Here is a 131,952-nt window from a genome sequence, read left to right as displayed (position 1 = left end):
TTCTACACACCATCAAATATGGCTGCTCTTCCCCACACCATCCAATATGGCGTCTCTTCCACACACCATCCAATATGGCGGCTCTTCTACACACCATCCAATATGGCGTCTCTTCCACACACCAATATGGCTGCTCTTCCACACACCATCCAATATGGCTGTTCTTCCACACACCATCCAATATGGCTGTTCTTCCACACACCATCCAATATGGCTGCTCTTCCACACACCATCCAATATGACTGCTCTTCCACACACCATCCAGTATGGCTACTCTTCCACACACCATCCAATATGGCTGCTCTTCCACACACCATCCAATGTGACTGCTCTTCCACACACCATCCAATATGGCTGCTCTTCCACACACCATCCAATATGACTGCTCTTCCACACACCATCCAATATGGCGGCTCTTCCACACACCATCCAATATGGCTGCTCTTCCACACACCATCCAATGTGACTGCTCTTCCACACACCATCCAATATGGCTGCTCTTCCACACACCATCCAATATGGCTGTTCTTCCACACACCATCCAATATGGCTGCTCTTCCACACACCATCCAATGTGACTGCTCTTCCACACACCATCCAATATGGCTGCTCTTCCACACACCATCCAATATGACTGCTCTTCCACACACCATCCAATATGGCGGCTCTTCCACACACCATCCAATATGGCTGCTCTTCCACACACCATCCAATGTGACTGCTCTTCCACACACCATCCAATATGGCTGCTCTTCCACACACCATCCAATATGGCTGTTCTTCCACACACCATCCAATATGGCTGCTCTTCCACACACCATCCAATATGACTGCTCTTCCACACACCATCCAGTATGGCTACTCTTCCACACACCATCCAATATGACTGCTCTTCCACACACCATCCAATATGACTGCTCTTCCACACACCATCCAATATGGCTGCTTTTCCACACACCATCCAATATGACTGCTCTTCCACACACCATCCAATATGGCGGCTCTTCCACACACCATCCAATATGGCGGCTCTTCCACACACCATCCAATATGGCTGCTCTTCCACACACCATCCAATGTGACTGCTCTTCCACACACCATCCAATATGGCTACTCTTCCACACACCATCCAATATGGCTGCTCTTCCACACACCATCCAATATGACTGCTCTTCCACACACCATCCAATATGGCGGCTCTTCCACACACCATCCAATATGGCTGTTCTTCCACACACCATCCAATATGGCTGCTCTTCCACACACCATCCAATATGGCTACTCTTCCACACACCATCCAATATGGCTGCTCTTCCACACTCCATCCAATATGGCTGCTCTTCCACACAGCATCCAAGATGGCTGCTCTTCCACACACCAAACAATATGGCTACTCTTCCACACACCATCCAATATGGCTGCTCTTCCACACACCATCCAATATGGCTGTTCTTTCACACACCATCCAATATGGCTGTTCTTCCACACACCATCCAATATGGCTACTCTTCCACACACCATCCAATATGGCTGTCTTCCACACACCATCCAATATGGCTGCTCTTCCACACACCATCCAGTATGGCTACTCTTCCACACACCATCCAATATGGCTGCTCTTCCACACACCATCCAATATGGCTGCTCTTCCACACACCATCCAATATGGCTGTTCTTCCACACACCATCCAATATGGCTGCTCTCCCACACACCATCCAATATGGCTACTCTTCCACACACCATCCAATATGGCTGCTCTTCCACACACCATCCAATATGGCTGCTCTTCCACACACCAAATCACTGAATAAAGGCCTAAATGGGAGGAAATGCTCAAAAACCCCAAACACTGTGGCGTATTTATAACCGGGGGAGCAAATCCTCCTCATGTGATCTGTTGCTAACAGCAATCCCCAGCAAAAATGCATACAACGGAGGAGGCCAGCAACGGAGGATTTGCTTCCCTGGTTATAAATACGCTACAGTAGTTTCTCCAATCTGCACACAGGATCTTTGGAGCTCAGCCAGAGGGACCATTGGGTTCTTGGTCACCTCTTACCAAGGCCCTCTTGGAACATCTTTAGACCCTAAAATCTAGTTTTCCTACATCAATCTGCACTCAGAACCCCATAATGAGAAAGTAAAAACAGAATATTAGAAATGTTTGCAAATTTATTGAAATGGAAAAACTAAAATGTCTCATTAACATAAGTATTCCAACCCTTTCCTCAGTACTTAGTTGAAGCCTTAGTTGAAGCTAAAACTGCAAACCTAATTGACATTTGAAAATCTGTAGTGTACATTTTACCGGTACTGTACTATGCTGCGTTTTTTCTGCGTGGAAAAAAGCGCACGTATTCTGCAATGTGTACAGGTGGCCTTATATTCACCTGGAAAACATAAGGAATCACTGAAGTGAATAGATAATAATCAATGCTGAGCTTGAGATTTATGATGCCCTGTAAAACAATAACTTCATAAATTAATAACTTGGCTTAAGAAGAACACAGTGAATTAATGATGTCTGAGAAGGCAGCGACAGCGGTTGTTATAACTACCCATTACCGGGTGCACCCAGCTGGAGCATTCCATCTATACACTCACCTATGACTGAAAGCCACAAAAAGGAGCTCTTATGGGGCTTGTCTGTGATCATTACAAATCTCACACAACTCCTGCAATGTCTAAATAAAAAAAAGGTATCAGATGCTCATACCTTACTCCAGCTCCCATTTTCCACCTCACCAGTTGGTACAGGGGTTGGGGTCCCCTTGACCTTCATTCTCTGGATACGTCATAAATGTATAAGCTTGGAATGCCCCTTATACCACTGCAGCCACCAGAAAGGATTTCTCTACTGATAACTACAACACAAGAGGATCCAAGAACTCCCCCCCCCCCCCCAAAGGATGTTGAATTCATTTGTATTACCAATGTAATTGACATATCCGAGATTGGACTATGCCACCAGAGCACCAATGGATCATTTTGGTGGCCAAGGTCCATGAAACTGCAATCGCAACAAGGCCCAGCAGAAAATAATTCCATTTGATGCTAACTTATCATAATTGTGACCGATGAGCGAGACTAACATTCTACAGATGCAGCAAACTTTAATTTCATACGTGACACAACAAAAGTCAAGTTAATGGGAAACTGTCACAGAAACAGTTCCTGGTAGCAGTGCCTGAGTGGCCCACCAGAGGATCCTGGCTCTTATACCTCAGTGGGTCCCCAAAGGTCCAGGACAAAAAAAACAACAACATTTGGAGCAGCCTTTGGAGCCAAGAACTTGCCATTGGGGTCTATTTCTTTGAATCAAAAGCTATTAGGCTTCTCTGAGGATATCGGGGCTGGGACCAAAGAATATCCTCTGATGGGCTCAAGGCATCCCAGTCAGACAGTCTGCCTTAGCAGATTACATCATTTCCTGTTATATCCCAACCTGTGGCGGCTTTCTGAAGATACGGTGCTTTTTCTGAAAGGCAGATTATCAGGGACAGACATTCGTACAAATGCTTGTTCCTCATAATCTTCACGTGTAAAGGTGTCACAGATCATGGGATGAAAGACCAAAAATCTGGCAGTATCTCCATACAATGGAGGGGATCAGTGCTTCACCTCCACTGACGAGCAGGCAGCTGTCGGGAAGAAACACTTCCTTCCCCAACAATCATCTCCTGCATCAAGTCTTATAAATTCACCTTTAGATGCATATGAGGTCTAAAGTGCATCAACGACTGAACCAAGTCACTTGGTGCACCCTAAGGGGACGTTCACGTGATAGCTTTTACAGCGTAATTGTGGCGCGGGCAGCTGCGCCAAAAAACATCTGCGTCCTTTCTGCCTCCCACAGATCTTAATGGGAGGCAGCAATGAGGATTGTGGAGCAGAGGCTTTTAGAGGATTTTAGCCTCCACTCCTGCCTCCCATTAAGATGTATAGGAGGAAGAAAGGAGTGGGCCGCCAGTGAGTTTTCGGAGGAATTTCGCCACGACTGTCTGCGCCAAAATTCCGCTGTAAAAATCGTCATGTGAAAGTCACCTACTCCTCTACTCTGCTTCGCTAGCCACTCCCCCTCCAGTTGATTGACAGGGCCAGGCATCCCCGATCATCATCACCTTAAAGTGCCTCTGTCAGCATGATCAACCATTTTAAACCAGGCATACAGCCATGCTGATAAGAAAGATACCTGAAAAAATACTTGATCATAGCAAGTGTTTAAAAAAGTGCATCAAAACATGCAGCGATGGGGGTAGCAGCCAATAGCAGGCCGTGACAGGGACAAGCTTCCCTAGCGTCACCCACGATTCTAGGGAGGCTCATCCCTGTCGCAGCCTGCTATTGGCTGCTCCCCCCTCGCTGGATGTTTTGACGACGCGGGCCTTGGGGAGCGGGGTAAGCATAATTTATATGAGGGGCCTGGGCATTGGGGGGCATGTGTTAGACTTTGAATAACCCCTTTAAGCCTCAATCACAGGTCAGTGTTCCACATACATGTGCTGTTCATGTTCTCCATTGACAACACACGTACCCATTCATTTGAATGTGTGTATTCACACATCTGTGTTTTACCACGGTCCGTGGGTCCATGGTTTTAGCATAGATGCATGCTCTATTTTGTCTATGTTCACAGATCCATCATGCCCATTATAGTTTATGGGTCCGTGAAAAACACGCAACACGGATGCCATCTGTGTTTCACGGATCATTAAGAACAGATGCTTTGAAAATTATTTTCAGCTGCACAGTGTTCATGAAACATGGATGACATACGGACAGCAAAAAGCTGACACAAGGACCACACACTGATCCTTCAAGGACATCACGTCGGCATCACTGAGAACTTTATCACGTATTTGAGCACGGACACTGACATGTGAATGAGGCTTTATAGTCCGCAGTCAGGGTAGTCCAGCAGTGCCAGACCCCCCTGACTACTATGAGATGGGGAAACAGCTCTTATTGTCTGAATATTGTGTTTGTTTAAATGAAGTTAAATGATCTGGACTGACATTCTGCTGTTTGGCCACAAGATGCCGCTGTTTCCTAAGCACAGCTACAGACTGCACATATATCTCCATTTTCATAAGAGAGAGGTGGGGGTTACACAAAGTGCCTGGAGAGGAAGGCAGCCATCTTAGTGTGAGGCTGTGAGAGACACTGAGGAACTTTGTGAGCAGTGAATCCGACGGCATCCATGTGTGAGACCGAATGCCAGCTTCAAGTGACCGGTTCAGCTGGCATTCATGGAGTTTGTTCTGAGCCTAAGATCTCGCTCCCGGATACGTTCTCCGGGGGTAGTGAGAATTTTGTGCGTTTTAGAGAGGCTTGCAAACTCCATTTTCGCCTTCTTCTCCATTCCTCTGGTGATGAGGAACGGAGGGTGGGGATCATTTTATCGCTGCTCAGGGGTAACGCTCAGTCCTGGGCCTTTTCGCTGCCGGAGGGGGCACGGCCTCTCCGTTCAGTGGATGAATTCTTTTTAGCCCTGGGTCAGATATATGATGATCCGGATCGTGTTACTCTGGCTGAGTCTAGACTACGTCTATTATGCCAGGGTAAACAATCCGCAGAGATATATTGCTCAGAATTTCGGAGATGGGCAGCTGATACTGGTTGGAATGATGCTGCACTCCGAAGTCAATTTTGCCATGGTCTTTCAGAGGGATTGAAAGATGCATTTTCCTTTCATGAAAGGCCTGTTTCCTTAGACTCAGCTATGTCTCAGGCCGTTCGTATTGACAGGCGTCTTAGAGAGAGAGGAGAGATCTCTCCTTCCTGTCATACTCAGTCCCAGGACACTGCAGCGGTCCCATTCTGTGCGCAGGGGTCTCAGTCGCTGTCAGCCCCTTCTGAGCAGGAGCCCATGCAGCTGGGGTTGATTGCTTCTGACAATAGAAGATTCAGCCCGCATGGGAGGGTTTGTTTTTGTTGTGGAGGTATAAATCATTTGGCAAATGTCTGCCCCTCTAGGAGATTCAGGCAGTTCTCTGGGAGTAATAAAGAAACAAAGAGGAAAAAATCTTTTAAAAATGTTCCGCCTGTTACTATTGGCAGGGTTGAGGCGGAAATTGAAGGTTTTCCGTTTGCTTGTAGTTCCCGTTTTGTCCTGCCGGCTAGGGTGGCGCTAGAGAGCAAGAGCATTTTTTGTGAGATTTTTGTGGATAGTGGAGCAGCGGTCAATCTCATTGATAATCAATTTGCAATAACTCATGGTTTCCAGGTGTGCACTTTGGGAAAGGATATTCCTGTTTTTGCTATTGATTCCGCTCCACTTTCTCAGAAATCATTAAAGGGCATAGTTCACAATATCCGTTTAATTGTGAGTGATGCTCATGTTGAGGATGTGTCATGTTTCGTCCTTAGCGGTTTGCCTACTCCTCTAGTGTTGGGGCTACCCTGGCTCACTAAACATAATCCCACCATTGATTGGCAAGCGAGGCAAATAAATGGTTGGAGTGACTTTTGCAGAGAGAATTGCCTCACGACATCTGTTTCTGAGGTTGCTACTAAGACTGTACCATCTTTTCTCTCTGAATTTTCGGATGTCTTCTCTGAGAGTGGAGTTCAGGATTTGCCCCCGCACCGGGAGTACGATTGCCCTATTAATCTCATCCCAGGCGCCAAGCTGCCTAAATCTCGTTTATACAATCTTTCCCAACCTGAAAGGATCGCTATGCGTGCTTATATCTCTGAGAGTCTGAGAAAAGGACACATACGACCCTCGAAGTCACCTGTTGCCGCTGGTTTTTTCTTTGTTAAGAAAAAAGATGGTTCTTTAAGACCTTGTCTGGATTTCAGGGAGCTGAACAGTATCACTATTCGTGACCCTTATCCGCTTCCTCTGATCCCGGACCTGTTTAACCAGGTTGTTGGGGCTAAAGTCTTTTCCAAATTAGATCTAAGAGGGGCATACAACCTGGTCAGGGTCAGAGAAGGAGACGAATGGAAGACGGCCTTCAATACCCCTGAGGGCCATTTTGAAAATTTGGTTATGCCTTTTGGTTTGATGAATGCCCCAGCCGTTTTTCAGCATTTCGTAAAAAACAGCATTTTTTATCATTTGATGGGGAAATTTGTATTAGTGTATTTGGATGACATTTTGATTTTTTCTCCTGATTTCAAAACTCATAAGGAACATTTACGTCAGGTCTTGCTCATTCTGCGGGAGAATAAATTATATGCGAAACTGGAAAAATGTGTGTTTGCGGTTCCAGAAATTCAATTTCTGGGGTTTCTTCTCTCCGCTTCTGGTTTTCGCATGGACCCCGAGAAGGTACGCGCTGTGCTTAAGTGGGAGCTTCCTGAGAATCAGAAGGCGCTGATGCGTTTTTTGGGCTTTGCCAATTATTACAGGAAGTTTATTTTGAATTATTCCTCTATTGTTAAACCACTCACTGATATGACCAGAAAGGGGGTAGATTTTTCTTCTTGGTCGGTAGAGGCGCGTAAGGCTTTTTCTAATATCAAGGAGAGTTTTGCTTCCGCTCCCATCTTGGTGCAACCTGATATTTCTTTACCTTTCATAGTTGAGGTTGATGCTTCTGAGGTGGGTGTGGGTGCGGTCTTGTCTCAGGGTTCCTCTCCTGCCAAATGGCGACCGTGTGCCTTTTTCTCGAAAAAACTCTCCTCCGCAGAGAGAAATTACGATGTGGGAGATAGGGAATTGTTAGCCATCAAGTTGGCTTTTGAGGAATGGCGCCATTGGCTAGAGGGAGCCAGACACCCTATTACCGTATTTACTGACCATAAAAATCTGGCCTACTTGGAGTCAGCCAAGCGTCTAAACCCGAGACAGGCCAGATGGTCTTTGTTCTTTTCAAGATTTAATTTTGTTGTCACGTTCCGCCCTGGGGTGAAGAATGTGAAGGCAGATGCCCTGTCACGTTGTTTTCCGGGAGGCGGGAATTTTGAAGACCCGGGTCCCATTTTGGCTGAAGGTGTGGTGGTCTCTGCTCTTTTTTCTGAATTGGAGGCAGAGGTGCAGGCAGCCCAGTCAGAGGCTCCTGATCTGTCACAACCAGACAGCTGAGAAGCTCTGACAGAGGCCTTTCAGAACCTCCTCCTTGACTTTCTTTGTTGTGGTATTCAGTTCCTCATCTCGTTAGCCTCTCTCAGCTGTCATGTGTTGGACTAATTGCTTCCCTTTAAATTCCTCCCCAGAATGCTTTTCTGGGCGGCTTATACTTCTTCCTGGAGTGTGTGTGCATGCTGATCTTGTTCTCCTGTCTGCTACAAAAGCTAAGTGTTGAACATTTATCTGTTATTTTCTGTTTGCTGGATCCCAGGTGACCCTGACTCCCTCCGTATCTTGTGTAGGGAGCCGGTGGTCGTGTCCCCTCACTATTGTAGGGTGCTCAGGGGTTATATAGTCAAGGTACGTGGATATGCAAACTTCCACCATTCGGATCTTTGCATAGGCTGAGCAGCCAGGGAAAGTGCCAGGTCTTCTGCAGGGGTCTCCCCTTGGTTCCTTAGCTTTGGATCCACTCAGTCATTTATGCATGTTGCTTTGCCTTGTTTCCTGTACACCGTCCGTGACATTATAAGCCGCCAAAACCGTCTCAAGCATGGATCCGGTTTCACTTTTGGCTGAACGCTTCCAGGGTCTTTCATTGGAGGTAGCTGATCTCCGTAAGACTTTTTCTCAGCTTCAAGTGACCGGTTCAGCTTGCGTTCATGGAGTTTGTTCTGAGCCTAAGATCTCGCTCCCGGATACGTTCTCCGGGGGTAGTGAGAATTTTGTGCGTTTTAGAGAGGCTTGCAAACTCCATTTTTGCCTTCTTCCCCATTCCTCTGGTGATGAGGAACGGAGGGTGGGGATCATTATATCGCTGCTCAGAGGTAACGCTCAGTCCTGGGCCTTTTCGCTGCCGGAGGGGGCACGGCCTCTCCGTTCAGTGGATGAATTCTTTTTAGCCCTGGGTCAGATATATGATGATCCGGATCGTATTGCTCTGGCTGAGTCTAGACTACGTCTATTATGCCAGGGTAAACAATCCGCAGAAATATACTGCTCAAAATTTCGGAGATGGGCAGTTGATACTAGTTGGAATGATGATGCACTCCGAAGTCAATTTTGCCATGGTCTTTCAGAGGGATTGAAAGATGCATTTGCCTTTCATGAGAGGCCTATTTCTTTGGACTCTGCTATGTCTCAGGCCGTTCGTATTGACAGGCGTCTTAGAGAGAGAGGAGAGATGTCCCCTTCCTGTCATATGCAGTCCCAGGACAGTGCAGCGGTCCCATTCTGTGCGCAGGGGTCTCAGTCGCCGTCAGCCCCTTCTGAGCAGGAGCCCATGCAGCTGGGGTTGATTGCTTCTGACAATAGAAGATTCAGCTCGCATGGGAGGGTTTGTTTTTGTTGTGGAGGTATAAATCATTTGGCAAATATTTGTCCCTCTAGGAGATTCAGGCAGTTTTCTGGGAGAAATAAAGAAACAAACAGGAAAAAATCTTTTAAAAATGTTCCGTCTGTTACTATTGGCAGGGTTGAGGCGGAAATTGAAGGTTTTCCATTTGCTTGTAGTTCCCGTTTTGTCCTGCCGGCTAGGGTGGCGCTAGAGAGCAAGAACATTTTTTGTGAGATTTTTGTGGATAGTGGAGCAGCGGTCAATCTCATTGATAATCAATTTGCGATAACTCATGGTTTCCAGGTGCGCACTTTGGGAAAGGATATTCCTGTTTTTGCTATCGATTCCGCTCCACTTTCTCAGAAACCATTAAAGGGCATAGTTCACGATATCCGTTTAATTGTGAGTCATGCTCATGTTGAGGATGTGTCATGTTTCGTCCTTAGCAGTTTTACCTACCCCTCTGGTGTTGGGGCTGCCCTGGCTCACTAAGCATAACCCCACCATTGATTGGCAAGCGAGGCAAATAAATGGTTGGAGTGACTTTTGCAGAGAGAATTGCCTCACGACATCTGTTTCTGAGGTTGCTACTAAGACTGTACCATCTTTTCTCTCTGAATTTTCGGATGTCTTCTCTGAGAGTGGAGTTCAGGATTTGCCCCCGCACAGGGAGTACGATTGCCCTATTAATCTCATCCCAGACGCCAAGCTGCCTAAATCTCGTTTATACAATCTTTCCCAACCTGAAAGGATCGCTATGCGTGCTTATATCTCTGAGAGTCTGAGAAAAGGACACATACGACCCTCGAAGTCACCTGTTGCCGCTGGTTTTTTCTTTGTTAAGAAAAAAGATGGTTCTTTAAGACCTTGTCTGGATTTCAGGGAGCTGAACAGTATCACAATTCGTGACCCTTATCCGCTTCCTCTGATCCCGGACCTGTTTAACCAGGTTGTTGGGGCTAAAGTCTTTTCCAAATTAGATCTAAGAGGGGCATACAACCTGGTCAGGGTCAGAGAAGGGGACGAATGGAAGACGGCCTTCAATACCCCTGAGGGCCATTTTGAAAATTTGGTTATGCCTTTTGGTTTGATGAATGCCCCAGCCGTTTTTCAGCATTTCGTGAACAGCATTTTTTATCATTTGATGGGAAAATTTGTATTGGTGTATTTGGATGACATTTTGATTTTTTCTCCTGATTTCAAAACTCATAAGGAACATTTACGTCAGGTCTTGCTCATCCTGCGGGAGAATAAATTATATGCGAAACTGGAAAAATGTGTCTTTGCGGTTCCAGAAATTCAATTTCTGGGGTTTCTTCTCTCCGCTTCTGGTTTTCGCATGGACCCCGATAAGGTCCGCGCTGTGCTTGAGTGGGAGCTTCCTGAGAATCAGAAGGCGCTGATGCGTTTTTTTGGGCTTTGCGAATTATTACAGGAAGTTCATTTTGAATTATTCTTCTATTGTTAAACCACTCACTGATATGACCAGAAAGGGGGTAGATTTTTCTTCTTGGTCAGTAGAGGCGCGTAAGGCTTTTTCTGATATCAAGGAGAGTTTTGCTTCCGCTCCCATCTTGGTGCAACCTGATGTTTCTTTACCCTTCATAGTTGAGGTTGATGCTTCTGAGGTGGGTGTGGGGGCGGTCTTGTCTCAGGGTTCCTCTCCTGCCAATTGGCGACCGTGTGCCTTTTTCTCAAGAAAACTCTCCTCTGCAGAGAGAAGTTACGATGTGGGAGATAGGGAATTGTTGGCCATGAAGTTGGCTTTTGAGGAATGGCGCCATTGGCTAGAGGGAGCCAGACACCCTATTACCGTATTTACTGACCATAAAAATCTGGCCTACTTGGAGTCAGCCAAGCGTCTGAACCCGAGACAGGCCAGATGGTCTTTGTTCTTTTCTAGGTTTAATTTTGTTGTCACGCTCCGCCCTGGAGTTAAGAATGTGAAGGCAGATGCCCTGTCACGTTGTTTTCCGGGAGGCGGGAATTTTGAAGACCCGGGTCCCATTTTGGCTGAAGGTGTGGTGGTCTCTGCTCTTTTTCCTGAATTGGAGGCAGAGGTGCAGGCAGCCCAGTCAGAGGCTCCTGATCTTTGTCCTCCTGGGAGGTTGTTTGTGCCTCTCGCTTTAAGACACAAGATTTTTAAAGAACACCACGATACGGTCCTTGCTGGGCACCCGGGGGTAAGAGCCACACTGGATCTCATCGCTCGGAGAGTCTGGTGGCCTGCGCTTCGTAAGTCGGTTGAGGGTTTTGTGGCAGCCTGCGAGACTTGCGCTCGTGCCAAAGTCCCTCATTCACGGCCATCAGGTCCTCTCCTTCCCTTACCCATTCCTTCCCGTCCTTGGACACATCTGTCCATGGACTTCATAACGGACCTGCCTCGTTCCTCGGGGAAGACTGTGATTCTGGTGGTGGTGGACCGTTTTAGCAAAATGGTGCATTTCATCCCTTTTCCTGGTTTGCCCAATGCTAAGACGCTGGCGCAGGCATTTATTGATCACATTGTCAAATTGCACGGTATTCCTTCAGACATAGTCTCTGATAGGGGCACGCAGTTTGTTTCCAGATTCTGGAAGGCTTTCTGTTCTCGCTTGGGGGTTCGGTTGTCATTCTCTTCTGCTTTCCACCCGCAGTCGAATGGCCAGACAGAGCGCGTCAATCAGAATCTGGAGACATATCTGCGCTGTTTTGTGGCGGAGAATCAAGAGGATTGGTGTTCTTTTTTGTCCCTTGCTGAGTTTGCTTTAAATAACCGTCGTCAGGAGTCCTCTGATAAGTCACCATTTTTTGGTGCATATGGGTTTCATCCGCAGTTTGGGACTTTCTCGGGAGAGGGGTCTTCTGGTTTACCTGATGAGGACAGATTCTCCTCGTCTTTGTCATCTATTTGGCAAAAGATTCAGGATAATCTAAAAAGCATAAGTGAGAGATATAAGCGTGTGGCAGATAAGAGACGTGTGCTTGGTCCGGACCTGAATGTTGGTGATCTGGTGTGGTTGTCTACCAAGAATATCAAATTGAAGGTTCCCTCCTGGAAGTTGGGTCCTAGGTTTATTGGGCCTTACAAAATCCTGTCTGTCATCAATCCTGTTGCATACCGTCTTGATCTTCCTCAGACTTGGAAGATCCATAATGTTTTTCATAAGTCCTTATTGAAACCTTATGTTCAACCCATTGTACCCTCGCCTTTGCCTCCTCCTCCGATTATGGTTGATGGGAATCTTGAATTTCAGGTCTCTAGGATTGTGGATTCTCGTCTTGTCCGCGGTTCTCTTCAGTACCTTGTTCATTGGGAGGGGTATGGTCCTGAGGAGAGGATGTGGGTCCCAGTGACGGACATTAAGGCCTCTCGTCTCATCAGGGCTTTCCATAGGTTCCATCCTGAGAAGGTGGGTTCTGATTGTCCGGAGTCCACTCGTAGAGGGAGGGGTACTGTCACAACCAGACAGCTGAGAAGCTCTGACAGAGGCCTTTCAGAACCTCCTCCTTGACTTTCTTTGTTGTGGTATTCAGTTCCTCATCTCGTTAGCCTCTCTCAGCTGTCATGTGTTGGACTAATTGCTTCCCTTTAAATTCCTCCCCAGAATGCTTTTCTGGGCGGCTTATACTTCTTCCTGGAGTGTGTGTGCATGCTGATCTTGTTCTCCTGTCTGCTACAAAAGCTAAGTGTTGAACATTTATCTGTTATTTTCTGTTTGCTGGATCCCAGGTGACCCTGACTCCCTCCGTATCTTGTGTAGGGAGCCGGTGGTCGTGTCCCCTCACTATTGTAGGGTGCTCAGGGGTTATATAGTCAAGGTACGTGGATATGCAAACTTCCACCATTCGATTCTTTGCATAGGCTGACCAGCCAGGGAAAGTGCCAGGTCTTCTGCAGGGGTCTCCCCTTGGTTCCTTAGCTTTGGATCCACTCAGTCATTTATGCATGTTGCTTTGCCTTGTTTCCTGTACACCGTCCGTGACATGATCTTTGTCCTCCTGGGAGGTTGTTTGTGCCTCTCGCTTTAAGACACAAGATTTTTAAGGAACACCACGATACGGTCCTTGCTGGGCACCCGGGGGCAAGAGCCACACTGGATCTCATCGCTCTGAGATTCTGGTGGCCTGCGCTTCGTAAGTCGGTTGAGGGTTTTGTGGCAGCCTGCGAGACTTGCGCTCAAGCCAAAGTCCCTCATTCACGGCCGTCAGGTCCTCTCCTTCCCTTACCCATTCCTTCCCGTCCTTGGACACATCTGTCCATGGACTTCATAACGGACCTGCCTCGTTCCTCGGGGAAGACTGTGATTCTGGTGGTGGTGGACCGTTTTAGCAAAATGGTGCATTTCATCCCTTTTCCTGGTTTGCCCAATGCTAAGACGCTGGCGCAGGCATTTATTGATCACATTGTCAAATTGCACGGTATTCCTTCAGACATAGTCTCTGATAGGGGCACGCAGTTTGTTTCCAGATTCTGGAAGGCCTTCTGTTCTCGCTTGGGGGTTCGGTTGTCATTCTCTTCTGCTTTCCACCCGCAGTCGAATGGCCAGACGGAGCGCGTCAATCAGAATCTGGAGACATATCTGCGCTGTTTTGTGGTGGAGAATCAGGAGGATTGGTGTTCTTTTTTGTCCCTTGCTGAGTTTGCTTTAAATAACCGTCGTCAGGAGTCCTCTGATAAGTCACCATTTTTTGGTGCATATGGGTTTCATCCGCAGTTTGGGACTTTCTCGGGAGAGGGGTCTTCTGGTTTACCTGATGAGGACAGATTCTCCTCGTCTTTGTCATCTATTTGGCAAAAGATTCAGGATAATCTAAAGAGCATGAGTGAGAGATATAAGCGTGTGGCAGATAAGAGACGTGTGCTTGGTCCGGACCTGAATGTTGGTGATCTGGTGTGGTTGTCTACCAAGAATATCAAATTGAAGGTTCCCTCCTGGAAGTTGGGTCCTAGGTTTATTGGGCCTTACAAAATCCTGTCTGTCATCAATCCTGTTGCCTACCGTCTTGATCTTCCTCAGACTTGGAAGATCCATAATGTTTTTCATAAGTCCTTATTGAAACCTTATGTTCAACCCATTGTACCCTCGCCTTTGCCTCCTCCTCCGATTATGGTTGATGGGAATCTTGAATTTCAGGTCTCTAGGATTGTGGATTCTCGGTTTGTCCGCGGTTCTCTCCAGTACCTTGTTCATTGGGAGGGTTATGGTCCTGAGGAGAGGATGTGGGTCCCAGTGACGGACATTAAGGCCTCTCGTCTCATCAGGGCTTTCCATAGGTCCCATCCTGAGAAGGTGGGCTCTGAGTGTCCGGAGTCCACTCGTAGAGGGAGGGGTACTGTCACAACCAGACAGCTGAGAAGCTCTGACAGAAGCCTTTCAGAACCTCCTCCTTGAGTTTTCTTTATTGTGAGGTTCAGTTCCTCATCTCGTTAGCCTCTCTCAGCTGTCATGTAGTTGGACTGATTGCATCCCTTTAAATTCCACCCCATAATGCATTACTGGGCGGCTTATACTACTTCCTGGAGTGTGTGTGCATGCTGGTCCTGTTTTGCAGTCTGCTACAAAGTTAAGTGCTGAACTTTTATCTGTTATTTTCTGTTTGCTGGATCCCAGGTGACCCTGACTCCCTCCGTGTCTGGTGTAGGGAGCCGGTGGTCGTGTCCCCTCACTATTGTAGGGTGTTCAGGGGTTATACAGTCGAGGTACGTGGATATGCAACCATCCACCTCTGGGATCTTTGCATAGGCTGAGCAGCCAGGGAAAGTCTCAGGTCTTGTGCAGGGGTCTCCCTTTTGGTTCCTTAGCTTTGGATCCAGTGAGTCATATATGCATGTTGCTTTGTCTTGTTTTCTGTACACCGTCCGTGACAGCACGTTGCTGGATCAGTGAGAGAGCCGTGCATCTGCAATTGCACGCTTCTTTCTCTCCCTGCCCAATATCAATCTGTCTGATCAGTGCAGGCAGGAGAGGAGGGTGATCGATGATAGAGAGGGCTGTGAGAAACACAGCCCTCTCTATCCTAAAGGTCTCTAAGCTGTAGTGAAAGGATATAAAAGTGTCGATTAACTGCAGCTAAAGGACCTTTGATGATGTCACCAGTGGGAAGGGTATGGCTGTGTTTCTCAGGTGTGTATGCAGCAGTGCTATGTGTATATGTCAGTTGCGTGCCAAAGCTGTTTTTGTCAGGTGTGTATGCATCAGAGTTGTGTGTGTATATACAGTATGTTATTTATAGTTATAATAAAATGGCTGCTGTGGCCAATAAAATCCACTTATGTTGTTGTATCTTACTGGGGAATGGGATATGGTTAAGGGAAGCGAATCGACAATACCCTGGTCATGCTACATACACACTTGACAAACACAGCGGACATATATACACACACAACTCTGATGCATACACACCTGACAAACACAACTTTGCCACACAACTGACATATACACATAGCACTGCTGCATACACACCTGAGAAACACAGCCATACCCTTCCCACTGGTGACATCATCAAAGGTCCTTTAGCTGCAGTTAATCGACACTTTTATATCCTTTCACTACAGCTTAGAGACCTAGTCATGAAAATAAAGAAAACTCTTTGAATGAGAAGGTGTGTCCAAAGGTGTGTCCCATCTGAGGGCCCGCCCCCATAACCTTACACTGAAATCACGGGAAGGGTCCTTGGAGCCCCATAAACCAGCTGGGTAACTGCCCTCGCCCCTCCAGATTACCTCTAGCCGTTAAACACCAGCCCAGAGGCAGAACTGGTAACCATGGGCAACATGAGGGCAGATACCCGCCATACGCCACTCCATCATCCAATACCTGGGGAGTCCAGAGCCTCCTTTGGCTCCCTCCCCACCATGCCAGAGCCACCATAACCACCAACTCAAAGGACCCCCACACTGCCCTGCCTCGGCCGCTATGACAAAAGGCCCGGCCTGCCTGGCCAACTCAACTCCACCCCTTCATAACCCCCTAGCACTCCTCCTTCATTCCAGTAAACGTAGCCTCCTAAAGGGTGGGTGTGTGGGGGCTGCTGCACTACGTCTGTCCCCTTGAACTGACCCTTTTCCCGCTCCTGCTCCCCCTTTATGAAACCTACCCCCCTCCCCTGCATCGCCGCCCCCTCCTCCCATACGTTAACCCTTCCCTAACCTTCCTTCCCCTACCACTCCCTCCAAACCTAGTCATGCCAGGCCTTCCCCCAGGCAGGCTTTTAGCCCCAGGTCCGGCCTGTACTGGACTGTGTGAGTGTGTATATATTTCAGCTGTGTAGCAGAGCTATATATATATATATATATATATATATATATATATACACATATATCAACTGTGTAGCAAAGCTGTTTGTCAGGTGTGTATACAGCAGAGCTGCATGTGTACATATATGTCAGCTGTGCATGCAACAGAGCTGTGTGTGTATATATACTGTGTTTGTGTGTATGTATAATGTATGTGCTGCAGAGCTGTGTGTGTATAATGTGTGTACTGCACTGCTGTGTGTGTATAATATACGTACTGCAGAGCTTTGTATAATGTCATGATCATGGAGAAAAAATGTATCGCAGAACAGACACAAGCACCGCAGAGCAATGACAGAAGACACATTTACTTGTGTGCTGTCCCAGCTAATGGTCTCTCAAGTAGATTTCATTTAGGCCTCATGCACACGACCGTTTTTTTTCAAGGTCCGCAAAAACGGGGTCCGTAGGTCCGTGATCCGTGACCGTTTTTTCATCCGTGGGTCTTCCTTGATTTTTGGAGGATCCACGGACATGAAAAATGAAAAAAAAATCTAAGTCAAGTTTGCCATTGAAATGATAGGAAAAAACGGACACGGATCACGGACACGGATGACAATCTTGTGTGCATCCGTGATTTTCACGGACCCATTGACTTGAATGGGTCCGTGAACCGTTGGCCGTGAAAAAAATAGGACAGGTCATATTTTTTTCACGGCCAGGAAAAACGGATCACGGATGCGGCTGCCAAACGGTGCAGTTTCCGATTTTTCCACGGACCCATTGAAAGTCAATGGGTCCGCAAAAAAAAACGGAAAACGGCACAACGGCCACGGATGCACACAACGGTCGTGTGCATGAGGCCTTAGGCTACTTTCACACTCGCGTTTGGTGCGGATCCGTCATGGATCTGTACAGATGGATCCGTTCAGATAATACAACCGTCTGCATCCGTTTGTATTATCTTTAACATAGCCAAGACGGATCCGTCTTGAACACCATTGAAAGTCAATGGAGGACGGATCCGTTTTCTATTGTGCCAGATTGTGTAATAGAAAACAGACTTACTTTGTGTGTCAGCACGGATCCGTTTGGCTCAGTTTTGGCTCCGTTTCATCCGCCTCCAAAGCGGAATTGAAACTGAACAGAGGCAAACTGAGGCATTCTGAGCGGATCCTTTTCCATTCAGAATGCATTAGGGCAAAACTGATCCATTTTGGACAGCTTGTGAGAGCCCTGAAAGGATCTCACAAACGTAAAGCCAACACGCCAGTGTGAAAGTGACCTTAATTGTATTCTGTCGTATACTTTTCTGTCATCTAGTGGCCATTGTTATATTTGGTTATCTAAGTTATCTATGATTGTATTTCATTATATCATTAATCTTGTAACTCTTCCTCTTCTGTGAGCCCACATTCTGTGTCCTGCAGTCCTTTTTGCTTGTCAGACATGCATAAGAGAACTATAGGGAGGATTTTTCATTGACCTTTAGGCTGAGTTCACACGGGCGAGATTTCCGCGCAGGTGCAATGCAGTAGGTGAACGCATTGCACCTGCACTGAATCCTGACCCATTCATTTCAATGGGGCTGTGCACATGAGCATTTTTTTTCATGCATCACTTCTGCAATGCTTTAAAATCGCAGCATGTTCTATATTCTGCGTTTTTAACGCAGCCCTGGCTCCATAGAAGTGAATGGGGCTGCGTTAATAACGCATTGCATCTGCAAGCAAGTGCGGATGCAATGCGTTTTTCACTGATGGTTGCTAGGAGATGTTGTTTGTAAACATTCAGTTTTTTATCACGCGCGTGAAAAATGCATCAAAACGCATTGTACCCGCGCGGAAAAAACTGAACAACTAAACGCAATTGCAGCCAAAACTGACTGAACTTGCTTGCAAAATGGTGCGAGTTTAACTGAACGCACCCTGAACGCATCCGGACCAAATCTGTCACGCTCGTGTGAACTCAGCCTTAGGAGAAGTCTAGGCAGAGAAGTGAGTAGAGCAGATGCTAAGTGTCAGAGCTGAGAATATAGCCAGTCCTAGATTAACTACAGCAAGGCAAGAGAAAAACTGTAGAAAGCTCCAAAAACATTCCAGTGTTCAAATGAGGTGTGAGTAGAAGCCTTGTGGAGATAACCAGAAGCTTATACACTCTACAGAAAGCCTTGTTCTGCAATAGAAAGGCTTCTGGCCCTTTAGGCAGAATCCAGATATGCCCACTATAATACATCACGCAGAGAAAACCTTGCTGACAGGTATTGTGAGTACATACAAAAGGTTAAGAGCTTAGTCTTACATTGGGGTCCGCCCTGTGGTTGCATCATGCAAAGAGAAGTGTTGCACCCCTATTCTGGATGCTTATGCTTGAGAGAGAAGTGCAATGTGAGGCAAATTGCTTTAAAGAAACATATTGGCCTATTAACTATTACTGTAGCCATGTCATCTGTGAGAATTTTGATCTTGCATCTTGTGTAAGAACTGCCAGTCCATGCATGCTGAGAACTTTAACTGATGCGCGTGAAATTAATTCTTCAGTAAAGAAGAACTGTGCTACTTCAAAACTGCATCATCATTGCCTCCACCGCTGCAGGGAACCCTGCCTTGCACCTCACAATTCATCACCATCAAGGGCCCTCTGAACGAACACCAGGCAGGAGAACCTTACAACCAGAGTATGCTCTGAAGGTTATAAAGGTGCTCCCTTCCCATCACTACATGGTCCAGGAGAGCATCAGAAGGAGCAACAACTACAACACCACTATCACTCGTAGTGTCTGCTCTCCTCTACCCTGTGGGTCGCTGCACATCCTGGAAGAAAGGCTGTATATGACCTGTGTGAAGTTGGCACGCCATGTTCTTAAATTTCAAAAAGAAATACAACATTCGTTTGTGCTGCGTTTGTGCTGGTTTGTGCCGCAAAAATGAACGTTTGTGCCGGTTCGGTTTCTGAGATATTGCGCGTTAGATTTTTATGAAGCCCCGCCCATTTTCCACCCTATGTTCTTAAATTTCAAAAAGAAATACACCGTTCGTTTGTGCTGCGTTTGTGCTGGTTTGTGCTGCAAAAATGAACGTTCGCGCTGCTTTGGTTTCCGAGATATTGCGCGCTTGATTTTCTGAAACCCCGCCCATTTTCCACCCTATGTTCTTAAATTTCAAAAATAAATACACCATTCGTTTGTGCTGCGTTTGTGCTGGTTTGTGCTGCAAAAATTAACGTTTGCGCCGCTTTGGTTTCCGAGATATTGCGCGCTTGATTTGCTGAAACCCCGCCCACTTTCCACCCCATGTTTTTAAATTTCAAAAAGAAATACACCATTCGTTTGTGCTGCGTTTGTGCTGGTTTGTGCCGCAAAAATGTACGTTTGTGCCGCTTTGGTTTCCGAGATATTGCGCGTTAGATTTTTATGAAGCCCCGCCCATTTTCCACCCCATGTTCTTAAATTTCAAAAAGAAATACACCATTCGTTTGTGCTGCGTTTGTGCTGGTTTGTGCTGCAAAAATGAACGTTTGCGCCGCTTTGGTGTCCGAGATATTGCGCTCGATTTGCTGAAACCCCGCCCACTTTCCACCCCATGTTCTTAAATTTCAAAAAGAAATACACCATTCGTTTGTGCTGCGTTTGTGCTGGTTTGTGCTGCAAAAATGAACGTTTGTGCCGCTTTGGTTTCCGAGATATTGCGCGTTAGATTTTTATGAAGCCCCGCCCATTTTCCACCCCATGTTCTTAAATTTCAAAAAGAAATACACCATTCGTTTGTGCTGCGTTTGTGCTGGTTTGTGCTGCAAAAATTAACGTTTGCGCCGCTTTGGTGTCCGAGATATTGCGCTCGATTTGCTGAAACCCTGCCCACTTTCCACCCCATGTTCTTAAATTTCAAAAAGAAATACACCATTCGTTTGTGCTGCGTTTGTGCTGGTTTGTGCTGCAAAAATTAACGTTTGCGCCGCTTTGGTGTCCGAGATATTGCGCTCGATTTGCTGAAACCCTGCCCACTTTCCACCCCATGTTCTTAAATTTCAAAAAGAAATACACCATTCGTTTGTGCTGGTTTGTGCTGCAAAAATGAACGTTTGCGCCGCTTTGGTTTCTGAGATATTGCGTGCTTGATTTGCTAAAACAGCGCCCACTTTCCACCCCATGTTTTTAAATTTCAAAAATAAATACACCATTCGTTTGTGCTGCGTTTGTGCTGGTTTGTGCAGCAAAAATTAACGTTTGCGCCGCTTTGGTTTCCGAGATATTGCGCGTTAGATTTGCTGAAACCCCGCCCACTTTCCACCCCATGTTTTTAAATCTCAAAAAGAAATGCACCATTCGTTTGTGCTGCGCTTGTGCTGGTTTGTGCTGCAAAAATGAACGTTTGCGCCGCTTTGGTTTCCGAAATATTGCGCGCTTGATTTGCTGAAACCCCGCCCACTTTCCACCCCATGTTTTTAAATTTCAAAAAGAAATACACCATTCGTTTGTGCTGGTTTGTGCCGCAAAAATGAACGTTTGCGCCGCTTTGGTTTCCGAGATATTGCGTGCTTGATTTGATGAAACCCCGCCCACTTTCCACCCCATGTTTTTAACCCTGACTCTAGACCTCCCAGGTGTGCTGCAGCTTGCCCCCCTCCCGCCCCCTTTCACAACTTTTTTTGGGGCACAAGCATATTATATATTTTTTTCTGCGTACGCTGACTGTGGCCGGGACTCTTAGCGTCACTGTTAGCGCATCGCACGCCCCACCGCTGATCAACTTCGGATGGTTGATCAGCAAGTTTGAATTTTTTAAAAAATCACATTTTTGGGCCTTTTTTTTTTGTCTGTAAGGTTTAGGGTAAGTTCCCGAACACCCGTCCCCACACACACCAAATAAAGTTTATCACACACACTCCCCTATGGCCTGCCGGATGTTCTAGGCGGCATATGCCCAGCTTGCCTCCGAGTCCGAGAGCCCCAGTGAGGACGAGGATAACCCCACTTTCCTTTTGTCATCCGTGTCCTCCTCATCATCTAGCAATGATGATGAGACCCCAAGGCGGCGGAGACGCCGCCAGGTGGAGCAAGGAGACCGCCATGCTAGGGACCCTGTGGCCCACACTAGTACGAGAAGCTCTGGGGCTCGTACTAGTTTTCCGGCCCACCAGTTAAGACCACCGGAGCACCCTACCGGTGAACTTGTCTGGTATACCCCAGAGCGTTTTGAGCCCGTGATTCCTGATTTTGTAGGCCAACCAGGAATCCAGATTTCCACAGTGGGCTTCACTGAATGCGACTACTTTAGTCATTTTTTCAGTGACCCACTTTGTGAATCTGATGTTGGAGCAGACGAACCTGTACGCCCCACAGTTCATTGCTCAACATCCGGGCTCCTTTTTGGCTAGGCCGGTGGCTGGACTCCGGTCTGTGTAGCCAAGATGAGGACGTTTTGGGGCCTCGTGCTGCATATGGGCCTAGTCAAGAAACCTAGTGTCAGGCATTACTGGAGTGGGGACATCCTCTACCAGACCCCACTTTACAATTATGCAGATAATGCAGCATGTCCCCCCCAAGGTGATTCTGCCTATGACCGCCTGTACAAAATCAGGTCTGTCATCGATCACTTTGGGGCCAAATTTGTGCAGGTCTATGTACCTGGAAGGGAAGTCGCGGTTGATGAGTCTCTCATTGCTTTCAAGGGGAGACTCATTATCCGCCAGTATGTTCCCTCTAAGCGGGCGAGGTATGGCATGAAGCTGTACAAACTTTGTGAGAGTACCTCAGGGTGCACTTACAAGTTTCGTGTGTACGAGGGGCGAGATTCCCGTATTTAACCCCCAGAAGGTTCCCCCACTCTGGGTGTTAGCGGGAAACTTGTTTTGGACCTTATGCACCCACTGCTAGATAAGGGCTACCACCTGCACATGGATAACTTTTATACTAGTATCCCCATAGTTTTATATCCGATTGTCAGTGGCTAAAATGGGGAAGGGGAACATAAATTTAGTACTCCATGGAAGTGTGGTACTCCTTGAAGCAACCAATAATGCAGAGGCCCGGATGATCGGGTCACGTGTCACATTGAGTAGTGGTGTCCTTCCGTATTCCCCTCTTGTGACACACTCTGCACCTTTTTTGGGTCCGCCCTTCTTTCCAGTATTGGGGACCACACCTGGAAAGTGTTGGCCAGGGACGATCTGGGCGCCTCCAGTTCCCGAGGTACTCTGGCCTGCTCTTTCCCGGTCAGAAAAGATCAGGTCCTTGAGGACTGCCTCATAGAACTGAAGGAATGTCCCTATGTTGCCAGCGCTCCGGGACAGCACAAAAGAGTTGTACAAGGCAACCTGCACCAAGCAGACCGCAACTTTTTTATACCATGCCCGGGTTTTGCGCGTGGCGTTATATGGCTTGAGGACTTGATCAGGGAGATCAACTCCTCCCATATATCGATTGTAGTCGACGATGCAATCAGGCTTGAGGACCGTTGCTGCGGTACCTCGCACAGCGACAGGGGTGATGCCGTTACCGTGAATTGTGGACAGCATAAGGACATCCCTCTTGTCCTTATGCCTGACCAGCAACAGGTTTCCACTGGTAAGTGCACGGGTCGCACCCCTAGGGATAGGTACCTGGAGGGGGTGGGCAGGGAGGCCGTGTTGATTTTTCCGCACAGTCCCACAAGCGAACGTGGATCTGGCGGCGAGAGACAGGAACAAGGGGATACTAGTATAAAAGTTATCCACACAAAGGTGGTAACCCTTATCTAGCAGTGGGTGCATAAGGTCCCACACAAGTTTCCCGCTAACACCCAGAGTGGGGGAACCTTCTGGGGGTTAAATACGGGAATCTCGCCCATCGTACACACAAAACTTGTAAGTGCACCCTGAGGTACTCTCACAAAGTTTGTACAGCTTCACGCCATACCTCGCCCGCTTAGAGGGAACATACTGGCGGATAATGAGTCTCCCCTTGAAAGCAATGAGAGACTCATCAACCGCGACTTCCCTTCCAGGTACATAAACCTGCACAAATGTGGCCCCAAAGTGATCGATGACCGACCTGATTTGGTACAGGCGGTCATAGGCAGGATCACCTTGGGGGGGACATGCTGCATTATCTGCATAATTGTAAAGTGGGGTCTGGTAGAGGATGTCCCCACTCCAGTAATGCCTGACACTAGGTTTCTTGACTAGGCCCATATGCAGCACGAGGCCCCAAAACGTCCTCATCTTGGCTACACAGACCGGAGTCCAGCCACCGGGCCTAGCCAAAAAGGAGCCCGGATGTTGAGCAATGAACTGTGGGGCGTACAGGTTCGTCTGCTCCAACATCAGATTCACAAAGGGGTCACTGAAAAAAAGACTAAAGTAGTCGCATTCAGTGAAGCCCACTGTGGAAATCTGGATTCCTGGTTGGCCTACAAAATCAGGAATCACAGGCTCAAAACGCTCTGGGGTATACCAGACAAGTTCACCGGTAGGGGGCTCCGGTGGTCTTAACTGGTGGGCCGGAAAACTAGTACGAGCCCCAGAGCTTCTCGTACTAGTGTGGGCCACAGGGTCCCTAGCATGGCGGTCTCCTTGCTCCACCTGGCGGCGTCTCCGCCGCCTTGGGGTCTCATCATCATTGCTAGATGATGAGGAGGACGCGGATGACAAAAGGAAAGTGGGGTTATCCTCGTCCTCACTGGGGCTCTCGGACTCGGAGGCAAGCTGGGCATATGCCGCCTAGAACATCCGGCGGGCCATAGGGGAGTGTGTGTGTGTGATAAACTTTATTTGGTGTGTGTGTGGGGACGGGTGTTCGGGAACTTACCCTAAACCTTACAGACAAAAAAATAAAAAAGGCCCAAAAATTAGATTTTTTTTTTTAATTCAAACTCGCTGATCAACCATCCGAAATTGATCAGCGGTGGGGCGTGCGATGCGCTAACAGTGACGCTAAGAGTCCCGGCCACAGTCAGCGTACGCAGAAAAAAAAATACAATATGCTTGTGCCCCAAAAAAAGTTGTGAAAGGGGGCGGGAGGGGGGCAAGCTGCAGCACACCTGGGAGGTCTAGAGTCAGGGTTAAAAACATGGGGTGGAAAGTGGGCGGGGTTTCATCAAATCAAGCACGCAATATCTCGGAAACCAAAGCGGCGCAAACGTTAATTTTTGCAGCACAAACCAGCACAAACGCAGCACAAACGAATGGTGTATTTATTTTTGAAATTTTAAAACATGGGGTGGAAAGTGGGCGGGGTTTCAGCAAATCAAGCGCGCAATATCTCGGAAACGAAAGCGGCGCAAACGTTCATTTTTGCAGCACAAACCAGCACAAATGCAGCACAAACGAACGGTGTATTTATTTTTGAAATTTAAAAACATGGGGTGGAAAGTGGGCGGGGTTTCAGCAAATCGAGCGCAATATCTCGGAAACCAAAGCGGCGCAAACGTTAATTTTTGCTGCACAAACCAGCACAAACGCAGCACAAACGAATGGTGTATTTATTTTTGAAATTTAAAAACATGGGGTGGAAAGTGGGCGGGGTTTCAGCAAATCTAACGCGCAATATCTCGGAAACCAAAGCGGCGCAAACGTTAATTTTTGCGGCACAAACCAGCACAAACGCAGCACAAACGAATGGTGTATTGCTTTTTGAAATTTAAAAACATGGGGTGGAAAGTGGGCGGGGTTTCAGCAAATCGAGCGCGCAATATCTCGGACACCAAAGCGGCGCAAACGTTAATTTTTGCAGCACAAACCAGCACAAACGCAGCACAAACGAATGGTGTATTTCTTTTTGAAATTTTAAAACATGGGGTGGAAAGTGGGCGGGGTTTCAGCAAATCAAGCGCGCAATATCTCGGAAACCAAAGCGGCGCAAATGTTAATTTTTGCAGCACAAACCAGCACAAACGCAGCACAAAAGAATGGTGTATTTCTTTTTGAAATTTAAGAACATGGGGTGGAAAGTGGGCGGGGTTTCAGCAAATCGAGCGCAATATCTCGGAAACCAAAGCGGCGCAAACGTTAATTTTTGCTGCACAAACCAGCACAAACGCAGCACAAACGAATGGTGTATTGCTTTTTGAAATTTAAAAACATGGGGTGGAAAGTGGGCGGGGTTTCAGCAAATCGAGCGCGCAATATCTCGGACACCAAAGCGGCGCAAACGTTAATTTTTGCAGCACAAACCAGCACAAACGCAGCACAAACGAATGGTGTATTTCTTTTTGAAATTTTAAAACATGGGGTGGAAAGTGGGCGGGGTTTCAGCAAATCAAGCGCGCAATATCTCGGAAACCAAAGCGGCGCAAATGTTAATTTTTGCAGCACAAACCAGCACAAACGCAGCACAAAAGAATGGTGTATTTCTTTTTGAAATTTAAGAACATGGGGTGGAAAGTGGGCGGGGTTTCAGCAAATCGAGCGCAATATCTCGGAAACCAAAGCGGCGCAAACGTTAATTTTTGCTGCACAAACCAGCACAAACGCAGCACAAACGAATGGTGTATTTCTTTTTGAAATTTAAGAACATGGGGTGGAAAGTGGGCGGGGTTTCAGCAAATCAAGCGCAATATCTCGGAAACCAAAGCGGCGCAAACGTTAATTTTTGCAGCACAAACCAGCACAAACGCAGCACAAACGAATGGTGTATTTCTTTTTGAAATTTAAGAACATGGGGTGGAAAATGGGCGGGGCTTCATAAAAATCTAACGCGCAATATCTCAGAAACCGAACCGGCACAAACGTTCATTTTTGCGGCACAAACGCAGCACAAACGAATGGTGTATTTCTTTTTGAAATTTAAGAACATGGGGTGCCAACTTCACACAGGTCTGTATATGGGAGGAAATAGTTAAGCTGGCAGCCTTGGTAACAGTTGCCAGGTGATGGGCTAGCCCTATCTTGCCTTGGCTAAAGTAGAAGAGAGTTCCTAGCAAGTCAGGATAGAGTGTGCTGCTCCCAAGTAGGCTTAGAAAAAAACTCTTCTCCGGGGAGACACCATCCCTGATAGGAAAACCTGCCAGAAAAGCAACTCTGCTGAGGATCAGCCTCTGTGGAAAGAAGCATTGCATTTCTATAGATGGTTGAGGACTTAAAGGGGTTGTCTCACTTCAGCAAACTTTAATTTATCATGTAGAGGAAGTTAAAGGGGTTCTGCAGCTTTTCCTTTCTGATGATCTATCCTCTGGATAGATCATCTGGTTTGAGAAGGTAGCGGCGCTCCAGTAGCGCTGTGGCATTCTCTCTGCAGGCCCAGTGACGGCACAACTAGTATCCCTGGCCTCGGCGCGGCTAAGCTTTATTCAAGTGAACAGGGCTACTGGAGCACCACTACCTTCTAAAACAGCTGATCCGTGGGGGTTTAGGTGTCAGACCCCCGCCAATCAGATGCTAATGATCTATCCAGAGGATAGATCATCAGAAAGAAAAAAACTGCAGAACTCCTTTAATACAAGCCACTTATTAATGTATTGTGATTGTCCTGTGAACTGTGTAAAGTAATTAACACTGAAGAGGACAGTATACTGCTACAGAGCGATCTGGATAGACTGGAGGCTTGGGCAGATAAGTGGCAGATGAGGTTTAACACTGACAAATGTAAAGTTATGCACATGGGAAGGAATAATGCAAATCACCCGTACATACTAAATAGCAAAACACTGGGTAACACTGACATGGAAAAGGATCTAGGAATTTTAATAAACAGCAAACTTAGGCTACTTTCACACTTGTGTTCAGAGCGGATCCGTCTCAGACGGATCCGCTCATATAATGCAGACGGAGGCTCCGTTCAGAACGGATCCGTCTGCATTATATTGGTAAAAAATTTCGAAGTGTGAAAGTAGCCTGAACGGATCCGTCCAGACTTTTACATTGAAAGTCAATGGGAGACGGATCCGTTTGAAGATTGAGCCATAGTGTGTCATCTTCAAACGGATCTGTCCCCATTGACTTACATTGTAAGTCTGGACGGATCCGCACGCCTCCGCTCGGCCAGGCGGACACCTGAACGCTGCAAGCAGCGTTCAGGTGTCCGCCTGCGGAGCGGAGGCTGAACGCTGGCAGACTGATGCATTCTGAGCGGATCCGCGTCCACTCAGAATGCATTAGTGCTGGACGGAAGCGTTCGGGGCCGCTTGTGAGCCCCTTCAAACGGAACTCACAAGCGGACACCCGAACGCTAGTGTGAAAGTAGCCTAAGCTGCAAAAACCAGTGTCAGGCAGCTGCTGCCAAGGCCAATAAGATAATGGGTTGCATCAGAAGGGGCATAGATGCCCGTGATGAGAACATAGTCCTACCACTTTACAAATCGCTAGTCAGACCACACATGGAGTACTGTGTACAGTTCTGGGCTCCAGTGAACAAAGCAGATATAGCAGAGCTGGAGAGGGTCCAGAGGAGGGCAACTAAAGTAATAACTGGAATGGGGCAACTACAGTACCCTGAAAGATTATCAAAATTAGGGTTATTCACTTTAGAAAAAAGACAACTGAGAGGAGATCTAATTAATATGTATAAATATATCAGGGGTCAGTACAGAGATCTATCCCATCAGCTATTTATCCCCAGGACTGTGACTGTGACGAGGGGACATCCTCTGCGTCTGGAGGAAAGAAGGTTTGTACACAAACATAGAAGAGGATTCTTTACGGTAAGAGCAGTGAGACTATGGAACTCTCTGCCGGAGGAGGTGGTGATGGTGAGTACAATAAAGGAATTCAAGAGGGGCCTGAATGTATTTCTGGAGCGTAATGATATTACAGGCTATAGCTACTAGAGAGGGGTCTGTGATCCAGGGAGTTATTCTGATTGCCTGATTGGAGTCGGGAAGGAATTTTTATTTCCCTAAAGTGGGAAAATTGGCTTCTACCTCATAGGGGTTTTTTGCCTTCCTCTGGATCAACCTGCAGGATGACAGGCCGAACTGGATGGACAAATGTCTTTTTTCAGCCTTATGTACTATGTTACTATGTTACTATGTCCATATTGCTTTCTTTGCTGGCTGGATTCATTTTTCCATCACATTATACACTGCTCATTTCCATGGTTACAGCCACCCTGTAATCAGGCAGCGTTGGTCGTGCTTGCACACTATAGGAAAAAGCACTAGTCTCTGTGCGGTCCCACGGTCCCAGCCACCAGAGAGGTTGGCACTTTTTCCTATTGTGTGCAAGCTGGGCCACGACTGATGGATTGCAGGGTGGTCGTAGCCATGGAAACAAGCAGTGTATTTTGTGATGGAAAAATGAATCCAGCCAGCGAAGGAAGGAATATGGATAATAATAATACATTAGTAAGTGGCTTGTATTAACTTCCTCTACATAAATGCTATTTGCTGAAATGAGACGACCCCTTTAAAGGGACAGTAAAGACAATGCCCGCATACGGCTTTCGGGAAGGGTTAATTGCTTTTGGCACTTGCCATACTTTTGAGACGGACTGGCCATCTGTTTTAGACCTGAGCCCACTGCAGATATGTAGAGAAAGGATTTGCACGCCTTTAGTTATTTGGGAAAATTGCATGAGCTATATAGAGAGAGGCTTTCATACTGCCTATCCTCTAGTCTATACCAATCCTTCTGGAGAACAACTGCCTTGTAGTGCCTACTACTTCTAATTGCACTTTGATATCCATCATCCTGAGTAAATGGACTGTTATCTGCTTTAACCAAGCAGGTCTGGTCATTGCTTCCACAATTCACTAGCCCATCTGCCTGCTGTCCTTCCTTGCACCCTGCTACCCATCCACCTAACGGAACCCCAGCCACCATCAGGCAGGAGCCCCCAAAAGTTTACAATGTGCCCCAAGGGCAAGAAGGGTTGCGCCTCTCCACTGCATGTGCGGCCTGGTGGAGTTTTGGAGCAAGATTATCTAGCGTGAGGACTATGACCACCCTCATTGCCACCGCCACCACACCTGTCCTGTCCACCATCCCCACGCCAGCTGGCTAGCTGCACTATGATTGGGTCATCTAGACTTGATCCGAAGGAGAGACAGATTTACAGACTTCACGTTATATCTCTAAGCTGCTTTACTCACTTACATACTAATATTGTGGCTGGAGTTGGAAAGCCCCTATTTCCCCTAGATCAGCATTTTGACTTGAACCTCAAATTAGAGGTAGTATATCTCCTCTACCTCCTCTCTTTTCTCAACTCTTCACATTCTGATACGACTCACTAAATCTTATATAGGCACAGGATGTCCTTGGATTTAAAGGGGTTCTCGAGGCTAAATTAATTCAGTAGTCTTACTGTGTTTATAGCTGTTCATTTGTAATATACTTTATGTACTTGTCTAGCTCCGTTTGCTATATCCAAGTGCTGGTCACATGATCCCATCCACTGCAGCAGAAGCTTCTTCCGCTCCTGTCAAGTCCATAGCTATGCAGTCTTCCAGCCTGGAGAATCTTGAGGTGTGTCATCAGCAATTTAAAGGGAACCTGTCACCTCCAAAGACCATCCCAAGCCGCCAGCAGTACCTGACAGTAGCCAGCAGCATGTTTCCGACGATAATTTACTTCCTGAAGGCCGATGCGGCTGAAGTTCAGAAAACGCTCTTTTATCCCCTGCCGACACACTTCTCTAGTCATGCTTGAAGTCAAGGGGGCAGCGGCCGCCTTGCTTCAAGTCAAGATAATCATGCCCCCTTCCCTGCCTCTTCTCTGTGACTGACAGCGCTTTTGCAGAGTTCGGCAAAGCCAGCTGAACTGCCGGCTGTCAGTCACAGCAAAGGGGCAGGGAAGGGGGCGCGGTTATCTTGAAGCAAGGAGGCCGCTACAACCTTGACTTTAGGCATGACTAGAGAAGCACGCCGGAATTGCTAGCAGTCTGCAGTAAGGGTATAGAGGGGTGTTAACCAGTTGTGGGTGTGTATCTGCACAGTCTGACAATGGCAGCACTGATTGGATAGAGTCAAACTGTGCAGGGACACCCCCCAACTTTTAGCAGGAATAATAAAAGAATGGCACAACACACATAAATAAAAATAGATGATACAGAATTGTATTTACATAGGAAATGCATGTTGCTAGTAAAACAGGTATGTCAGGAAAGGTGAAAGGTGACCTGAGTCCACCTTGGCGCTTGGTAGGCGGGCTCAGATGTGTTTTGATCAAAATATATTAGCTAAGTGTCTCAGATATTATCATATCAGAGTGAGGACTTTGTCCATATATAATGCTTGCATCTACTTTACTAAGTGCATTATTATCTTATTTCTGTGATTTTCTTCAATAATATGGCCAGGGACATCCGCACATTTGTATATCATACCGTGCAGGATGTTTTTATCTTAGTTTTTTCTGTGATTTTAATATAATCATTGATGTCTAATGTTAATCTGTTTTCCCTTATTCCCTTAATCTGTTTTCCCTTATTCCAGAATTCAATTTTAGCCTCTTGTTTCTTTATACTCATCCTTGTACTGTCAACTTAAAATATGGATCTCAAACCCATGATAAACACTTGCTAAATTGCTCTTGTGCTTTGAACCTGTTTTATTGCTGACATGGTGGAAACTTTATATCTCACTTCTCTGCACTTCAGGGTCGGGTAAAGAGACCCAGTGAGGTGTGTATACTAAGTTTTAGGCATTGCACCTTGGAAAAAAAAAATACAAATTAACTCTCATCAGTCAAGACAACGATAAAATGCTTAAAACATGTTGGCACACTGGAATTATCACACCGATCTAAGTGAAATCTGCATCTCATTGGATGCAACAGGGAGCCATGTTGTCTTTCATACGGATGCAGAAAATGCAGCTGGTTACCACATGCAGATTAGCCGTATTAGCCGAATGGGTTAATCCATGTGTGATCAAACTGCAAATTTGCAGCAGAAATCTGATGGTCAGTCATGAATTTCTGATGCAAATTTCAGCATGGCCTTACGATCCTTTATATTGTTGCTTTTAATGATGATACACTTGAATTGCATGAATTGTACAGTGAACAAGCTATAGTACTACTTGTTCTTATGGAATCCCAGTCAGTGCCGCCACTCTATAGAGACATTTTATATGCCTGTCTTTTATTAAACCATAGGGGGTACATTTTTATAATACAATATATGAGTCAATGTGATATAAAACAATCGTCCTTATTTTAAACTGTAATTCTCCCCCACTGGGTAATACTTTCCAACTGATGGAAATAGGTTATCAGATTATTCTGAATATTTGGGTGGTGAGACCTCTTCTCCTCTCAAAAACTGCTTATATTACATCATTTTTTTATATAGTCAAGAGATTTCCCATAGACTGCACATGCTGCATTCTCAAATGATAAAATACAGTGATACCACTGTAAACTGAAATAATCCCACATTAATTGTGTAAATGTCATTGAATCAGTTGCTATCTGACAGAGTGATAGCTCCATTAGAGCACATTCATACATATGGTTCTAGACAAGTTAATGCAGTCTCATATCCAGACCAGTAAAGCTATAATGATCATGTCATGTGTTATCCTGTCATTACACAAAATTACAAGAGTTGCCCAGCATTTTAATCCTCAGTATAGGCCATCAATATCAGATTGGCGGGGAGTTGGACAATAGCTCTGGTGCCAGAAGCTACACAGGAGCTTCACAACTCCATGTATCCTGTAGTGGACGGAGCTGGTAACCACAGTGCTGCTCCCATTCATATCAGTGGGACCAGTGCTGCATTAACCAATTTTGTCCACTACACAATGGACAGAGTTGTCCACTACAGGATACATGGAGTGGTGAAGTTCCAGTGTGACTTTTGGCCCTAGAGCTACTCCGAAACAACTGAGTGGCGGGAGTGTGGGGTGTTGAACCCCTGCTAATCTGATATTGATATAGGCCATCAATATTAAAATCCTACCCCTGCAATCGGTTTGCAGTGCTTAGTGGGTGACCTTTGTACAGCAATATACAGTACTGTAGTGTCATAACCGCAGTTTGTAACACTGTGTCCATGATAAGGCTCCAAACTGATCCTGGCTGAGTGTCTTCAGTCACTCATGTCCCATGACTGGCACAAATCTTGTCACGTTGTTGCCTCATGTCCTTATTTTAAAATGTTCTGTTACTGTTCCACTGGAGGAAAATTTGCTTCTAAAACTTCTGTAGAGTCTTGCATTGAATTTCCCCCAAACTGCAAATAATAGCAATAGAATAGATTATGAAATAAGCTTGTAATTAATTGTATAAACGGAATGTTAAAGACTAAGGTCTCTTCACACGTGAGTGAGTCACAGAGGTGTGATGATCTCCATGGACCACTCACACATCCATTGCCTTGATTATGTGTATTCACACATCAGTGGTTTTCCAAGGACCATGGGTCTGTGGTGACACCGCGGAAGCATGCCTTGTGCATGTTATTTCGGATCTCTACGCACATTATAGTCTATGGGTCCTTGAAAACCACACATACAACGCGCATGCCATCTGTGTTTGGTCCATAGTTTCGTGCCCTATGTGTAAATAGGGCTATGGTGTGCCAAGGTGGTGCTTACAGGACTTATCTCTGGAGGTGGAATCTTGCTCATTGCTGTAACGCTGTTTAGCGAGTACAGACAGCATCAGAGCGGCATCTTCCTGGTCAGAGTCAGTATGTAGAGACCATTGTCTCCTTGAGATAAGGCACTCTCTTCACTGCCATTCAGACCAGCAGGAGTCATGTCTACTGGTGATGTGCAGATGCAACCTTTATCTAATGCTGCAAGTAAATAGGGTAGACTGCAGTTCACAGGATAGACTAGATGGCGGAGTACACCACTGTGCAGGGAAAACTTAGAAGTAGCGTAACGCTAAGCCAGCACTGCGTTCTGTCTGAATCAGTGGTTATTCCAGAGGTCAGACCTCCACCAATAATAAAGTTAAGGCATGTCACTGTACAACATAGGAAAACCCCTTTAATACATTCAGCACAACTAAGGCTACTTTCACACTCGCGTTTGGTGCGGATCCGTCATGGATCTGCACAGGCGGATCCATTCAGATAGTACAACCATCTGCATCCGTTCAGGATGGATCCGTTTGTAATTATCTGTAACGTAGCCAAGACTGATCCGTCTTGAACACCATTGAAAGTCAATGGAGGACGGATCCATTTTCCATTTTGCCAGATTGTGTCAGAGAAATCGGATCCGTTCATATTGACTTACATTGTGTGTCAGAACGGATCCGTTTGGCTCAGTTTCAATCAGACGGACACCAAAGAGGAATAGAGATGGAACGGAGGCAAACTGATGCATTCTGAGCGGATCCTTTTCCATTCAGAATACATTAGGGCCAAACTGATCCGTTTTGGACCGCTTGTGAGAGCCCTGAACGGATCTCACAAACGGAAAGCCAAAACGCCAGTGTGAAAGTACCGTATATACTCGAGTATAAGCCGACCCGAATATAAGCCGAGGCCCCTAATTTTTCCCCCCAAAAATGGGAAAAATTATTGACTCGAGTATAAGACTAGGGTGGGAAATGCAGCAAATGTGGGGGATCTGTGGAGGACGCTGTTATGTGGGGATCTGTGGAGGACAGTGTTATGGGGGATCTGTGGAGGACACTTATGGGGACCTGTGGATGGCACTGTTATGGGGTGGATCTGTGGAGGACGCTGTTATAGGGTGGATCTGTGGAGGACGCTGTTATAGGGGATATGTGCTATGACACATAGGGCCATGAGGGGGGGCAGCATAAGACATATAGCATCTTATGCTGGTCACCCTCATGGCCCTATGTGTCCCCTCGTGTCCTAAACTGCGCACATAACTGCCTTTGCGTGTAAAGTATGTTACTCCTGTGTAAAACAATCTCTCTCCTATTGATAACAGGTCCGGCCTCTGTACTCACTGTTACGATGAATGCACTACAGCGAGCGGGAGCTGGCTGGCCGCCGCGTGACTGACATCACTTAGTAACGCTCCTCCCACTTCAGGAAGCAGGAGCGTTACTAAGTGCTCGCTGCAGTAGCATTTTCGGGTCGACCAAATCGAGACTCGAGTATAAGACGAGGGGGCTTTTTGAGCACAAAAATATGTGCCAAAAAACTCGTCTTATACTCGAGTATATACGGTAACCTAAAATATACAATTTTTCACTTTCAAATACACCATAAAATCATAAAATGGTACAGGAACATTCGTTTCTCACTATTTCTTTAGAATTTCTTAGCTTTTTTAAATAGTGCCATTTCAGTTATCTGACCTGTGGCAAGCTTGTGCTTGTGTTATGTAGATCAATCATAGCTAGAGAAGGGATACGAGACTCTGGTATCATCTTGTTTTCTTTCCTCACAAGCTTGGAGCTACGGACTAGAAAAATAAGAAGTAAATTAACATCACAAATATTTTAGTGATAACATTTATATGCTGTAGGTAGGCAATGCCGATGTTCTGGATATCAAGCTTGCTTGTTTTCTCTCTGGAAATGATTACCTCATCATATCTGCATGTGGAATAATGTCTCACATTGCCTACACTAAGAGGGAATACGTGCTAATTAATGGCCTCTAATAGGTACCTGCATGACTTATTCCCCACATAACACATTCAATCCCTAAGAGAGCCACAATGCACAAACAAAGGAGACACGCTGTGGTTAAGTTATATCCGTTTCCTTAACTGGAGAACTATTGACAACGTGTTGTTCTAACCATGGAGAACAACAGTTTAGTCCTTGTCCACACTTATGGACTTATGGATTAAGTCTTTCTTATCAGGCTTGCTCTTTACAGTGATGTTTTGACCTTATTTGACCTCACTACAGCCTCTAATGACTGGTCACCACAGCTGCCAATGACTGGTCACCACAGCTGCCACTTCTTTGCTGTAGTATGGTATCATTAGTTGTTATTGTATCCAGACATCAGCCACATCCTTCTATTACAGATCCTTTTGGCATCACAGACCTCTCCTGTATTTATCAGCAGCACTTTATTGTATCCTACTCAATAATCACCACCTACTTTCATCCTTAACCACTTCAACCCCGCTAGCTGAAACCCCCTTCATGACCAGAGCACTTTTTACACTTCGGCACTACACTCCTTTCACCGTTTATCGCTCGGTCATGCAACTTACCACCCAAATGAATTTTACCTCCTTTTCTTCTCACTAATGGAGCTTTCATTTGGTGGTATTTTATTGCTGCTGACATTTTTACTTTTTTTGTTATTAATCAAAATGTAACGATTTTTTTGCAAAAAAATGACATTTTTCACTTTCAGCTGTAAAATTTTGCAAAAAAAACGACATCCATATATAAATTTTTCGCCAAATTTATTGTTCTACATGTCTTTGAAAAAAAAAAATGTTTGGGCAAAAAAAAAAATGGTTTGGGTAAAAGTTATAGCATTTACAAACTATGGTACAAAAATGTGAATTTCCGCTTTTTGAAACAGCTCTGACTTTCTGAGCACCTGTCATGATTCCTGAGGTTCTACAATGCCCAGACAGTAGAAAAACCCCACAAATGACCCCATTTCGGAAAGTAGACACCCTAAGGTATTCGCTGATGGGCATAGTGAGTTCATAGAACTTTTTATTTTTTGTCACAAGTTAGCGGAAAATGATGATGATTTTTTCTTTTTTATTTTTTCTTACAAAGTCTCATATTCCACTAACTTGCGACAAAAAATAAAACATTCTAGGAACTCACCATGCCCCTCACAGAATACCTTGGGGTGTTTTCTTTCCAAAATGGGGTCACTTGTGGGGTAGTTATACTGCCCTGGCAATTTAGGGGCCCAAATGTGTGAGAAGAACTTTGCAATCAAAATGTGTAAAAAATGACCGGTGAAATCCGAAAGGTGCACTTTGGAATATGTGCCCCTTTGCCCAGCTTGGCAGCAAAAAAGTGTCACACATCTGGTATCACCGTACTCAGGAGAAGTTGGGGAATGTGTTTTGGGGTGTCATTTTACATATACCCATGCTGGGTGAGAGAAATATCTTGGCAAAAGACAACTTTTCCCATTTTTTTATACAAAGTTGGCATTTGACCAAGATATTTTTCTCACCCAGCATGGGTATATGTAAAATGACACCCCAAAACACATTCCCCAACTTCTCCTGAGTACGGCGATACCAGATGTGTCACACTTTTTTGCTGCCAAGGTGGGCAAAGGGGCACATATTCCAAAGTGCACCTTTCGGATTTTGCAGGCCATTTTTTACACATTTTGATTGCAAGGTACTTCTCACACATTTGGTCCCCTAAATTGCCAGGGCAGTATAACTACGCCACAAGTGACCCCATTTTGGAAAGAAGACACCCCAAGGTATTTCGTGAGGGGCATGGCGAGTTCCTAGAATTTATTTATTTTTGTCACAAGTTAGCGGAAAATGATGATTTTTTTTTCTCTTTTTTCCTTACAAAGTCTCATATTCCACTAACTTGCGACAAAAAATTAAAAATTCTAGGAACTCGCCATGCCTCTCACGGAATACCTTGGGGTGTCTTCTTTCCAAAATGGGGTCACTTGTGGGGTAGTTATACTGCCCTGGCAATTTAGGGGCCCATATGTGTGAGAAGTACTTTGCAATCAAAATCTGTAAAAAATGACCGGTGAAATCCGAAAGGTGCACTTTGGAATATGTGCCCCTTTGCCCACCTTGGCATCAAAAAAGTGTCACACATCTGGTATCGCCGTACTCAGGAGAAGTTTGGGAATGTGTTTTGGGGTGTCATTTTACATATACCCATGCTGGGTGAGAGAAATATCTTGGCAAAAGACAACTTTTCCCATTTTTTTTATACAAAGTTGGCATTTGACCAAGATATTTTTCTCACCCAGCATGGGTATATGTAAAATGACACCCCAAAACACATTCCCCAACTTCTCCTGAGTACGGCGATACCAGATGTGTCACACTTTTTTGCAGCCTAGATGCGCAAAGGTGCCCAAATTCCTTTTAGGAGGGCATTTTTAGACATTTGGATCCCAGGCTTCTTCTCACGCTTTAGGGCCCCTAAAAAGCCAGGGCAGTATAAATATCCCACATGTGACCCCACTTTGGAAAGAAGACACCCCAAGGTATCCAATGAGGGGCCTGGCAATTTCATAGAATTTTATTTTTTTCGCATAAGTTAGCGGAAATTGATTTTTTTTTTTGTTTTTTCTCACAAAGTCTTACTTTCCGCTAACTTAGGACAAAAATTTAAATCTTTCATGGACTCAATATGCCCCTCAGCAAATACCTTGGGGTGTCTTCTTTCCAAAATGGGGTCAGTTGTGGGGTGTTTGTACTGCCCTGGCATTTGAGGGTCTCCGCAATCATTACATGTATGGCCAGCATTAGGAGTTTCTGCTATTCTCCTTATATTGAGCATACAGGTAATGAGATTTTTTTTTCCGTTCAGCCTCTGGGCTGAAAGAAAAAAATGAACGGCACAGATTTCTTCATTCGCATCGATCAATGTGGATGAAAAAATCTCTGCCCAAAAAAAAAAAATGGAGGGGAAAGGCGTCTGCCAGGACATAGGAGCTCCGCCCTACATCCATACCCACTTAGCTCGTATGCCCTGGCAAACCAGATTTCTCCATTCACATCAATCGATGTGGATGAATAAATCATTGCCGGGATTTTTTTTAATTTTTTTAATATATATATACAAAGTGTTTGCCAAAGCATAGGAACGCCGCCTCCTCCTCAGTTCATATGCCTCGGCAAACATATCTGTTACTGCAGAGGAGAAAATCCCGTCTTGCAGCGCCGCATACACCGACTTGCGTGTAATCTGACAGCAGCGCAATGCTTCTGTCAGAATGCACATCGGTGCTGCAGCTGGTCGATCGGTTGGTCCACCTGGAAGGTAAAAAGACAAAAAAAAAAGAAAAAGAAAAAACCAGGCCGCAACGCAATAATTTCATTAACTTTGCAACAGAACATGTAACTTTAACTTTTTAACTGAACATTAACCTTTTTGCTTACCGGTGTTTTTTTTTTGTTTTTTTGTTTTTTTACCTTTATAGAACAAACCTCTCCTTCCCCATGGGTCAATGTGCAAAGCGCAAATCGCCCAAAGATGTGGCGAAGTGCGTTATGCACTTTGTTCCATGTGAAAGGAGACGTTTGCAGCAGCAGTGAGTGAATGGGACCTAATAGCCCTGTGTGCCTATCCTGGTGAGATGATCCCTATGCTAATAGTGTACCTGTGAGTGGTACTTCCGGAAACACTCTCCAAAGCATAGGGCAGGGTGGTCAGGACAGTCAGGACAGAAATAGCGGGTGTCACGCCTTATTCCACTCCTGCTACAGACACGACATCTTTTTCGGGGTGACGGTTGGGTTGAGGTACCAGGAACGACATTGGGGAAATGTCGCTCGTGTAGACGGCTAACTACACTGGTGGATGGGGCCACGGAACCTCCTGGGTACAGGAGGTTCTCGATGATCTCTTCCTGAAATTTGAGGAAGGATCTAGTTCTCCCAGCCTTACTGTAGAGAACAAAACTATTGTACAGAGCCAATTGAATTAAATATACAGACACCTTCTTATACCAGCGTCTGGTTCTGTGGGAAACTAAATACGGAGACAACATCTGGTCATTGAAGTCCACCCCTCCCATGTGGAGGTTATAGTCGTGGACTGAGAGGGGCTTTTCAATGACACGGGTTGCTCGCTCAATTTGTATTGTCGTGTCTGCGTGAATGGAGGAGAGCATGTAAACGTCACGCTTGTCTCTCCATTTCACCGCTAGCAGTTCTTCGTTACACAGTGCGGCCCTCTGCCCCCTTGCAAGACGGGTGGTAACGAGCCGTTGGGGGAAGTCCGCGCGACTAGTTCGCGCGGTACCACAGGCGCCAATCCGTTCTAGAAACAAATGCCTAAAGAGGGCCACACTTGTGTAAAAATTGTCCACATAAAGATGGTACCCCTTGCCGAATAAGGGTGACACCAAGTCCCAAACTGTCTTCCCACTGCTCCCCAGGTAGTCAGAGCAACCGACCGGCTCCAGGGTCTGATCTTTTCCCTCATAGATCCGAAATTTGTGGGTATAGCCTGTGGCCCTTTCACAGAGCTTATACAATTTGACCCCATACCGGGCGCGCTTGCTTGGGATGTATTGTTTGAAGCCAAGGCGCCCGGTAAAATGTATCAGGGACTCGTCTACGCAGATGTTTTGCTCTGGGGTATAAATATCTGCAAATTTCTGGTTGAAATGGTCTATGAGGGGCCGAATTTTGTGGAGCCGGTCAAAAGCAGGGTGGCCCCTGGGACGGGAGGCGGTGTTGTCACTAAAGTGCAGGAAACGCAGGATGGCCTCAAAACGTGCCCTGGACATAGCAGCAGAGAACATGGGCATGTGATGAATCGGGTTCATAGACCAATATTACCGCAATTCATGCTTTTTTGTCAGGCCCATGTTGAGGAGGAGGCCCAGAAAAGTTTTAATTTCGGAAACTTGGACTGGTTTCCACCGGAAAGGCTGGGCATAAAAGCTTCCCGGGTTAGCGGTGATAAATTGTGTGGCATATCTGTTTGTTTCGGCCACAACTATGTCTAAAAGCTCCGCAGTCAAGAACAGCTCAAAAAATCCCAGGGCCGAACCGATCTGAGCTGTCTCAACCCGAACTCCAGACTGGGCAGTGAAAGGGAAAACTACAGGTGCGGCTGAAGTTGGGGACTGCCAATCAGGGTTTGCCAGCACCTCTGGGATTCTAGGGGCTCTACGGGCACGTCTTTGCGGTGGCTGCGACGGGGTCACTACTGCACGTGCCACCGTACCAGCTTCAACTGCCCTTCTGGTGCTCGCTACTTCACCAGGTTGTACGGCAGTGCTGGTACTAGGTCCAGGGAGGGCTGGGCTGCTGGTGTATGCCTCACCACGTAATCCGACAGCACCAGCCCCACTCTGCTGCTCTTGAAGCGGATCCTGCGCAACCTGTGGTCTAGCGACACGGGGCCGGGTACGCCTGGTGGTATCAGGGACCTCAGCCTCCTCGTCCGAACTTTGGGTCAGAGAGCCACTTCTTTCTACAGGTTCGTATTCTGACCCGCTGGATTCATCAGATAAGGGTTCCCACTCCTCATCCGACAGGGTCAGAAGCCTGTAGGCCTCTTCAGAAGAATACCCCCTGTTAGACATGTGGGCAACTAAATTTAGGGGTATTCCCTGAGACTACCCAAGAAAAAAAAAGCAAGCCTGTCTTACAAAGGGGAGGCTAGCGAAGTACCGGAGGCCGCTGCGGTTGATAAAAAATATCAAAACAGATTTTTTTATCGCCGCAGTGCGTGTAAAGTGATTGTACAGTGATCCAAAAAAAAATTTTTTTTTGTCACTGCGGTGGGCGAACGCACGTGTGGGCGACCGATCAGGCCTGATCGGGCAAACACTGCGTTTTGGGTGGAGGGCGAACTAAAGTGACACTAGTACTATTATAGATCTGACCGTGATCAGTTTTGATCACTTCCAGATACTATAAAAGTACAAATGCTGATTAGCGATACGCTAATCAGCGAATAACGGACTGCGGTGCGGTGGGCTGGGCGCTAACTGATCGCTAACTACCTAACCAAGGGGCCTAAACTATACCTAAAACCTAACGGTCAATACCAGTGAAAAAAAAAAGTGACAGTTTACACTGATCACTTTTTTCCTTTCACTAGTGATTGACAAAGGGGTGATCAAAGGGTTAATTGGGGTTCAGGGGTGTGATCTGGGGCTAAAGTGTGCTGTTTGGTGTACTCACTGTGAAGCCTGCTCCTCTGCTGGATCCAACCGACGAAAAGAACCAGCAGAGGAGCAGGCAGCCATATAACAGATCATATTTACAAATATGATCTGATATATGGCTCTGTGATTGGCTTTTTTGAAAATCATCAGCTTGCCAGCCGCGATCATTGGCTGGCAAGCTAATGACGAAATGGTCCCTGACGAAATGCCGGCGCGAACTGCGCATGCGCGGGCCGCATAGCGCGTCATCTCGCGTCTCGCGAGATGACGCGTATATGCGTCGTTGTGCGCAGCGCTGCCGCCTCCGGACCGCACATCTGCGTTAGGCGGTCCGGAGGCGGTTAAATAGGTTGTGCACAATTTTTAATATATCCCCTATCCACAGAATCCAATCAGATGGGGTCTAACCACTGGGACCTCCACTATTCATGATCATCAATCTGTATGAATAGACTGGTAGTTGAGCATGCATACTGCCACTGCATTCATCTATCTTGGACTGCCTGAGATTGCCAATCTCTTCCTTCTGAAGCCCCATAGGGATGAACGGAGTGGCAGTGTGGCCACTGCTCCATTCATATACGGGGACACAGGACCCCCATTTTTGTGATCAATGAGGGGGTGGGGGGGGGTCTCAGCATTTGGACCCTCCACAAGTCAGACTCTTTTTTCCTATCCTGTGGATATGGGATACATTTAAATCTTGCAACAAACCTTTTAAAGTTCTGTCGTGGGAGCCCTCCTCTTCTGATTCTGGCAGTGGACAGCTAAAAAAAAAAAATCACATTCCAATACCACATAAATGTATCTCTCTTGCCCAGATACTACCTTTCTGTCATGCTCTAGTGTGGGAGGGAAACCCCCACACCGAACATATGAGGGAAAGGGAAATGGAAATAAGTCCTGAAAACTAGGGAACGAAGATGGACACCTCCTAGTAAAAACCCTAATGAAAGCCCTGACTGACTACCAGTGTGAACAGACCCCAGAGGTAGGTGAATTCATACAAAGGAATACCTAAAGTCCTATCTAACCCTAAAGGACCCTGGTACTAATGACAGGAATGAGACATCCTGTTCCTTCAAAAGGAAGGATGACTGTGAGTCTCCCTAAGGCCTAGTACAAAATAACTAAGAAATTCAACACACAGAAAAGCCAAAATACAAAGGGAAAGGTAACACTTGACTTCCAAGAAGCTATGGCAGCACCAGGAACTCAGCTGAGATCCAAACACCAGCTATCCACAGGTCCAACTGACGCTATAAACCGCACAGCATTGTGGGAGAGACAACTATAAATAGGGAAAGTTAAATGACCACAATAGCAACACCTGGAGGTTAAGGGTGTGGCGAGTACAGAAACAACACAGACGCCTATTGATCCACAAGGTAAACATGTCAAACCAAACCATGTGTTGCCAGTCTCAAAGATCTCCTGCCACTCACTGTCGCTGGGACGTCCGTATGTGTCGGTACGTCCGTGACAGTACCCCCCCTTCTACGAGTTACCTCCGGGCACCCAGGACCAACCTTATTCAGGTGAGACCTGTGAAAAACGTTCACCAAACGACTGGCATTTACGTCAGATGCCTGTACCCCTATCCTCTCCTCAGGTCCATAACCCTTCCAGTGAACAAGATACTGAAGAGATCTACGGAGAGCTCTAGAGTCAATTATTTTGGCGATCTGGAATTCCAAACTACCGTCCAACATGACAGGAGCGGGTGGCAAGGAAGACGGCTCCAAAGGTTCAACATATCTCTTCAACAAAGATTTATAAAACACATTATGTATTTTCAGAACCTCAGGAAGTTTAAGACGAAAAGCTACAGGATTAATAATGGCATTGATCTTATATGGACCAATTAACCTTGGACCCAACGTCCAAGAAGGTACCTTCAACTTAATGTTTCTTGTGGACAGCCACACCAAATCACCCACTCTTAGGTCTGGACCCTTCATACGTCTCCTGTCAGCCACATGTTTATACTTGTTGCCCATATTCATCAAGTTATTTAGAATTTTCCGCCATATAGATGATAATGATGATGAAAAACTTTCCTCCTCAGGAATACCAGATGTATCTGAACCAGAAAAAGTGCCAAACTGAGGGTGAAACCCATATTCCCCCAAAAACAGCGACTTACCAGTGGACTCCTGTCTACGATTATTTATGGCAAACTATACCAAAGACAAAAATGATGACCACTCCTGCTGGTTCTCAGAGACAAAACATCTTAAGTAAGTCTCCAGGCTCTGATTAGTGCGCTCCGTCTGTCCGTTCGACTGAGGATGAAAAGCCGAAGAAAAAGACAGTTGTACCTCCAGCCGAGTACAGAATGCTTTTCAGAATCTGGACACAAACTGAGTCCCATGATCCGAAACCAATTCAGATGGAATGCCATGGAGCTTCTCAATTTTTTTTTTAAATCAGATAATGTTTATTGAAAAATTTTCAATTTTAGTCACATACAAAACATTAATCCCCCTATTCCCCCTCCCCCCCAACATATCCCCTTGAGACAAGAGCAGTTAAATACAGATAAATGATATTGCATCCTATGGTCCGACATATCAGTACATTGAGTTTACATATTTTAGTGCATCAATATTCATACAACACAATTTGAGCAGTATAGTAGAGCTTCTCAATTTTAGCAACAAACACTTGAGCAAGTGTTTTAGCATTAGGTAGGCCAGACAACGCTATGAAGTACATCATTTTACTAAAAGGATCAACCACCACCAAAATAACTGTCTTTCCTAACGAATTAGGCAGATCTGTGATAAAATCCATAGATAAATTACTCCATGGTCTGGATGGGATAGGCAACGAAAGTAAGGATCTGGAATGCCGAGTATGTGTTACCTTAGCGCGTGCACATACACTACAGGCCGACACATAGTCCTCAACACACTTACGCAACCCCAGCCACCATAATCTACAAGTGATGAGGTCGGCAGTAGATCTGCTCCCAGGGTGTACTGTAAGCACCGTACAGTGATGTTCCACAAACACCTTTTAACCTTCTTAACCCCAGGACGATAAGTGACAGTGAAATTGAATCTGGTGAAAAACAAAGACCATCTGGCCTGCCTCGGGTTCAGTCGTTTAGCTGACTCCAGGTAAGCCAGGTTTTTGTGATCTGTGAACACCATCATTGGATGAATCACCCCTTCCAACCAATGACGCCATTCCTCGAAAGCCAGCTTAATAGCCAGTAACTCTCTGTTACCCACATCGTAATTTCTCTCTTCGGAAGAGAGTTCTTTTAGAGAAAAAGGCACATGGACGCCATTTACCAGGTGAAGGGCCCTGCGATAAAACTGCTCCTACTCCCACCTCGGACGTGTCCACTTCTACAATGAAAGGTTGTGATACATCCGGCTGCACCAATATAGGGGCAGAAGAGGATCAATCCTTAAAGGGAACCTGTTTTGCATTCCGTCATAATAGGAGTCTATGGGCTGCATAATGGATCCATCTGGTTTCCGTTATGTAGGAGAGGAATTGTCCCAATCTACCACCAGTAAAGGAGTGGCATACAAAGTATATTAATAGCTCAAGACAGAAGTGTAGGACTTAAACGCAGAAAAAGCTTGCAACGCCGAATCAGACCACAGTGAGACATCCGTCCCTGTCATGTTAGTTAAGGGTTTCACCACTGTCGAATAGTTCTGAATACATTTTCGGTAATAATTGCTAAACCCCAAAAACGCATAAGAGCCTTCAGATTTTCAGGTTGAACCCAGTCCAATACAGCACGGACTTTCTCCGGATCCATTCGAAAACCTGAAGACAACAAGTATCCCAAAAATTGCACCTCGTGAACAGCAAAAACACACTTTTGCATACAATTTATTATCCCTTAGGATCTGCAACACCTGTCTAACGTGATCCTGATGTATCTCCATGTCTAGAGAATAATTTAGTATGTCATCCAAATACACGACTACAAACCTCCCCACCAGGTGATGAAAAATTGTATTCACAAAATGCTGGGAAACCGCAGGAGCATTGGTCAACCCAAAAGGCATTACCAGGTTCCCAAAATGACCCTCAGGAGTATTGAAAGCTGTCTTCCATTGATCCCCTTCCTTAATCCTGACCAGATTATACGCCCCCCTTAAGTCCAACTTGAAGAAAACCTTGGCACCAACAATCTGGTTAAACAAATCAGGAATCAAAGGAAGGGGGTAAGGATCACGGACAGTCCGGAAATCCAGACATGGCCGAAGACCTCCGTCTTTTTTTTTTAAACCCTGCTGCCACTAGAGATTTGGAAGGTCTTGTGTGTCCTTTAGCCAAACGCTCTCGGTAAAATACTCTCTCATGGCCAGTCTTTCAGTTCCAGAAAGGTTATACAACCTAGATTTGGGCAACTTAGCTCCAGGAATAAGGTTGATAGGACAATTATATTCCCAATGTGGAGGTAAATCCTGGCATGCACTCTCAGAAAATATGTTGGCAAAATCAGATATAAATGAAGGCAATGTCTTAGTAGTTAAAACAGAAAAAGATGTATTAAGACAATTGTCAACACAATATTCACCCCAATCCAGAATCTGTCTAGTTTGCCAATCGATGGTTGGATTGTGCTTGCTCAACCACGGCAAACCCAAAACCACCGGAGCAGGGAGGCCCTCCAACATAAAAAAATTGATAAATTCCTGATGAAAGTCACCCATTCTTAATCTGATATCATGCACCACTTGCGATAAACACTTCTGAGCAAGAGGTGCAGAATCAATAGCAACCCGTGCATACAGTTGAGCATCAATCAGTTTCACTACTGCCCTACTGTCGATAAACACCTCAACCCCCACCGTTTTTTACTCCAACTTAGCAGTCAGGAGAAATCGGGTATTACCAGTCAAAAACAAATGCACATTTTCTGACTCTCCACTTATCCCTCCAAGAGTCAGATGGGAATTAAACATCCTTTCTATTTACGCTAAATGTATGGACATAAAATGTCCCTCCTGTCCGCAGAAAAAACACACTCCCTTCTTATGACCAGTATGCTTAAAAGCGGATCCAGGAGTAGCTCCCCCTAACTGCATGGGTTCGTCCCCAGACCTAAACTCATGAGTATCTTCACCCAAAGTGTCAGAGGAGGACGATACATCATGTGATAGTACGTCCTGAGAGTGGGGGCCCTAGATCTTTCTCTCATGCGTCTATCAATGCGTATGATAAGAGACATAGCAGCCTCCAGAGACACAGGAGTTTCATGAAAGGCCAAAGCCTTGTCAAGGGTAATGGTCCTGAATACAGTTTAAGATCTTCAGCTGAATCTTTGCGGGAATGGAGTTCATAAGGAGACATGAAGTACAGAGAGGATGGACAGGAAAGGCTGTGGTAATGTAGACTGCATACAAGAGCTGCTGCCCATGAACACAATTCCAACAGAGATTCAGCTAAAGATCTTATCATCTGTATTCAGGATCATAATCCCTGACAAGCAGAGCAGAGAGGAGAATGAGGCAGCTCTTTACCTCAGTGTTGTGAAGTAACTTGTCCTCCTGGGTGATCAGGACAGGTTTTGTGTGCACTAATAGGACAGTGGCCATTTGATGATTGCTCCCAGACAAAATGAACCATTATAGCTATTGTAAGGTATTTCTGAATATATTTATAATAAAGTAATATTTAAGTATTTTCGTTTTCTTAATTCCTGGAGAACCCCTTTAATGGTGTGGTCAGTACCAGAAACAACACAGACACCTATTGATCCACAAGGTAAATATGTCAAACCAAACCACGTGATGCCAGTCTCAAAGATCTCCTGCCACTCACTGTCGCGGGGAGGTTCGTATGTCTTGGTACGTCTGTGACACTTTGTGATATTCAGAATTTTATAATATGAATCCACACTCTCCCAGCTTCAAAAGTCAGTTGTCAAGGCATAACCTGATTCTTTCCTGTCCTTCAGAACATACATTCAAGCCCTTGTCACCTTCTGCTGCTTCTACTTTATCCTGCTTCTACCATTTCTCTCTCTCTCTCTTCTCTTAATTGCAGTCAAAATTCTTGTACATGCCCTCATCAGCTCCCACCTAGAATACTACATCATTCTCTTTGGTTTACCTGCTAACACACTTGCACCCCTATAATCCATCCTCAACCTTGCTGTCCAGTTAATCCACCTTTCTCCTCATTCCTCTACTACCTCTAACATTTTTGCCAGTCCCTCCACTTACATTTCAAAACACGTACAATGGCAGTCTCCAATATTTCCCCTTCATACATCCAGGGGGCACCTAGCCTTTCTGCTGCCTGAAGCGAAAACTGAACCTAATCCCTTTGCCACAATGAAAGCACTCATTGCCCATGGCCCTTCCGCTGCCCCCCCCCCCCCCTGCCCCTTCCTGGTGCTTCCTTAGGCAATCCTCAAACCTGGCCTCATTGTTGGTATCTCTGCTCTAAACTTCCCATATCTCCTCAGTGGTTCCAGTGTTCACAAAACATTTCTCTGGTCTGTTTTTCTCTTGTCTGATCCTCATGTCATCTTCTCCAAGATCTCTCTAATCCGCCTCCCATACTCTGGAATTCACTACCCCAACACATCAGACTCCCTCTTACTATCCATACTTTCACAAGCAGCCTAACAACCCACCTTTTCAAAAACTATAGAGCCTGAAAAAACTCTGCCTCCACTACACAACATCTTCTAACCTCACCTACTGTATCTTGCCATTGTAGATGGTACGCTCCTCCGGGCAGAGTCCACTCTCCGTCTATACCAGTCTTCTTTTTCTATAGTTTATTTACAGTCCCATGAAAGTTAATGAGCCAGAGCATCTGCCATGTAAGTATTTACACTGATTTAGACACTCTAAATTAGATTAATAATAATCAGACATGCATTAAGAGCACATATAAATTCACATAGGTGTGAAGGGAAGTGTCTACTTTTTTTTTGGGGGGGGGGGGGGGGGGAGGTTACCAGGATATTATAACATTAATATTTTTGATATAACATTTATTTAAGATTTTAGGATTTAAAGAACCATAATGAAAATTACTCACCGCTGTGAAGACTGCCAACATCTGTGCTCTTCAGTTCTGGCAAGTGGCCATAGCTGAGCTCTGGTAGTCTCATGTCGGCTCTTGAGAACTCCCATCTTTTCTTGTTTAGTTGCAAAGGGTTCTTGTCATTGCCAATCTGCATGTAAATGTGTTATCAGTACCTGACATAGTAACATGTTTCTTATACCTAGAAAGGGCATCTGTCAGCAGATTTACACCTATGAAACTGGCTGACCTGTTACACGTGTGCTTGGCAGCTGAAGGCATCTGTGTTGGTCCCATGTTTATATGTGTCCACATTACTGAGAAAAATGAAGCTTTAATAAATGCAAATGAGCCTCTAAGAGCAACGGGGGCGTTACTGCTACACCTAGAGGCTCTGCTCTCTGCACTTTGATTGACAGGGCCAAGCACACATGCAACAGGTCTGCCAGTTTAAGTACAAATCTGCTAACAGATGCCCTTTAACCACTTCAGCCCCGCTAGGTGAAACCCCCTTCATGACCAGGCCACTTTTTACACTTCGGCACTACACTCCTTTCACCGTTTATCGCTCGGTCATGCAACTTACCACCCAAATGAATTTTACCTCCTTTTCTTCTCACTAATAGAGCTTTCATTTGGTGGTATTTTATTGCTGCTGACATTTTTACTTTTTTTGTTATTAATCAAAATGTAACGATTTTTTTGCAAAAAAATGACATTTTTCACTTTCAGCTGTGAAATTTTGCAAAAAAAACGACATCCATATATAAATTTTTCGCTAAATTTATAGTTCTACATGTCTTTGATAAAAAAAAAAATGTTTGGGCAAAAAAAAAAATGGTTTGGGTAAAAGTTATAGCATTTACAAACTATGGTACAAAAATGTGAATTTCCGCTTTTTGAAACGGCTCTGATTTTCTGAGCACCTGTCATGTTTCCTGAGGTTCTACAATGCCCAAACAGTAGAAAACCCCCACAAATGACCCCATTTCGGAAAGTAGACACCCTAAGGTATTCGCTGATGGGCATAGTGAGTTCATAGAACTTTTTATTTTTTGTCACAAGTTAGCGGAAAATGATGATGTTTTTTTCATATTTTTTTTTTTCTTACAAAGTCTCATATTCCACTAACTTGCGACAAAAAATAAAAAATTCTAGGAACTCACCATGCCCCTCACAGAATACCTTGGGGTGTCTTCTTTCCAAAATGGGGTCACTTGTGGCGTAGTTATACTGCCCTGGCAATTTAGGGGCCCAAATGTGTGAGAAGAACTTTGCAATCAAAATGTGTAAGAAATGACCGGTGAAATCCGAAAGGTGCACTTTGGAATATGCGCCCCTTTGCCCACCTTGGCAGCAAAAAAGTGTCACACATCTGGTATCGCCGTACTCAGGAGAAGTTGGGGAATGTGTTTTGGGGTGTCATTTTACATATACCCATGCTGGGTGAGAGAAATATCTTGGCAAAAGATAACTTTTCCCATTTTTTTATACAAAGTTGGCATTTGACCAAGATATTTTTCTCACCCAGCATGGGTATATGTAAAATGACACCCCAAAACACATTCCCCAACTTTTCCTGAGTACGGCGATACCAGATGTGTCACACTTTTTTGCTGCCAAGGTGGGCAAAGGGGCACATATTCCAAAGTGCACCTTTCGGATTTTGCAGGGCATTTTTTACACATTTTGATTGCAAAGTTCTTCTCACACATTTGGGCCCCTAAATTGCCAGGGCAGTATAACTACGCCACAAGTGACCCCATTTTGGAAAGAAGACACCCTAAGGTATTCCGTGAGGGGCACTGCGAGTTCCTAGAATTTTTTATTTTTTGTCACAAGTTAGCGGAAAATGATGATTTTTTTTTTTTTCTCTTTTTTCCTTACAAAGTCTCATATTCCACTAACTTGCGACAAAAAATAAAAAATTCTAGGAACTCGCCATGCCCCTCACGGAATACCTTGGGGTGTCTTCTTTCCAAAATGGGGTCACTTGTGGCGTAGTTATACTGCCCTGGCAATTTAGGGGCCCAAATGTGTGAGAAGTACTTTGCAATCAAAATCTGTAAAAAATGACCGGTGAAATCCGAAAGGTGCACTTTGGAATATGTGCCCCTTTGCCCACCTTGGCATCAAAAAAGTGTGACACATCTGGTATCGCCGTACTCAGGAGAAGTTGGGGAATGTGTTTTGGGCTGTCATTTTACATATACCCATGCTGGGTGAGAGAAATATCTTGGCAAAAGACAACTTTTCCAATTTTTTTATACAAAGTTGGCATTTGACCAAGATATTTTTCTCACCCAGCATGGGTATATGTAAAATGACACCCCAAAACACATTGCCCAACTTCTCCTGAGTACGGCGATACCAGATGTGTCACACTTTTTTGCTGCCAAGGTGGGCAAAGGGGCACATATTCCAAAGTGCACCTTTCGGATTTTGCAGGGCATTTTTTACACATTTTGATTGCAAAGTACTTCTCACACATATGGGCCCCTAAATTGCCAGGGCAGTATAACTACGCCACAAGTGACCCCATTTTGGAAAGAAGACACCCCAAGGTATTCCGTGAGGGGCATGGCGAGTTCCTAGAATTTTTTATTTTTTGTCGCAAGTTAGTGGAATATGAGACTTTGTAAGGAAAAAAGAAAAAAAAAGAAAAATCATCATTTTCCGCTAAATTGTGACAAAAAATAAAAAATTCTAGGAACTCGCCGTGCCCCCCACGGAATACCTTGGGGTGTCTTCTTTCCAAAATGGGGTCACTTGTGGCGTAGTTATACTGCCCTGGCAATTTAGGGGCCCAAATGTGTAAGAAGTACCTTGAAATCAAAATGTGTAAAAAATGGCCTGCGAAATCCGAAAGGTGCCCCTTTGCCCACCTTGGCTGCAAAAAAGTGTCACACATCTGGTATCGCCGTACTCAGGAGAAGTTGGGCAATGTGTTTTGGGGTGTCATTTTACATATACCCATGCTGGGTGAGAGAAATATCTTGGCAAAAGACAACTTTTCCCATTTTTTTATACAAAGTTGGCATTTGACCAAGATATTTTTCTCACCCAGCATGGGTATATGTAAAATGACACCCCAAAACACATTCCCCAACTTCTCCTGAGTACGGCGATACCACATGTGTGACACTTTTTTGCAGCCTAGATGCGCAAAGGGCCCCAAATTCCTTTTAGGAGGGCATTTTTAGACATTTGGATCCCAGACTTCTTCTCACACTTTCGGGCCCCTAAAAAGCCAGGGCAGTATAAATACCCACATGTGACCCCACTTTGGAAAGAAGACACCCCGAGGTATTCAATGAGGGGCATGGCGAGTTCCTAGAATTTTTATTTTTTTTGCATAAGTTAGCGGATATTGATTTTTTTTTTTTTTTTTCTCACAAAGTCTCACTTTCCGCTAACTTAGGACAAAAATTTCAATCTTTCATGGACTCAATATGCCCCTCACGGAATACCTTGGGGTGTCTTCTTTCCGAAATGGGGTCACATGTGGGGTATTTATACTGCCCTGGCTTTTTAGGGGCCCTAAAGCGTGAGAAGAAGTCTGGAATATAAATGTCTAAAAAATTTTACGCATTTGGATTCCGTGAGGGGTATGGTGAGTTCATGTGAGATTTTATTTTTTGACACAAGTTAGTGGAATATGAGACTTTGTAAGAAAAAACAAAAACAAACAAAAAATGTCCGCTAACTTGTGCCAAAAAAAATGGCTGAATGGAGCCTTACCAGGGGGGGAGTGATCATTGACAGGGGGGTGATCAATGACAGGGGAGTGATCAATGACAGGGGGGTGATCACCCATATAGACTCCCTGATCACCCCCCTGTCATTGATCACCCCCCCTGTAAGGCTCCATTCAGACGTCCGCATGATTTTTACGGATCCATGGATACATGGATCGGATCCACAGAACGCATGCGGACGTCTGAATGGAGCCTTACAGGGGGGTTATCAATGACAGGGGGTGATCAGGGTAATCAGGGTGATCAGTCCTGTCACTGATCACCCCCCCTGTAAGGCTCCATTCAGACGTCCGCATGATTTTTTACGGATCCATGGATACATGGATCGGATCCACAGAACGCATGCGGACGTCTGAATGGAGCCTTACAGGGGGGTTATCAATGACAGGGGGTGATCAGGGTAATCAGGGTGATCACCCCCCTGTCACTGATCACCCCCCCTGTAAGGCTCCATTCAGACGTCCGCATGATTTTTTACGGATCCATGGATCGGATCCACAGAACGCATGCGGACGTCTGAATGGAGCCTTACAGGGGGGTTATCAATGACAGGGGGTGATCAGGGTAATCAGGGTGATCACCCCCCTGTCACTGATCACCCCCCCTGTAAGGCTCCATTCAGACATCCGCATGATTTTTTACGGATCCATGGATACATGGATCGGATCCACAGAACGCATGCGGACGTCTGAATGGAGCTTTACAGGGGGGTTATCAATGACAGGGGGTGATCAGGGTAATCAGGGTGATCACCCCCCTGTCACTGATCACCCCCCCTGTAAGGCTCCATTCAGACATCCGCATGATTTTTTACGGATCCATGGATACATGTATCGGATCCACAGAACGCATGCGGACGTCTGAATGGAGCCTTACAGGGGGGTTATCAATGACAGGGGGTGATCAGGGTAATCAGGGTGATCACCCCCCTGTCACTGATCACCCCCCCTGTAAGGCTCCATTCAGACATCCGCATGATTTTTTACGGATACATGGATACATGGATCGGATCCACAGAACGCATGCGGACGTCTGAATGGAGCCTTACAGGGGGGTTATCAATGACAGGGGGTGATCAGGGTAATCAGGGTGATCACCCCCCTGTCACTGATCACCCCCCCTGTAAGGCTCCATTCAGACGTCCGCATGATTTTTTACGGATCCATGGATCGGATCCACAGAACGCATGCGGACGTCTGAATGGAGCCTTACAGGGGGGTTATCAATGACAGGGGGTGATCAGGGTAATCAGGGTGATCACCCCCCTGTCACTGATCACCCCCCCTGTAAGGCTCCATTCAGACATCCGCATGATTTTTTACGGATCCATGGATACATGGATCGGATCCACAGAACGCATGCGGACGTCTGAATGGAGCCTTACAGGGGGGTTATCAATGACAGGGGGTGATCAGGGTGATCACCCCCCTGTCACTGATCACCCCCCCTGTAAGGCTCCATTCAGACATCCGCATGATTTTTTACGGATCCATGGATACATGGATCGGATCCACAGAACGCATGCGGACGTCTGAATGGAGCCTTACAGGGGGGTTATCAATGACAGGGGGTGATCAGGGTAATCAGGGTGATCACCCCCCTGTCACTGATCACCCCCCCTGTAAGGCTCCATTCAGACGTCCGCATGATTTTTACGGATCCATGGATACATGGATCGGATCCGTAAAAATCATGCGGACGTCTGAATGGAGCCTGACAGGGGGGTGATCAATGACAGGGGGGTGATCAATGACAGGGGGTGATCAGGGAGTGTATATGGGTGATCACCCGCCTGTCATTGATCACCCCCCTGTAAGGCTCCATTCAGACGTCCGCATGATTTTTACGGATCCATGGATACATGGATCGGATCCGTAAAAATCATGCAGACGTCTGAACGGAGCCTGACAGGGGGGTGATCAATGACAGGGCGGTGATCAATGACAGGGGGGTGATCAGGGAGTTTATATGGGGTGATCAGGGGTTTATAAGGGGTTAATAAGTGACGGGGGGGGGGGGTGTAGTGTAGTGTGGTGTTTGGTGGGACTGTACTGACCTACCTGAGTCCTCTGGTGGTCGATCCTAACAAAAGGGACCACCAGAGGACCAGGTAGGAGGTATATTAGACGCTGTTATGAAAACAGCGTCTAATATACCTGTTAGGGGTTAAAAAATTCGGATCTCCAGCCTGCCAGCGAGCGATCGCTGCTGGCAGGCTGGAGATCCACTCGCTTACCTTCCGTTCCTGTGAGCGCGCGCGCCTGTGTGCGCGCGTTCACAGGAAATCCCGGCCCTCGCGAGATGACGCGTATATGCGTCGTCGTGCGCAGGGCTGCCACCTCCGGAACGCACATCTGCGTTAGGCGGTCCGGAGGTGGTTAAATGGGGTTCACCCAGAATCAACGTTTATCACCTGTCCACAGGATAGATATAAGAGTCTGATTTGTGGGGGCCTCACCACTGGGTGTTCAAGGTCTTCCATTGCTCCTTGCTACATGACTGCAATGAGGAGGAGTTTAAAGGGGTTGTCCCACTTTGCTTTTTTAATCTTACCAGCAGTAGATGTCCTGATAACTTCCTGGTTCGGCTCCTGTAGTTGAGTGAAGGCTGGCCATGCCTCCTCATGACTCACCCTGAGAGCTCAGTCCTTGCGTGCTCGTTCATGTGAATGAGTCATCCACATGGAGCCGTATGTGAGGTCCCGCCCCCCCCAGTATAATAAACATTGAGTGCGGCCCCCCCCAGTATAATATACATTTAGTGCGCCCCCCCCAGTATAATATACATTGAGTGCGCCCCCCCAGTATAATATACATTGAGTGCGGCCACCCCCCCCCAGTATAATATACATTGAGTGCACCCCTCCCCCCCAGTATAATATACATTGAGTGCGGCCACCCCCCCCCAGTATAATATACATTGAGTGCGGCCACCCCCCCCCCCAGTATAATATACATTGAGTGCGGCCCCCTCCCAGTATAATAAACATTGGTGGCGCAGTGGGAAGTGCCAATGAGGGTTAAAAAAATAAATAAAAAATTAACTCACCTCCACCTATTGATCGCGCAGCTGCCGGTCTCCTGTTCTTGCTTCAGGACCTGTGGTGACGTCACTGAGCTAATAACATGGTCCATTACCATGGTGATGGATCATATGATGTACCAGGTGATGACCACAGTGATGTCACCACAGGTCCTTTCACAGGTCCTAAAGAAAGAACAGGAGACCGGCATCTACGCGATCAATTGGAGGAGGTGAGTTAATTTTTTATTTATTTTTTTAACCCTCATTGGCACTTCCCACTGCGCCACCAATGTTTATTATACTGGGAGGGGGCCGCACTCAATGTATATTATACTGGGGGGGGGGTGGCTGCACTCAATGTATATTATACTGGGGGGGGGTGGCCGCACTCAATGTATATTATACTGGGGGGGGGGGGGGGGCGCACTGCGCCACCAATGTTAATACAAATGCAGGAGGTGGGTGCCGGAGTGAAATAGCCGGCACCCGACCTCTATGATAGGGGGCTGCGATCAGCGGCAGTTAACCCCTAAGGTCCCGCTCCCTGTCATAGAGGTCGGGTGCCGGCTATTTGATTCCGGCACCCGCCTGCTGTATTTGCGCATGCGCGGATGTGCGCGTACTTGTAGGAATGGAGAGGCGGCCCGAGTACTTGTTCAGCTGTTGTGCGCAGGCGCGGCACAGCGATGCGGCCGGACGAAAGAGGCCGTATCCATGGGATACAGAAAACAACAAAGGAATCGCTTTACATGATTTTTTGAATGAAAGGTAGCTTTTGGATAATAACATGGATAGGAAGATATGTTGTGTGGGGGTAAATAGATTAGATAAAACCTATTTTATGAAGTGGGACAACCCCTTTAAATGGAGTGCTGTTTGAGAATGCACACTCAAAGTCTATTGAACTGACAAAGCCGAACAATGTACTCTGCTATCTTCGTCAGTGAGATTATTTCAGTTCACCTATCTTCTGTGTATATGTGCCTATTCGTTGCGAGGACCACCTCCATAGAAGACACTTTTCATTGCAGTTGTGGAATGCTTGTCTCAGGTGTGAAATACAACATATGCTTTTATTTTTTAGATGCAAAAAGTATTATAAAGTCAAACTTACCAGTGTTGTAACGTTCTGTCTGTAACCGGGGGAAGGCTTTCCTCCATGTTTTTTAAAAGAATTGACAAACATTTTCCCTCTTTCTTCTCCTCTTCAAGTAAACAAAAAGGTAACTTATTAGGTATTTGGTAACAGAGCCGACAGATAATAGCATGGGAGAAATCTAACATCATGTTGTAAAGGACATTAGCGCTCGGTCGCGATCATGTACAGTCAGAGTGAACGCCATTGTGTTCCGTAATTTCTTAATTATCCCAACAGAGAGGACTGCGTGGCTTTTACCAGACACGTGGTCCTTCGAGGGCACTACCCTACTGTACCTCAACTACTGTACTATTCCCCTCTCCCTTTTATGTGTCATGATTAAAAATTTCTTGGTAAAACTGTTTCACTAAAGACAGTGGAATTATATCCATGCTGAAAACCTGACGGATCCCATTATAGTCATTGGGACATAACGGACGCATATGTTGGATCTGGTGATTCCAGTATTTTATTCCTATGCTGGCACATAATAACAGAACTTTGGCACATATGTCAATTTAGCCTAAGCAATATATAGAGATTTTATTGCACTGCTGGTGTCACATGCTGCACACTGTAATCTATAATTGAAAAGCCTGCCATACATTAGATAAAGCTCATTTGCACCCACTGTGTTGTGATCTAATGTGCATGGGAGGCTATCGACCATCTCTGGATGGCAGGTATTGGGGGACAGAAAGACTAATGTATGCTTTCAACATGCCGATCCTTTGTTCCAGTAGGAGATAACAGCTGACGAAGGTGCCTTCTTACTCCCTATTTATACGTATAAACACGCATGCTTGGCCAACCAGGCATGCGTTTTTATGGTGGAGTCTGGAAAAGTAGCTGTCAGATGAACAAAGAAACGTGCAATATTATCGCATCCATTATTTATTACTACATCTATTTGTCTTCTATATTATTCCACAGGAACCCAATTTGATATACAAAAAAAGGTACTATCAGGGTCAGTTCAAACAGAGTTTTTTCCGCTAATTTTGGAGCATTTCTGCCTCAAAATCAGCTCCAAATCTGCGCCAAAAACACCTTAAAACAGCCTCCCATTCATTTCAATTGGAAGCAGAACTTGCGTGTAAAAAAGAAGCAGCATGTCCTATTTTGGGGCAGAATCAGCACTGATTTCTCCATTCAAATTAACGGGAAGCAGAAAAAAATGAACCATTTGAGATGTGCACATACACGCATTTTTTCACATGTAAATGCGCCACAAAACGCACACAAAAACACTTGTAGGAAAAGTACTATAGAATTTAATAAAGTAAAAAATTTGACTGAAGAACGCTTTCCAAAAAACACCTTAAATAATTCACTAATTCTGAGGTGTAAGAATCTGCTTGGATTCATTTCTGATTTTTCACATGTGTATTTTGAAAATCAGCCGTGTGAACTGACCCTTTATATTATATAATTATGTATTTAATATTATTCAACATTCCCTCTGCTCACGTACAGTAGTATGGGAAACGCTGGTAAGTTATAAAAGCGTACTCTCCGGGTACCTGAAGCTAATGTGGCTTGACATAGATGATGCATTGGTGGAGGACGTCATATGAGGAGAGATGGCAGTAAGATTGTAACTGATTGGCGGAATTATGCCACATGGGCTTTTTTGATGATCTAAGCTGGTGCTGGATTCTTTCAATGCGCTATAAGGGGTTGTTCTGTTCTGATTTGATCCATTAAATAAAGTACTAGCATTAGATGCTGCATCGTTCCTCTCACTCTTATCTGTATCCATTTTGATTATCTTGACTTTTAAAGGCTTTGCATCTTTCCCTTTAGATTCTATGTTGAAATCCTGTAGCAAGAAAAGGAGAAAAATGTATATATTTAAAACATGTCAATCTGGATAAAAATGATCTAGTATAATCCACTTTAAAGTAGTTATACCACGATTAATGTAAAACAAAAATGACAGTTAGACGTAATACTTTAATACTTACATACACAATGCATAATAGTACATGACAACCTCTTTCTAACAAAGCTAGAACCAGCCCTGTACCTCACATGGATCCAGAGATCTCCCCATTCATTGCTTCAATTGCTCCAATATTTTGGGCTGCATCTCAGGGAGCGTGTCATTTCTCAGAGGCTTTGTCCTTTCTCAGGAGTGTGTCCTTTCTGCTACAGCTCTCTCCCTGTAAGGCCTCTTTCACACGGGCGTCATGTTTTTTGCCCGGATAAGAGCCGGGTGCATTGCGGGAAAATGCGCGATTTTTCCGCGCGAGTGCAAAACATTGTCATGCGTTTTGCACTCGCGTGAGAAAAATCACGCATGTTTGGTACCCAGACCCGAACTTCTTCACAGAAGTTCGGGCTTGGGATTGATGTTCTGAAGATTGTATTATTTTCCCTTATAACATGGTTATAAGGGAAAATAATAGCATTCTGACTACAGAATGCATAGTATAATAGTGCTGGAGGGGTTAAAAATAATAAAAAAGTTAACTCACCTTCTCCTCTTGTTAGCGTAGATCCCGGTCTGTTCTTTAGCTGTGGACTGAATGACCTGAGGTGATGTCAGATCACATGCTCCAATCACATGGTCAAACACCATGGTGATGGAGCATGTGATCTGACGTCATCAAAGGTCCTTCAGCCACAGCTAAAGAACAGACCGGGATCTACGCTAACAAGAGGAGAAGGTGAGTTAACTTTTTTATTATTTTTAACCCTTCCTGCCCTATTATACTATGCATTCTGTATTCAGAATGCTATTATTTTCCCTTATAACCATGTTATAAGGGAAAATAATACAGTGAATAGACTGTCACCTAGAACCCATGCGTGAAAATCGCACCGCATCCGCACTTGCTTGCGGATGCTTGCGATTTTCACGCAACCCCATTCATTTCTATAGGGCCTGCGTTACGTGAAAAACGCACAAAGAGGAGCATGCTGCGATTTTCACGCAACGCATAAGTGATGCGTGAAAATCACCGCTCGTGTGCACAGCCCCATAGAAATGAATGGGTCAGGATTCAGTGCGGGTGCAATGCGTTCACCGCACGCATCGCACCCGCACGGAAAACTCGCCCGTGTGAAAGGGGCCTTACTGTCACACCTTCTAACAGTAGGTATGGCTCGTGGCAGTTGTAGAATAGAACTGAACATGTGTGACCACTTTAGTAGGTAGATGTGCACATTACTAAATGGATTAAACATCAGGGGGTGCCATTATAATGAACTAAAGAGAATATCTCACAATTGGAGCATTGTGTAACATAAAAAAAATTACAAAAGTAACGAGTTTTTCTTGCTGATATTAAAATAACATTTAACCCCTTAAGGACCGGGCTCATTTTCACCTTAAGGACCAGGCCATTTTTTGCAAATCTGACCAGTGTCACTTTAAGTGCTGATAACTTTAAAACGCTTTGACTTATCCAGGCCATTCTGAGATTGTTTTTTCGTCACATATTGTACTTCATGACACTGGTAAAATAAAGTAAAAAAAATTAATTTTTTTGCATAATAAAATACCTAATTTACCAAAAATTTTGAAAAATTAGCAAATTTCAAAGTTTCAGTTTCTCTACTTCTGTAATACATAGTAATACCCCCAAAAATTGTGATGACTTAACATTCCCCATATGTCTACTTCATGTTTGAATTATTTTGGGAATGATATTTTATTTTTTGGGGATGTTACAAGGCTTAGAAGTTTAGAAGCAAATCTTGAAATTTTTCAGAAATTTACAAAAACCCAATTTTTAGGGACCACTACAGCTCTGAAGTCACTTTGCGAGGCTTACATAATAGAAACCGCCCAAAAATGACCCCATTCTATAAACTACACCCCTCAAGGTATTCAAAACTGATTTTAGAAACTCCGTTAACCCTTTAGGTGTTGCACAAGAGTTATTGGCAAATTGGGATGAAATTTGAGAATTTCATTTTTTTGCCTAATTTTCCATTTTAACCCATTTTTTCCACTAACAAAGCAAGGGTTAACAGCCAAACAAGACTGTATCTTTATTGCCCTGACTCTGCTGTTTACAGAAACACCCAATATGTGTCCGTAAACTACTGTACGGCCACACAGCGGGGCGTAGAGTGAAAGGTGCGCCGTATGGTTTTTGGAAGCCAGATTTTGCTGGACAGTTTTTTTGACACCATGTCCCATTTGAAGCCCCCCTGATGCACCCCTAGAGTAGAAACTCCAAAAAAGTGACCCCATCTAAGAAACTACACCCCTCAAGGTATTCAAAACTGATTTTACAAACTTCGTTAACCCTTTAGGTGTTGCACAAGAGTTATTGGCAAATTGGGATGAAATTTGAGAATTTCATTTTTTTGCCTAATTTTCCATTTTAACCCATTTTTTCCACTAACAAAGCAAGGGTTAACAGCCAAACAAGACTGTATCTTTATTGCCCTGACTCTGCTGTTTACAGAAACACCCCAAATGTGGCCGTAAACTACTGTACGGCCACACAGCGGGGCGTAGAGTGAAAGGTGCGCCGTATGGTTTTTGGAAGCCAGATTTTGCTGGACAGTTTTTTTGACACCATGTCCCATTTGAAGCCCCCCTGATGCACCCCTAGAGTAGAAACTCCAAAAAAGTGACCCCATCTAAGAAACTACACCCCTCAAGGTATTCAAAACTGATTTTACAAACTTTGTCAACCCTTTAGGTGTTGCACAAGATTTAATGGAAAATAGAGATACAATTTCAAAATTTCACTTTTTTGGCAGATTTTCCATTTTAATATTTTTTTTCCAGTTACAAAGCAAGGGTTAACAGCCAAACAAAACTCATTATTTATGGCCCTGATTCTGTAGTTTACAGAAACACCCCATATGTGGTCGTAAATTGCTGTACGGGCACACAGTAGGGCGCAGAAGGAAAGGAATGCCATACGGTTTTTGGAAGGCAGATTTTGCTGGACAGTTTTTTTGACACCATGTCCCATTTGAAGCCCCCCTGATGCACCCCTAGAGTAGAAACTCCAAAAAAGTGACCCCATTTTAGAAAGTACGGAATAGGGTGGCAGTATTGTTGGTACTAGTTTAGGGTACATATGATTTTTGGTTGCTCTATATTACACTTTTTGTGCGGCAAGGTAACAAGAAATAGCTTTTTTGGCACGTTTTTTTTTTTGTTATTTACAACATTCATCTGACAGGTTAGATCATGTGGTAATTTTATAGAGCAGGTTGTCACGGACGCGGCGATACCTAATATGTATACAATTTTTTTTATTTATGTAAGTTTTATACAATAACTTCATTTTTAAAACCAAAAAATTGTTTAGTGTCTCCATAGTCTAAGAGCCATAGTTTTTACAGTTTTTGGGCGATTATCTTGAGTAGGGTCTAATTTTTTGCGGGATGAGATGACGGTTTGATTGGCACTATTTTGCTATTACACTTTTTGTGACGTAAGATGGCAAAAAATTGCTTTTTTTACACTTTTTTTTTCTTTTTTTTTTACGGTGCTCACCTGAGGGGTTAGGTCATGTGATAATTTTATAGAGCCGGTCGATACGGACGCGGCGATACCTAATATGTATACTTTATTTTTATTTATAAAAGTTTTACACAATTATTTTATTTTTGAAACAAAAAAAATCATGTTTTAGTGTTTCCATAGTCTAAGAGCCATAGTTTTTTCAGTTTTTGGGCGATTATCTTGAGTAGGGTCTCATTTTTTGCGGGATGAGATGACGGTTTTATTGGTACTATTTTGGCGTACATGCGACTTTTTTGATCACTTTTATTACCTTTTTTGGGAAGTAAGGTGGGCAAAATTTCAATTTTCTCATAGTTTTTATTTGTTTATTTTTATGGCGTTCACCGTGCGGGGAAAGTAACATGACCGTTTTATAGATCAGGTCGTTACGGACGCGGCGATACCTAATATGTGTAGTGTATTTTTTTATTTTTATTTTTATTCAGTGATAAATGTTTTTTTATTTTATCTTAACTTTTTTTAACTTTTTTTTAAAAAAATTTGACCCAGACCCACTTGGTTCTTGAAGATCCAGTGGGTCTGATGTCTGTAAAATACAGTACAGAAACTATATAGGTTTCTGCACTGTATTTTACTTACACTGAACAGATCTATGCTTTCAGCACAGATCTGTTCAGCACCATGGACAGCAGGACGCCTGAGCAGGCGTCCTGTTGCCATGGGAACCTTCCCCGTCTGTCACAACTTCGCAGACGGGGAAGGGTGAGGACGGGGCTTCGGGGGGCTCTCTGGGGGCTCTCTCCCTCTCCCATCGGGGGGCTGCAAAGGCACAGCAGCCCCCCGATCGGAGAGGGAGGGAGCTCCTTGCGCTGTTAACCTTTTTCATACAGCGGTCCGTACGGACCGCTGCATGGAAAGGGTTAAACGGCTGACATCGCATCACCGATGTCAGCCGTTTATACCAGGGTGCCAGCAATGTGCTGGCACCCTGGTATAACCCACTAGACGCCAACGATTATGCAATGGGAGGCGGGCGGGGGATCGCGATCCCGCCTGCCGCACCGCCCGCCTCCCGCAACGCCCCCACTGCCTGCGACACCCCCCCTGCACCACCCGCCGCCATCAAATCATGCAGGGGTGCAGGGGGGGGTGCGCAATATTGATTTTAGGCACTCTGAAGTTTCTGATCCCCGCGGTCAGGGACCGCGGGGATCAGAAACTGCAAAAAGCGCAGCAAACCGCCGGGGTGAATTGACCTGCGGTTTGCTGCGATCGCCGACACGGGGGGGTCAAATGACCCCCCCCTGCATTGTTACGGGATGCCGGCTGAATGATTTCAGCCGGCGTCCCGTTCCGATTAACCCCCGCGGCGCCGGAATGCAGATTTTAAGTCAGGACGTACCGGTACGTCCTCGGTCCTTAAGGACTCGGGAAATAGGGCGTACCGGTACGTCCTCGGTCCTTAAGGGGTTAATGGTGGCACAACCCATTTAAATGAGCATTGCTATGCTCGGCACATCCGAGTGCTCGGCCGAATACTTCAGGTGCTCGAGTAGAATTTAATACAATGAAAATCAATGGGAGACCCGAGCATCAAACCAGGCACTCCCTGCTCGGAAGAGAAGATGGTGTCTGGTTCACAAAAAAAGTTAGAAATTTATGGAAACCCCATCAAACTGGTTTGGAAACAGCATTAAGAGGATGGCTGGGTGCATCTTGGACTCCTCTTATCTACAATATACAATAGACAACCACACAAAGGCTATATGCCAAAAGCCAGGTATATGCAAGCCATCAATCTATTCATGAGACAGATGACAGCCTTGTGCACTATCTGACATTCCAAACCAACTCTCATCTGACTGAGAGCTAGTAAGCCTCAAAGTTACTTCAAATCTGTTGGATGGCTTGGGTGGACCTGCGCACCTAGATCAATATCATTAGGGAGACAAAAAGTTTTCTGATTGTCCTAACATAATATTCAATAACCTTTCTATACAGTTTAGTCATGTAAAAACGAATTTGCATAAACATGGGCATATAGGAAAGACATGCATGGAAAATTCGCGATCTACACTACTCATGAACATTACCATCTATTGGTTTCATAGTCTTATGACAAGACTATTAGTGTAGCCTTTTGCTGGGAAAATTTGCAATTAGAATATTCGCAATCTACACTACTCATGAACAGCTCCATCTTTTGATTTCATAGTCTTATGACAGGACTATTACTCATGTCATAAGACTATGAAAACAATAGATGGCACTGTTCATCTTGTTGGGGCGCTAGTAAGTGGGGCACACTGCTCAACAGAGTCCACACACCGTGTAGCACTCAGTCTATAATAGCTTGTGCTAACACTGAGGTGTATATCGGATTGCTGCTATCATTCACACATCTCCTAGCACTTTATCTGTGGTAATATGAGCTTGCTAGGGTGTATCTGAGGACTATTGCCCTGCTTGTAATGACTCATGAACAGCGCTGTCTATTGGTTTCATAGTCTTAAGTCTATGAAACCAATAGATGGCGCTGTTCATGAGTTATGTAGTTTGCAAATATTCTAATCGTGAATTTTTATCGCAAATTTTCCATGCAAAAGGCTATACTAATAATCTTGTCATAAGACTATGAAACCAATAGATGGCGCTGTTCATGACTCATGAACAGCTCCATCTATTGGTTTTATAGTCTAATGACAAGACTATTACTCTTGTCATAAGACTATGAAACCAATAGATGGCGCTGTTCATGAGTAGTGTAGATCGCAAATTTTCCATGCAAATGGTGATTTATGCAAATTAGTTTTTACATGACAAAGCTGTATAGAAAGGTTATTGAGTATTATGCTAGCACAATCAGAAAACCTTTTGTCTCCCTAATGATATTGATCTAGGTGCGCAGGTCCACCCAAGCCATCCAACAGATCTGAAGTAACTTTGAGGCTTACTAGCTCTTAGTCAGATGAGAGCTGGTTTGGAATGCACATGGCTGCCATTGTAAGGTATGCTGATTAAGCCTGTTATCTGTCTCATGGATAGATTGATGTCTTGCACATACGTGGCTTTTGGCATATAGCCTTTGTGTGGTTGTCTATTGGATGTCATAGATAATTGGGATCCAAGACATATCCAGCTATCCTCTTAATGCTGTTTCCAAACCATTTTGAAGGGGGTTTCCATCAATTTCTAACCTTTTTTGTGAACCAGACACCCTCTTCTCTTCCGAGCAGGGGGTTCTCCCATTGACTTCCATTGTGCTTAGTAGAGCTCACGAGCATACCGATGAGTTCAGCCAGAGCGTTCGAGCACACAAGCACTTTGGTGCTTGATCAACACTAATGAGCATGCCTTTCAGAGCATGCACAGTGAAATGGAGTATCCTTGTTCCAGCTTCATCTGTGCCCTGTGCAGGACACAGAGTAATAATGACTTCAGCAGAGATTCGGGTGAAGTTGCAGCCTCTTTGGGATGTCAATGATAACGCAATAGGTTGATTACAGCATGGACTGCAGGGTGCATTTTATACTCTGGTCTTAATAAGCCCCGGCACTGGATCGCCAAAGTTTCCTTGCTGTCTTTAAATGGGGAGCCGGCGACATCCTCGTCTCCATAGTAACAAGGGGGCAGCGAGGACCCGGCCGAGCATGCCTCCTCAGCGTGTCTGGCGTCCTTCATCCCCTAGACAACCAGCAATGGGGAACTGAGCGCCGATGGCAATGAGTTGGCGCTCAGGTGTTTAGATCTGTTGGACATGGGTCACATGATGCTGGCCATGTCATGATTCAATTAGACCAATTTAAACAGGTAACCTGCTGGCCACATGTTGCCTGTGATTGGTCTTATTACCTCACTAGCATTCTCTGCATGTGTGACTTTGTTTGTTTGACTTCGGCTTGTATTTGACCTTGACCTGGTGTTACCCCTTGTACTGATGCGATCTCTTGGCTCCTGATCTCGGCTTGTATTGACTTTGATTTTGTATTAACCCTTGTGCCTGTGTTACCTCCTGGCTCTTGACCTGGGCTTCCAGTTGTTTCTGTTGTGGTACTTTCCCAGCCTGGGAAGCTTTGCGCTTGTGTTTGTTCTGTCTTTGTATTTTGTTGTCTTCCCTCGTTATTTCCTTCCTTTTAGACCCCTGCACGTATGTAAGCTAGGGACTGCCGCCCAGTTGTACCCCGTGGGTTAGGAGGACTATGCAAGTAGGTAGGAATAGAGGAGTGGGTGGAGTTTAGGACTGCACTTATCCCTACCTTTTCGTGACATGTCTAACATTTAGATAATTTTCTACTCCTAAACTTTCTCCTATACCTAGGTGTAGAAAATGATGAATGAGACATCCCATCCCCTTCTCCGCCCATGACACGCCCCTGGCATGAGCGTGGAAGAAGTCGCAGATTGCGTGCAGCAGAATCTGCCCCAAATATATGCCACAAAAGTATATATTTTTGTAATTGACACCTAGTGTGTCTATGCGTAGACATGGCAATGCCCAGATGACTTGTAGGAGATACAGCATGTGCACAAATATAATTTTTTTTTTTTTTTTTGCATTAATCAATATCAGTATTATATACTGCTAAAGCTGTTAACAAGCTGAATAACTTTTAAGTGGAGGTTTAGCAGAAGAAAGCCAAGGACCCAGTTGTGTTCTCGTTTTGCTTTACACATTTATACATTGTGTTGCGATAAAAGATATATACTGTACATTCATGTGGTATACCTGTATGGCCAATGCCTTCTTCTCTCCTGGGTAATCATCTTTCTTGCAGTTCTTTATTTTTCTGGGTGGTGATGGATTGTCTTTAGAGAGCTTTTGGACTTTGACACTGATTTCCTGTGAGAACCTTTTAAGAATGTAATGGAAGTTATTATATTCTATAGCTACAGTACATATCATGCAACCTGCCTTGTGATCTTTTCATAAAAATTGTTCTTCTGCATATTGAGACATTCCTATCCTAAATTTCTGCTGTGTTATTACATTTAATGATCTATATATAATATTCTTGCATAGTACAAGTGGATCATCGTTATAAAATGGGATATCATTGACCACTTTTTGCATGTTAATATAATACAACATTTGTTCTATTGCTACTCATGCAATTCTACACACAAGGCCATGTCTAGGTAAAGATCATGTCATATTACAAAAAAGTCTATCAAGAAATATGGACTTATAATATCCACATTAAACTATCTGCATGTCGGATGTAACACCTGGAGCCCTCGCCATTCTATTGAAATAAACTGAGCATCATACTGTAGCTCTTACATAGGGGAATTTGGGCATGAAATCTAAACTACAGTACAACTAGTCTGTCTGAAAAACCCATGTTCAGCAATCATATCTCAATGCTAAACTTTTTAAAGAGGGCTAATACTCCTGGTGAGCTGTGATTTGAGGGGAAGAGACCTCTAAGATTGGCCTCCATGTTGATTGTCAGTGTAACAAATGGTAGTCCTCGGCAGGAAATCTGACTATGTTATAAGGGTTTACAGTACTATTTAAAAATGACTTTTCTTCCCCAGAAACAGCACCACACTACTTGTCCATGGGCTGTGCCTAAAACTGTCACTCTGCTTCATTAAAGAGGTTGTGTCATCTCAGACGATGGGGCATATTGCTAGGATATGACCCCATTGTCTGATAGGTGTGGGTCCCACCTCTGGGACCTGCACCTATCTTGTAAACAGAGCCTTGAAAGTCATGGAGGGCGCACCACGCATGTATGTCCACCACTCTAATTTATTTTTATGGGGCCAACGGAAATAGTCGAGCCAGCGCTCAGCTATTTTCAGAGGCCCCACAGAAATGAATCGAGGGCAACCGCTCATGCGCGATGAGCCCTCCGTGACTTTCAATGCTCTGTTTACTAATGATGAGCGGCAGGGGCTATATTCGAATTTGCGATATTTCACAAATATTTAATATTTTATTGCAAATTTCAAGAATTTGAGATTATTTTATTGAATCCGAAAAATCGGCAATGTAAAAATCACGTAATGCTATTTTACGCGAAATACAGGTGTGGGTCACTTTGGCTACATTTTTCAAGCTGGTATAAGTTTCCTGAGACTGGAAAAAATGGTTGGCACAGCAGAGCATTAGAATAGCTTTATATGCAGATAGAGTCAAGTGCTATAATATATTTGCGATTGCGCTAATCGGCAGTGATTAGAATATTTTTTTGCACTACGTGCAACTTCACATTTTAGCAGGTCTGACTACTGATTACTGATTGGTGCACTAAGTATTGTTGTGAACTTGACATTGCTTTCTTCTCATTGGCCCACAAGCAAAAAGCAGAGAGGAATCATATGCTCAGATGGGAAAAAAATGCTGAATATTCGATATAACGAATATATAGCAGTATATCCTAAATATTTGTGAATTCTTGAAGTGGCGATATTCACGATAAAAATTCGCTATTCGAATATTCGTGCTCAACACAACTGTTTACGAGATAGGTACGGGTTCCAGAGAAGAAAAGCATCCCCACAGCATGATGCTGCCATAACCATGTGTCAGTTTAGGTGGACAGCCATGTCTTGGTAGGTTTGCAGTTTGTGCCATGCACCTTCCGTTTTCGGATGATGAATTGAACAGTGCTCCGTGAGATGTTTAGAGCTTGGGATATTTTTTTATAACCTAACCCTGCTTTGCACTTCTCTACAACTTTATCCCTGACCTGTCTGGTGTGTTCCTTGGTTTTCATGATGCTGTTTGATCACTAATGCTCTCTAACAAACCTCTGAGGCCTTCACAGAACAGCTGTAGTTATTCTGAGAATACATTACACATAGGTGGACTCTATTTACTAATCAGATGACTTCTAAAGGCAATTGGACACACAGAATTTAATCTAGGGGTATCAGAGTACAGGGGGCTGAATACAAATGCACGCCACACTTTTCAGATTTTTATTTATTAAAAATGTTGAAAACCATGTGTCATTTTCTTTCCACTCCGCACATACTTTTTTAAGTTTATATCTCTGGAATTTGTGCAAATGAAAGTAGACAACCTCATTAACTATAACAGGGACTTTAGGAATTGATACTCCGCTTCCCAATTGCTGAACCGTGTGTACTTGAGACAAACAAAGTAAATTACTTGTTAGTTCTCAGAACCATGTGTGTCTGATGTTCTGGGAGTACAACTGGTTCTAGATACTTCTCAAGGATGAACAACTCATGGATAAGATAAGGTTTTTTGTAATTAAATGTGCTTGATTTGCAAACATCAAAAATAAGTTATTATTGTTATTAATCACGCGATGCTTACGTAAGTGACAATATCTGTGTTGGCTTGAGTTCTAGAAAATGGGTATAAATATTTGTATCCTTCCAATAAAGTCAAGAGGTCATTCCGATACAACCTTGACCCTGTGTCATTTATCTCTTCCGAGTACTCATACATTTGCCTGATTTGGACCCCAGCAGGTCAAAGTATAAGGGGTTTAGCCCTAACAATTCTTGGCGCCCAACATGGGGCTCGACCAGTGGACTCCTCCCAACAACTCCGACCGATTAAGGAGAGGGACCAGGACGAACAGATGATCTAAAAACAGCGCTGTTAAGGTAAGAAGCTTATTCTTACAAATATATCTGTGTCTCCTTTGCCTTTCTGCCTGGGATCAGGACTGTGGGGAAGTAAAAAAGGTCTACTTAAGGTCGAGCCATATTTGAGAGGTAAGAACCCCAACCGTGTCATTCCTATGATCGCTGGGTATGGATAATATTTTTTTTTGAACACCTTTGGGTTTGCACTTGGTATCATGATATATGTCTTAGTAGTCCTCTGGATTTTGTATAGAATCACAGTGAATACAGCACAGGGAAATCAGGAGCCCTGGAACCCCTTAAGGCTCAGCTGAAAGCAGGTAGGGGTTGTTGTTCTGCTGTCCTACGTAGTATACACTAGAGGAAGGAAGTCTAGTGGGGAAGCACCATGAGGAAAGGGACAAGCAGGGAATTAAAAATACAGACGTCTGGAGATAATTAGTGCATTCAGTTAAGGGATTGGAAAGTAAAATGGGAAACTCCCATGCAATCCCTGAGGGCTACAAACTGGCTAATGAAGTGGTAGAGTATATGGAAGGTAAACAAGATAAGAAAAAGACAGAGAAAGTGTTAGAAAAGGCTGGGATGAAGTATGGAAATTTAAACCCTAGAACATGGCAGAAGTTTAAGGAGTTAAATGGAGGGTGGATAAAGTATCATGAATGTGAGGAGATAGTGAACACTTGGTGTAAAGTCGCAAATCATGTGGAGAATCAGCACTGGGTGTGCAGACATATTAGAGGTAATCTGTATTACCCCCAGCAGCATATAGTAACATACGCACCATGCAGTCCTGAGGATCAAATGGGGCTTCTGGGTAAGGTCCCTGACCCCCTGACAAGACCAATGCCCGCCCACCGTATGTTTCAGCAGATTCAAGTCACTTACAGAGGGACTTTGGCTGACTTAAATAATTTAATGGCTTTAAAAATGGGAGAGTCTTCTTACAGCCCCCTTAAGGAGCAGTTGTTTAATGAGAGGGTGAAGAATGAGCAAAATTTAGCATGGAGTGACTGGGAGAAGGCTGAGTTCTCAGGTAAGGATGAAGGTGGTAGTACAGGAGACCAAGGAGGGCGTGGTGTCATTTGAATCCAGACTACAGACTGTGTGGACAGACATGGGATGGGACACGACAGGACCAATGGGACAGAAACTGTTGACATTTGCCTTCATGGAAGGACTGAGACCTGCTTTGCAGGCAAAATTGAAAGCCTGCAAAGCAGAGTGGGGGGTAACACCATTACCCCAAATAGTTGCTGCTGCTAAAGGTCTGGAGCTGGGCACATCTAGTTCCAAGCCCTTAAAGATAAACATGGTCCAGGGCCAACAGAGACCATGGTCTGGTTAGCAGGGGAGACAGAGGAGGAATGATTTTAAATGTTACAATTGTGGAAAACCAGGACATAGTCGGAGAAACTATCGTTCCTCTCCCCAACAGCCTCGACAGGACCAGGATCCTCAGAGGCAGGGGCCTGCGCGCACCCCTGCCTCTGTGGGTTCACAATAGGAGTCCGGCAACCCCGTGTCCTTATCTGCCATAAGAACAGCAAAAGCAGGATGTCAAATACAAATACCGGTTCAGGTGAGGAATTAACAAGTTCCCTTTCTGGTAGACACGGTGGCAGCCAAAACAGTGATAAATCCAGATTATGTTAAACCATGGCAGATAAGTGCACAGCGTTTCACCCTCATCTGGTTTCACGGGGGAAGTAGTCTATGTTCCAGAAACATTGCCTATAAAGTTGAAGATCAAAGATTGCACGGTGGTAGCACAGTTGTTGGTCAACGAAAATATTCCTTTTAATCTTTTAGGCACTGATGTTTTGCAGGCACTGGGGGCACATATTCATTTAAATGAGGACAGTACCACACAGGTAGATATAGGAGCCTCGGATAAGGTTCTGTGTCAAGTTACGGCCCTGTACCTAGAGCCTGAGATTGGATGCCAATTACACTACAAGGATTGCGGGGAGTTACAGGTAGTCCTGGACAAATTATGGGCATCCACAAAGTTAGACATTGGGAAACTTAATGTTACCCCTTTCATGGTTCATCTCAAACCAGGTTGCCAACCACCCTTGTTAAGCTGTACCCCTTGAGTCATGCCCAAGAGCAGTCAGTAGCCTTACAAGTGAAACAATATGAGAGAATGGGTGTCTTAGTAAGGACCAGTTCTCCAGCAACTACACTCCTGTTCCCAGTTAAGAAGAAACCAGTAAAGGGATAACCAGGAACATACAGGATGGTTCATGATCTTAGGGAGGTCAATAAGGTCACGTTCTGCAGACTCCCATTGTACCAAATCCACATACTTTGTTATCACAGGTACCACCAACTGCTACACATTTCACTGTGATAGACCTGACAAATGTGTTCTTCGGTGTTCCCCTACATGTTGATTGTCAATATCTGTTTGCATTTACATTTAAAGGTAATCAATATGCATGGACAGCTTTACCCCAAGGAGCACAGAATTCACCTAAAATGTACACACATGCCCTCCAGTCAGTTTTATCTGGTTGGTTTTATATTGTGTTACTTCAATATGTTGATGATCTACTCCTTTATGCAGAAAACCGGACAAAAAAGTAGAAAAGCCACACTGTCTTTGTTGATATTTCTTGCAGAAAGTGGTTGCAAAGCTTCCCGAGACAAACTGCAATACTGCCAGTCAAGAGTTACATTTCTGGGACATTGTCTCTCAGAGGGTGCAAGGCACCTTACTGAGGAGAGAAAACAAGTGGTGAAGGATATAAAACTCCCTCAGGGGCCAGAACCTCTCAGGATGTTTTTGGGTCTGGTCTCATACTGCAGACCCTGGATAAGGCATGCATCCATGCTTATGCAGCCTTTGTATGATTGTCTGTCATCAGAACCTTTTTGTCTGACTCCGTCTGTTCCATGCAATCGAGTCCTTTTTCACTCTGAAACTGGCAATATTGTCTGCACCGGCGTTAGGAATCCCAGACTATGATCAACCATTTAACCTGTTTTGTTGAGAGCTCCAGGGACACAGTACAGCAGTACTCACTCAAAAACATGGCGATAGGCACAGACCATTTGCATATTTCTCTGCCAGATTGGATCCTGTGTCCAGGGGAGCTCCTTCATGTGTCAGAGCTGTGGCGGCTTTCCAGCTCATGGTGGAAAAAGCATCTTACATTGTCCTTGACTACCCTCTAATGGCACAAACACCACATGACATTCAAGGCATACTCAGTCAAGTACAGCCAAAACACATTTCTATGGCCAGACAACTGAGGAACTGAGGTTACAATGTTCCCTCCTCATGCCAGATGGCATTAGCTTCAGGAGATGCATAACTCTGAATCCTGCTACATTGTTACCAATCACAGATTCAGAAATGGGGGAGGGAGGTACAGGTCCATTACTTACAGAGTTAATGGAAACATATCATGATTGTGAGCATTTGATGCAACAAGAGGCCTCTGGTTTTTCACCTCTTGATAACCCTGATTTTAAATATTTTGTAGATGGAAGCAGATTTGTAGGAGAGGATGGTCAGTTCCACACTGGATATGCTGTGGTTACACAGCATGAGGTAGTACTTGCTGAACCACTCCCTCCTCACATGTCAGCACAGTAGGCAGAGTTGAAGGCACTTTCTGAGGCATGTAAAATGGCTAAAGACAAGAAGGTGAACATCTACATGGATTCCAGGTATGCTTTTGGTATTGCACATAATTATGGACCAATTTGGCAGGCCAGAGACTTTTTGACATCGGCAGGCCAGCCCATTAAGAACAAAGACTATGTATTTCAACTAATGAACTCTCTATTGTTACCTGAAGAAGTGACTGTCATAAAGGTAAAAGCCCACACAAAACAAGTGACTAATGAATCAAAAGGAAACAACAGGGCTGACAAAGCTGCTAAACAAGCCGCCCTCAAGCCCAGAGACACTGAGACTGTACCAGTAAATGCGTTTGACCCTCAGGAGATGTCTGTGGAGGTTTTGGTAAAACTGTCTGCTCAAGCAGATGAAGAAGAAAAATGAATCTTGGACTGAAGAGAGGCGCTACCCTAAATGAGCAGGGACTATGGGAAGTTCAAGGTAAGATCTGCCTACCCAGAGCCCTGTATCCGATGATGGCCCAAGAAGCCCATGGGGTGACGCACCAGGCAAAAGGTCCTTTGATCAACACTGTGGCCAAAAGGTGGATCGCTCCAGGGTTCTCCACCATGGCAAGCAGGTTTGTACAAAGTTGCATGATTTGTGCTTTGAATAATTCAGGTCAAGTGGTGAAGACTCCAAGCAAGCACACTCTGAGACCATTTTACCTGTTCCGGAAACTGCAGATATACTATATACAACTGCCTAAGGTAGGAGTATATGAGTTTGTTCTCATGTGTGTTGATCTCTTTTCAGGGTGGCCGGTAGCTTATCCCGTGTCTAAGGCAAATGCAAAGAACACTGCAAAGAAACTGGTCAGTGAACTTATAAGCAGGTATGGTGTTCCTGAAGTTATTGAGTCAGATAGAGGCTCCCACTTTACGGGTGAACTTATGAGAGAGGTTATGCAAGCTTTAGGGGTGACCCAAGCCTTCCATACGGCGTACCACCCACAAAGCAGCGGCCGTGTCGAACGATTGAACGGGACAATAAAACTGAAAATTCAGAAAGCCATGCAGGAAACATGTAGACCATGGACAGAGTGTTTGCCTCTAGCCTTGTACTCAATAAGAACCACACCAAACAAGAATACAGGGTTGTCCCCCTTTGAGGTATTGTTTGTCAGTGCCCCAAGGCTGCAACAGTGAAGGCCCTCATTGAAAGGTTAGATCACACTCATAAACAAGTGTTTGCTTCCATTCCAGATCCCGACTCAGTAGAAGGTACACACAGTCTTGAGCCTGGAGATTGGGTGGTGATAAAGAGGCACATGAGGAAAACCTTTTAGCCCAGATTTGATGGTCCCTTCCAAGTCCTGTTGAAAACTGCAACCTCCATAAAGGTGGAGGGAAAGCCTAACTGGATTCATGCCTCACAAACTGGACTCATGCCTCACATTGCAAGAAAGTGCCAAACCCTGAGGATGGAGATCCTTGCACTGCTACTTCTGACTCTGAGCATCAAAGCTCTACATGTGAATCTAAAAAGTGACTGGGACAATGCCCTTATTAGGCATCATCAGGTCATGTTGAAGAATATGACAGATGTGGACAATTATAAAAACCGTTGGATCTGTACTCACAGTCCTGTGAGTTCAAAGACTATGCCTTATTTAGCTATCCCGGTACGGTGGTTAGAGCTTGCTAACATAAACTGTAGAGACTTTTTATCCATTCGAAGATCAGAGAATGAAAGTCTTAAGTTTAACTCTACTGCAGTGCCCCATTCTATTGCTGGATGGGTAGACCCCCTGGTGGCAGGCCAATGTGACTGCAAAAAAGGACAACACTGTCAGAGTATGGGATTTTCATGGACAGAAGTGGCCCAGAATAAAAGTACGAAAGCTTCATCTAGGAGATTTTGACTTTCCAGTATCAGTCTCTTTTACACTGGTCCAGGTATATGATCAGACTGAAGGAGTCACTATAGTGGCGATACAAAGGACTCTACATAACGTGTCATGGGAGCATAACAACAAGTTTAAAGGGTCCATAAAGGATAGTGATGATTGTAAAGACAACCCTGGGGCTGTATTGACTCCTAAAACTAATGACAGTTATTCCTGTGGGTTTGGGGGGAAATAGGCAGTGATAATAATGGTGGCCAAAAACTTTGTTTATATAATGAAAGTGTAACCATTACTGCAGTTGCTTATATACGCCTTTATCGTGTAACCTATAATTATACTCTTCCTGGTGATCTGTATTTTGCTTCTGGAGTGGCAGCATATAGGTGGATTCCACCTGGAGCTTACGGAACCTGTACTCTTGTCCGACTGATTTCAGTCACATTTATACTGTCACATGATAAGCTTAATATAAATGCTGTGCCTAAACATACATTACATAAAAGAACTGCAGACAACAATCCCAGACCAAATGGGAAGCCTCATGTAGTAGAGATGAGTATTGCAAATAAGTTCTTTAGTACTCAGTTTATTTACCCAATGATTATGCATATGTGGGATAAGCTAGTAGTAGCAACAGATTATCTAGATGACCAAATACGGGATGTGTTAGGCCTTGTAAATCAAACTAATGATGTACAATCTCAGTTAATCATAGTCACTAACCAGCATACTTTAGTTCTGTACTATCTCACTGGAAGGAGGAATGTGTCAAGTGATAGGACCAACCTGCTGTCATTATATACTGTAGATCTACAAGGTAACCTCCAGATAAGGGTAGGTATTGAAAAGATAAAGGAAATGAGATATAAGTGGTTGGATGAACATAGTGCGGATAAAGATTCTTGGTGGTCAGACACTTTCTCTTTCTTGAACCCAGCAAATTGGTTCAAAAATATTGGTGGATGGCTTGTGGGCATAGTGCAGGGGATAAGACAAATTTTGTTTATTATTGCACTTATTTACATTGTGATTAAGCTAGCATTAATGTGCTTGAATAAAGTGTGTGACAAAACCGGTAGTAGGAGAGATTATTAAAATGTATTGAGATTATCCCTCATGCAGGTACGGATATGCAGAATCTGGGAAACCAGCAGCAAAGGGGAATGTCCGGCTAAAGTATGTGTACCTGTTGCCTGCAATGAGTGAATATCTCAAAATGGGGAAATTGTGAGGGATTGCACCTACATTTTGTATCATTGATTCCATTTTACTTTGCTGGTTTATTTTGGGTCAGAATGGAGAATAGCTGAGCCGTGTGTACTTGAGACAAAGTTAATTACTTGTTAGTTCTCAGAACTATGTGTGTCTGATGTTCTGGGAGTACAACTGGTTCTAGATACTTCTCAAGGATGAACAACTCAAGGATAAGATAAGTTTTTTGTAATTAAATGTGCTTGATTTGCAAACATCAAAAATAAGTTATTATTATTATTAATCACGCGATGCTTACGTAAGTGACAATATCTGTGTTGGCTTGAGTTCTAGAAAATGGGTATAAATATTTGTATCCTCCCAATAAAGTCAAGAGATCATTCTGATACAACCTTGAGCCTGTGTCATTTATCTCTTCCGAGTACTCGTACCTTTACCTGATTTGGACCCCAGCAGGTCATAGAAGTAGGCAAATAGCATATTTAGAATTTGGTGTTGGTGGTCCCAGATGGTGACTCTGTACTCTCCGTCACATCTATTTCTTACAATTTGAAACTGTGATCTTTTGATTACTTGTACTATACACCTTAATATTTGTGTATTACTGTGCATAGTGATTCTGACAGGCAGTCTATCTACATCTTGTCAGAGCAGCATGGCAGTCATGGGGGCCTTCAGAAGGCTCATAGCTTTCATGCCAACTACTCTGCGCCCCACAATTACATTTTCTAGGTGCTAATTGGAGAACAGGGGACAATGACCACAGCATCTGAGGGGTTAAACTGCTGGGATCAGCGTTCTCTCCAATCTCAACAGTGACAGCTCGTTTAATACGGCTGACACCTACAAGTGATGGTGTGGACCCAGACCTTGAGCCCACACCATTGCATGACATACTATTATTGCACAGAGCTTTAAATGGGTTGTCTGGTTTCAAAAGGCAACCAGATAACTCAGGGGATTGACTTTTTATTAAAAATAAATTATTACAATGTGAGCTTTGCAGCCAATCATTGGCCTCTCCAGTGCATCCCTTTAACTTCCAATGCTCTGTGACGTAATAGTACAGTACTTCACAGAATGGGAAGGGGTTAAAACATAAAAACTGATATGGTGATCTTTTGGGTTTTATATTGAATGCACATGAGCTAGATCCAGTAAGTGCTTTGCCTTTATTTTCCTAGTAAAGATTTACTTGACAAAACTGCAAAAGAAAAAAAAATAAGAAAAATTTATACCACCAAACAAACACAAAATAAATGTGTGAAAAAAGCCTAAGGCGGTATTAACCTACTTACGCATTCCTAGCTGTTTCAACCACAACTCCCAGTATATCCTGGTAGGAGTTGTCATTTTCCAACAGCCAGGGAGCCACAGGGTGGGATTACTGCTCTAAGAGTATATTGACACATGGCAGATTTGTAGCACATATTTCTGAAGTTGGGCAGAATTTACCCACTGCGTTGCAGCTGCCTCGTGGATAGCCCAGCATTAAAGTTTTGTGTAGCTGGTTAGACTGGTATTCAATTGCGGTATGGACCCCACCGAATACATTATCCATGCCTTAATTATAAGCTTCTCACCCACCTCTCGGAGAAGCCATCCTTCTTGAATAGGTCATGCTGCAGCAAAGTCATACATGATGGCCTTTGGTCTGGATCAATTTGTAAACAGTTCTGGAAAGATGGTAATTGTAAGACAAAAAACGCCATGCCACTTATCTAACCAGAATGATTAAACACGATTTTACAAGAATAATAAGAGGCTAATTTATTTTAGCAAGTATAAGGAACACATTGTGAAAAGCAGACTATTTTGAGAGGTTTAGTGAGATTTTCAAGATTTCCACATTGCACAGCATAAACGATATCACTTATTTTCTGGTGTTCTGTTTGTAGGCTGTGCTGCATTAGATTTATAGTAATGTAAATATACATTTTAGGGCAAGAATGGGCAACCATCAAGATGGCAACTGCTATGCCCACAGTAAGGCTACTTCCACACCAGCGTTTTCCCTTTCCGCTATTGAGATCCGTCATAGGATCTCAATAGGGGGGGTTGGGGGACACTTCAATTTTGTCCCCATTCATTGTCAAACTGAACTGAATGAAATGCATTAGAATGCATTCCGTTCCATTTGGCTGGGTCCCCATCGTGGACAGACTAACTCTAGAAGCAGAGCAAGACGGATCACAATGTAAGTCAATAGGGACGGATCCGTTTTATCGGACACAAAAGAAAACAGATCCATCCGGACTCCCCAATTGACTTGGTTTTAGAGATGGATCCGTCTTGGCTATTTTAGAGATAATACAACCGGATCCGTTCAGAACGGATGCAGACGGTTGTATTACTATGACAGAAGTGTTTTTGCTGATCCATGACGCTGGTGTGAAAGTAGCCTAAGCTGTGTATGGAACCAAACTTTACAGCTAGCATTTATGTATGAATACTGTCAACTCTAGCATCATTGCTTCTATTGATAATGGAGCTATAACCCCTCTGAAGGATCCCTCCTTGTATCACACACTGATGAACCCTGTTGACTTTAATTAGCGTTATGAAACCCCCGAATGCATTTGTGAAGAAAGCCTTTAAAAACTTGAAACATTTTAACAATTGTGTTGGAATGCTGATATCACATATATTTTGTTACATCAAACACAAACATGAATTATCTGTTAACAGTGCCATGGCTTAAAGGGACACTGACAGGCCCAATAACCATAATTAGCTGTACATATCCATGCACAGGTCTTCTAATGTGCATTTAAAACATATAAGTATCCCCCCTGTCCACATTATGAATACTGCAAACTCGTGTTTTATAACCTGAAGTAATCCCTGTTCTTTCTGCCCAAGGGGCGGGGTTTCAGCTTCTCTGGGCACAAGAGAAGCTGAAACCCCGCCCCTTGGGCAGAAAGAACAGGGATTACTTCAGGTTATAAAACACGAGTTTGCAGTATTCATAATGTGGACAGGGGGGATACTTATATGTTTTAAATGCACATTAGAAGACCTGTGCATGGATATGTACAGCTAATTATGGTTATTGGGCCTGTCAGTGTCCCTTTAAAGGGAACCTGTCACCATGAAAATGCTGTGTAATGTGCAGTCAGCATGTTGTAGAGTAGAAGAACCTGAGCAGAATTAGGGTCCAATCACATGTCCGCTAGTGTTTTACGGTCCCCAAATTGCGGATCCGCAAAACACGGACTGCACAGGGCCGGCACTTTAAATAGAAATGCCTTTTCTTGTCTGTGCATGCGGACAAGAATAGGACATGTTCTATTTTTTGTGTAACGGAAGTGCGGATGTGGAATGGAAGTGCAGATGCGGACAGCACACTGTGTGCTGTCCGCATCTTTAGCGGCCCCATTGAAAATGAATGGGTCCGGACGTGTGAATGGACTCTCATATAGAGTTTAAGATTCAGGATAACTTGCATTTCATTCATTTGAATTCCTGCTCATTCTGGGCTTTACAGTTAAGGAGACGGTTCTATCAGTGATTGACAGCTATCTCTGTATACACAGTCATAGAGGGAAGGCTGTCAATCACTGATAGGACCGCCTCCTTGTCCTCAGTCAGTGACTGACAGCTATCTCTGTATACACAGTCATAGAGGGAAGGCTGTCAGTCACTGATAGGACGTCTCCTTGTCTTCAGTCAGTGATTGACAGCTATCTCTGTATACACAGTCATAGAGGGAAGGCTGTCATCACTGATAGGACCGTCTCCTTGTCTTCAGTCAGTGACTGACAGCTATCTCTGTATACACAGTCATAGAGGGAAGGCTGTCAGTCACTGATAGGACCGCCTCCTTGTCTTCAGTCAGTGACTGACAGCTATCTCTGTATACACAGTCATAGAGGGAAGGCTGTCAGTCACTGATAGGACCTCCTCCTTGTCTTCAGTCAGTGACTGACAGCTATCTCTGTATACACAGCCATAGAGGGAAGGCTGTCAATCACTGATAGGACCGTCTCCTTGTCCTCAGTCAGTGACTGACAGCTATCTCTGTATACACAGTCATAGAGGGAAGGCTGTCAGTCACTGATAGGACGTCTCCTTGTCTTCAGTCAATGATTGACAGCTATCTCTGTATACACAGTCATAGAGGGAAGGCTGTCAATCACTGATAGGACCGTCTCCTTGTCTTCAGTCAGTGACTGACAGCTATCTCTGTATACACAGCCATAGAGGGAAGGCTGTCATCACTGATAGGACCGTCTCCTTGTCTTCAGTCAGTGACTGACAGCAATCTCTGTATACACAGTCATAGAGGGAAGGCTGTCATCACTGATAGGACCTCCTCCTTGTCTTCAGTCAGTGACTGACAGCTATCTCTGTATACACAGTCATAGAGGGAAGGCTGTCAGTCACTGATAGGACCGTCCCCTTGTCTTCAGTCAGTGACTGACAGCTATCTCTGTATACACAGTCATAGAGGGAAGGCTGTCAGTCACTGATAGGACCTCCTCCTTGTCTTCAGTCAGTGACTGACAGCTATTTCTGTATACACAGCCATAGAGGGAAGGCTGTCAATCACTGATAGGACCGTCTCCTTGTCCTCAGTCAGTGACTGACAGCTATCTCTGTATACACAGTCATAGAGGGAAGGCTGTCAGTCACTGATAGGACGTCTCCTTGTCTTCAGTCAGTGATTGACAGCTATCTCTGTATACACAGTCATAGAGGGAAGGCTGTCAATCACTGATAGGACCGTCTCCTTGTCTTCAGTCAGTGACTGACAGCTATTTCTGTATACACAGCCATAGAGGGAAGGCTGTCAATCACTGATAGGACCGTCTCCTTGTCTTCAGTCAGTGACTGACAGCTATCTCTGTATACACAGCCATAGAGGGAAGGCTGTCAATCACTGATAGGACCGTCTCCTTGTCTTCAGTCAGTGATTGATAGCTATCTTTGTATACACAGTCATAGAGGGAAGGCTGTCATCACTGATAGGACCGTCTCCTTGTCTTCAGTCAGTGACTGACAGCAATCTCTGTATACACAGTCATAGAGGGAAGGCTGTCATCACTGATAGGACCTCCTCCTTGTCTTCAGTCAGTGACTGACAGCAATCTCTGTATACACAGTCATAGAGGGAAGGCTGTCATCACTGATAGGACCTCCTCCTTGTCTTCAGTCAGTGACTGACAGCTATCTCTGTATACACAGTCATAGAGGGAAGGCTGTCAGTCACTGATAGGACCGTCCCCTTGTCTTCAGTCAGTGACTGACAGCTATCTCTGTATACACAGTCATAGAGGGAAGGCTGTCAGTCACTGATAGGACCTCCTCCTTGTCTTCAGTCAGTGACTGACAGCTATCTCTGTATACACAGCCATAGAGGGAAGGCTGTCAATCACTGATAGGACCATCTCCTTGTCCTCAGTCAGTGACTGACAGCTATCTCTGTATACACAGTCATAGAGGGAAGGCTGTCAGTCACTGATAGGACGTCTCCTTGTCTTCAGTCAGTGATTGACAGCTATCTCTGTATACACAGTCATAGAGGGAAGGCTGTCAATCACTGATAGGACCGTCTCCTTGTCTTCAGTCAGTGACTGACAGCTATCTCTGTATACACAGCCATAGAGGGAAGGCTGTCAATCACTGATAGGACCGTCTCCTTGTCTTCAGTCAGTGATTGATAGCTATCTCTGTATACACAGTCATAGAGGGAAGGCTGTCATCACTGATAGGACCGTCTCCTTGTCTTCAGTCAGTGACTGACAGCAATCTCTGTATACACAGTCATAGAGGGAAGGCTGTCATCACTGATAGGACCTCCTCCTTGTCTTCAGTCAGTGACTGACAGCTATCTCTGTATACACAGTCATAGAGGGAAGGCTGTCAGTCACTGATAGGACCGTCTCCTTGTCTTCAGTCAGTGACTGACAGCTATCTCTGTATACACAGTCATAGAGGGAAGGCTGTCAGTCACTGATAGGATCTCCTCCTTGTCTTCAGTCAGTGACTGACAGCTATCTTTGTATACACAGTCATAGAGGGAAGGCTGTCATCACTGATAGGACCGTCTCCTTGTCTTCAGTCAGTGACTGACAGCTATCTTTGTATACACAGTCATAGAGGGAAGGCTGTCATCACTGATAGGACCGTCTCCTTGTCTTCAGTCAGTGACTGACAGCTATCTCTGTATACACAGCCATAGAGGGAAGGCTGTCATCATGGATAGGACCTCCTCACTGACTTCACAGCCCAGAATGTGCAGGAATTTAAATAAATTAAATACTGTACAACCAATACTGAATCTTTTCCCATTAAACTACATCAATCTACTGAGCTCCTCCTGCTCTTTAACATAGAGCCCGCACCGTAGACACCCTGTTCAATGTGACAGGTTCTCTTTAAAGGCTATGAACAACTTTGGAGGCATTTTTTTATTATTGAATTCAACTCATTTTGGGCTAAAATCATAACCAATTTTTCCTCTACAGCTTTCACTTTCAGTGCATCTGAGAGAGGAGCTCTGATGGTTGGATCTGTAGCTCTTATCTCCTGACAGCTCATAAACACTAAATTAAGTTGTCATTAAGTTTAAAGGTTTTTCGGAGATTTTTTTTTACTGATGACCTATCCTCCCGGACCCCCGCTGATCAGCTGTTTGAGCTCCCCTGTGACTGCTGTAGCGTTCTCTCAGCTTTTCTTAGGCCAGTGACTTAGGCTTAGGCTCATTGTTCACATGGCCTAGGAGCAGCTCAGCTCCATTTGAGTGAATGGTGCTGACTGAGATGTGATACCAAGCACAGCCATATACTATGTGTGGCTCTGAGCTTGGTGAGCTGAGATAAGGCTGCGGCGCTCACAGAATTGGCGGGGGTCCCAGATGTTGGACCCCACCTATCAGATACTGAGATCCTGAGAATAGGTAATCAGTAAAAAATCTAGGAAAACCCTTTTAAGTTATCAAATTGATAACACTTTAGCTATATTGAGTGATTATGAGCTGATAGGAAAGGCCTTATTCACACAACTGTATTTTTCTCCAACCAATCCACATTTTTTGCTGAACGCTTACAAACCCCTTCATTTCTATTCTGCCACAAAAATTGCAGACTGTCCCATCCTTGTCCTTCCTGCTAATTATAGAACATTTCCTATTCTTGTCAGTTTTGCGGACAAGAATAGGCATCTCTACTATCGGGATACATGGATATGGCCTGTATCCATATTTTTTGGATCCATGGTTTGTGGGCCCACCATTGGTTAATAGACTCAATAAATCTAGTGAAGTACCAATGCCATAACCTGAAATACTGTAGCCAGCCCTTGTAGCGGCCAATTAAAATGTTATGCAGAACTTATGAATGACAAAGATTACCTTGGCCAAATCTAATATAATAGGGGAGAGTTTAGGATATCGCTTTTGAAGAGGTTCAACTTCTTTAATCTCTGGCAGAGTCACACCAGCAAACAGTGGATTCCTATAGAATAGCTCCTGCAGGCGTGGAGTCAGATTTCCTACAACAGATAATTATTGCTTATAAAGGCAATACATTGTAGTGCAGCATTATCAATTAGCTGCCAAATGCCATTATAGTACATATAAAACAAATGCAATTGCACATTTCATTAAACACAGCCAAAAGGGCAAAGGTTGTAAAGATAAGGCTCTATTCACGCCAAGCTTGTATTATATGTCTGGTTTATACATCAGGAAACGGTCTAAATGTATATAACTGGGGTGTACACAGATCTCAAAGAGCCCCATAGCATATATTAGTATAAGCCTTGCCCTACCAGGTTTACCAATACGTGTGCTTAAAAACACTCCCAGGCAATGGAAAATGTAAAGTACGACTCCCCAGATTTTTGACTAATTTATGTTTTTTTTATAAAGTGGAAGAAATTTTCAATAATAAAAATATTTAACGACTTAAACGAACTTCTGTGTCAGAAAAAGCAGACGAGGTGCTTCATTTTGAAATCCATACTTCTCATTATATTGCCAACACAGAACAAGCATAAATACATTGATAATTTTTCTGCTTCCCTTCACAAACTGCCCTCAGCCACCTCTAGGGGGAGCTCAGTGCATAGGATTGTATACAGTCACCATTGAATGCAATGGAAGCTGTAAATAATGTCTGTACACTGAGCATTCTAGTGGGTGCTGCTAGAAAATGCAGTGAATCTATGTTGGGAATAGGAGAAACATATCAGCAATGGGACCCCCAGCAATTGAGTGTCCCCATAAAGTGGAGGTGATTGCTGCATGTAAATGCAGTTCTTACCTCAACTGATGAGCAGGCAACTATTCCTTGCTGATAATTGTCTGCTCAATGGACACAATGTAAATGCTACTTAAAGGGGTTGTCTCACTTCAGCAAATGGCATTCATCATGTAGAGAAAGTTAATATAAAGCACTTACTAATTTATTGTGATTATCAATCTTGCTTCCTTAGGTGAGTTGATTCATTTTTTCCACATAACCTGATCCCCTTCATCCAACAGTATCCACCACACCCCATTCACCCAACAGCACTTCATATCTGTACATACACAGCAGCTTCATATGTCTATATGGACCATTGGACAACACAAGCCCTTTTGCATTTTGTTCCATTCTTCTCTCATCATAGATTATAAACTCTTACGAGCAGGGTCCTCACTAATCTTGTTTTAGTAATGTTTGATTTCTTTATACCTGTATTTTCTGATTGTAAAATGCTGGAGAATATTTTGGCGTTATATAAATAAATATTATTATTATTATCCTTTTTGCACTCTGCTGTGTACTATGCATCCACATACTGTTTTTTTTAGACATGTTGTTATTGAAAAACAATGACTACATGTAAAGGCTTTGAGTCAATGGACAATGTATGCGGATGTGTGGCATAGTTACATACATTGAGGCAATGGTTTAGATATTACATTTTCCCTCTTTATGGTATATACTATAAAGAGGACCTGTCACCTTTCCTGGCATGTTTATTTTACTAAATAAAAACTCTGCACAGTCAGACACTATCTAATCACTGCTGGCAGTGGCAGACTGTGCAGGGACACACTCCAACTGGTACCACTCATTGCTAATGCATGGATAAACATACACACTTGTATAGGACCCTGTTCACCTGCGGAAGAGCATTATGCAGGAACAGTATGCTAGGGGTTTCTATTCAGACAAAGCCCCAAACTAGACCATGGATCATGTCTAGTATTGCAGCTCAGATCCACTGAATCACCCAAGATAAAGACATGACATAAGATTTGTTTTCCAGCACCCCAAATACTAGTTTTTCAGGTATTTTTGAGAAACCAAAATGTCTCATTTATGCATCTGCAACTGACAACGTCAACATGATTGTCCCAGCAATTTAGGCTTTTTACAGGCAGCTTACCTTGGCATTTAACTATGTGATACAACTGATCAATATCCGAGTCTCCAGGAAAAAGTGGTTCTCCGGTAAGCATTTCTGTGACCAAACAGCCAATAGCCCAGACGTCAACAGCCCTAAAGAACAAAACCACAGCCTTTATCAGCCCTGACACAATGCAAAATGTTTAACTGTAATTCATAATCCAAAGGTCTTACTTGCCATACTTGATATCCCCCACCAAAAGCTCAGGTGCTCTGTACCATCTGGTGGCCACATAATCTGTGTATACTTCTCCTGGAGCAGCCAGTGTCCGTGCAAAACCGAAATCACATAGCTTTACCACCCCTGAATGGGAAACCAGTATGTTCTCTGGCTTTATGTCTCGATGGATAATCTAGAAGATGCATTACATTTAAAAGGTATGTACACAATATGATAAAAACTGGACCTTCACAATATAAAATCAAACATATGGCCAAAAGGAAGATATTCAGAAAGTTGTGATATAAAAACACTACAGCCAAATCAACAGGATCATTTCTTTGTCACTAGCACCAACTCTGAGGGATAGAGCCCCTACTCGTGGGAGGATAAAGATGTCTACATGAAATGGCCTGGAATGGTTCTCCATGACAGTGGAAGCTCACATGAAATTATGGAGACCTACTCTTGTTATCGAATGCTTACATGGACTGCTCCTATGCAACATCCCAGGCAAATTTTCTTATGTAGAATGCTGCAAAAAACAGTAGTGGTTTGAGACATAAGAATTTGGGGTAAGAATTAGGAAACTGTGGCTTTGACTGGAGTATACCTTTAAAAACCCCTTTAAACCTTGTAATTCACAGTTAATCCCAGGAAGTTGAGGTATATGGAGATTTTTAGTAGGGTGCTGAAGAGATGTAGAATAGTTGGAAGGAACAATGTGGTCACCGGTGATTCTCTTTCCCTAAATAGCAGTCGTGCAAGCTAAATATTTTTTGGCCATGGAAAAATATCATCTATGACCACACTTTTCTTTCCAGACACAGGGACAGCTAAAAGCAGCCCTATAGTTTGAGGACCCCAACAATCAGCGCCTCATATCTCATCTTCTGGGATCCCTGTGCACATACAGTCACTTTTTACGTTTCGTGTGTTTGTGAATTCCTTTAGCCTGTCTCTCCTTGGGCTGTATTGTTTGCCTACTCCTACTTTCCCATACAGCTGACTCCATGGACAAGCCTTATCAGTCTATGCAGCTCATCTATAGAATCAGCATCCTAGTCTACAGTATTTAAACCACTATGTGCCATTCATCTAGAAAGATCCACAAGATTTTAGCTGTTTCAGTAAGGCTACTTTCACATTTGCAGCATAGCTCTCCAACAGGTTGTTCTGGCAGGGAACGACCTGCTAGAGTTCCCTGGATCCAGATATTACGGGAATGCCCGCTGGCCCCATTGACTACCATGGGGTCTGGCATAGATCTGGTCACTACCTGACAAAGATGCCAGGATTTGGCGTGACAAAAACCACTGCACGCACCAGTTTTTGTGTGGCTGATTCCCGTCATTCTATGCCGGACCTGCATGCTGAAGAGCTGTATCACAAATGTGAAAACAGCTTGCCAGAGAGCTGTCCCACAAATGTGAAAGTAGCCTTATAAATCAGATAAAGTTTTATGATTAGTTCAAAGAACACTAACAACTGAAGCTCTACAGCTTCTTCATGGGTGGGAATGTTCATCAGACATTAATGGGAAGTTTTATGCTTACATTATGATTGTGGCAGAATCCAATCCCTCTTATAATCTGAAATAAATACTTTCGAACTCTGCTGAAATCCAACCCATTTGGAAACTGTTCAAGGTCATCAAGTACTGTGCGGTCAACAAATTCAAAGACTAGATACCAGCGCTTCTTTTTCTTGCAGACCTCTAATAAATTTACCAGGTTTTCGTGACGTAATTGCTGTTGGAAAAAAGGAAAATAGAAGACATACTGTAAGTAATACATTAGAATTGTAAATTGTTTACTATGGACCCCAGAGCTGCAAACCACTGAGCCACTGTGCTGCCCCAGTATAGATATGTTTATCTATACTTCTATATATATTTACTATACTTACAGTATATATATTTACACACACCACTATAACTAAGCAGCAAGTGAACAGTTCTTCAAGTTGATGTGTTGGAAGCACGAAAAATGGGTAAGTGTAAGGATCTGAATGACTGAATGTAAGAGCATCTCCAAAATGTCAATTCTTGTTGTTCTGGTGTTTCTGGAATACAATTGTTACTAGTTACCAATAGTGGCCCAAGAAGGGGTCTTTGGCGCTCAAACACGCCCAAGGCACATTGATGTATGCAGTGACCTAAGGCTAGCCTGCCTGGTTCAATTCCACAGAGCTACTGTGGCTTGTGAAGGAAAGGTGCAAAACACAATGCACTGCAGCTTGTTGTGTAGCCACAGAATGGTCAGAGTACCCATGCAGATCTCTGTCTATCATCAAAACGGCCTACAATAGGCACGTGAGAATGATGAAGCAATGCAAGGATGTTTGTGTGCCTTGTTTGACTTGGGGAGGAGAGGAGGAAGTAGCTGCAGAGTGAGAGAAATTGACACACAAAAAGGGTGCTAAAGGCTCAAATAAGTGTACTATCTCACCCCATGTGCTGGATGCACAGCTATACTGCTGAGTGCTGTTGTACTATGTCCTCCATATTGCTTCTACTTCTGAGTATGTGCTACACACAGATAAGGAAGTAGAATCTCCTTTTTTCTGTCTGCGCTGTTTAGCAGACACTATAGCAGCTAGTCTTCTTCTGTTTCCTCCCATTTTCCATAGATTTCTTTGCAACTGTGATCTCCAAAGTAATCTAATCTCTAGAGATTATATAAGTGAATTCAGAGTTTGTGAACAATTAGAGGCAAGGTGGGGGAAGGAGGAGAAAGGGAGCCTAATAAGTGAAGAAAGAGGAATCGTTTTATTGACGATACAGTGCATTTTCATATTTTTCACATTTTATTATGTTGCTGACCTGTGCTAAAATATAAAAAAAGTTACATTTTTTTCTCATCATTTTCAATACCCCATAATGAGAAGGGAAAACAGAATGTAGAAATCTTAGCTAATTTATTGAAAAGGAAAAACTTAAATATTGCATTGACATAAGTATTCAGACCCTTTACTCAGTACTTAGTTGAAGCACCTTTAGCAGTGATTACAGCCTCCAGTCTTTTGGGGTATGAAGCAACGAGGTTTGCACATCTGGATTTGGGTAATTTCTGTCATTCTTTTATGTAGATCTTCTCAAGCTCTGTCAAGTTAGATGGGGACTGTCGGTAGACAACAAGTTTCAGAACTAATATTTGATTGTGTTCAAGTCAGAGCTCTGGCTGGGCCACTCCTGTGTTGTCTTGGATACTTATGGCGATTTGCTTGTTGGAAGGTTAACCGTTGGCCTGTTCTGAGGCCCAGATTTCTCTGGATCAGAATTTAAATCAGAATATCTCTGTACCACTTTGCTAATAATAAAATTATGTAAAAACTAAGTAAACATAAAACTTTTCAGTTGTTCTTTCACCCATTCCATGCTGCCCAGATCCTGAGCCATTTATCATATGTACCTCTCTGCCTATACAAAATAGCCTCATAATCTCTGATTTTATTGACTAATTTCCGCCACTGATTGACATGGGGAGGAGTAGGTGCAAACCAAGATCTGGAGATCAGGAGACGGGCCACAAACATTACCCTAATCAATAAATGCTGCTCTGGCTTCTGGCAGTTTAGAGCAGAAAGATCCCAAAGGATCCACAATTGAGGCTGGCGAGGGAGCTCCCAGGTCCAGAGGTAAATTCTCCACTGACAATTGTGTATTATCTATAGGGAGGAGGGTAGTTTTAGACCAATTGACCTCCAGGCCAGAGAACCTAGAGTACACTTCTACAATCTCCATAACTTTTGGCAGGGTAGTATTGGTCTGTTGCATAAAAAAATGAATATTGTCTGCATACAAAGAGATCCGATCATGATCTTCTGCAATCCCAAATCCAAGAACCCCCTGGTCCTGTCTGATCTTTATAGCCAAAGGCTCAATATAAATGTTGAATAAAAGTGGCGAGAGAGGACATCCTTGACGGGTGCCTCTCTCCAACATCAGAGTCCTAGTCAGGGTCCCGTTGATCCTAAGTTTGGCCTGGGGGGATTTATAAAGCAAACGGACCATGGCTATAAACCTTGGAACAAATCCCATTCTTCCCATGACCCTCTAGAGGAAGCTCCACTCGACCCTGTCAAAGGCCTTGGGGGCATCTAATGACAGGATCGAGCGGGCGGTCCCCCCGGAGGATTGGATATTAGCAAACAAGCGATGTATATTACAATGGGTGCCCCTCCCAGGCATAAACCCATTTTGGTCTGGGTGAATTAGTGATGTAATCACAGAGAGTCTATTAGCCAGGACCTTGGAGAGCAGCTTAATATCAGTATTAAGTAAAGAAATGGGTCTATAAGCACCCATCTCCAAAATATCCTTATTTTTGGGGGGAATTAAAACTATCAGTGCCTCATACATGGAGGTCGGGAGGTCTTCTCCCTGCAACCCCTTTGTAAATACTTCTGAGAGATATGGGAGGACTATATCCCCATATTTCCTGTAAAATTCATACGGAAGGCCATCCAGCCACGGGGACGAACTACCCAAGGGCCAAATGGATCTCCTGGACGGTTATCTCCCTCTCCAGCGAGGCCCTCTTGCCCTCTGAGAGAACCGGAAAAGAAAGATCATTCAGATAAGCATCCATGAGGCTGTCCGGCACAAGAGGAGCCGCCCTGCAAAGTATTCCCGGAAAGCCTCAGCTATACCCTCCAAATCTCATACGATTCTACCGTCAGGCCCACGGATACCAGCTATTTTATTCTTCCTATTCTCTTGTTGCTTAACTATCCTAGCTAAGAGCCTGCCTGGTCGTCCTGACTCCGAGAAGTATTTCTGTCCCTAAGAGAAAGCTTTTAAGGTCCTGGCTGGTTTTCTGCATTTTTTCTCTATTTTGTTCCGTCTTTTGAGTAATAAACTGCTCCGTAGTACCAGCCACTAAGTTAATTAATTCCTTCTCTCTTCTCTTAAATGATCCTCTTAATGCAGAGATATTGCTGATAAACAAACCCCTCATATAGGCCTTCAAGGTATCCCATACGCAGCCGATACCAGCTGAGGGGTAGTTAATCTGCCAAAAAGAGGTTATCTGTTTTTTAATAACCTGATGGTCATCAATTATAGTCAACCAGTATGGGTTCAAGTCTGATTTAGCCTGATCTGACCCTACCCGGATTTCTATTGAGAGGGGAGCGTGATCTGAGAGAGTTCTCGTCCCATATTTAACTGATTTAATGTTTCTAATGTTGTCTCTGTTGGTCAGTGCCAGGTCGATCCTGGACATTGACCTCCCTCCATTGCTAACACATGAAAAGGCACTCTTTCCCCCTCCCCATATACTCCCACACGTCCACAAAGCCTGTCTCTCGGCAGAGACGTCACAGCAACGTCTCAGTCCCACTAGTTGTGGTGCTAGGATCCGTGGTCAACCTGTCTCTACTACAATCCATAACATTATTGAAGTCACCTGTCAGAACCACCCGACAGTCTGGCCATCGTTCCACAAAAGACAACAGGCACATGAGGGGGTGCAGGGAGAATGGGGGAGGTATATAAAAAAAGGCAAGGATATATGGCTGTCCCCCAAGTCTACCAGTTTTTCCTTTTTAATAAATTTGCAAACATTTCTAAAATTCTGTGTTTGCTTTCTTATTATGAGGCTTATAGGCTTTGAGTGCAGATTGATTGGGGAATGCTGCAACATAACAAAATATGAAAAAAGTGAATGGGTCTGAAGACTTTCCAAATGCCTTGTATATTTAAAAGTTTCATATTTTCACCTGCACTGTCCATTTATGCATTAAACAGTGGCAACAACCTTTTTTTTTTTTTTTTTTTTTTTACTTTTTCCATGGCTTTCAATGTTTTTTTTCCCCACAGAAACTGCACCTTCTGCACACTTTAACTAGTACTATACCATTCTATCTCCATGCCCCCTGATTGCAGAGCATTATTTTTTATTTTATTTTTGCTTCTATGTGCCTCTGTTTCCCCAGTCAACCCTGTAATTTTGTGTGGCTAATATACCAATTAATTAATACATTTACAACTGGCAAGTGTCTAGCACACAGTGTTGAAGGGTACAAACAAGAGCCATTCTGTCACTGTTCAATCAGCATGAACAGTGTTAAATTAAGTCTAGGACTACACGGCGATCTTGGGCGTGACTAAGGATCTCAGTGTAGCCATAGAAATGAATGGGATCACAGAGCGATTCACAAGTCTTCTGTGATAGCGACCCCAGAATCACCAAAAATCTATCAGGGTTGGATTTTTTGCTATTCTGGGGCCACAAACTTGCGAGTGGTGCTGTTCCATGGCTACACTGAAAACTTGGTCGCAAGACAGCTGTCGCGCTCCCAATCGCCATGTAGCTTTAACCATAGTCACAATATGACTCTGCCGGAGCTGTTCTGACACTGTTCATAGCAAGCAATGCAACTTTAAAGCTAATAATAGTCATTATGTTCAATGGGAAAAACCACTAGTATAAACAGTCATATATGGGCTGTAATTCAGATGTAGTATAACTGGTTGGAAACTGTTTGTAGCAATACTGTTCCACATTTGCCCCAAATGACTAGCTCTCAAGAGGCACAATGTTTCCAGAATCTCAGAGTCTCTCCGCAGATGGTTTTATGGGCAAACAGCAATCAATTAAATTCTAGCTGTAAATTGTTATAATGTCTAATGGGTTGTTAAAGGTAACACCACATATGTAGTAACATATATATAAGGACAACTCTGTCTTTGCAGTTCATGCAGGTTATTTTATGACTTGGGTATCTGTATAGCAGCAAATGTGAGGCCTACAGCTAGTTCAGGTCTAGGTCACCATTTCATTAAGCAGGATCTTGGCACTTTGCTCATTTTGTCACATTGCCCCGTATCAGATAACTGGCATTTCTCTCACTTCAGTCATCGAGCCCTATGCTGTGACTGTACGTGTGGCACAAGAATAAACCGTTGGATTTTCTGCATCCCCATGCCAACTGTACATAAATAACACTACTGCTGTTATTGTGATGCCCATTATCTGGATTGCAGTTTAACTACTGCAGATGTCTGGAACAATAAGTTGTCTGTGTATAGATTTTCAAGGGACAGTCCGTAAAGTTGGTTTAGGATTAGAATCTTTAGGTGTTTTAAGCTCCAAACCTTCAATAAGTTCAGTGACCTTAACCATGTTTAACGTTTTATAAATGACCATACATATGGAATGAATGTGTCTGCCGAACCTATTGATTTCACTAGAACTGACTGACCATGTGTATTGGGTGTGCCAACTCCCCCCTAACAGCAGAAGCCAGAGTGGAGACGGATAGCACAATGGAATTTCAACATGCCCTATATTTTTGTTCTCAAGGATGCCAAGCTGCCACTAGAGGTGGCTGGTATTAGCTTATTCCCCTCTCCCTATTGAGTGTTCACGAGTATGGGAAGCTCATTGTTGACAAACAAGTATCCGGTTAACAGTTATTTAAAGGGGTTGTCCCATGAAAAATACTACATTTTACAAACCAGCACCTGGATCTGAATAATTTTGCAATGGCTTGTAATCCAAAATTGTGTATAGCCACAGAGTTATTCAATAAAATGTATCTGTACAGCGTCACCTGCTGTTTGTTCTTTTCTTTATTTCTCCATACGCTCCTACATAGCTAACCTGGTCGCACATGCTCAGTTCCAACCTTCAACTGCCACCAGCCATATCTCCTGCTAGATGCTGTGACAGTTACAGGGAGAGAAAGAGCTGCGGCAAAAACGACACAACCTCTGAGAAAGGACATGTCCCCTGAGAAAGAACATGCCCCCTGAGCAAGGGCACACCTCTAAGCTACGAGCTTGAAATAAATCTAGCTAAGCAATTGAAGCAATGAATGGGGAGAGCTATGGATCCATGTGAGGCACGTTGCTGGTTCTAGCTTTGTTAGAGGTTGTCAGGTACTATCAGTGTCAGACTGGGGTTCCCGGGGCCCACCAGAGGAAATTCTTCTTGATGCCCAACACCTATATCATCAATAAAGTCTAATAGATTTTGATTCATAGAAATTGACCCTAGTGGTAAGTGATGCTCTCCAGAGTGCTGCAACCTCTTTACACAGCTGATTGGCGAGATAACTAATTTAAAATGTTTAAATTTATAATGGAATAACCCCTTTAATGTATCTTAGTCTTAAAAGATGCTGAGGCATGTCAATTTATAGTTAAAGGAGTTGGCCACTTTTAGGTTAGTGTTGACCAATGTGTTTGTGAGATGATTCTATGGCACTTTCTAATATACCGTATTTTTCGCCGTATAAGACGCACTTTTTCTTCCCCCAAAATGGGGGAGAAATGCCCCTGCGTCTTATACGGCGAATGCAGTCAGTTTTACATCGCTGGCAGCGATGTAAAGAGAGCGAGGACTCGGGGAGGGACTGGGAGGAGGAGCTGGGGCCGGCAATAGCGGCGGGGCGGTGCAGTCACTGTACTAAAGGCCCGCCCCGCCGCTCCGGTGTACTAATAAAATATGTCATATTCAATGAATGGTTATTAAATATGCCCCTTTATGCTTAATAGTACCTTAAATCCTTAGCGCTTCAGTAGTATGCAGGCTGGGCGGGCGGCAGCGTAACTCCCTGATGTCACGTGCCTGCGCCGCCTACTTTATGAATGAAGCAGGCGGCGCAGGCAAGTGACGTCAGTGAGTGACGCGACGCGCCGGCTGCCCGGCCTGCCGGCATTGTACTGAAGCGCTTCGGATTTAAGGTACTTTTAGGAATAAAGAGGCATATTTAAAAACTATTAATTGAATAAGACATATGATATTAGTATACAGGAGCGGCGGGGGATCTGTGGATGGCACAGTTATGGGCTGGGAGGGTCTGTGGATGACACATGTATAACAGTGCCATCCACAGATCCCCCCCTGTAACAGTGCCAGCCACAGATCCCCCTGTAACAGTGAAAGCCACAGATCCCCCCATAACAGTGTCTGTCATCCACAGTTCCCCCCTAACAGTGTCCGTCATCCACAGATCCCCCCATAACAGTGTCAGTCATCCACAGATCCCCCCATAACAGTGTCCGTCATCTACAGATCCCCCCATAACAGTGTCCGTCATCCACAGATCCCCCCATAACAGTGTCCGTCATCCACAGATCCCCAGTAATAGTGCCATCCACAGACCACCTAGTTCCAAACCCACAGCACACCTTTTGGTTAAAAATATTTTTTTTCTTATTTTCCTCCCCAAAAACCTAGGTGCGTCTTATACGCCGGTGCGTCTTATACGGCGAAAAATACGGTAGTTGTTGAAATTCTGCACCAGTGTCTAGATTTAGGAAGGTATACTCCGTTCTTTACAAAGTTTTTAGTGCTGTCCACACAGGGGTCCTGTCCATAAAATGGCTGCTTATGGAGGGTCATGTGATCCAGCAAATCGCCTCCATTTGATGTCTCCTTCATTCAAATACATTGCATGTGCACTTAGCTCCTAACAGAACAAGTATAGATGGCAGGTGCAGTGTATTAGAATGGATGAGACATCACATTGAGGTGATTTGCAGGATCACATGATCCTCCAGCAGAGGACATCTTATGGACAGGACCTCAGTGTGGGCAGCGCAAAAGACATTGTAAACAAGGGGGCATAGAGGGGTGGATTGGCCATAGATCTTACAGGGAAATTTCCCGGTGGGCCTATGCTCAGAGGGCCACCCAAGCTATCCTCTCAGCCAGGATTTAACTGCTGTGCCCCACATCTCACCTCTTAAGCTCCCTGCTCCATATCTTAATCAGAGAGAACAGGAGGAGGGGAGGACAGAAAATGGCTTCTATTGATGGCCACCACAGAGGGACAGCTTTTGAGACAAAATATTGTGCTTCTCTGTGATATATGGTTCTGGTGGGACTGTATTTTGCACTATGGTATTGCTGATTCCATTTGTGTTGCCCCACCTTCAGTAAATTTGGACCCTCCTACAACATGGGGTCACTTTTAGGATTTTTTTCCAGGGCCACTTTATGTTCCCAGTCCGCTCCAGGGACCATACCTTATTAAATCTGGAAAATGGTGCAGGATGTCAAAAATGTATATATTATTAAGTGCCATATAATATTCTTACAAACACATTGGTCAACAGTAACCAGAAAGTTGCCAACCCCTTTAATCCTCATAGTGCCTCCTTGGTTGGTTGATTTCTTGGAATCATGAATTAATTTAGGGCTTCAGAAAGGTACTAGAACTGCATGGCACGCATTAGGCAAACAGGCATGTGTGCAATGTGATTAGGTAGCCTTCTCACTTTTGTAACATGGTGCCCCCTTCAACAAGCTCCAACTGTCTACAGCTTATTACATTAATCTCAAAATCACCTTATTAAATGCTCTTTTCAGTCAAGGAAGTAAACAACATACTTGAGAAATCAACCGTGCCAAGTGCATCTAAGCACAACCACTGCTGTCACGCTTGATGTGATGTATTTGGGACCTGTTGCCTAGCTTTTATTGAAGAGGTGTGCAACAGAAGAAATTAACACAGCTTTAAAAAAGACAAGGGAATGCAGGACAGAACAAAAACCTCATTCTAAATCACACAAGTGTTGTACTTAGAATGCTCTGCAACATTAATATGACTATAGCACAAGCTACAAACACATAATACAGCTATAGATCAGGCGCCTGTTTTAAAGGGGTTGTCCGGGTTCAGAGCTGAACCCGGACATACCCTTATTTTCACCCCGGCAGCCCTCCTGAGCCTGGCATCGGAGCATCTCATGCTCCGATGCGCTCCCGTGCCCTGCGCTAGATCGCGCAGGGCACAGGCTCTTGTGTTTACAATAACACACTGCCGGGCGGTAACTTCCGCCCAGCAGTGTGTTCGGTGACGTCACCGGCTCTGAGGGGCGGGCTTTAGCTCTGCCCTAGCCGTTTTACTGGCTAGGGCAGAGCCAAATCCCGCCCATCAGTGCCGGTGACGTCACCGGGGTTCCTGTCAGCCCCATAGAGAGCCCCGGTACGTCACCGGAACTCAGAAAATGCCTTTGCCCTGCGCGATTTAGCGCAGGGCAAAGGAGAGCATCGGAGCATGAACTGCTCCGATGCTCATGTCAGGGGGGCTGCCAGGGGGAAAATGGAGGGCTGTCCAGGTTCAGCTCTGAACCTGGACAACCCCTTTAAGGAAACACCAGGTCTATAGGACTGGAATCACACATGAAGGTTTGGTGAAGATTTCCATGCAGTATTTGAACCAAACACAGGAGTGGATATAAAAGAGAAAAGTATACATCTTTTCTTTATATTTATCCTTTCATGTTCAAACACTTTGGGCTTTGGCTAAAAAAATGCATCTGTGATTTCAAAATAAAAGTTGAGGTTTATAAAAAAAACAGCTGCTAATTAGTGTTGATCGAGCACCATAGTGCTCGGGCCGAACACGTCGGGATGCTCGGGTGCTTGGTAAATGGAAGTCAATGGGAAAACCAGAGCATTAAACCAGGCACCCCCTGCTCTGAAAAGGGGAGGGTGCCTGGTTCATAGGAAAAGGTCAGAAATTGATGGAAACACCACGGAAATGGTTCGAGAACAGCATGGGGAGGATGTCTGGATGCATCTTGGACTCCCAGGTCGCTGCTGGGAATGATGTTGTCAGAGTAGCACGCCACTTTTACAGACTGACAATAATACGCACCAAACCGAAGATAAAATCGATTTTAGAGAAAAAAATGTTAGGAAACATTCTTTCCTGTATATTTACTTGTGTATGAAGTGCAAGTGCTGCCAAAAATTACAAGGAAGAGACACTCCGATACAACCTGTATATCACATAAAGGAGGGCCTCATTCACATTGTGTTACAATTGTTCAGGTAGTGGGACTTCTACACTCATAAAGCCTATGCACTAAGTGAAAGGGCTGCTAAAAATTACAAGGAACCAGCACTACAATGCACCCTTTGTTACACATAAATGAGGGCATCATACACAGCCTTGAAAAATTATGATTGATGGCCTGCTGGTGACCCTCAAAAACATTTGGAGCAAGGGTCTACTGATCTGACCATCTAAAACATTATGGGCGAGGGCCTGCTGACGCTTTGGTGACTCTAGATAACCTGGGCCCAATCACATGTCCCCGTGACGGCGACGATCCATTCGGATGTCTGTCCTATCAACTTTCAATGTTATTTTCATTGTGAACCACGGTGACCATGGGTAACGGGGAATCAGTGTTTGATTCTGGAGAGGGAGCCTTAAAAACAGCTGCGGCTATAACTTCCAAGCAAGGCAGCATGCGCGAAAATTACCTATTAGGTATAATTAGGTGAGCTGACCCTTTAAAAAAGATTGTAGGTGAGGGCCTGCAGGTGAGCTGACCCTGTAAAAGATTGTAGGTAAGGGCCTGCTGGTGAGCTGACCCTTTAAAAAAGATTGTAGGTGAGGGCCTGCAGATGAGCTGACCCTGTAAAACATTATATGAGTAAGCCTGCAGGTGAGCTGACCCTGTAAAAGATTTTAGGTGCGGGCCTGCCTGTGAGCTGACCCTGTAAAAGATTTTAGGTGTGGGCCTGCTGGTGAGTTGACTCTGTAAAACATTATATGCGAGGGCCTGCTGGGGAGCTGACACTGTAAAATATTTTAGGTGCAGGCGTGCTGGTGAGCTCACCCTGTAAAACATTATATGCGAGGGCCTGCTGGTAAGCTGACCCTGTAAAGAATTTTAGGTGCGGGCCTGCTGGTGAGCTAACCCTCTAAAAAATTATATGCGAAGGTCATATATGCGAGGACATTATATGCGATGAATAAGCATGTTGATATCATGGAAGAGGAGGATGAGAAAAGGAAGATTCAACCATATACCCTTGTTTGTCGTGCATGGGAATACATTGTATTTAATACGAGATAAAAACCACATTAAGGTTCCATTCACACATCCGTAATAATGGGTCCCCATCCGTTGTGGGACAAAATTAGACATATTCTATTATAGTGCCGGCGATATGTGGTGTGAAATGCGGAACGCACATTGCCAGTATCCGTGTCTTGCGGATCCACAGATCCGTGGATCCACAAAACACATACAGATGTTTGAATGGACCCTTAAAGGGCCTTTATGTTCAGCCGCTTTCCTCTGGTGGAGTAGAGAAGTCATGGTCAATCCATGCCTTGTTCATTTTTATAAGAGTCAACCTGTCAGCATTTTCAGTTGACAGGCGTATACGCTTATCTGTTATAATGCCACCAGCAGCACTAAATACCCGCTCAGACAAAACGCTGGCAGCAGGGCAGGCCACCACCTTCAAGGCGTAGAGCGCCAGTTCGTGCCACGTGTCCAGCTTGGACACCCAGTAGGTGTAAGGCACTGATTGATCATTGAGGACGCTGACATGGTCTGCTATGTACTCCTTCACCATCTTCCAAAATTTTTCCCTCCTTGTGACACTAGGCTGCGCATCAAGGTGAGGGTGCTGGCGGGGTGTCATGAAACTGTCCCAGGCTTTGGAGAGTGTTGCCATGCCCTTGTTGGAACTGCTATGTCATCCCCCTGTCTCCCCTCCTCGGTTGGCCAAAGAACTATGGACTCTGCCGCCAGCGTTGTCAGATGGAAATTTTTGGAGCAATTTTTAAACAAGGACCTTCTGGTATTGCACCGTTTTGCGCATCCTCTTACCCAGAGGAATGAGAGATGAGAAGTTCTCTTTGTAGCAGGGTTCGAGAAGGGTGAACAACAAGTAATCCTTGTTGTCTAAAATGCGTATAACGCGCAGGTCGCTGGAAAGGCAGCCTAACATATAGTCAGCCATGTGTGCCAGAGTATCACCAGGCAGGACTTTGCTGTCATCAGCAGGAGGATCACTCTCAATCTCCTCATTCTCTTCCTCCTCTTCTGCCCACCTACACTGAACAGATGGAATTAAACTTCCATGGGTACTACTCTCTGTAGCGGAGGCAACCATATCCTGCTCCTCCTCCTCTTCATCGTCCAATTCGCGCTGAGAAGATGAACTGAGGGTGGTCTGGCTATCACCCTGTGTAATGTCTTCCTCATTTCCACCTCTTCCACATGCAAAGCGTCGTCCAGAGGTGGAAGTGGGGGAGGAGGAGGAGTAAAAGTGGGTATTCGAGCCACTAACGTAGGTGCTGGCGGAAACCCTGATCGACGTAGGGCCCGTAATCCCTTGCATTGGTAGCAACTGTGCCATCCCAGGGTACGACTCGCTCCCGGCTTCCAGAACATTCACCCAGTGTGCCGTCAGGTAAATGTAGAGTCCCTGGCCGAATGCACTTGTCCATGTGTCCGTGGTTAAGTGGACCTTCCCAGTAACTGCGTTGGTCAGGGCATGTGTGATGTTACGGGACACATGTTGGTGTAAGGCTACTTTCACACTTGCGTTCGGAGCGGATCCGTCTGGTGTCTGCACAGACGGATCCGCTCCTATAATGCAGACGATGGGATCCGTTCAGAACGGATCTGTCTGCATTATATTTCAGAAAAAATGTGTGAAAGTTAGTCAGACGGATCCGTTTTGACTTTACATTGAAAGTCAATGGGGGACGGATCTGTTTGAAAATTGAGCCATATTGTGTCAACATCAAACGGATCCGTCCCCATTGACTTACATTGTAAGTCTGGACAGATCCGTTTGCCTCCACATGGCCAGGCGGACACCCGAACGCTCCAAGCAGAGTTCGGGTGTCCGCCTGCTGAGCGGAGTGGAGGACAAACGGTGCCAGACTGATGCATTCTGAGCGGATCCGCATCAACTCCGAATGCATTAGGGCAGTACGGATCCGTTCGGGGCCGCTTGTGAGAGCCTTCAAACGGAACTCACAAGCGGAGCCCCGAACGCTAATGTGAAAGTAGCCTTACATTGTAAGTCTGGACTGATCCGTTTGGCTCCGCACGGCCAGACGGACACCCGAACGCTGCAAGCAGCGTTCGGGTGTCCGCCTGCTGAGCGGAGGCCAAACGGTGCCAGACTGATGCATTCTGAGCAGATCCGCATCGACTCAGAATGCATTGGGGCAGTACGGATGCGTTCGGGGCCACTTGTGAGAGCCTTCAAATGGAACTCACAAGCGGAGCCCCAAACGCTAGTGTGAAAGTAGCCTAAGGCGGGCATGACACACCTTAAAAAATAGTGGCGCATGGGAACTGTGTAACGTGGGACGGCCGCCAACATCAGGCTGCGGAAGGCCTAAGTGTCCACAAGCCTAAATGGCAACATTTCCAGGGCCAGTAATTTGGAAACGGCCCGCGGAACGGAGCAACGGATGCGGACAGCACACGGAGTGCTGTCCGCATCCTTTGCGGACCCATTGAAGTGAATGGGTCCGCATCGGAGCCGCCAAAACAGCGGCTCGGATGCGGACCCAAACAACAGCCATGAGCATGAGGCCTAAGACTGAGCAATTTAGCAAAGGTTGCGCTACAAACATATTTTGCTACTGTCACACACACAATAGTCCTTAAAAGAACTTTTGGGTCTCTGAAAACTTTTTGTAATAAAAATCTTCCAATAACATTCCCTACACCGTCTTTCCTTTCCTATGCTCAGCTCTCCCTGACTAAGACTGAGCCGAACACGTGTCATCGGGTGCTTTATAGCACCCGATGACACGTTCCGGCCAGCCAATCACTGTAATGTCAGTAGCCAACATGGCTATGACATTACAGTGCGTGCCAGCACCTCCCTGCGGGGAGGAGACTCGAGCATTGCGCTCTAGCACATGCGGTACTCGGCCTAGTACCGCCATGTGCCGAGCATCAAGATGCTCGAGCCGAACAGGCGTTCGGCCGAGCATGCTCGATCATCACTACTGCTAATATAAGTGCCACAAATGTATGGAAATGTTTCTGGAGGTTCTCAGAACTAGAAATGACATAAATTAGTCATCATTAGGGAGCATATTTTCTGACATTAGCCTCATTCAAACACTACTTTGTTACAATGTATCTTACTGCAAGGTATTTGCTTGTAGGAAGTTTGACCCTGCTATCTCCCTGTAGCCAGCCCCTCTTTTTTTCCTGTGCCTGGCAGCCATTTTGAATTACAGTACAGTACCCTTTACATCTCCTGTTGATCCTAAATATTCATCTTTTTACTGTTTGTGCATAATTACAAGAATTGAGCCTGAAAAATAACCTCATCTGGATTCTTTATACAACTCTTACAGTGAAGTCAAACATTGTCATACTTACCAACGTTTCAGTTGGTAATTTCGGGGCATATAAGCCCCTGGGAATGCCCTGATCCCGTCTGGGAGCAACCCATTTTCGGCCCTGGACTGTGCAGACTGTGCGACCATGTTAACGGGTTATTCCCACCTGGGACATTGATGAAATATCATTAGAATATGCCATCAGTGTTAGGTGCGCGTTCCTATCTGGGTCCCACTTCTATTTCTAGAACTGGACCCTCAAAGTGAACAGAGAGCACTCGCTTGGCTATTTTAGAAAACTCCCTAACATGCTGTTCTTGGGGCCACGTTGTCACTGATAGGAAGATAGAAAGGAAGTGCACCCCCTCGACTGCCACCCTCCACCCTGTCCCTGCCTACTTGCACCACCCGCCCTAGATGACGGGGCGCAACTGGGCGACAGTCCCTCACCTGCGTAAGTGCAAGCAGAGAGGATAGAGACAGCGAGGTAAGCGGACAGCCAAACGAGAAGTAGAAGCCGAGGTAGACAAACAAGGTACCCAGAAATGGGAAGGGCAAGGCGGGTCAAGTAGCTGAGGTCAATCCGGGAGGTCACGTCAGTACAAGGGAGGAGGCAGAGACAAATCCGAGAGCGACCCGAGGTCGAATCCGAGAGGTAGCGTCAATATCAAATGAGCAGGCAGAAGGGATGTCAGGAAACGAATCAAGGTCAATACCAGAGGTCAGATGAGATAATGATAATAATCACACTCAGCCCAAGAGACGAAAATCACAGGCAACCTGTGGCCAGCCGAGCGCCGAGTGCCCATCTCGGCGCTCAGCCCCACCTGGTTTCCACGGTGATGCAGGAGGAGTGCGGCAGGACATGCCGCGTCCCCCGTCACCGTGACAACCGGGACGCTGAGAGCAGGAGAGCACAGCCGGACGGGGCGAGTGTCCTGGCTGCCGCGAGATCAGGGACCGTCAGCGGCGCAGGGGACGAGAAGCCTGCCGCCTGCCCCTCGTGACACACGTTCTCTAAATAGGAGCGGGTACCTGAGGTGGAACAGGCACCAATCTAAATTGATGATATATTCTAGTGCCATTAATGTCCCAGATGGGTCAACCCATTTACGTCAAGTTACTTTCTATTTGGAAGGGATACTCCTCCTTTGGCAGACCTTACAGGATTACAGTAGGTCAAGTGTAAGATTGTTGCTGGCTACAGATTGTAGAGGTTTTGCAGTGGTTTTATAGCATTTTTTGCTACAAAAAAATCTCATAGAAAAAGCACAAAAAGGGCACATTTACGTATGCCATAAGTTTGAGTTAAAAAAGGTATCAACTATACTTTTTTCTTAAGCATTTTTATTCATCCATTTCTGTGTAGAATGAATGGAGAAGCTGTTTGAGCATTCACACTGCCTCTCAAATAATCTCTATGAAGCTGCCAGAGGAAGTCGTGTACAGCACTAGTCTATCTCCTTCAGTCCTATAGAGGTTGAATGGGATGTCAGAGCTCATGCTCGACCAGCTGCTCCGGTCATTTGGGGTCACGGTCAGTCCCCCATTATCGTATTCATTATCCCCTTGTCCCTTTTTAACTTATTTGGGCAAGAAGGACAGTTTTTCTGTTAGACGGTGTTACATTTTTCTTCTATTCACTGACAACAAGGAACTGAATCATTTTATATCACTGTATTATCATTGTATGTCATGAATTTGCCTTCCCTTGGAGGCTGCACATCAGGAACATGTAGGTCACAAGTTGAGCATCAGTGATTTACACTCTATAGGTATGGAACTGTCCAAGAATTGTTAGGTAGCCTGGTGTCATACTACATCTTTTTTTTTTTTTTTGCTAAATTGCTGCGTGTTTTATTGGATTTTTTTTTTATGTAAAATGATGCATTCAGATGTTAAAGGGGTTACGTTATCTCACCTTGGACATTTGTGGGATATCGCTAGGATTTGCCATCAATGGCAGATAAGTGCAGATTGAAAAGACTGATTAAACTCTATGTGACTCATAGGCCTCTTTCATAGGGGCATCGCGGGTGAGGGCCGGATAGGATGCGGGTGCGTTCAGGGAAAATCGTGGCGTTCTTCAGTTTTTTCTGCGCGAGTGCAATGCGTTTTGCACGCGCATTATAAAAAACGGAATGTTTTGTATGCAGACCCAAACCCGGACTTCTTCACGGAATGTTCAGGTTTGGGTTTGGTGTTTTGTAGTTTTTTTTAATTTTCTATTATAACTAGATATGGCCTCGTGTTTCACGGCAAACTTTGCTCATTCGATATTCGCTGAACGGGTGAACATATGGCGATATTCACGCCCGCCATATTCTTATACATTGTGAAGAACTTTGACCCATGACACATCCATCAGGTGGTACAGGACAGCCAATTGAGACGTTTCAGCACATGGACATACCCCCTACCTTATGAATAGACCTGATCTGGTTGCCATTTTACATTCAGTCTTTTGCCAGTGTAGGGAGAGGTTACTGTGTGGAGCAGGGACAGACTGTTAGTAATACCAAACGCTAGCTAATAGGGCCACAAAAGTCCTTTTAAGGACTGGTATAGGTGTGCTATCGATGTGACATACAGAGGGGTTTAATACACTTATAATATACTTACTAACATAGAAAATATATTATGGTGCATTTGTATTGTGCAGCAGTTGTGTGCGGTTCTGCTGCGATACTGCAGCTACACAGAGTGCCAAATGCTATTGGAACAAATAATTTCTACTGGTGTGATTTACCAGTTGCCCCCCCCCCCCCCCCCCCCAAAAAAAAAAAAAAAAAAGATTGATGCAGGGGTGTTATATACCAATTATATACATTCTTTATAGTGCATTTAGGTAGTGCAGCATTTGTTTGCGGTTTTGCTGCGTTACCGCAGCTACACAGAGTAAAAAACACTATTTGAATAAATAATTTCTACTGGTGTGATTTACCAGTTTCCCCCCCCAAAAAATGATTAAAGCAGGGATTTTATATACCAATAATATACTTTCTATATAGTGCAGTTGGGTAGTGCAGAATTTGTTTGCGGTTTTGCTGCGTTACCTCTGCTACACAGAGTGACAAACGACATTGGAACAAATAATTTCTACTGGTGTGAATTACCAGTTGCCCCCTAAAAAAACTGATTGAAGCAGGGGTGTGATATATCTATAATATACTCTTTATATATTGCATTGGGCAGTGCAGCATTTGTTTGCGGTTTTTCTACGTTACCGCAGTTACAGATAGGGACCAACGACATTGGAACAAATAATTTCTACTGGTGTGATATACCAACTATATACTATATATATAGTGCATTGGGTAGTGCAGCATTGGTTTGCAGGTTTTCTACGTTACTGCAGCTACAGATAGGGACCAACGACATTGGAACAAATAATTTCTACTGGTGTGAATTACCAGTTGCCCCCTAAAAAAACTGATTGAACAGGGGTGTGATATACCTATAATATACTTTATATATAGTGCATTGGGTAGTGCAGCATTTGTTTGCGGTTTTTCTACGTTACTGCAGCTACAGATAGGGACCAACGACATTGGAACAAATAATTTCTACTGGTGTGATATACCAGTTGCCCCCCCAAAAAAACTGATTGAAGCAGAGGTGTGATATACCAATAATATACTTATTATATAGTGCATTTAGGTAGTGCCGCATTTGTTTGCGGTTTTGCTGCGTTACCTCAGCTACACAGAGTGACAAATGACATTGGAACAACATACTCCCACGGCATAAAATAAAACATTTTGAGGCTCCAACAGGGCACATTTCAGAGAATTTCCCTTTAAGACGCATAAAAATGTCCCCTGATTAAGACACACATTTTTTGTTGAAAATAATAGCATTCTTTAATAAAGAATGCAATATCAAATGTCAATTGAGGGTTAAAAAATAATAAAAACATTACTCACCCCATCCACTTGATCGCGCAGCCGGGATCCTCTTCTTTGTTCTTCTTTGCAAGGGGCCGTATATTTGGAATTTTGTAAGCGGAATAAAGAAGTTGGATTAAGTAAGAACTTGCGGTACTTCACTATGTCGAGCTGTTTTTCCTAATACTTAGGAAACAAGAATACTGACTTAAGTTGAAGCCCAGGTCCTAATCCAGTGATCGATCCTATCAGAAAACACTTTGTGTGCCTTCAGAGTCTAGAATCTCCATTGCTGATCTAAGAGCTGCACAGTTTTTATATCATTTTCAATGTCAGATAGGTGCAGTAGGTCCCATAGAGGTGAGTGGAGAGGTGGGGGTGCATGCGTGGTGAGCTTCCCATTCACTATTATGGGAGTTCCCAAAATAGCTAAGACAGAGCTTGGCTATTTTCAAATGAAATACCACTTTTTATGGAAAAACGCATGGAAAACGCATCTGCGTTTCCTATGAAAAGCACCCTGTATGTGACTCTTTTTGCTATATTGTGTATAATATATTTTCTTTTGTAAGTTATTAGGGACTATAGAATATATTGTCAATGTGGGGTAATATTCCTTCTTTTAGATATGTTTCTTGCTAATAATGTTAATTTCCCCCTTCTGTTTGATAAAAGGATCCAGATCACTTTTTCTAAAACACAGAACATTCCAAAATATATCTCCGCCTCTCCTTAATGATGACTTAGCCTATAAAAAAGGTTAGAAGGCTCAACTCACTGCTAACCACTGAAGAAGGAGGTCGATACTCCGAAATGCGTTTGGTATTAAGAAAAAGCAGTGCCATGAGTATTGCGACAAAGTGTCCAAGAAGCTGCTGACTTGGACAATTCCTCTTGCCTCCTGTAATTCAAAGCGAAAATTTGGAATAATGGTCACCTTTAATAATTAACTTTTAATGATATTTATATTAAAATAGTTGCCCTAAAATAAGGTGCAGAGAAACAAAAGAGCAGGGTAGAGATCCACCCTACTCGTGGTGAATGTACAATATCTCTAGGGAGGGAGGGAGGAAAAAGGGGGAAAGCGGATGCTGGGTCTCAGCCCCTATTATTACCCTGATAAAAGGGCCCTATTCCTGCACTCCGCAACCTCCTAACAAAAGCCCTCAGTTGTCCCTAAGCAGTGCTCTGACTGCCCAGCTTCGTCCTGAAAGGGGACAGGTGAGGGGGGAGGAATTCCCTAGAAGCAAATGAGGTACACCACCTACAGATACGCTCCCAGGTCCCTGGTAGCGACTGTAATTGGTACACTAGACCTGTAAAGATCAGTGTCCTGAGAGAATGGTGTGTGTGGGTGTCACGGGTTGAACACCCCACACATATACAATGTTGTGCTGAAATGCTCAGTATCTCTGTTATGTTACAGTTCGTCAGGGGCCCAAAAGAATGGATATCAGCAACAGTAACGGCGGCCTGCCCTCTGGTTGGGACAGGTCACCAAATTCCAACTAAACTGTACTCAGCAATGGTTATTAACAGCTGATATGTATCATGTCTCCTTCATACATCTCCCATAGTGTGGCAGTATAGCATAAGCCGCAATCACAAGTGGGGGTGGAAGGAATACTACTTAGCTCGTCAGGAGTGACCGGTCAGTGGACCTGTTCCCACGATGCAGACTGGTTCCAGTTCCTCCCCAGTCTGTATGCTGGATCCCGCGTGTGGCAGTGTCCCAACCAGAGGGCAGGCCGCCGTTACTGTTGCTGATATCCATTCTTTTGGGCCCCTGACGAACTGTAACATAACAGAGAAACGCGTCGGGCCATCCTATGGATACTGAGCATTTCAGCACAACATTGTATATGTGTGGGGTGTTCGACCCGTGACACCCACACACACCATTCTCTCAGGACACTGATCTTTACAGGTCTAGTGTACCAATTACAGTCGCTACCAGGGACCTGGGAGCGTATCTGTAGGTGGTGTACCTCATTTGCTTCTAGGGAATTCCTCCCCCCTCACCTGTCCCCTTTCAGGACGAAGCTGGGCAGTCAGAGCACTGCTTAGGGACAACTGAGGGCTTTTGTTAGGAGGTTGCGGAGTGCAGGAATAGGGCCCTTTTATCAGGGTAATAATAGGGGCTGAGACCCAGCATCCCCTTTCCCCCTTTTTCCTCCCTCCCTCCCTAGAGATATTGTACATTCACCACGAGTAGGGTGGATCTCTACCCTGCTCTTTTGTTTCTCTGCACCTTATTTTAGGGCAACTATTTTAATATAAATATCATTAAAAGTTAATTATTAAAGGTGACCATTATTCCAAATTTTCGCTTTACATAATCACTAGGTACCTTATACCCCAACGGCTCATTAATTAGTTTAGCCCTTCTGTAATTCAGCAGGATATTCCCGCACTAACTTTAATTTACAGAGAACCGTCCGATCACGTGGGACGCCGCTCAACACATCACGTGAGACACCAAGATTCCCGGCTTCTATAGCGCAACTAAGACCTCCAGCTTTTACAGTACAGCGCATTCTGCTTCCACATCACATTACTGCCTTCAGCCGAGACGGGAACCCAAAGAGGGGGTAACGTAGTTTAAACCGCATACCCAATTGATATTATTGCAGCATCGGTTGTATAAGTGGGCACTTTTTTTTTTAATGCATACATTGGCATTTTCCCTATAAGTCCAGGAGGACATTAGGTACGTGCATGTAATCTATATTCACATGTGCATCTGATCTATACCTATATAAGGAATTTTATATCCTTGATGAGGAACTTTTATTTTGTACCTTACCTTTTATGGGGAACTGTTTAGTTTCTCAATTGTGACATCGGTTTAAGGAACTTGCGATCCCTGACAAGGAACTCTACTTTTGAGGAAAAACTATCTGTCACTCTAAATATACCACTAACCACAATATTAACCATATCATTAACCCGGATTGGACATATTAACCATGTGAGGGGTTTAATTTTATATTTTTTTATTAACATTTATGTTTGCATATGTGTTCAAAATTATCTGTCTCTGAATGACTGGAGGCTAGATCAGTACAATCCTTTTTCTTGTGCTACCTTGACTTCCATTTTTATTCATTGTCAGTATTTGTTTCTTGTTTAATTTTACATATTTGATTGTGACTTCCATATATTGGTTAGCCACCGTATGTTAGTGTAAATAATCCAGAACTTTTCAACTCCATTAATGTCCTGATCTTTGAGTGCCCTTTCATGCTTAGTTTTTATTCTCCTTTCTCATCGGCAGTGGGTGTTGCCGTGAAAGTGAGCACTTAGTCCAACTGTTTAGACGGGTGAGCCACTACATATTATGTAGAATGGAGGGTGCCTGTTCTGGAGACAGAAACAGGTGCCAGAAGTGGGACCTACACTTATCTAACATTGGTGGCATATTCTAGTGATATGCCACCAATGCCCAAGGTGAGAACATCTGAATGCAGCGTTTTATTGCAAAAAAATGCAATGAAAAATGCTTCAACTCCCATAGAAGTGAATAGATAGCGCTTTGTGCATGCACGGTGTGCGCTCCTTTCACTTTGGGGGCCCCTTTCTTAAAATAGGAGCGGGTCAAAGAGGTAGGACTTCTGACATTACTGGCATATCCTAGCAAAGTCTGAGGTGACACAAGCCCTTTATATGGTGGGAACCAGTAAAATATAAAGCACACTATGAGCTTTGATTTTTGGATAGTTCCCAAGCTTTTTTTGCCCCTTGGTATTTTTTTTCGAATTACAGCATCCTCTGGTTGTGGCGTTTTTTTTCAGGTGTTGCCGCATAGACTTCTATATGTGAAAAATAAAATCCTGAAAAAAGAAACGCCACAAAAGTGTGTGACTAAAAGACACGACCCCCAAAAACACCTTGTAAAAACGTCATGAATTAAAAAAAATGCTCGAAAAACGTGCTATGGCAGCACTTTTATAGTGCACTTTTATGATTGGATATATAACCCCACGTGCCATTCATATCATATACTGCTTGCTCATAGATTGCGTAATTGCTATTTTATTAATATCCTATTCTGTACTGTAAAGAACCTTAGAGAGCACTTCCAGTTTAACAAGAAAAGCTAATCTAGTGCATGACTTTGCAATATAATCAGTGTATAAGCAGGGATTGTTGGGGTTAAGCCTTGGCATGGCCCAGCTGAGGTCTGTGCTGTGGGCTGCACGTAACCTGGCATCATCCTGCTCTGTTTCCCAGGCTACCACTTTCAGTGAGCGAGACAGTTTTTATAGTGTTGGCTCCCACACTGAAAACGGTAGCCTAGTGGCCAGACTAGGAAACTGTCTAGTTAAAGGGGTTGTCCGAACGTTTAATACAGGTGACCTGTTCTCAGGATAGGTCATTACTATGTGATTGGTGGGGGTGATGCTCACTTGAGTTCTGCAGCACCTTATTGGTGGGGGTGCCAGGAGTCAGATCCCCACCGATCACATACTGATGACCTATCATTGTTGGTCAAACAAATATTTGGTTGACAGTTTTTTAAAGGGGTTGTCTCACAAAAAATATTCCACATTTTACAAACTAGCACCTGGCTAGTGGTAAGTGATGCTCACCAGAGTGCAGCAACCTCTTTACACAGCTGCTTGGTGGGGGTCCTGGGTGTGTGACCCCTACTGATTAGATATTGATGACCAATCCTCACACACTTCACAGAAGTTCGGGCTTCGGATCGGTGTTCTGTAGATTGTATTATTTTCCCTTATAACATGGTTATAATGGAAAATAATAGCATTCTGAATACAGAATGCTTAGTAAAATAGGGCCTGGGTAAAGGACCTTTGATGACATCCCTGCACTCATCACGTGGTCCACCACATGATCCATCACCATGTTGATGGATCATGTGACGGACCATGTGATGAGTCCAGTGACATCACAACAGGTCCTTTTCCTCCTGCACAGCAAAGAAGAAGAAAGAAGAGAAGCAGGGCTGCGCAAACAAGTGGATTAAGTTGAGTTAAATTATTATTATTTTTTTTTAACCACTCCAGCCCTGTTTTACTAAGCATTCTGTATTAAGAATGCTATTATTTTCCCTTATAACCATGTTATAAGGGAAAATAATAATGATCGGGTCCCCATCCCGATCATCTCCTAGCAACCATGCGTGAAAATCGCACCGCATCAGCACTTGCTTGCGGATGCTTGCGATTTTCATGCAGCCCCATTCGCTTCTATGGGGCCTGCGTTGCGTGAAAAACACACAAACTAGAGCATGCTGCGATTTTCACGCAACGCACAAGTGATGCGTGAAAATCACCGCTCATGTGCACAGCCCCATAGAAATGAATGGGCCCGGATTCAGTGCGGGTGCAATGGGTTCACCTCACGCATTGCACCTGCGTGGAAATCTCGCCCGTGTGAAAGAGGGCTTAGTCTTTTATACAGCGCATCACTGTAATGGTATAAACTAAATATGAACCTTAGGCCGAATATATATAAATTCTTGATAAATTCAGTTTGATGTAATTATTATCTGATAAGGCCGAATGCACATGGCCGTGAGCGGTCCTGTGGAACCGCGGCCTGGATTCCTGCTGAGTGCAGGAGCGCACGGCGTCATGGGTTGCTATGACGCCGCGCGCTCCCTGCTGCCGCCGCAGTACAGTAATACACTGGTATAGATCATACCAGTGTATTACTGTACTGCGGCGGCAGCAGGGAGCGCACGGCGTCATAGCAACCCATGACGCCATGCGCTCCTGCACTCAGCAGGAATCCAGCCCGTGGTTCCACGGACCGCTCACGGCCATGTGCATTCGGCCTTATCAGATAATAATTACATCAAACTGAATTTATCAAGATTTTGGCATTTATACAAAACTGGTTTGTCATGCAATATTATGACTGAGTACACAGTTCCTGTCTATACCAACAACATATACACAAGGTCTTGGAATGTAAATTGCAAATGCTCCGCCATGTCAATACAATTAAAAACGTATTTATATAATAACCCAAAAGTAGCATTACCAGCGTGCATACAGAATGGCAGACATGTCATCCATTGTTTGTCTAATGTATTCCTCACTACTAGAATATAGTAACAATTGTTCTGCTAGGCTGGATAAACCTGTTTCCTAAATGCTGGAACACAATGCAAATAAATGAAGCCCTTCAGCAAGTTAGTAAATGCCGTCTCCATTTCTATTGAAGTGGTTACAAAAGAGGTGAAAACCATGCGGTGACAACCAGCAGTAGCCTTACAGATATATATATTTAGGATGAATGGAAACATTGCAAACATCTTTTGAACACATGAGATGTGATCTGACAAGTATATTTCATTCCACTATGATAAAAATGACTGGAAGCTGTAGTGAAGTTTCTCCTATTACACGGTCTATAACAATGGACAGATTGCAGCTCCTTGAGTAGCTTCACTCAGATGCAAATAGTCAGCTCTACTAAGGCCTCATGCACATGGCCGTTGCCCAGCCGTGGCCGTATCGCCATCGGGTCCGCAATATGCGGGCATCGGCCGTGTGGTCCCCGCATCACGGATGCGGACACATTCACTTGAATGGGTCTGCAATCCAGAGCTGCAGTGCGGAACAGAGGCACGGAAGCACTATGGAGTGCTTCCGTGGTGTTTCTGTCCATGCCTCCGCACCGCAAAAAAATAGAACATGTTCTATTTTTTTGCAGTGCAGACTGTTCACGGACTCATTCAAGTTATATGGGTCGCGATCCGTCCTGGCCGCTGAATGGACGTTGCCCGTGCATTGGGGGACGCAAATTGCTGTCTCCAATGCTCGGAACGGCCGCACAGTGGCTGTGTGCATGAGGCCTGATCCTGCTGCCACACTATGGGGGAGATTTATCAAAACTGGTGTAAAGGAAAACTGGCTTAGGCTAAGTTCACACTTCAATTATTTGGTCAGTTATTTTCGTCGCCGTGTAGCCCTTGCCTTAGTCTAATTTCCCACCTATGTCAAAGCTATCCAGATCCAGATGCGGCTGTTTACTAGTGTTCAGCGAGAAGTCAATGGGAGAACCCCAGGCACACCCTGCTCGGAAGAGAAGAGGGTGTCTGGTTCATAAAAAAAGGTTAGAAACAGCATTAAGAGGATAGCTGAATGCATCTTAGACTCCTACTATCTATGACATACAATAGACAACCACACAAAGGCTATTTGCCAAAAGCTAGGTATATGCAAGCCATCAATCTATCCATGAGACAGATAACAGTCAGCATACCTTACAATGGCAGCCTTGTGCACTATGAGATATTCCAAACCAGCTCTCATCTGACTGAGAACCAGTAAACTTCAAAGTTATTTTGCATCTGTTGTATGGCTTGGGTGGACCTGCACACCTAGATCAATATCATAAGGGCAAAAAAAAGTTTTCTGATTGTCCTAACATAATATTCAATAACCTTTGCCATGTAAAAAAATCATGAAAAAACGAATTTGCATAAACATGGGGATATGGGAAAAAAATGCAAATGAGCAGAATCTGCCTTGTTTTTCAGCTGTCATAAGACTATGAAAACCAATAGATCGTGCTATTGAGTTATAAACAGCGCCATCGATTGGTTTCACATTCTTATGACAAGAGTAAACCAATAGTTTTGTCAGAAGACTATAAAACCAATAGATGGCGCTGTTCTTAACTCAATGGTTTCATAGTCTTCTGACAAGAATATTAGACTATGAGTCTTATGACAAGCTTATTAGTGTAGCCTTTTGCATGGAAAATTTGCAATAATAATTTGCGATTAAAATATTCACGATCTACACACAGTTATTGCCCAGCTTTTCCAGTGCCAGATATCTTCACTGAGTTATTACCCAGCTTTCCCAGTGTCAGATTTTATCACTGAGTTATTACCCAGCTTTCCCAATGTCAGATTTTATCACTCAGTTATTACCCAGCTTTCCCAGTGTCAGATATCTTCACTGAATTATTACCCAACTTTTCCAGTGTCAGATTTTATCACTGAGTTATGAACCAGCTTTCCCAGTGTCAGATTTTACTCCTCATCAGTGCAGAGCAGAGAGTACTGGCTTAACTGGGTGAGAGGCCTGTGTCCGGGACAGGGTGGAACTAATTCTCCTTAGGGGAGAGCACCTTTATCAGTATGAGGAGACTTATAGGCCATACATGCTCCTCTGGAATTCTGGGAGGGAAGAAATGCAAATTAGCTCTTAACAAGCTCTGCCTCTAATACCACCAGATGTACAGTAAGGCAGCTATCCTATAATTCAATGTTCAGCTCTTAAAAAATAAGCCTTGAGACCTGACTTGGATATTAAATAAGCCAGCACCCCATCTGCAGACAGCTGTTTCAGGGGGTGATTGCCCCTCATCAGTGCAGAGCAGAGAGTACTGGCTTAACTGGGTGAGAGGACATGTATTTTTACCTACCACATTCAAATGAATTCTGCAACAACTTTCCCACATGTGAAGGAATTTTTACATATGAACAGCGGTTGTCTTCATGAGATAATCCCTTCAAGGCTGTATTCACACTAATGTTACAGATATAACCTCTGTTGTTTTAACCTGTTTAATGCAACACCTTACATTACTACAACAAAGTGACCATCCTGACAGTGTCGGACTGAAGCTTCTTGGGCCCACCAGAGGAGAAAGAGGCCCTGAGTATACAGGACATCTGCACGTCCACAGTAATTTCTGTGATCACTGCACATACCAGACATATAGTCAATAACATTTAAAATGATATCTGGTCCAGACACAGAATGCGAAGGGCCCCTGTTCAAGAAAACTATATGGGCACCTTGTTATGTAGCAGTAAAACATATGATAATAGTTAACAGTACTTTACATGCAATGAAGTAGACATTGGTGGTCATTGGTGTTTTCTTGATTAGATGGAGGTGCACGCCACTTAACAATCCTGGTGTAACTCGGCTGGTCTGTGTGCCAGATTCTGAAAGCTACGCCTGCTTGGAACTGGCATAGGTGCCAGGCATTACTCATGCCCACGATCAGCTGTTCCCTGCAGTCCCCGGCACTGGAACTAACACTTTGAGTGTAACAGCTACTTGAAGGTTGGAGGGAGAGTAGATGCGAACAGAGTGTACTTCAAATGAGGTGAGCGTAATGGAGGGTGGCAGTGGAGTTGGGCTGTAGGAGCAGGTGTCTGATAGGAGAATACCAACTCCTCCACCATGTTTGCAGCCGGGGCGGGGGGTGTGAGTGAATTGAAATCCACTATAAGAGAGTGCAGCAGGGGAGGAGGTGTCTTTCCACATGCAACATCTCTCAAGTGCAACTCCTTAAGTGCACAGACTGAATTATACCAGAATGTAATATTATGGATATTCCACTTTGTCATCACTGCTTACTGACCATCACCCAATTCTCTCATCTCTCATCTCCAGGTATGTTCGCATTGAACCTTACTGCTACACCCAGCTTTTCCAGTCTGATATTGTCCACCCCCTCTCATCTCTCCTTCTAAACCCTGGTATGTTCGCATTGAACCTTACTGCTACACCCAGCTTTTCCAGTCTGATATTGTCCACCCCCTCTCATCTCTCCTTCTAAACCCTGGTATGTTCGCATTGAACCTTACTGCTACACCCAGCTTTTCCAGTCTGATATTGTCCACCCCCTCTCATCTCTCCTTCTAAACCCTGGTATGTTCGCATTGAACTATTAATGTCTTTTTTCCTGCTGGATTTGTTGAGTATTTGTTTACACTACTTCACCCCTGTATCTGGTCCTCCCTTGATTAGTCCATATGTAGCCCCCTCCCCTCTTGGTCACACCTGATTGATCACTGAGTGGTATAAATCTAAGATCCATGGTCTTCCAGACCTTGGTCTTTCCACATGCAACATCTCTCAAGTGCAACTCCTTAAGTGCACAGACTGAATTATACCAGAATGTGACCAGAAGGGGACCACAGGTAATTAGACATAGTCAATGCAAACAATGTTTACAATTTTCCTCTTACTCCTCCTACTTTTCCACAACCTCCTGAAATACCCCCACATCCATTCACCCAGCAAGGAACTATTCATCTCTTCTTCCATCTTACCTTCTCATCTGATAGCTTGCACAAACCTGTTTGCAAACATAAAACACTTCCTTCCAAAACACACACAGACACCTCATACCCTCTCTTATTCTCACCTATTTACACTTTCTCTGCTTCTCCTTACTGCTGGTGATATCTCTCCAAATCCAGGACCCCCTCAGCAAATCCCCACCATCACCTCCATGTACCACTACAAATCTCTTTCTACAAATTCCTGCAACCCCTTAAACCAAATTACCATTCCTCTGACCCCTGCCCCTTTGGCTCCTCTTGCAGGAGCATTATGGAACGCAGCGCTCTGTCCGTAACAAACTGTCGTACATTCACGAACTGTTTATCTCTCAAAACCTTTCCTTTCTGGGTCTCACAGAAACATGGCTGACACCCTCAGACACCTCCTCCCCTGCTGCACTCTCTTATAGTGGATTTCAATTCACTCACACCCCCCGCCCCGGCTGCAAACATGGTGGAGGAGTTGGTATTCTCCTATCAGACACCTGCTCCTACAGCCCAACTCCACTGCCACCCTCCATTACGCTCACCTCATTTGAAGTACACTCTGTTCGCATCTACTCTCCCTCCAACCTTCAAGTAGCTGTCATTTACCGCCCTCCAGGCCCAGCCACCATCTTTCTTGACCACTTCAACACCTGGCTACTACACTTTCTTTCTGCCGACATCCCCACTATCATCATGGGTGACTTCAACATCCCTATTGACACCTGCCACTCGGCCGCCTCTAAACTCCTGTCGCTCTCTTCCTCCTTCGGCCTATCACAGTGGTCCTCAGCTCCCACCCACAGAGATGGTCACACTCTGGATCTGATCTTTACCCGCTTTTGCTCCCTATCTAACCTTTCTAACTCGCCTCTCCCCCTATCCGACCACAACCTACTCACCTTCTCTTCACTGGTCTCTTCTGTAGCCCCCCCGGTCCACACACCAGCACACCCCCGCAGGAACCTTAAACATCTCGACCTTCGCTTGCTTTCTGACTCTCTTCTCCCACTCTCTACCATCTGTTGCCTCCAAGACCCAGAAGCTGCTACCACCCTATACAACACCACAATAAGTACAGCTCTGGACACTGTTGCCCCCCTCACACATAACAAAATCCGGAAAATCAACAGACAACCCTGGCACACCAACCTGACCAAGAAACTCAGACAAGCTTCCAGGGCTGCTGAGCGACGATGGAAAAAATCCCCTTCTATAGATCATCTCACTGCATACAAGCAATCCCTTCTCATATTCAAATCCTCACTCGCTGATGATGCAAAACAGGCCTACTTCTCATCTCTCATATCTTCCCTGTCACACAGCCCTAAACAACTTTTTAGCACTTTTAACTCCCTTCTCCTCCCCCCAGCGCCCCCACCCTCTCCTCTCTTCTCAGCTGAGGACTTTGCCAAATATTTCAAACAAAAGATAGTCCACATCAGAGAAAGCTTTACTACACAGTCCCCACAGACCCTCTACACAACTGCTCGGTCCTCTCCCCCTAAAACCCGCTTCTCCACCATTACAGAAGAAAAACTCTCCACTCTACTCTCCAGATCACATCTCACCACCTGTGCACTTGACCCGATCCCATCCCACCTCATCCCTAACCTCACCACAGTGTTTATCCCAGCCCTAACTCATCTCTTCAATCTATCACTAAACTCTGGTGTCTTCCCCTCTGCTTTTAAACATGCTACCATTACACCCATCCTCAAAAAGCCTTCACTTGACCCATCTTCCTTGTCCAGTTATCGCCCCATATCACTTCTTCCGTATGCCTCAAAGCTACTTGAACAACATGTCCATTCTGAACTGTCCTCCCACCTCTCCTCTTGCTCCCTCTTTGACCGCCTACAATCCGGCTTCCGAACCCACCACTCGACCGAGACTGCCCTTACCAAAGTCACCAATGACCTACTGACAGCCAAAACCAAGAAACAATACTCTGTCCTCCTTCTCCTTGACCTGTCCTCTGCCTTCGACACTGTTGACCACACCCTTCTGTTGCAAACTCTCTCATCTCTTGGCATCACTGACCTGGCTCTCTCCTGGATCACATCATACCTCACAGACCGGACGTTTAGCGTCTCCCACTCCCGCACCACCTCCTCGTCTCATGCCCTCTCTGTTGGTGTCCCGCAAGGCTCTGTCCTAGGACCCCTGCTCTTCTCAATCTACACTTTTGGCCTGGGACAGCTCATAGAGTCCCATGGCTTTCAGTATCACTCCTATGCTGATGACACACAAATCTACCTTTCTGGTCCAGACATCACCACCTTACTATCAAGAATCCCACAATGTCTATCTTCTATATCATCCTTCTTCGCCTCTCGCTTTCTTAAACTTAACATGGATAAGACAGAATTCATAATCTTTCCCCCATCTTGTTCAACCCCCCCCCCAACAGACCTATCTATCACGATCAATGGCTGCACATTATCCCCAGTCAAAAAAGCCTGCTGCCTTGGAGTGACCTTAGATTCTGCCCTTTCCTTCCGACCGCACATCCAAGCCCTTTCCACCACCTGCCGCCTCCAACTCAAAAACATCTCCCGCATCCGTGCTTTCCTTAACTTCGAATCTGCGAAAATGCTCGTACATGCCCTCATTATCTCCCGCCTAGACTACTGCAACATTCTCCTCTGTGGCCTTCCATCTAGCACCCTCGCACCCCTCCAATCTATCCTCAACTCCGCTGCCCGACTAATCCACCTCTCACCTTATTACTCCTCTGCCTCTCCCCTCTGCCAATCCCTTCACTGGCTCCCCATTGCCCAACGAATCCACTTCAAAGTACTGACAAACACATACAAGGCCGTCCATAACCTGTCCCCTCCCTACATCTCTGAGCTACTTTCCCGATACATCCCCACACGCACTCTCCGATCCTCACAAGACCTCCTTCTCTCCTCTCCTCTTATCGCCTCTTCCCACAATCGACTCCAAGATTTCTCCCGTGCATCCCCCATACTCTGGAACTCGCTACCCCAACATATCAGACTCTCACCTACAGTGGAATCCTTCAAAAGAAACCTGAAAACCCACCTCTTCAGACAAGCCTACAACCAATGACCCTGCTGCCTCTATACCGCCATGACCAACTCAACCCGCACCTACTGTGTCCTTCTCCAATACTATGTAGATTGTAAGCCCTCACAGGCAGGGCCCTCTCTCCTTCTGTACCAGTTTGTAACTCATCTTGTTTATGATTAGTACAATTGTCTGTTATGTATGTGCACCGCTTATCATATGTACAGCGCTATGGAATGAATGGCGCTTAAATAATAAAAAATAATAATAATAATAATAACAGGAAGCTCAGCTCCGTTCAAAATGTAGTGGCCATGCTGGGGTACTGCAGCTAAGATCCCATTCACTTCAATAAGAAATGAGCTGCAGTAACCAAGCACAACCACTACACTTTGAACGGAGCTATTTCATTCAAGAGCTAGTTTTGGCAAGGGAGGCTACAGGGAACAGCTGATCGTGGGGGCGCGGGTTACCAGACTTTCGCTGATCGGATATTAATGACCTATCCTGAAGATAGGTCATCACTATCAGGAGCTTGGAAAATCCTTTTAAAGCAAAATGGTGGCCTAAGTGTAAGTAATTAGTGAGAAAGCTCAGCTCATAAGCAGTAGTATACTTTCCAAGGTATAAAGTTAGTTCTGTTGAACGATACCATCTATTTAATCTCCCTAGTGTACAAATGGCTATTAGATCTGTATATAATTGTAACGCTATGTTCACTTTAGTGTTAAATACCAAAGTCTGTCATCCTCTAATAATACAATACTTCAGTCTAGGCTGGCTAGCAGGAATTTTATCCTCCTGATGTACCTGCACAGGTTATTCAAGTTGAAATCTAATCCCCCCTGACAACTCTTTTAATTGCATCTAAGTGCACAGGTAAGGCTACTTTCACACTTGTGGCAGAGTGATCCATTGCCGGAACTGCCTGCCGGATCAGGCAATCTGCATGCAAACGGACAGCATTTGTAGATGGATCCGGATGCGAATCCTTCTCACAAATGCATTGCAAGAACGGATCCGTCTCTCCGGATGTCATATGGACAAACAGATCAGTTTCAATTTTTTTCCCCATTTTTACCGGTCTGCGCATGCGCAGACTGGAATGACGGATCCGGCATTGCGGTATATTTAATGCCGGATTCGGCACTAATACATTTCAATGTAAATTAATGCCAGCTTCCAGCAACTGATCCGGAATTTTGGACGGAGATAACGCAGCATGCTGCGGTATTTTCTCCATCCAAAACGCCATTCAGTAACTGAACTGAAGACATCCCGATACATCCTGAATGGATTTCTCTCCATTCAGAATGCATGAGGATATAACTGATCAGTTCTTTTCCGGTATAGAGCCCCTAGGACGGAACTCGGCACCGGAAAAGAAAAACGCTAGTGTGAAAGTACCCTGAGTGGAGGTATTCATGTGGTCATGGTCAATCTCAATTATCAGAGGGTTAGACATAAAGGTTGCAATGGTAAAATCATAACTTGTTCCTGCGAGAAATACCAATTGTAGTAGCCTGAGGTCCTGGCGATTCTAATGCCCCCTATAATCGTAATACATTTAAAGGGGTTTTTCTACAAGTTTAAAACTGTTTTTTTTTACTCACTTAGGGCTAATGCACACAAACGCATTTTTTGTCTGCATCCGTGTGTGCTGTCCTTATCCGTATGTCCATTCCGTGGCATCAGAAAAAATATAGAACATGTCCTATTGTCTGCCTTCTAGACATGGATAAGACTGTTCGATTATGGGCCAGTATCTGTATCTGGCACACACAGCCAGTATCTGTATTTTCCGGATACGCAATTTGCAGACCGCAAAACAGGCAACGGTTGTGTGTATGAGACCTTATTTGGAGGACTTTCTTCCCTGTCTGTGGGCGGGCACCTGCATGTGCCAGGATGCATTTCAATTAGTTTTTGTTAACCGCTTCCATCTCCTGCATGAAAAATGGTCTCTCACATATAGAGATACATATGGTATGTGATGCCCCCACAATTTCCTTCTCCACAGTCTAGAGAGCGGTATATTTCTATGAATTTTGAAGACATGATGAATACATGAATTGGTATCTAGACCTCTCCACCTCTCCACTATCAAATCAATATGACAAGACTGAGGGGAGGGGAACAGGCAGGGAGCAAAGAACAGTTCCGAGAACAGCCCGATGAAGGCCCCCGGTGGCTGTTCTTGGAACTGCCTGCTCCCGGTGACTGCGTTTGATTTCAGACCGGCTCCCGGCACAGGCACAGGTAAGGGCTTACTTGTGCATCGCCGGACTGGTGAGTCTACTTTACTAAATATGGCAGCTCGTATGTGTTCGCTGGTGAACACTGCGAACTGGCCATCACTGGTCATTACATATTGGGATTGCCAGATTGCATTGTTCTGTTAGGCTCTGCACTACAAGATTGCTTATGAACACATTGGGAGGAATAAGGGGAAGTATCCACGTTGACACAATTTGTTCCAAATTTGTGAAATGTTGCATGACATTTGATAAATTTGGTTCATCTTTAAGGCTTCATTCCCATGTCCGCAACGTGTTTTGCGGATACACGGAGCCGCAGATCCGCAAAACACGGAAAGCCGCAATGTGCGTTCTGCATTTTGAAGACTGCAAATTGCCGACACTAATAGAATATGCCTTTTCTTGTCCGCAATTGCGGACAAGAATAGGACATGTTCTATTGTTTTGCGGAATGGAAGTGTGGACCCATCATGCTGCCCCATAGGAATGAATGGGTCCGCAATTCCGTTCCGCAAAATGCGGAACGAAATTGCGGACGCGTGAATGGAGCCTAATGGTCTTACACTTCTGTCTTGAGATGTTAATCCACTTTGTATGCCACTCCTTTACTGCTAATAGATTGGGACAATTCCTCTCCTACATAACGGAAACCAGATGGGTCCGTTATGTAGCCCATAGACTCCTATTAGGACGGAATGCAAAACGGCTTCCGTGGTGAATTCCACCATAGAATTCTGTCTGGCATACTATGTACCATCTTAATAAATTGGCCCCGAAATACATTAGAAAGTCTCCCAAAGTTTTCATTATATTATGGTTAAGATGAAATGATGTAAAACATGTCTACGCAGGAAGGATACGCTGTGGATTTGCTACCATGGATTTACGTGTTTTACAGTACCAGCAAAGTAGATGATCTTTTAAGAACTCTCATCCACACGCTGCTAAAAAAAACCTGCAGCATAAATTGACCTGCATTGCAGATTTTAAGTCCACATCATCTGCTGCGAATATCCACTGCAGGTTTCACCCCTGGCAATGCTCTTGTGTATCTGCAGTCCAAATATCAGCTCATGCAAAGAATCCAGAATACGGAGAAAGGATCTTACCTTAAGTAATTTGATTTCTCTCATTGCTATTTTCTTAACCATTTTGTCATCTTCACTTTCCAGAAACTTTTTGATGGCCACAATTCTACCACTTTCCTTGTGCCGGCACTTCATCACCATCCCATAGCTGCCTTCTCCCACCAGGCCAAGATTTTCATACTTCTCCATTGTGCCAATGAAAACGTTAGAGAAGAGTCTGCAAAATACAGTTGTCACCGCATGAGTTTGTGATCCTAATGGGCGCCTACTAACGAGATCTATTGTGTGAACGGCTTCTGAAACCTCAAGACGTTTCAGGGTCTGCATCTCCAGAGCAGACCCTGCATATTCAAGACACAGATCCCTTGATAAAGGTCGACACCGACCGAAACGTTGGGGTTGTACTGCTTAACTAAAAAATATTGCTTACAAATTGCTCTGGATGGAACAATAAATTGATGTACAAACTACTATGAATTAAAAATGATTAATTGATGAAACGTATTTGGTGTGCCGTGGATTTCTCAAGTGAATCTACTGACGTCTGTCCTCTACGAGCACCCACCATCTAGGGTGTGCAGATCTCATATATCTCTTGGTGTCTATAAATGTGTCACTGATGCTGTAGGTTGTCAGTTCCCATGAAGACTTGCAATGCGATTATACACAGCGTTTCTTCCACGATGTAATAGATTATCGTATAATATGAAACCTGTACTAGATGTGAACATCTGATTACGGTTTCTACCACCTCATAAAGCTTTCATTGACATTTTTACCACAATGAATTATAAAAACTTGTATTTCCCCAATAACAAGAAGCAGCAGGACTCTAATCCGAGTCTTCGATTGAATATATTATTTATCTGCGAGATTGCTGTTATAATGAATCATATGTGAAGGCTTTGCAACCAATCTCCTACTATAACGAGCAGGTCGAATGTTTAAAATAGTTAAAAGAATAAAGATGTGAGGTAACGAGAATGCTAGAAGTATAGGAAACAGTGAAATTAGTATCGTCATTACTTCTGGTCAGGGCCGTACGGTACACCACTCTCATAGGGCCCACAGCAAAATATAATATGGGACCCATCAGCCCCAGAACATGTCTAGCATTCACTCCCAGGCAATGCAGAATGCTAGCCTCAAGGTCCCAGATTTCTGATTCATAAAAAAATAATAATAATTAAAGGGTTTTTCCAGGATTTTTATACTGATGAGCTATCCTCAGGACAGGTCATCAGTATCTGACCAGTGGGGGTCTGACACCAGGGACCCCTGCCGATCGGCTGCTGGCTCCTGTGAGCACCACAGCCTTCACAATGCTCACCAGCAGAACTGTCCTCATTCTTCGCTTCGGCTTTTTTATATTGTGTGTTTAATGCTCTGTCATTATACAAATCCTTGTTTGTTAACAGCAATGAAAATTGATTAAACCCCAAAGTGACATCATCTGATTAATAGCCATATATGACTTTCATGGTGATGCCACACCAACATTTGGCTTATAACAAATACCATGAAATTCATGCATTTTTAGTGGGACTTTGGGGGGTGTATTTTTTAGGGTACTTTCACACTAGCGTTATTCTTTTCCGGCACCGAGTTCAGTCCTAGGGGATCAATACCGGAAAAGAACTGATCAGTTTTATCCTAATGCATTCTGAATGGAGAGAAATCCGTTCAGGACGCATCAGGATGTCTTCAGTTCAGTCACTGAATGGCGTTTTGGACAGAGATAATACCACAGCATGCTGCGGTATTATCTCCTTCCAAAATGTATTAGTGCCGGATCTGGCAATGCCGGATCCTTCCTTTGGTAAAAATGTGAAAAAAATATATAACAGATCCATTTCTCCGGATGACATCTGGAGAGACGGATCCGTTCTTGCAATGCATTTGTAAGACGGATCCGCATCTGGATCCATCTACAAATGCTGTCCGTTTGCATGCAGATTGCCGGATATGGCAGGCAGTTCCGGCGACGGATCACTCTGCCGCAAGTGTGAAAGTAGCCTTAGGCCTCATGCACATGGCCGTGCCGTTTTTTGCAGTCCGCAAACCGCGGATCCACAAAAAACAGAAGGCGCCCGTGTTGCCTTCCGCAATTTGCGGAACGGAACGGCGCCGGCAACATAAATGCCTATTCTTGTCCTCAAATCATGGACAAGAATAGGACATGTTATATTTTTTTGCGGGGCCGCGGAACGGAGCCACGGATGCGGACAGCACACGGAGTGCTGTCCGCATCTTTTGCGGCTCCATTGAAATGAATAGGTCCAAAACGGCGGCTCGGATGCGGACCCAAACAACGTCCGTGTGCATGAGGCCTTAGTCAAACTGTCAGACTTTTTGTTATAGAGAAATCTATGGGGAAAATCCACCCAGGATTTTTTTTTTGAAGTGCAGAGTAAAGCCGCCCTTACACTGGTGTCTACGAGATCCAGTCTGCAGTCCCAGTACAGAGAAGAAGAAGCAGATGCTGTCATCCAACAGTAATCTCCTCTGGCTCATGCCGCTCTGTCTGCACGACTCGGTTTAGTGGAAAGATGGCTGGACCATTATAGAAAACAAGCACTTTATACTTTTTGTGTCACCTACTTCCTCATAGATTGCAAGCTCTTCTGAGCAGGACCCTCACTTCTAGTGTCTGAATTGTGTATTAGAGTGCAGATCAGTGATGTCTAATTTGGTTTGTACATGAACCCTCTCAATTGTAAAGCGCTGCGCAATATGGTGGCGCTCTATAAATAAATATTATTATTAGAGAAGCAATCTATCTAATCCCATATCTATCTATCTATCTATCTATCTATCCCATATCTATCTATCTATCTATCTATCTATCTATCTATCTATCCCATATCTATCTATCTATCTATCTATCTATCTATCCCATATATATCTATCCCATATCTATCTATCTATCTATCTATCTATCTATCTATCTATCTATCTATCCCATATCTATCTATCTATCTATCCCATATATATCTATCCCATATCTATCTATCTATCTATCTATCTATCTATCCCATATCTATCTATCTATCTATCTATCTATCTATCTATCTATCTATCTATCTATCCCATATCTATCTATCTATCTATCTATCCATCCCATATCTATCTATCTCATATTGATCATCTATCTATCTATTATCTATCTATCTATCCATCTCATATTGATCATATATCTATCTATCTAATATCTATCTATCTATCTATCTATTATCTATCTATGTGACATCTATCTATCTATCTATCTATCTATCTATCTATCTATCTATCCCATATCTATCTATCTATCTATCTATCTATCTATCAATTATCTATCTATGTGACATCTATCTATTTATCTATCTATCTATCTATCTATCCCATATCTATCTATCTATCTATCTATCTATCTCCTATCTATCTATCTATCTATCTATCTTCTATCTATCTATCTATCTATTATCTATCTATGTGACATCTATCTATCTATCTATCCCATATCTATCTATCTATCTATCTATCTATCTATCTATCTATCTATCTATCAATTATCTATCTATGTGACATCTATCTATCTATCTATCTATCCCATATCTATCTATCTATCTATCTATCTCCTATCTATCTATCTATCTATCTATCTATCTATCTATCTATCTATCTATCTCCTATCTATCTATCTATCTATCTATCTCCTATCTATCTATCTATCTATCTATCTATCTTCTATCTATCTATCTATTATCTATCTATGTGACATCTATCTATCTATCTATCCCATATCTATCTATCTATCTATCTATCTATCTATCTATCTATCAATTATCTATCTATGTGACATCTATCTATCTATCTATCTATCTATCTATCTATCTATCTATCTATCATCTATGTGACATCTATCTATCTATCTATCTATCTATCTATCTATCCCATATCTATCTATCTATCTATCTATCTATCTATCTATCTATCTATCAATTATCTATCTATGTGACATCTATCTATCTATCTATCTATCTATCTATCTATCTATCTATCCCATATCTATCTATCTATCTATCTCCTATCTATCTATCTATCTATCTATCTATCTATCTATCTATCTATCTTCTATCTATCTATCTATCTATTATCTATCTATGTGACATCTATCTATCTATCTATCTATCTATCTATCTATCTATCAATTATCTATCTATGTGACATCTATCTATCTATCTATCTATCTATCTATCTATCTATCATCTATGTGACATCTATCTATCTATCTATCTATCTATCTAAAAAACAAAAAGCAGCAGCAGCAGCACAGCTATTGTGTTATTGGGTGCATTTCCTCCTGAACTTTAGGCAAAAGTCCACAGATGATATTCAAAAAAGCAAATGATGAGGCAGCACTCCAAAGTAGGTGAAGGGTGTCAGAACCATTTATTTTCCCAGTTGCAAGGTTTCATCCCAGCTCAATGAGGCCTTCGTCAAAGACTTTGACGAAGGCCTCATTGAGCTGGGCTGAAACATTGCGACTGGGAAAATAAACGGTTCTGACACCCTTCACCTACTTTGGAGTGCTGCCTCATCATTTGCTTTTTTGGATATCTATCTATCTATCGATCCCATATCCAGGGGCGTTGCTAGGGTCTAAAAACATCCGGGGCACAAGCCCACTGTACCATGCCCCCTTGAAGCCACACCCCACCTGTGAAGCCACGCCCACATCACCACTGGGAGGGGGGAGTTATTAACCCCTTTCAGCGGTCCCCCCTTCACAGTAGTTATTAACCCCTTTCAGCAGTCTCCCTTGAGTGAATGGGGGACTGCTGAAAGGGGTTAATAACTACTGTGAAGGGCCTAGCCGTCTGGGCAACCCCACAGATCATCCCCCCACCCCCCTTGTACTTGTTTCGCTGATCCGCTACTGGCGGGCTGCGTGTACATGTGTTCAGTCACTTCGGTGCGCAATCCTGTCCTGCGGCGTGTGATCCAGCGAGACCCGTGACCTATAGCGGCGGGTCTCACGGGATCACGCGCCGCAGGACGGGATTGCGCACCGAAAGTGACTGAACTCATACCCGCGCAGCCTGAAAGTAGCAGAACAAGTACAAGGGGGTGGGTAATAGCCAAATAAAAAAAATGCTACCAGGCCAGCATAACATTCGGGGCACTGGACAAGCCCTGAATGTTTTTACCTAACGACGCCCCTCCCCATATCTATCTAACTATCTATCTATCTATCTCCTATGTATCTATCTATCTATCTATCTATCTATCTCATATCTATCCATATCTATCTATCTACAGATCTGTCTATCTATCTATCTATCTATCTCATATCTATCTATCTATCTATCTATCTCATATCTATCTATCTCATCAAATCAATCAAATCAAATCAGCTTTATTGTCAGGACTAAATACATTTTAGCATTGCCAAAGCAAGTGGGAAATAATCGGGTAGGGTTGGGGGTGGGGACACGTCCAGGGTGGGGGTATAGGAGTCCATGGTATATCAGGCTCCTCTCAGTCTATGGCACGCGGTAATATATTGTGCTGCTGTGGCTGCTGTGTTCTCCTCTTCCCCCAGCAGTATGGAGAGTCTCTCTTCCGCCTCCATGGAGGTGAAGTCTGGGCAGAGATCAGACAGTCTCCTGAAGTGAGTCTCCCTCACTGCTGAGTATTTGGGGCACCGCAGCAGGAAATGAGCCTCATCCTCCACGGTCTCCTGGTCGCACTGCTGGCACAGTCTGCTCTCCCTGGGCACGTACCTATCTAATGTCTACCTATCTACCTGTCTATCTACATATTAATCTGTCTCATATCTATCTATCTATCTATCTATCTATCTATCTATCTATCTATCTATCTATCTATCTCTATCTGTCTCATATCTATCTATCTATCTATCTATCTATCTATCTATCTATCTATCTATCTCTATCTCTATCTGTCTACATATCTATCTATCTAATGTCTATCTATATCTCTATCTGTCTACATATCAATCTATCTAATGTCTATCTATCTCTCTATATGTCTACATATCTATCTATCTATCTATCTATCTATCTCTATCTGTCTACATATCTATCTATCTAATGTCTATCTATCTCTCTATCTGTCTACATATCAATCTATTTAATATCTATCTCATATCTATCTATCTAATATCTATTTATCTATCTCTCTATCTGTCTACATATCTCTCTATCATCTATCTCATATCTATATATCTATAATAGAAGAATGAAGCAAGGGTGAATGTTTTGCATTTGGGGGTGAATAAAGCAGGTCCACCACACCTTTACCTTATATTTGGAGTGCTGCTTCATTCTTCAATTGTACATCCATTGGCACCCACATTACAACATCTACATCTATCTCATATCTATCTATCTATCTATCTATCTATCTATCTATCTATCTATCTATCTATCTCATATCTATCTATCTCATATCTATCTATCTATGTAAAATTTGCAATGAATTTTACCTTCCCTCATAACTATTGAAAAGTAGCACGAAAAGTGTTCAGGGTTAGGCGCAAGGGGTCGGCCCGTCAGACTTACTATAACTTATGCCCAAAATTGCCATAAATTATAGAGCAAATCAGTATTTTAGTAAATGGCACATTTTACTCCAATGTACTTGTTCAGTATATAAAATACACAGTATACATAGTAAATGTACCCCATACATTTTAACACAAACACAATGGGGACAATCTATCAATTTTGTCTTAAGGAGCGTCATTTTACGAGATGTAGAATATGACACAATGTGTGATAAATGAGGATAAATTTGACACACATTGTTACACGTGTTAGACCCTTTTGGCCTCACCTCATGGATGTTCTACTTTACCCCAATATTAGATTTTGCTAATTTTACAAATCATATTTGCGCCCTATTTTCTAAATAGGCGCAAGAAGTGTCTAAAACGCCTACTGTAACACACCCCTTGCACTCCACCCTCAGCCACAATTAGTGCTAGAATTAGTTTTTAATACATTTCCCCCAATGTTCAAAAAACCTCACTAAAGATATCCCGTCTATTCACATTACAACGACTTTATGTTATTTCATAATATACCTGACCGACATTACCGATTAAAATACCGAACTTCATTATTTGACCGCTATATGCTGTATAATTAGGATGTATAATAAACTGGCTACTGGTTTATACTATTTGTGTAGCTGGAGCTGGACTGACAAAGGAATTTTGTCTGCGATTTCCAGAACACAATGCGGTGATGTCCCTAAGACTACGATTTCATCGTTATCAACTTTCAAACGAAAATCCTCAGTAAGGCTACATGCACACGAACGTTGTTTGTTTCCGTTCCGTTTTTTTGGGTGGATAGGATGCGGACCCATTCATTTCAATGGGTCCGCAAAAAATGCGGACAGCACACCGTATGCTGTCCGCATCAGTATGTCCGTTCCGTAGCCCACAAAAAAAAATAGAACATGTCCTATTCTTGTCCGTTTTAGGCATTGTTACAATGGATCCGCAAAAAAAACCAGCTGTCTTATGGATGTCATCAGTTTTTGTTTTTTTTGCGGACCACAAAACACATATGGCCGTGTGCATGTAACCTAAGAGAATTCTTCCTATTCCGTCTGTACTAGACCAGCAGAATGGAGACGAGGTAGCAAAATGAACCCACATCACTAGCTATAGATGTGGCTGCCATACGCAGCATGCAGCATGGAAAGGCTTTTCTGTTCTGTGCACTCATGCCACCTACCTAAGGCTTCTTAATAAGCATCAGGCTCCTTCATTCAGAGTCACAAGACAAAGGACGAATCCATGGCTGGCACAGGATCCAAGTGCAGAACTGCAGCATGCTCTACAACTAATCCAGCGTCAGGAGAAATATTCGCATATGTGCCCAACGTGTGTGATGGCTCCCAATGGAAATCATAGAGACATGAAGCAGTGCTGATATGGCTGAATGTGAAGCGCTGCTGGGTGTGTAACGTGTGGTTAGTATTCGGAGTGTATTGGATGCCGCCTGTGCTTGTCACCTCCAGTCTGCATACAATAGAAGCAATAGTAACCAGCCTAGTGGGAATGCCAGTCACCGTAGCAACTGCCCCCTGCAGGGAATACACACAGGAAACACTAGTGCATTCATGAAGAGCGGCATACCTCTAAGATCATGCTTCTTAGGCTGCTTCAGACGTGTGCCATGCAGGGGTGATGCCAGGCTCTGCACTGCACATATCCCTCCCAGGAGAGATAAATTGTACCTTGCCACCTGCCGGCTAGACTCCAGCAATTCTTTTCTCCATTAATTCTCTGAGCTGCCAATTCCACTATCTCTCCTGCTGGCATACAAGTCTTGCTGCGGCTGTATGCTTGGCATCACTGTACCCGCTTCAGAGTTACTCTTCAGGGACCACAATTTTCTATATTCTAAAGTGAGAAAATGATCAAATATTAAAAATAATAATAATAATAATAAAATAGTAGTAATAGTATTCTTCAACATAGTAGTTTAAATATAATACACATACAACCTTTTTAGATTTGAAGACTGCAGTGTCACAGTGTACTGCTCACAGCCAGACTGATTACCTGCTCGCCGTCGCAACCGTAGCGGTGAGTAGGTGTAAATACATATCAGGCCGAGTTCACATCACTGTTTAGCTTTCCGTTCTTCTGATCCCTCAGAAGAAGAGAGAGAAAAAAAGACGGATCCTGTTGCATCAGTTGTCATCCATTTCTGTCTGAGATCCGTTTTTTTAGATGGGGAAAAAAGTCCTGCACACAATACTTTTTTCTGTCTAAGGGTACTTTCACACTTGCGGCAGAGGATTCCTGCAGGCAGTTCCGTCAAAACGTATGCAAACTGATGGTATTTGTCAGACGGATCAGGATCCTGATCCGTCTGACAAATGCATGGAAATGCTGGATCCGTCTCTCCGGTGTCATCTGGTAAAACGGATCCAGAATTAAATTTTTTCACATTTTTTGCGCTCTGAGCATGCGCAGACCGCAATGCCGGATCCATTTTTCCGGAACACTCGGGGCCGGATCAGGTATTCAGTGGGAAAAAATGCAGCAAATGTTCTGGAATTTTGGCCGGAGATAAAACCGTAGCAAGCTGCAGTATTATCTCCGTCCTGAAAACTCTATGCCGGAAAAGAATAACACTAGTGTGAAAGTACCCTAAGGAGAAAAACGCTTCCGTAGCTGAACAGAACGGAATGCTCCAGAATGCATTCTGTTCCATTTGGTTGCGTTCCCATACCGGAGAGCAAACCGCAGCAAGCTGTGGTTTTCTTTCCGTCATTGGATGCGGAGAAAGACATAATAGAAAACTGATCCATCCTCTATTGACTTTCAATGGAGTTAATTACGGATCCGTCAAAGATAATACAACCGGGTCCGTTCATAACGGATGCAGATGGTTGTATTATGAGTAAAGGAAGTGTTTTTGCTGAGCCCTGCCGGATCCAGCAAAAGTAGCCTAAAAAAAACGGATCCTCTGCAATCATATGCATAACTGATGCAACAGGATGTGTTTTCTTACAAGATCCTGTTTTTTTTCCTCCTCTTCTTCTGGCGGATCAGAAGAACGGAAAGCTAAACGGTGATGTGAACTCGGCCTTAGCTGCCTCAATCAGTTGAATGGGACAGCTCCTTCCTATCCAAGTGAATACTACAGAGCCATCCCGTTAAACTGAATGGGACAGCTTAGGTGTAATAACACCTGCTCACCACTGTGGTTGCGACGCTGAGCAGGTAAACAGTATAAGGCAGGCAGCGCTTGTATGAGCATAATGAAATAGATAATCTGAAGGGCACTCAGATATCTGGATTTGCAAGGAAACGTGCAATATGTAAATACCCAAAGTTATTTATTCAGTACATATTAACAATACTCTAAGAATTTATTTATTATAAAAATATATGTAAAATGTACAAAAATACACAAAGAGAAATGTAAAATAGAATATAGAAAATGTAAAAAAATAGGCATAATAATTTTAAAATCAATGTCCGTAGGTTAAAAATACACTAGAAAAGGAAGGTTTATATACACATCTTATAATGTTACAATATATGTACCATTCTTAAAAATTCCATGATTTGCAGACGCTTAATTGCATAATGTAATA

The 131,952-nt window shown here is 44.2% G+C and overlaps 1 protein-coding gene across 2 annotated transcripts; it reads right to left on the bottom strand.

Moving 5' to 3' along the window:
* Positions 1-30,766: 30,766 nt before the first annotated feature.
* Positions 30,767-130,060, bottom strand: CDKL2 (cyclin dependent kinase like 2). Of its 2 annotated transcripts, none has more exons than XM_044277136.1 (13): positions 129,977-130,060; positions 121,843-122,038; positions 86,966-87,160; positions 85,424-85,602; positions 85,230-85,342; positions 83,203-83,342; positions 77,436-77,524; positions 66,308-66,431; positions 57,662-57,960; positions 56,115-56,205; positions 48,234-48,369; positions 34,727-34,833; positions 30,767-32,669 (listed from the first exon to the last, which is right to left on the bottom strand). In XM_044277136.1, exons 2-13 carry the CDS (start codon positions 122,008-122,010, stop codon positions 32,601-32,603), a joined length of 1,710 nt encoding a protein of 569 aa, XP_044133071.1. In that variant the 5' UTR covers positions 122,011-122,038; positions 129,977-130,060; the 3' UTR covers positions 30,767-32,600. The 2 variants fall into 2 exon arrangements, with proteins under 2 accessions (XP_044133071.1, XP_044133063.1); XM_044277128.1 differs by lacking the exon at positions 129,977-130,060 and adding an exon at positions 129,573-129,895.
* Positions 130,061-131,952: the final 1,892 nt, after the last annotated feature.

This window comes from Bufo gargarizans, chromosome 1 (genome assembly GCF_014858855.1).
Source record: "Bufo gargarizans isolate SCDJY-AF-19 chromosome 1, ASM1485885v1, whole genome shotgun sequence".
NCBI lineage: Eukaryota > Metazoa > Chordata > Amphibia > Anura > Bufonidae > Bufo > Bufo gargarizans.
Note: the sequence above shows the minus strand (reverse complement) of the source record. Positions and strands in the feature narration are given on the sequence as shown.

What these genes read in the sequence shown, in the direction of transcription:
- CDKL2 (XM_044277136.1), bottom strand. Translation starts at nt 122,010, where the DNA reads ATGGAGAAGTATGAAAATCTTGGCCTGGTGGGAGAAGGCAGCTATGGG. An exon ending in TTATATTAGATTTGGCCAAG is followed by an intron (nt 77,525 to 83,202) that starts GTAATCTTTGTC and finishes CCATCTTTCCAG; the next exon opens with AACTGTTTACAAATTGATCC. An exon ending in AAGGATGGCTTCTCCGAGAG is followed by an intron (nt 66,432 to 77,435) that starts GTGGGTGAGAAG and finishes CATTCTTAAAAG; the next exon opens with GTTCTCACAGGAAATCAGTG.